Source organism: Peromyscus maniculatus, chromosome 18 (genome assembly GCF_049852395.1).
Source record: "Peromyscus maniculatus bairdii isolate BWxNUB_F1_BW_parent chromosome 18, HU_Pman_BW_mat_3.1, whole genome shotgun sequence".
Taxonomy (NCBI): Eukaryota; Metazoa; Chordata; class Mammalia; order Rodentia; family Cricetidae; genus Peromyscus; species Peromyscus maniculatus.
In genome coordinates, this window is record NC_134869.1 from 52,689,936 (window position 1) to 52,793,519 (window position 103,584).

A 103,584-nucleotide genomic window follows, 5' to 3' on the forward strand; every position below is an offset into this window, starting at 1 on the left:
TTTTTTGGAGCTGAGGATTGAACCCAGGGCCTTGTGCTTGCTAGGCAAGCGCTCTATCACTGAGCTAAATCCCCAACCCAAGCTGATTCTTAAAATAAAATATTTAAATATATACTTAGATAAAATATATAAATCTTAAGTAAAAGGTACTGCAAAGTCAGATCTAGAGAAATAAACTACAAGATAAAAAGATAAGTAGCTGTAAAGTACTAAGAGTTCTTAGGTTCTTATTAAGGGTTGACAATTCAAAAGAAATATATAAAAGCTAGAACCAGACAGTTGAAGGCAACAGATGTAGATCACTTGTGGGGCATACAACCTGACCAACCTGGGCTACACAGACCGACCCTCTCTGAAAACACAAAACGAGTTAGAAAGAGATGGCTCAGTAACCAAGAGTGCTTGCTCCTCTGGAGGACCCAGGTTCAATCCCTGTACTTACGTAGCAGCTCCCAACTGTGACTCCAGATGGAGGGGACCCAACACCCTCTTCTGGCCTCTGTTGGGCGCTAGGCACACACATGGTGCACATATGTACACATAGGCAAAACACTCATACACATAAGTAGATCGAAAAAATAGAAACAAAACATTCACTTGGCCCCTAAACAGGTGTTTTAGCTAGCAGCCACAGAAATGCAAATTAACATGGATACTCAGGAGCTTAAAGAATGCATGAAGACTGCAAGGCAGGAAGGACACTGCTTCCTGAAGTCCCCAAGGTTAGAGCACAAGAAAGAAGTTACGCTCCTGGTTGGGAGTGTGAGAGAAACTTAGGTAAGCCAGGAATTGGAAGCCATCTGCAAATATTTAAAATTGAAGACTCATTTGGCCAGATGGTCTTAATGTCTGTACCAAAAGAGAAAAAGTCATATACCAAGATGATTAAGTGTTGCCATCATGCAGAAGGAAAGGCCTTGTGTGCCTATCAATGGGAAGAATAATTGAACAAATCATGATTGATTGGTACATACTGCCTGCCAGCCCAGCACTCCAGAGGGGGAGGCGGGCTGATTGTAAGTTCAAGACCAGCCTGGAGATTTAAGATAGACAGATAGGCAGATACAGACAGACACACACACACACACAGTGATGGGGGAGGGGTGGTGTGGCAGTTATGTTTAAAGGTTGATTCACAGTGGGGCATGGTGGCACATGCCTGTGACCCCAGCATTCTGGAGGCAGAAGAGAATTACTGCTAAGATGGAAGCAGTCTGGGCCACAAAGTGAGTTTCTGGCAAGACCTTGTCATTAAAGAAATGATTGATTCAGAGGAGAGATCGGGAAGTATTGGGAGTTTAAAAGTAAACTTTCTCCAGAGGGAGGGGGAGTGGGGGAGGAAGGAGAGTGTAGCTGGAGTTTTTCTGCCTTGCCCACAGTCAGGACAAATCTCTGTCACCCACCAGTCCCACAGCTGCTCAGACCCAACCAAGTAAACACAAAGACTTATATTGCTTACAAACTGTATGGCTGTGGCAGGCTTCTTGCTAACTGTTCTTATATCTTAAATTAATCCATTTCTATAAATCTATACCTTGCCACGTGGCTCATGGCTTACCGGCATCTTCACATGCTGCTTGTCATGGCGGTGGCTGGCAGTGACTCCTTCCGCCTTCCTGTTCTTCTTTTCTCCTCTCTGTTAGTCCTGCCTATACTTCCTGCCTAGCCACTGGCCAATCGGTGTTTTATTTATTGACCAATCAGAGCAATTTGACATACAGAACATCCCACAGCAGGAGAGGGTGTGTGTGAGAGACCTGACCCCTGGAAAAAGTGCAGAGGGAGACAGAAATAAAGGAAATCCAGATAGGACAAAGGTGTTGTGAAGGGCGGGGAATAAAACCAAAACTCGTGAAAAAGTATTTTCTGAAATGTAGATATTTTATTTTTATTTATTTTAAAATGAGTTTTTATCATTTTTTTTTAAAGATTTATTTATCTATTATGTAGAAAGTATTTTGCCTGCATTATGTCTGCACACCAGAAGAGGGCACCAGATCTCATTACAGATGGCTGTGAGCCACCATGTAGGTGCTGGGAATTGAACTCGGGACCTCTGGAAGAACAGTCAGTGCTCTTAACCTCTGAGCCACTTCTCCAGCCCAAATGTAGATATTTTAAAAGCTGTGTTGTCAAGTTTTCTTTTTGAGATGAACTCCATATATATCTAAATGTCATTATTATCTGTAAATATAGATGTGGGTATGTGGACAGTGACATGCTTCTAGAAGCTGTAGAAGCAGTAATATGGATAACTAGAATATATTCTTAATGTTATGTTATCCTTAAGTAAAAATAATTTTAAATTTTACAAAGAATGAAGTCAGCATTATAATTTCATATTTTTTTAAATCTTTCAAAAAGCCAAAAGAATTTAGCTTTCTGATATTACCTGAAATTCAGCCTTTTTATATAGCTAAAGAACTCAGGTTGGCTGGGCGGTGGTGGCGCACACCTTTAATCCCAGCACTCAGGAGGCAGAGCCAGGTGGATCTCTGTGAGTTTGAGGCCAGCCTGGTCTACAAAGTGAGTTCCAGGACAGGCACCAAAACTACACACGGAGAAACCTTGTCTCAAAAAACCAAAAAAAAAAAAAAAAGAGGAAAAAAAAGAACTCAGGTTGATCTTGTGAAGGATGGAAAAGCAAAGATAGTCCCTTAGGGGTATGAGCTTTTCCTAAAGATTAAACTCAGTCATTTCAATTGCAAATAGGGAGCGAGGATGCGTGTTGAGGCGCACATTTTTCTTCCTGTCCTCTTGCAGAGAGCCGTTCAAGCTTCCACCTGAGTCTGCAAGGACGATGTTCACAGGGGTCTTCCTTAGCATCCTTCGAATGGCCAAGACTCAGGTCCCATCTTTTTGTGCTTTGAAATACACTTCTATTTTTAGAAGCCCATAGTTAGATGTCAGTAAATTTGCAACTCAAAATATGCTCACAAGGTATTTTTCAAGTCAATTTCTGCTCCTGATTTAGAAAGTAAATTGACTTTTCTCTGTCTGTGGCGCTGAGGATTGGAGCCAGGACATGACACTGTGCTAAGCCACTGACACTGTGACCTCAGCCATTAAGAGTGTGTCCTTACAAATTCTCTAGAAGGCATCATCTAAACCCTGAGCCCCTAAGAATACACTTTCATGAGTTCTCTAGAAGGTATTTTACTATTGACAAAGACAACCGTATATGTGTAGTAACATCTACTTTTCAAAGTATTTGTTACATTGTTTCTTAAAATGTTACTATCCAGAGGCCTGGAACCATAGATAGCATAGCTCTGCGTGCAGTGTACCTCTGGAAGCTCTTACAGAAGACCCAGGTTCAATTCCCAGCACCCATGATCCACCTGCAACTCCAGCTCCAGGAGATCTAACGCTCTCTTCTGGCCTCCACAGGAACCCGGACACACATGTGCATGCACACCACACATAGAATCTTCTTTGAGCTTCTCATCATATCACTTATTCGGGCAATAATGTGTGTTGGCTCTCTCCTTGCACCTCGCTCCCCATCTATCTCACCCAGCCTGTGCCTCTGAGACCTGCTTGGCGCACGCTTTTAATCCCAACACTTGGGAGGCAGAGGCCAGCCTGGTCTACAGAGCAAGATCCAGGAAAGGCGCAAAGCTACACAGAGAAACCCTGTCTCAAAAAACCAAAAAAAAAAAAAAAAAGAAAAGAAAAGAAAAGAAAAAGAAAAAGAAAAAAAAAATCCACTGAGTTGAGTCTCCTGAGATGAACAACCTTTCTCACAAGTGGTGGTGTTTTACGATGCCTTCACCAAGTAGCTCAGGCTGACCTTGAACTTGTAACCATCCTTCCTCAGCTCCTGAGGGCTGAAATGACAAGCCTGAGCCACCACTCTGGCTTCACCTGATGTTTTTGTCATGGTCGTTTTTGTTTTAGGGTTTTGTTGTTGTTGTTGTTGTTTGTTTCCTCTCCTGTGTTTGTTTGAAACCGGGTCTCATTGTACCCCTGTCTGTCCTAGAACTTGCTCTGTAGTCTAGGCTGTCCTTAAACTCACAGAGATGCTCCTGCCTCTGCTGCCTCTTGAACACTGGCATTAAAGGCATCCGTTACCATGCCCATCCTCACCTGTGTTCTTAAGAGCACAGGGGAGCATCTGCTAGATTCTGCTACAAGTACCAGAGGATCGATACCCTTGGGCCAGTCCCCTCCCCATCAACCAGGCAGAATGTCACCAGGTGGTGACACTGGAGAGCGAAGAAGAAGAAGAAGAAGAAGAAGAAGAAGAAGAAGAAGAAGAAGAAGAAGAAGAAGAAGAAGAAGAAGAAGAAGAAGAAGAAGAAGAAGAAGAAGAAGAAAACTTGGATGTGACTTCTTTTATTTCCTGATCAAATTTGTATAAAGATCGCGCCAGCCACCTTCACAGAATACAATCTAGACAGAATAAAAGCCGTCCTAAAATTCTAATAAGTCAACCAAAGGAATGTGGCCGTGCATCGGGTTTGCAGGATGCCTGTGTCTGCAGAGAAGTATGCTAAGAGAAGAACACGGGTGCTGAGCTTGCAGTCGTGGTTTGTGGTTTAGCTAGAGAGTGTCCCGTGTAAACCGGAGATAACGATCTGAGTGTCTCAGGTGCTCCTAAGATCATCTCCGCTATTGATGGCGGCTGCAGTGTCTGTAAAGAGGGGTCACTGCCGATGATTTACTCGTCTGGCGAGGCTTCACACTTCCTTGAAAATGTCACCCCAAACACACCGTGCTTAAGGCACCAGAGGCACAAACCCAGTCCCTCTTTGTAGCTTGAGTTTTCCGCCTTGCCCACAGTCAGGACAAACCTTTGTCACCCGCCAGTCCCACAGCCGCTCAGACCCAACCAAGTAAACACAGAGACTTATATTGCTTACAAACTGTATGGCCGTGGCAGGCTTCTTGCTAACTGTGCTTATAGCTTAAATTAGTCCATTTCCATAAATCTATACCTTGCCACGTGGCTCATGGCTTACCGGCATCTTCACATGCTGCTGGTCATGGCGGCGGCTGGCAGGCAGTCCTTCTGCCTTCCTGTCCTTTTATTTCTCCTCTCTGTTAGTCCCGTCTATCCTTCCTGCCTAGCCACAGCCGATCAGGTTTTATTTATTGATCAATCAGAACAACTTGACATACAGACCATCCCCCAGCACAGCCAAGTGCAGACCATCTCAGACACCTGCACTCAGGCCCATGGTCCTAATCATCCTCTATGCGGACCTGCTGGGTAACGCCACAAAGAACCCAAGAAGGGCTCCCACAGGACATACAGAACATCCCACAGCAGCTTCTGATAACCGAAATCCAATCTCAGGAACCGTTCTGCAAGGAGAGACCTGACTCTCAAAGTTGTCCCCACACATGGGCCATAGCATGCTTATACGTGCATTCTCTCTCTCTCTCTCTCTCTCTCTCTCTCTCTCTCTCTCTCTCTCTCTCTCACACACACACACACACACACACACACACACACACACACACACAAGACTGAAAAGTGCCTATATTGAAAAACATTACATTGACTTAATGGTAGACTTCTAAGAAGTGTTCTCATATTTGTTATTCTGTGTTAAAAGTCTATCAGATGGTGCCCTAATTTGGTTTCTGTCCCCGTGATAAAACACTGATCAAAAGCAACTGGGGGGTGGGGGGTGCACACCTTTAATCCCAGCACTCTGGAGGCAGAGGCAGGCTGATCTCTTTGAGTTCGAGGCCAGCCTGGTCTACAGAGTGAGATCCAGGACAGGCACCAAAGCTACATGGAGAAACCCTGTCTCAAGGAAAAAAAAAAAGCAACTGGTAAAGTGTCCTAGTTAAGGTTACTATTGCTATGATGAAACACCAAGACCAAAAGTAAATTGGAAAGAAAAGGGTTTATTTGAATCACACATCCACATCATAGTCCATAATTGGAGGAAGTCGGGACAGGAACTCAAACAAGGCAGGAACCTGGAGGCAGGAGCTGATGCAGAGGCCATGGAGGGGAGCTGCTTACTGGCTTGATTTTCACGGCTTTGTTCAGCCTGCTTTCTTATAGAACTTAGGACCACCAGCCCAGGGGTGGTCCCACCCACAGTGGTCTGGGCCCTCCCCTGTCAATCACTCATTAAGAAAATGCCTTACAGCCAGATCTTATGGAGGCATTTTCTCAATTGAGGTTCCCTCCTTTCAGAGAACTCCAGCTTGTGTCAAGTTGACACAAACTAACCAGGACAAAAGGGTTTGTTTCATCTTACAGTTTACAGTCTATGATCCAGGGGAGCCGGGGAAGAGCCCGGAGACGGGAGCTGATGCGGAGACCATGGAGGAACACTGCTCACAGTCAGCTACTGTCTCTTTTAGGTGAACGTCACTTTTTATTTGTTAATTATGTGTGTGGGTGAGTGCAGTGCCTGTGGAGGACAGGAGAGAGTGTTGGATCCCCTGGAACTGAAGTGACAAGTGATGAGGAGGACGAGGCAGGTGGATTGCCATGAGTTCAGGGCCAGCTTGGGTGACATTGGGACTTACTAGCTATCCTGGCATACAGTGATCCCATATCTAAAAAACACAAAAGAAAGGCACATCAAATGGTACTCGATTAATATGCATACCTTTAATGTTTTTACTTATGAGTAGTTAAGGCCTGGCTTGGGGGCACATACTTATAATCCCAACTGTCAGGAAGCTGCGATAAAAGGATTATAAGTTTTACACCAGCCTAGGCTATAGTCTTCCCTCTTCCATATGAAATTCAAATAAAACACCTGAGTTCCAAGACACACACAATTTACATCCCGTGTGCAAATATTTTCCCCTCTCCTGATCATAAACTTCTTGGAATCTAACTATTTTTCCTTTATCTTTTGCTACCCAGTCTGTCAAGACCAAACTTGTGGGTATCTACCAGATCCCAATGTAGCCCTGAGCCTTTCTCAGGGTGAGCTTTTAAGCACACATAAAAAAAAAAAAACATATCCTGAGTAGATGTACTTCAGTTAACAAGAACAGTTAGCCAAAAGTGTAACTACAGAAGCCAAAAAGCAAGGTTGGTACACTTAGACACTTCCCCAGGACTATGGATTTTGATGAATTAAGTCTTTGTTTCCATTTTGCCTGGTGGTGCTGTCTATGTGCTGAGTTTTATGGCCTGAATGGCACTTTCATCGTGGAGTCAGATGTGCTAAGTTCTGGAGGCCTACTAAGGTCTGGGGACCTGTCTCAGTTAGGGTTTCTATTGCTATGAAGAGACATCATGACCATGGCAACTCTTATAAAGGAAAAACATTTAATTGGGGCTCACTTACACTTTCAGAGGTTCAGCCCATTATCATCAGGGCGGAACATGGCAGCACGCAGGCAGACACAGTGCTGGAGAAGGAGCTGAGAGTGGAGGCGCTGCATCTTGGTCCACAGCCACAGGAAGTGAAGTCAAACGCTGGGCGTGACTTGAGCATATATGAGACCTCAAAGCCCGCCTCCACAGTGACACACTTCCTCCAACAAGGCCACACCTACTCGATCAAGGCCATGCCTCCTAATAGTGCCACTCCCTTTGGAAGCCATTTTCTTTCAAACCACTGCAGGGTCTGTTATAGTATAAGTTTTCTTTTCTTTTCTTTTTCCGGAGCTGAGGACCGAACCTAGGGCCTTGTGCTTGCTCTACCACTGAGCTAAATCCCCAACCCCTACAGTATAAGTTTTTAGGTTCCTCTGAAAAGCATTCGCAGCTGAGCTCTACTTTGCTTCAGGTTACTGATTGATAGCTAACTATTTGGTGTATGGGGAAGCTGGTTGTTTTGGATTTTGTTTGTTCCTTGTTTTTTAAGTCGGCCACACACAGCCATGCCTGACTCTTTTTGCATGACTGCAGGAGATTAAAGAGTGAACACGGGATGGGGGCGGGGGAGGAGGGTGCATGGAGAGATGGCTCAGCGCTTAAGAGCACTGGCTGCTCTTCCAGAGGACCCAGGTTCAATTCCCAGCACCCACATGGCAACTAACAACTGTCTATAACTCCAAGATCTGACACCCTCACATAGACATGCATGCAGGCAAAAACATCAATGCACATAATAAAAATAAATGAATATTTAAAAAAAAAAAAAGTAAACATGCTGCTTCCCCCCACAGTCTCTGCGGCCTAGATCCGAGCACAGTGCCTGGCTCTTGGCAGACAGCTAAAGATTTGTGAATAGATAAGCAAAGGATTCTCCTGGAGAAGATCCATTGATTTTCTTTATACGGAGGACAAAAAGAGAGCTTGCAAACATGTATAGTTATACAGGTAACATGTTAACTATACTGAACTCTTCAGACAGAAAAAAAAAATTCTGCTAATGTCACAGCATCTCAGAAAATACCTCTAACACCTCCAGCACTGTGTATCAAGTCTGATGTTGCCCAATAGGCTAGTAATCATTCTAGAGTTGGGTCGGCGAGATGGCTCAGCAAATACAGGTACTTGCTGTAAAACCTAATGACCCTGAGTTTGATGCCCAAGGCCCACATGGTGGAAGGTGAAAACTAATCTCTATAAGTTTATCCTCTGATTCTTTACACACAGACCGCGGCATGCACTTATATACAAATAAACAAATAAGTAAATAAATAAATCTTTTTTTTTTAAAGCTGAAATGATGAGTCACGGGAAGATTGTGTTTGTACAGGCCACTATGTCACAGATACTACAGTGCCTCGTGCTGTTCCACGTCCTTACATACAGATCATCCAGTCCTCCTAATAATCCTATGATCCGGTGATTACAACCCAAAAGAAAAACTGAGGCATGCACGTGTGGCCTAACAACGCAGCTGAAACTGATAGAGCATCTGATAGGTGACCCTAGGCAACACAGCTCTGAAGTCTGAGCTTCCGGGCATTTGTCTCTGATGGTATTTTTTATGTTTAGATCTCACAGCCATCCTAAGAAAATACATTCTCAGACTGAGGGTGTAACTCCGTGTTAGAGCCCTTGCCTAGCATATCCAAGGCTGTGGCTTAGATCCCCAGCACCAACCATGTATATCAGGAAGCCTGGTGTCCAAGACTGTGCTCGTAACCTCCAGCAAGCAAGCTTCCCGCCACGAGATAGCTCCGTGGGTAGAGTCCTGGTCAAGCAAGCCCGAAGATCTGAGTTTGATCCCCAGAACTGATTCCACAGAGTTGTCCTCTTTCTGCTCATCCTGTCTATCCTCAGAAGGAGTGAACAAAACTGTCTCAAATGGCCATCGAATGTTTGGGGAACCGAGACTGAATACGGCCAGAATTTAAAACTGGAGGCCGGGCGGTGGTGGCGCACGCCTTTAATCCCAGCACTCGGGAGGCAGAGCCAGGTGGATCTCTGTGAGTTCGAGGCCTGTCTGGTCTACAAAGTGAGTTCCAGGAAAGGCGCAAAACTACACAGAGAAACCCTGTCTTCAAAAACAAAAACAACAACAAGAGAGAGAGAGAGAGAGAGAGAGAGAGAGAGAGAGAGAGAGAGAGAGAGAGAGAACCATTCTGCTACCCGGGTAGAGCCCTAGGCAGAACCTCCAGCCTCATGGGACTTCCGGTTCTATTGGGGTTACATTCCAGACTTACAGGAGGTGACCTTCTGTCAAAATGGAAACTTTAGGAGAGTTAAGTTTGCCATTATGTTGTCTGGTGATGATGTGCAATATGTCCAAAGGGGCAGCTGTGTGTGTTAATCTGAAAAGCAAAATCAAGGCATTATCTGGAGACTCGAGTCTGTTAGGGTTTAAGATACCAGAGAGTTGAGGACTAGGCTTGCTTCTGGTCTGGAAAGGAGTATTTAAAGGAAGGGCAGACTTCCTCAGCCCGCAGAAGAAACAAACCAAGAGAAGCCTGGGCAGCAGGAAAGGCCATTAAGCAATCATGGCGGCTCATCACAGGAGAGGAAATAGGCAGATTGGCCAACGGCGGTGTCGGGAGCTCCACGGGGAGGAAGGGAGAGAAACCTGCTGAGCCCATTGGTGACCTCGCCTCGGACAGTTTCCACTCACTGTGTAGGGTGAAACCAGAGTGCACTGAGGGGTGAAGAAACGGTAATGGAAACCAAAAGAATGTTACCCTCGAAGTATTCAGCCCAGTTACCAGAGCTGTAGCTGAATGAGTTCTGATATGAAAAGATGTCTGTGCTAATCAAATCAACAACTTATGAAACATTGTACAATGTAATCTCTACTGTTTGTTTTCACTATGTAAAAAAGCCAATACAAAATGTGCTGGCATAAACAATAATTAATTCTGTCAGTTAACTGCATTCAAGTGGCAGACTTTTATTTTATTTTTGAGACAGGGGCTCACTATGTAGCACAAGCTTGCCTAGAATTTACAGTCTTCCTGCCTCTCCCTCCTGAGTGATGGGATTGCAGAGTGTCCTACCATGCCTGACTTTGGGTGGTCTCCATCAGGATATCTCCTGGAATTATAGTCACAGAGAGCTAACGGGGTCATAGGAATCTCACATTAGTTCTTCTGCTTCTGTGTATTTCCCTATTTTCTATGAGAGACAAAATATGTATTCATATTAAGAAAACCATCTGGTGGCTGGAGGGATGTCTCAGTGGTTAAGAACTCAGTACTGTCCTTCCAAAGGACCCAAGATGGACTTCCAGCACCCACAGCAGGTACCTCACAACTACCTATACTCCAGTTGTAGATCCGAGGGCCCCTGGCCTCCACACATGTGGTAAACATAAAGTCACACAGGCAACAGCCAGTAGTGGCCCACACCTTTACTCTCAGCACTCAGGAGGCAGAGGCAGGCAGATCTCTGTGGATTTGAGACCAGTCTGATCTGCATAGTAAGTTCCAAGAAAGCCAGAGCTACATAGAGACCCTGTCTCAAAAAAAAAGCAAAACACAATGTGGTGATATTTTATCTGTGTAATAAAGCTTATCTGAGGATCAGAGGAAAAAGCCAGCCATTATAGTAAACATAGAAGTCAGGCAATGGTAGCACAGGCCTTTAATCCTATCACTCGGGAGGCAGGGATCCATCTGGATCTCTGTGAGTTCAAGGCCACACTGGGGAACAGAGCCAAGCATGGTGACACACGCCTTTAATCCCAACACCAGTTAACCATAAAGGTCTGGAGGTCTGTACAGACAGACAGGAAGTGACAGAGCTGGGCAGGAAGAGGAAGTGATGGAGCTGGGCAGAGAGGAAGTGAGAGGGCAGAACAGAAAGGCATATAGGCGTGGGTATACAGTAAGTAGCTCTCTTTGGAGACTGAGGGCTGGTGAGGTGAGGTTTGCATGGCTTGTCCTATTCCTCTGGTCTCTCAGGTTTTAACCCCAATATCTGGCTCTGGGTTTTTTATTAATAAGACCTTTTAAGACAAAACTATGCATACCATAAACTCATACAGTTATACAACACACAAAGACATAAATAAAAGTAAATCATTTTTAAAAAGAAAATCACTAGTAGCAATTACAAAATCAGGCAGGAAAAAAAAGTTTAGCTAAGAAAAGATGGGAGAGGGAAAGAAAGGAATGTTGGGTTCAGCCCTAGTTCCCAGACTACTGTTAGGGTCCCACAACCACCATGATAATCAGCCACCCAAGCCTTGGACTCTACGAGATCTGGGAGATCCAAGAGGACAGAGCTGCAAAATGGAGGGCAAGGTGTTCGGTAGAAGAGAGAATAACAACACTGATGACTTGCTCATTGGTAGAAATGCTTCTGCTAAAGGCCCTAGGCACGGAAAATACAGGCCTCCCCAGTGCTGATCTCGTTAGGAACCATCACTGGACAGGGGACCAGCTTCCCAGGCCTACAGGAAGTACATCAAAGGCTGCACAAAGGCACTCAAGACAAGCTAGAAATATAGAAGCCAGAAAAAATAGTGTGTGTGTGTGTGTGTGTGTGTGTGTGAGAGAGAGAGAGAGAGAGAGAGAGAGAGAGAGAGAGAGAGAGAGAGAGAGAGAGAGAGAGAACACAACTCTAGATAGCACAGCTCTGGCTGGCCTGTGACTTGCGAAATAGACTGGTCTCAAACTTCAAGTACTTGGGATTATAGGCATGTGCCACCAAACCCAGCTCTAAGTGTGCCATTCTGTCAATATTGATGTGATGTAGGCGTATTGTGACCGGGTGAGCATTTTGTTTTAGAAATGTCAGAGAGCAAAACCTCAACATGAATATTAAAGACCTAATTGACTCTTATCAGGGACTCATGCATTGGGCAGCAACCCACACACAAAATGGAGGGAAGCTCAAAACCCTGCAGAGGGGCTGGCTTTACTGAAAAGGGCTGAATAGGGCAGAAATAGAAAAATAAATTGAGGGGCTGGAGAGATGGCTCAGTGGCTAAGAGCACTGACTGCTCCTCCAGAGGACTGGGTTCAATTCCCAGCACCCACGTGGTGACTCACAACTGTCTGTAACTCCAAGATCTGACATCCTCACACAGGCATACATGCTGGCAAAATACCAATGCACATAGAAATATTAAAAAAAAAGAGAGAGTCAGGCGTGGGGGCACACACCTTTAATCCCAGCACTCAGGTGGCAGAGCCAGGCGGATCTCTGTGAGTTCGAAGCCAGCCTGGTCTACAGAGCGAGATCCAGGACAGGCTCCAAAGCTACACAGAGAAACCCTGTTTTGGAAAACAAACAAACAAAACCCCAAAATTTAATTAATTACTGGAAAAGTGGATTGGCTATTTCAGAGTTACTTTTGTTGCAGAGGTAAAAGGGAGTGGACTACCTTATCCCGTTTGCTCAGGTAGCCTGGGTAACTGCTGACTGCAGCTGTAAATCTCCTGGCCTGCTTTGTTTTGTTTTGAGGGTTTTCATTTTTATTTATGTGTGTTTGTGTCTCTGTATGTATCCATGGGTGTCTTCAAGACTAGAGGAGGGTGTGAGATCCCCTGAAGTTACAGGCAGTTATGAGCTGCCCCAATGTGGGTGGTAGGAACTGAACTCAGGTCCTCTGGAAGAGTGGCAAGTGCTCTTAACTTAACCACTGAGCCATCCATGCAGCCTCTGGCCTGTTGGCTTGTTTGGTTGGTTGGATTTTTGTTGTTGTTGTTTTCAAGGCAGGGTTTCTCACTGAGCGGTGGTGGCGGCGCACGCCTTTAATTCCAGTACTTGGGAGGCAGAGGCAGGCGGATCTCTGTGAGTTTGAGGTCAGCCTGGTCTACAAAGCAAGTTCCAGGACACCCATGGCTACACAGAGAAACCCTGTCTCGAAACCCCCTCCCACCCCCCCCCCCCCACACAAAAAGACAGTTGTAGTTGGTTTTCTCCTTCTTAGATCATTAGGCCTTCTAGGCAAGCTTACTTACCGGTTGCCCTTCTAACACTAATTTTATAATCTGGTCACTTAATAAAGAATGATTGCTTTCAAATTGGAAAAAAAAAAAATTAACGAACTGAGTTCTTCAGGCCCTGAATGCTACTTTTTACCCAGATAGCATTAGAAGGGAATACGATATCACTACTTTCTTTTCTTCTCTCTTTTTTTTTTTTTTTTTTTTTTTTGAGACAAGGTCTCAAGTAACACACGTCTGCCTGCCTCTCATGTGGTTTGAACTGAGGATGATCTTGCCCCCTGCCTCCACTTTCCTACATTCCTCCCCCCCCCCCCCATGACTGCTCCATTAGGGGTAAGGTTTTTATTGTGAGTAAGAGAGGGAAAAGATCCAGAGGTGTCTGGATGAGTCCAGAGCAGAGAGAGAGAAACAGACTAGACAGGGCCAGGCCTAGGGAAGCCGGAGTAGTCAAGATAGAGAAAAATAAGAGTCTCATGATGGGAGAACAGAGAATAGGAATTAGTGCAGGGTGGGGATCATGAGGAGGACAAAGAGCTAGGGAGCAAGACTCCTTTTGAGGACAGAAAATCTCAAGTTCCTGAGGGATGCTGCCTTTTATCTAGCCGCCAGAAATCCTATGGTTCAACCTGAGCTCATTTCTAAACATACGGAGGGCCTGAGACCTCCGAGATGCTGGAAAAGGTAAGGTCTCCATGTCTAAAACTTTAAAAAAGTATTATTTATTTATTTATTTATTTATTTATTTATTTATTTAGTCAAGGTCTTATTCTTAATCCAGCCTGGCTTCAAACTCATGGTGATCCTCCTGCCTCAGCCTCCCAAATGCTGGTGTGTTACAGGCGTGAGAGCCCATGGGGCGTTTATGCATTGCTTTTCGATTTTTAAAAAGATGGCTGGTTCTATAAAGGAACCATAAACAACAATGATAGGGAACAACTTCAAAACCCGCCCACTGAGGCTACACCCCAAGCCCCCCGAGGCAGGCCCGCTCCTGTGGAGTGTCGCAGGCCGGACTCCACGCAGGAACGCCGAGGCGGGCTCCTTCCATCAGAATCCCCGAGTCCAGTTCATCGACCTGTGGTTCCCTAAGCTGGACGCTCCGCCCAGACCACGCCCACGAACGTCGCCCCGGGCAACGCGCCAGGCCCCGCCCCTTTCCCGCCGGGCCGGCTCCGCCCAGCCACGCAGTCCCGGACTGGCACACTTCCGGGCCTGCGCTCTCTGGGCCTGCGGCTGTGGGCGGAAAATCACGCATGCGCCAAGTCGGAACCCGGTTTCTCCCTGCTCAGTCCTTGTCGCAGGGGGGGGCTGGCTCCTCGAGGGCCCGCTTCCGGGGCGAAGGGTGTGCTTCCGGAGAGCGGGACGGCTGAAACGCGGTGGCCACCGGGTTGCAGTCGAATTTGCAAGGTTCTCAGGTGGAGGAGGCGGCGGCCATGGACAGGTCAGCCGTGGCGGGGGCCTCCTGGGCCAAGGCTCGGTCGGGGCTCTGGCCTGTGGGCGGGGCGGCGTCGGTGACGCTGCACCTCCGCGGGGAGCGGGAGCGGAGCGGAGCGGCGCCATTCAATCCTTCCTTCTCCCTGCCGGGGGTTTGGCCCCTCGGGGAGGAAAGGCGGTTTGGTGGAGGCGGAGCCGGGAGGCAGGGGCTGCAGATCGCCGCGTTCCACGCCCGGGCTCCGGGCTCCGGGCTCCGGGCTCGGATCCGCTCCCTCGCCGCCGTTCTTCTCTCCGAAGTGGGCGGGGTAGGTGGCGATGGGCCGGCGTTGGAAATGCTCACTGAGCGGCAGCAGTCCGAGGTCGCACACCGCCGCCGGCAGTCGTCAGTAGCAGCCCTTGACATCTCAGTGTAGGCTTTGAAAGCGGTTTTCATTGTGGCCATTCATTCATACCAGCGGTACACAAGTGGGCTGTCACTGGGATCAGCCTAGACGAGCCAGCGCCAGGTAGCTGCTGGTTTTCTCACGGGATCAGGTGGTTATGCTCGCCCTGCGACGAAGAGGGGGTTATTCACGTCCCTTGGCATAGGCGGAATTGATTGTGTAATGAAGACAACCAAGTGGTGTAACACACTGTGTTATGTACTGTGCTTTGGGAAATTAGACGGAGGAGGTGTAAGATCCGCCCGTCACAGGAGTGTCAGGGAAACCTGTCACAGGTAACATGCTAGCTGGTCTTTTTGAGTAATGATAGCACATTATTATTATTAATACGGAATACATTGTGCTAGGTTTATTTTGGTGTGTTCCTTAAGATTTAAATAGTGCATTGAGTCTTAGACCTATCCTATGAGGATCTTTACTGCCATCCTTTTGTCGGGGAACAGGGAGCCTGGAAGAGATTAAGGAACCAAGTTATGGGGCTGGGTGTACAGCTCAGTGGTAGAGTGCTTGCCTTGCAAGCCTGAGGTTCTGAAGAACAGGAGAGAGAGAACCAGATTACCAACATGGAACTCTGTATCTCCATAAAGCTGTTTGATGAATAATTTATGTAGATGTACACCAGGTGACACGGAGCACATGCAGACCTCTGTAAAAGAAACATACTCAGAGGTTTAAAGTTATGAAAAGTGTTCACGCTTGGAGTGGCTGAAGGCTCACAGCAGTCTGTCTGTGGGTGAACATCATAGGCTGACCTCCTAAATTGGGATCGTGTTGTAAATAATATGCTGGAAAGTATGAATTGATTCTGTAGGCTACAGGGAGTTATCTGAAGATTTCAAGTGGAAGAAAAGCATGTTAATTTGTTGTTTTAAAATCTTAATTCGTATGGTTTAGTTTGTAAACCTTCTGGTGACAATGTTGGAGGTCTGGAGCACTGTGACTTCAGTTGTACCGAGACAGGAGACTTACTAGAATCCCTTCATCCCACCAAGCCAAACAGCGTAGTCCTCACAAATCTGAGTTTTTTGGCTGCATAACGATGTTTTGGTCAACAAACAGGCCTTACATACAACGCTGGTCCCATATGACTGTGTTGCCTAGTGACATGACAACTGGCTTAGTTTGTATGAATGTATTGTATGATGTTTGCATGAGAAGCAAAACACCTGAAGAATTTCTCAGAGCCTGTTTCATCTTTCATTTGGTTTATTTTTGAAGCAGGGTCTCACTCTGTGTCCTGGTTGGCCTGGAACTTACCACGTAGTTCAGTTTGGATTGCAGGTGCAAAGTCTGGTTCAGCACCTATAACCTATAACGGAGCAAACTCCTCACTGTGTTTTAGAAGCTGCAGAAGTCTTTGCAGAGGATTCTGCAGCTAAGCAGCTCCTTGACCCACTGCAGGAAAGATTACCTTCAGGAGGCAGTCGCTATAGTACAGATTTCAGGTTCGGAAGTAACCGTGTAGGAAACAAAACATTATGGCACTAGGAAGTGAAAGAGGCGATTCACAGCTAGCATCGAGTGGGGTTGGGGGGAGCGAGCAAGACTTAGAAAAAAGAGGGTATTCCTGGCAAAAAGAGGGTATTCCTGGCAAAAAGAGGGTCTTCCTGGCTTGGCTGTTGGAGTGACCTGCCCCTTGACTGACTCAGGATCCTTTGCTTTAACTATAACGATAAAGTTTTTTGTTTTTGTTTTTGTAAATGCTAAGAGCTAAATCATTTATATACTGTTTGTTTTAGGAGTAGCTTTGGGGAGATGTCATCCCCTGTGATCCGGGAGGCAGAAGTGACGCGGACCGCAAGGAAGCAAAGTGCTCAAAAACGAGTTTTAAGTATCCTTTGTCTTTTAAGAATTGTACACATTGCAGAATGCTTTGAATCAGTGGTGCAGGGTTTCCTTTGAGGCACTGAACATTAACTGGTAAAATTGGTTTATTACCTCCACAGGTGGTTTTTTTTTTTAATTTATGTATTTTTATCTTATGTACATTAGTGTGAGGGTGTCAGATGCCCTGGAACTGGAGTTACAGACAGTTGTGAGCTGCCATGTGGGTGCTGGGAATTGAACCTAGGTCCTCTGGAAGAGCAGCGAGTGCTCTTAACCTCTGAGCCATCTCTCCAGCCCTCTCCACAGGTGTTTTACTTGGTGGATACACCCTCTAAATGAACTTCGGTGAGGTTAAGATGTCTGTGTCTCTGAAAGCATGTTCTGGTTCCCTACTAGTATGTCATGGTAGCCAACTAACTAGTAGTCAGTATATATTATTTAATTCTGATCTGAGAATTTAAGGACAGAAGGAATAAAAACAGAAAAGGTAGTGGCGATAAAATGCTTTGTTCTTGAAGAAAATGTATTCATGCATCTTGTGTATGTAATAAATCTGTGGTTAACATTAGTGATTTTTTTTTCTCTACATGGAAAACTTTCCTTAATTCTTCCTAAGTTCAGGCCAACCAAGATGAAAATTTTGGTAATACTACACCAAGAAGCCAAATTATTCCTCGAACTCCAAGCTCGTTTCGACATCCTTGTAAGATTTTTGTTTCTGCTTTGAAAGTATTTAATAGAGTAGTAGTCATCATACCAACTAACATTTATATAATTTACATTATAAAATATGTGGCTACAGTATTAGGAAGTAAGCATAAATGATAATGATTACAGTTATCTGAACTCTTATGAACAAGGACTGTACTTTATATCAGTACATAGTAATGGTGATCTACTGTTACCTGCTTTTCCAGACAAAAAGGCGGACTTGGAGGAGTCGGTGTGAATGACTGAGTGCTGTTATTTAGACAGTGAACATAGAACTTAAACAACCGTTTGCTCTAAAGTGCAGGCCGACTAACTACACTGCACACCTCAGTGTGCTCTCTGAAACTAGACAGTGAAGGATCTGCTGACTGGTGCCGCCTTGGCTTTAAAATTTTGTCTGTGCAGTTACATTTATATTGAAAGTATATTTTACAGTTAAAAATTTTTTTAATAGTATAAGCTCAATTTCAGAAAAATAAATTAATTCTTCATAACAAAAATTAAAGTGTTTGACTTGCATCTAAATAATTGAAACTGAGAAATTTGTATGTGTATGTGTGGGTGTTTCATGTTCCTGTACATGTAGGAGCATGTATATGTGCATGTTCCTGTGTGTGTGTCTGGGGGATTGTGTGTATGTGCATGCAGGAGTACATATGTGTGTATGTGTCAAGTCTACAGTTGGACCTTGGGTATTTTTCCTCAGGAGCCATCCAGCCCTTTGAGGCAGGTTCCCTATAGGGACCTAGAGCTTTCTGATTAGTCTGGACTGCCAGACTAGAGTTCCGTGTCCCGTCTCCTGCCCCGACTCTGGGATTACAAGCGTGCGCCCCTGTGCCAGACACTAGGGACCAAACTCAGGTCCTCGTGCTTGCCCACGAGCACTTTACCGACTGAGCCAGCTCCCCCGCCCCCCTGCACCCTGGAAATATATTTCGTTGCTGGCCTACATGCTTTGTGTTGATGGTTCCTGACCTTTCCTTGTAGTTACCCCACCAAGCCGGAGCCTACTCAGACACCCAGATATTTCCTGCATTCTTGGAACAGAAGGGAGATCTCCCCGGCACACACAGTCTTCTGGATTCTTGGGAAATCTATCCATGGTATGTATAAATAAATACACTTTAATACTTGGCTTAAAAGCCTTTTAATGAAAGTCGAAGTTAGAGTCATCATGAAAGTAATTTGGGGTTGTGTGGAGTGATAGGATTGGTTAGACATTTGAACAACATCAAATGTTGGAGCATGTCACGTCACAGGAGAATGATGGCAGTGACATTGGGACAGGTAAGTTCCCAAGTCTGACTGCGGACCAAATGAAATGCATCCTAAAACTGTCGATGGCTGTTAAAGCCAGTCCTCTTTTGTTGGTTGGTTGGTTGGTTTTGGTTCTGGTTTTTTTTTTTTTTTTTTTTTTTTGAGATAGGGTCTCACTGTGTAGACCAGGTTGGCCTCGAACTCACAGATCCACCTGCCTCTTCCTCCTGAGTGTCTGCACTACCACACCCGGCTGTTTTACAAAGAAGGCTGAGGGATGGCTGGGGTGTAAACTGCTTGCCTCACAAGCATAAGACCTGAGTTCAGATCTCCAGCAGTAATGTAAAAGCTGGGTAAAGCAACCCTGTAACCCTAGACCTGGGGGCTTGGGGTACGGGGGCACGGGCAGAGACAGGCGGAACCTGGAATTCACTGGCCAGCCAGTCTAGCCGAAGCAGTGGGCTCCAGATCCAGTGAGAGACCCTGTCTTGAAAATGAGGCTCAGGCTCGGGCAGTGGTGGCTCTCGCCCATGATGCCCACACGCAGGAGGCCGAGGACTGCAGAGTGAGTTCCAGGATGACAGGGCCACACAGAGAAGCCTGTCTCAAAGAACAAAACAAATAAACAAGAGCATGACTGTTAAAAGATGAGAGACATGGTAAGGAAGAAGAAGACTGTCTACCTGTGGGATCTGACGGTAGGTGGGATCCAAATTGAATTAAAGGACCCACCTGTGTCTGCCTCTGAGTTGATTCCTGGCTTTTGTTAGGAAAACCCTCTTTCCCCATATGGTGACTGGAGCCGTCTGTGTTGTAAGAGTACAGGAAACGCTGAGTCCGGCTTTTCTACTCAAGGTGGAAGAGAACATTGCAGGAAAGGATGAGAGAGTCTCTAGGAGTACCATAGTCACTGTGGTACAGTACTGAAAACAGCAGCAGAAATGTTGTGTACGCTATAATGCGCAGTGGCTTCACCTGGTTATTAAATATACCAATGAGGGAAAGAATGCATTGTGTCGAAGAAGCAAACAAAAACTACTCTCAAGGCATATTTAATTTCAAAATCAAAATGGTTCTGGCTTGAACATTGTGGTTTATTAAACAGGCCTGGAGATTTTTATGTACATATAAAGTTATCTGGACTAGCTATTTCCTGAAGGGTAGTTCTGCCTTTTAACTTTGCTTTGTTAGAGGTTAAACACACCTCCTTTTGTGGTGGGGGTGGGAATCAGCCAGGGTCTCAGTGGTGGTCTATGCCTGGTATCCCAGCACGCAAGAGATAGACGCAGGAGGATCCGAAGTTCAAGGTCATTCTCAGCAACCTAGTGCATTGGAGGTGGGCTTGGGCCTCATGCATGAGACCTGTTGTAAAACAAAGAAATGTTGAAGCTGAAAGAATCATCCTCAGGAACTGGGTTTGGGGAGATAGATGGCTCAGTGGTTAAGAGCATTGACTGCTTTCCCAGAAGACCCAAGTGTGATTCCCAGCACCCACATCTTGGCTCACAGCCACCTCCTACTCCAGCCTAGAGGATCCAGTGTTCTCTTCTGGCCTCTGAGCACCATGCACGAAAGTGGCGCGTAGACCCACATACAGGCAAACACATAAAATAAAAACAAAGCTCGTGGCTTCCTTAACAAGATCACAGTCTTTCAAATGAAAAACATGTGAGATGGAAAAGCACTGTTTCATTATTAATTTGCTTTTTAATGACGATGGCGCCATTGCTCTCCTTTCTCCTTTAAGGTAACTAATCTGGACGACAGTACCTGGGCAGCTGCATTCTCATCGCAGCGTTTAGGGCTCTACACAAACCTGGAGCCCCACAATGTGACCGAGGACATAAACCTAAGTGCTGTTATGCTACGTGAAGACGACCCTGGAGAAGCTGGTAATTGGCTTGGGGATTTAAGTGGATTATTACTTCGTTGAGATCAAAGAAACCTGTTCCTGAACATCATCATAATGTGGCTTTTTTGCTGGCCATAGTAGTACAGGCCTGTATTCTAGCACTTGGGAGGCAAAGGCAGGTGGATCTCTGCGGGTTTGAGACTAGCCTAGTCTACATAGCAATTTCCAGCCAGCCTAGGCTAGATAGCAGAACTCTTTCTCAATAATAGAGTGTGTGTGTGTGTGTGTGTGTGTGTGTGTGTGTGTGTATCAGACTCGGGAAATAACAACTGCTAGTAAACATGGAGAAATGTAAACATACTGAGGCCCTTGGGCACAGTAGCACACTCCTGTGATCTCGGCACTTCAGGGAAGAGGCAGGTGGAGTCTCATCTGTGTGTGAGGCCAGCTGGGCTACGGAGACCCTGCCTCGGGGAAATACTGCATCGCTCACTTTCATGACGTACTTAAAGTGCTTAACTCACAGAGACGAAGTAGAGTGATGGGTACCAGGGGGTGAGGGAGATATGGGCTGGAGGGCTACTGATTGGTTACAGAGGTAAATTTTATAAAAGGAAGAGTTCTGTGGATGGGTTTCCTTCCGTACAGGCAACACCACAACGTGAATGTACCTAAGGCCACTGAACAACACTGTTAAAAATTTGTAAAGTTTTGTTGTTTGTTTTTGAGACAGAGATCTCTGTGTAGCCTTGGCTGTCCCGGAACTCACTAGATCAGGCCGGCCTTGAACTCAGAGATTTGTCTGCCTCTGTCTCCTGAGTCCTGGGATTAAAGGTGTGTACCACCACCGCCTGGCTAGAAATTTGTAAACTTAAAAAAAAATTTTTTTTTCTGTGTATGAATGTTTCCCCGTGTGTGTGTGTGTGTGTGTGTGTGTGTGTGTGTGTGTGTGTGTGTGTGTGTGTGTGTACCACGTGAGTGCTGGTGTTCTTGAAGTTCAGAAGAGGACAGTAGGTCCCCTGGACCTGCAGGTACAGATGGTTGTGAGCCTCCATGGGATGTGGGTGCTGGGAACCAAGCCTGGGTCCTCTGCAAGAACAGCAAATGCTGTGGACCACTGAGCCATCTCTCTCCAGCCCCGAGTCACTGGTTCTGAAAACGACGGTTGTGTTGGCGGGAGGGAAAGACTTGCAGCTGCTCTGTGGGTTTTAAACCAGTGGGATTTCTGGAACTGTCGCTCACTCTTGCTTCCTCGTGCCTCCTGTGTTGCAGCCTCCATGAGTATGTTCTCTGACTTCCTGCAGTCCTTCTTGAAGCACTCTTCCACCACAGTGTTTGAACTTGTAGAAGAGTACGAAAATATCTGTGCTAGTCAGGTAATCGATTCCATCCATGGCTGGGAAAGTTCAGTGCTTGGATGTTAGTCTGCTAATTCCCGTTCTGTGCTTACTGGGTTGCATGGTGGACGGGCAGGGGAACTGGTCAGAGGGTCTCTGCTTTTTACATATTCCGGGTCCGAGAAAAAGGAATCTGCTCTTGAAAAAGCAAAGTCCAGCCGGGCAGTGGTGGTGCATGCCTTTAATCCCAGCACTCTGGATGTTGAGGTCCACCTGGTCTACAACATGAGTTCCAGGACAGCCAGGGCTACACAGAAAAACCCTCTCTCAAAAAGCCAAAAAGAGCCAGGCAGTGGTGGGACACGCCTTTAATCCCAGCACTCGGGAGGCAGAGCCAGGCGGATCTCTGTGAGTTCGAGGCCAGCCTGGTCCCCAAAGTGAGTTCTAGGAAAGGCACAAAGCTACACAGAGAAACCCTGTTTGGAAAAGACCAAAACAAAACAAAACAAAAGCCAAAAAGAAAGAAAGAAAAAAGAAAGCCCGAGGCTGGAGAGACAGCTCAGTGAGAAAGTGGCTGATGGTAATCTCGGAGCCTGAGTTCAGATCCCGGGCACCCAGTGGCACATAGCTGTGGAGAGCAGCGAGGAGAGGTAGACAGATCCAGGAGGCTTGCTGGCAGCAAGTAAAGCCAGAAGAGCAGCTCCAGGTCCAGTGGAAGACCCTGGCTCACTAGATAAGATAGAGAACGATAAAGGGACCTGATATGACACACGCACGCACACACGCGCACGAGCACAGCCGCATATACACAGCTGAGAACACACACATACACATGTGCACACACAGCAAAAAATAAAGTCTACAATGTACAAAGAACTCTTAAAATTCAACCGTAGGAAACAAAGCAGCTAGATTAATAGTGGTCGAAAGATGGGGACAGGCCGCCAAGCAGAGAGGGTACACAGACACCAAATAAGTGTGCGTAGAGAACGTGTCACATCGTCAGATAGCAAGGGGAAGGCCGGACAGCTGCAAGCCTGTTAAAATGGTGACACTCCGGAAGACAGGCCTGGAGAGAGGGCTCAGTGGTTATGAGCACTGGCTGTTCTTAGAGGACTGAGGTTCATTTCCCAGCACCCACGTGGTGGCTCCCAACTGCCTGTGATGTAGTTTCAGAGGATCCAGTGGCCTCGGGTGCCTTTAGCACTGCGTGCAGGTGGTGCGCACAGACTCACATAGGCACACATGCGCACATGTAAGTCAGTCTTTGGAAAAGTCCAGAATACACCACCCATGGGTAGCATCATGTGAAGCAGCAGGAACTCTCCGTCTTTGATGGGAGTGCACAGTGGCTCAGCCATGAGGGAAAACGGTCGGGTGGGTTCTTGTAAGGTTAAACATGGTCTTACAACATAAGCCGGCACTGGTGTGGTCTTTGGTATTACTCAAGTGAATTTCAATCAAGTATGCCTACACAGAAACCAGCACACAGGCTGGAGGCAGCTCTGTTCATACAAACATAGATGCAACCAGGATGGCCTTTAGTTGTGAGTGAATCAAACATCCAGAAATGGAGACTGAGAGCTCTCAAGTCCTGAAGAGACACAGAAACCTTAAATACATGCTGTTAAAGGAAAGAAGCCAGTCTGGAAAGCTGCTGACGTGTGATCCGAACTGTATGGCACTCTGGAAAGGCACAATGAGATAGTGGCTGGGTTGTTGGCTGCCACAAGTTTAGTGAGGCAGGAAGGAGAGATGGCCAGATGAGGGTTTTCAGGGCAGTGACGCTGTTCTCTGTGGTACTCGTGAATGCCTCTCATGAGACATTTCTCAAAGCCCATGGAATGTCACCACCATGTGTGAATCCCAATGCAAACTATAAACTTTGGGCTGCGGGGTTCGCCAATGGTAGTAGATGCACCCCTTATTGCCAGGTACTGATAACGTGGTAGTCCACGCATACATGGGAGCAGTGTTGGGTTCTCTAGCTTTTGTCCAGTTTGGCTGTGCTCAAACTGTTCTTTATAAAACAAAAGAACTTCAGAAAAGCAGAGTGTTGACTTGGGAAACAGCTCAGCCAATAGAGTGGTTGGCACACAAGTGTGAGGACCTGAATTCAATACGTGGCCGGATGAGTGGTATTAAGAGGATGTCAGGGTAGAGACGGGGATTGCTTATTGGCTGGCCAGCCTAGCCAGGCAGTGAGCTCCAGGTTCAGGAAGACACGTTCTCAAAAATTATGCTGGCAAACTGGGTCTGGTGACACATTCCTTTAATTCCAGCCCTTGGCAGGTAAAGGCAAGCTGATCTCTGAGTTTAAGACCAGTCAGGGTTACATACTGAGACCCTGCCTCAGTAAATAAGTGGAGAATGTTAGAGACCGTCTAAATCGACTTCCGACCTCCACATGCATACACACACACCATTTTACACACCCATGCAAACATGTAAATACACAACACACACACACACACACACACACACACGCACGCACGCACACACGCACGCACTCCAAAAATCAGAATAATAATAGCCAGTATATCTTTTAACATTGAATACTTTTAAACCTTCTTTTATTGTGTGAAAGTGGGGTTTGTGTGGAGGTCAGAGACAACTTGTGGGAGTCAATTCTTCCACTGTGGCTTGGCGTCAAGCAGCATTTCCCAGTAGACCATCTTATCAGCCCTCAGCTGCGGGTGAGGGTTCAGTGAATGAGTAATGTGCAGGTGATGCTTCTCCTAAACCCTGCTTTTCAGACCGCACATCTCCTGCAGGGTGGTAGGCTGGTGTGATTGTGTTCTCAGACTGCACATCTCCTGCAGGGTGGTAGGCCGGTGTGATTGTGTTCTGGTGAGGATGGTCTGTTTCTCAGTCGTCTCCTCACCCATGTTGCTCATCACTTCTAAACAGATTGATTGCCTTTGCTTCCAGGCCTAATCTCCCCGTTCCACTATTTGGTGTGTGTTTCAGGGGGAATATTTATATAAATTTTATTAGATTCTCTTGTGCCTCAGTCCTAAAAAGGTTTCAGGTCACCAAATTAGAAAAAGGAGGGGGTTTGTTAAAGTTTTGTTTAGAAATAACATGTTTTGGTCCCAATCATTAAGAATTTTTTTTCTTGGTTTGTTACATGTCAAAATTTTTTCAGACATAGTTTTAAGATAGTCATTGTTACTGGTTTATATGATTTTGTAAGGTATAAATTTAACTTATCCTTTGGGTGTATATATGGAGAGAAAAAAATATATCTGTGGTTACTCTTGTTGGATCTGAAATTTAAAGAATATTAAGCTCTACCTGGGTGTGGTTGCATACACTTTAATCCCAGCTCTCAGGAGGCAGAGGCAGGTGGATCTCTGTGGGTTCAAAGCCAGCCTGGTCTACAAAAAGTGAGTTCTAGGACAGCCAGGGCTGTTACACAGAGAAACCTTGTCTTGAAAAACCAAAAATAAAGAAAGAATGCTAAGCTCCTATGTATATTCACATAAACATACTTTGCTTAAATTAGCATCATTTCTGATGAGAATGCTACATTGCATTCTATTCAAAAACATAATAGGTAGACAGGGAAAGTATGTATTTGTACTGCACAAGGTTCCTATTAACACTCTATACTTGAACACAAAGATACTAGTAACTCGGAATTGTAGGAAAACAGCCTCTTTATGTCTGTGTTTTTAATTTTAGGTGAATATACTGAGTAAAATAGTGAGCAGAGCAACCCCTGGACTGCAGAAGTTTTCAAAGACAGCCAGCATGCTCTGGCTTCTTCAGCAAGAGATGGTCACGTGGAGGCTGCTTGCATCTTTGTATAGGTAAAGTTGTCTAGAACTCATAAGTGAGATAAACGTAAGGTAACAAGCCAATTAGGCAAATTAACTTAAATTTTAGTGAGAGATAGGTTTAGAGTAGGTTTTGCTAATCTTGAGATTTTTCATTTCTAATATTTCAGGTGTCAAGAGTCATGAGAAGAGGGACCTATCAGGTCATAACTACAAAAAAAATTGGTCTTTAGCTGGACAAAGTAATGTCCATACATAGTCCCAGGAGGCTAAGGCAGAAGGATTGAAAGTTTGAGGCAAGCCCGGGCTGCAGAAAGTGGGAAAGAGAGACTTGGTGGTTTGGTTTTTATTATGAAATACTGAAAGAAAATCATGATTAATTTTGCCATATGTCCTGAGCAGATGCCATTAAAGGCTACAGTAGTAAATACAGCTTTCTTTATTCAGGTGTCAAAATTAGATTAATCACATACTTAGTACTAAATCTTACATTAAATGTAATGATTTAGTTAATTGGCAGCTTGTTTGTTTCTGCCTAGTAGAATGTGGAACAGCTTTAAAGGTGGTTTTATGCATTTGTTTAAAATAAAGCCTTTTCATTTTATATTATTGTCCCCAGAGACAGAATACAGTCTTCATTAGAAGAGGAAAATATGTTTGCAGTTGCTGTAAGTTTTCTATTAATTTTTTTCCATTATGGGTACTTACAATTGGGAGACTGTTTTCAACCCTCCGTTTGCATTTCCCCATTTGAAAAAATCTACAAGTACATAAAAGACTATCAGAGTAATCAGATATTTATATTTGTGGGTGAAGGTCAAAGTTCTTTTTTATTTCTAATTATCTAACATAATAACTTGGTTTGCATCCTATCAGGTGATTTCTATGCATCTCTATACACACACATCATCAAACTACTCATGTCTGATTTGGTTTGGTTTTTTTGGTCTCCTTTTTTGGGACTGGGTGTGGTTTGATAGTCCAGGTGGCCTCAAAGTCCCCGCCCATCCTTCTGTCTCCACCTCACGAGTGTTGAAATCACAGGTGTACCCCGGCACACCACCTAGCCTTGTAGTGTTTCGTTTCAGGGACTTCTTTACTGTGAGTCTTTTGAGACAGTCTCTTTGAAGTATAAACTGGCAGAGACCTATCTGGGGGACCTTGAACTGCAGCACTGCTGGGATTATTAAGGCACACCACAGCACCAACCAGACCCAGGGCCTTATGTATGCTAGACAAGCATTCTGCCAGCCAGCTGCATCCCAGCCCATCCTTTTTTATTTTGCTTTTTAAAAACTTATTAATTGCCGAGCGTTGGTGGCGCACGCCTTTAATCCCAGCACTCGGGAGACAGAGCCAGGCGGATCTCTGTGAGTTTGAGGCCAGCCTGGGCTACCAAGTGAGATCCAGGAAAGGCGCAAAGCTACACAGAGAAACCCTGACTCGAAAAACCAAAAAAAAAAAAAAAAAAAAAACTTATTAATAATAAATTTGTATGTCAATTATAATAATTTTATATGAGGCTGTCTTTTTTTCTGTCCCCCAACCTCTTATTTTTATGTGAAGATATAAATCATCATAACTGTTTTAGATTATTTTACTTCTCTATTTTAGAGGAAAATATCTTATTTTAATATATAAGTTCTTGGTCACTGGTAAGAAGGAAGTTTTTTGTTAATAGTTGGAATGGGGACTGGATATAGTCAGTGGTTTTGTTTTGTTTGTTTCTTTTTGTTATTTTTTTAGCTTCTGTAACAACTTTAATTTATTGTCATAATGGATTGTAATGATAGTTTTCCTAATGTTGCATTATCTCAGATAAGGTAAACTAAGGTAGTGTTCCTAAATATACTGTTAAGTTTTATTAGGCATGCTATTTTTCTGTGGTCTGTTTCTGTAACACCGTCATTTGATCTTGATGTCTAGTATCGTGCTGGTTCTGCAGAACAAGTTCAGAAAAGTGTGTGTGTGTGTGTGTCTGTGTCTGTGTCTGTGTGTCTGTGTGTTTTCTACTGAAGACTATACAAATTGACTTGTTCCCTGGAGGATGAGCAGAGATGTCTGGAGAAGCACCGCCTTCTAGGGATCAGATCTGCTGCTGCTGCTGCTGCTGCTGCTGCTGCTGCTGCTGCTGCTGCTGCTGCTCCTGTGCTACCCCAGAGCTGCATCCATAGCCTCTGCTTTTGTTTTTACTTTTGAGATAATGTCTAGTTAGTGTAACCCAAGCTGCAAAATTTTAAGATGATTTTATCTTTTTATGTGGTTTTGCCTGCATGTGTATCTGTGCACTACGTGTGCCTGGGGGTTCCCAGGAACTGGAGTTATGGACAGTTATGAGCTACCATGTGGGTGCTGGAAACCAAACTCATGTCTTCTAGAAGAGCAGCCAGTGCTCTTAACTGCTCAGCCATCTCTCCAGACCCAATATTCTAAATTCTAAAGCAAGTATTCTGCTCATCAGGCATGGTATTACTAGTTTAACCAAGTAGTCTATTACATTGGTGTCATCGTTTTCTTTCAATTAAAAAATCATTTTGAGATTTATTCTTATTTTATGTATTTGCCTGCATGTATGTCTGTGTACCACATGTGTATCTGGTGCCTGCTGAGGTCAGAAGAGGGTGTTGGATCCCCTGGAACTGAAGTTAGGTAGTGAGCCCCTTGTGGATGCTGGGATTGAACCCCAGTCCTCTGCAAGAGCAGCAGGTTCTCTTAAGTGCTGAGGCATCTTTCCAGCCTCCGATTCTGTTTTTAATCAGGTATGACTGTGTAGCCTAGGTTTCATACTCTGATCCTCCTGCCTCAGCCTCTGGAATAGAGGGACTGCAGGTGTGTGCCCCTGACCTGGCTGTAAAGTCAGTTTCAGTAGCCTTGGGAAGCACTTAGGTTTCATTACCTATTAATTTGTGCTGTCTTAAAGGAAAATACTGTAGAGTTCTGGAATACTCATTTTCTAGTATGGTGCCATGACTACAACAAGCTCTTTATATAATTTGCGGGGGGGGGGGGGGGGGGCAGTTTTGTTTGAGAACAAGTCTTTCTTGGGAGCCTGGAACCCAGGCCTTGACTTCTTGGCAAGCCTCCTGCTTCCGCCTCCTGGCTGCTGAGATCATAGGCGTCCAGCAGAATGACCAGCAACCTTCTTCTTCTTTCCATGCATGCAAGTGTGTGTGTGTGTGTGTGCGCGCGCGCGCGCCTTTTTCTGAAACACCATCTGTGGAGATGGGAGACGTTATTCTCGTGCAGTTCCAGGGTGGACTCACGTTTGCGAGTGTCAGGCCAGCACCCTGTGACACAGCTGTGTCCCAGCTCAGAGGCAGAATTTAAAAATATAACAAATTAAATTGTCAGGTAAAAAGTAGACAGTGTATAGTTTAAATTTTATTTATAAATAACATTTAAGGAGCCAGGAGGTGGTGGTGCACACCTTTAGTCCCAGTACCCAGGAGGCAGAGGCAGGTGGATTTCTGAGTTTGAGGCCAGCCTGGTCTACATGAGTTCTAGGACAGCCAGGGCTACACAGAGAAACCCTGTCTCAAAAACCAAAAAATAAAAATAAAAAATAATAATTTTTAAGAATACATATAAAGTCAGGCGTTGATACATGCCTTTAATACAGCTCTCGGGAGACAGAGGCAGTCAGGTCTCTGTGAGTTCCAGGCCAGCCTGATCTACAGAGACCCTATCTAAATAACGAAAAGAAAGCCCCGTAAAGTGGAGGGCAAATACAGGTGTTAAATGCACTGATTTGTGACTTGCCTTTGGTTTGAAGTCTGTGCCCTCCTCCATCCTCCCTCCCCTTAACTGTTCTCTGTCGTCACAGGCTATTAACGCCAGCGAGAAGACAGTTGTGGAAGCGTTGTTTCAGAGGGACTCTCTGGTCCGCCAGAGTCAGGTGTGGCTGGAATTTTTTAATTCTTTCTGTAAAAAACATGGAGAAAAGGGAAATGACATAACTACTGCACTTGTGTTTTTTTAACTTACCTCTTTTAATTTTCTTCTTGATTTCTTTTTTTTTTTGTAATTAAAAGAAATTTTTGGGATGTTCTTCAACTTTTAAATAATAACATTTGTGTTTCCAGGGACAGACTATTAAAAATAACATTATTCCTATAGGAAATACTATTGTTAGATGTTTGTTTATCTTAAAAAGTAAAAATAGTGGTTGGAAAAAGTTGTTATTTGATATCAGGAACTTCAGATTAAGGGTGGAAGTACTATTAAAAATAAAACAGATTTTAGAGTTAAAATGATCTTTAATTTTTTTCTTTCTTTCCTAGTTGGTGGTAGATTGGCTAGAAAGTATTGCCAAAGATGAAATTGGAGATTTTTCTGATAATATTGAGTTTTATGCAAAATCAGTATATTGGTGAGTAATTAAGCTTTTTTATTTATTTATTTATTTATTTATTTATTTTTGTTTTTTGAGGCATTTGTTAAATGTTGCTTTTTTAAATTTTGTTTTGTTTTGTATTTAGAGACAGGGTTTTTTTGTATAGCCCTGGCTGTCCGGGCACTCACTCTAGACCAGGCTGTCCTCAAACTCACTGAGATCCGCCTGCCTGTGCCTCCTGGGTGCTGGGATTAAAGGTGTGCACCACCACCGCCCAGCCAAGCTTTTGTTTTTAAAATAAAAATACCACCAGGTGTGGAGGCATATGCCTTTAATACCTTGGGAGGCAGAGGCGATGGATTGCTGCATTCGAGGCCAGCCTGGTCTACATAGTGAGTTCTAGGCCAGCTTAGAAGGAGGGGAAGGGAAGGAAGGGGAGAGGAGGAGAGAAAAGAAAGAGAGAGGGAGAGCCCATGAGGGTTCACACGCTTTGGGAAGAAATGAAACTGAAATATATTCTATTTTTTAGTGTCAGGACAGCCAGAGCTACACAGAGAAACCCTCTGTGTAAATAAAAAAGACTTTTAGATCTTGGTTTGAGTCTATAGTACCAACAGCTCAGGAGGTGGAGGCAGGAGGACTTGGGTTAAAGGTCAGATTGTGGGCTGTAGAGATGGCTCAGAGGTTAAGAGCACCGACTGTTCTTCCAGAGGTCCTGAGTTCAATTCCCAGCAACCACATGGTGGCTCACAACCATCTGTAATGAGATCTGGTGCCCTCTTCTGGCCTGCAGTCATACATGCTGTATACATAAATAAATAAATAAATCTTAAAAAAAAAAAAAAAAAAAAGGTCAGATTGGGCTACAAGTGAAATCCTCAAAATCAGGAAGAAGAAATAGTTGAGTTGAGTAGTTCGTTTTTCTGAAAGAGAACTTGAGGGGAGGGCAAATTCCCCTGATAAAGACTTTTATAACTTTTTTCATGAGCTGTTCTCCATTTCTTAAAGCTTTAGTGATACAGAACCCTAAACAGACCCATACATTTATGTGATCATTTGTGTTAACTGGAGCTGGATTGTGTTAACAAACTGCAGAAAACATGTGTTCAGAAAGATTCACCTACTTGCATTATGCCACCCATAAATTTAGCATAATTATAGTTCTGAATTTAAGAGCAATCCAGAATGCTTTAGATGGAAAACAAAGATATTATTCTAATTTGGTGTTAATAAATGTTTCAAGAAAAAAATTGACTTCATCAAAATTGAAAACCTCTCATTTAAAGACACAATGGACGTGGTAGTGTATACCTTTAATTCCAGCATTTGGAAGGTGGCAGCAGAGGCGGGCAGATTTCTATGAGTTCAAGGCCAGTTTGGTCTACACAGTGAGCTCCAGGCCAGTCAAGGCTACATAGTAAGACCTTGTCTCAATAGAGGGAGGGGAGTGGGGAGGGAGACTGAGACTATTAAGGAAATGGGGGGGGGGGGTCTGGAGCAGTGACCCACGATTGCTCTTTGAGAACACCTGAGTTCAGTTCTCAGTACGCATGTTGGATGATGTCTTAGGTTTTCTATTACTGCAAAGAGACACCATGACCACAGAAACTCGTACAAGGGAAAACATTTAATTGAGGTGGCAGCTTACAGTTTTAGAGGTTTAGTCCATTAGCAGCTTGGCAGGGAGCATGGCAGATGTGGTGCTGGAGAAGTAGCTGAGAATTCTACCCCTTGATCTGAAGGCAACAGGAAGTGGTCGAAGACACTGAGTGTGGCTTGAGCATATATGAGACCTCAGAGCCCAACTCCACAGTGACAGACTTCCTCCAACAAGGCCACACCCCCAATAGTGCCACTCCCTTTGGGGGCCATTTTCTTTCAAACCACCACAGATGACTCACAGCCACCTGTAACTCCAGTCAAGGGGCTCTGACCTTAGATAGATAGATAGATAGATAGATAGATAGATAGATAGATAGATAGATAGATAGATAGATAGATAGATAGATAGATTTTCTTTCAAACCATCACAAATGACTCACAGCCGCCTGTAACTCCAGTCAAGGGGCTCTGACATATATAGATATAGATAGATATAGATATATGTGTATGTATGTATATGTATATGTATATGTATAAAAGAAGTAAAGACTGCTAATAGGCATGGTGGCACATACCTTTAGTCTCAGCAACCAGGAGGCAGTCAAGTAAGTCCCAGTTCTAGGCCAGCTGGTCTGCATAATGAGTTCCAGGTCATCCAGGACTACATAAAAGCAGGCTTGTGATTGGCCACCAAGGCATGAAAACAAGTTCACCATCCTCATTCATTAAACTGCCTTCTGTGTTAAGGACTTGGTGCGTTTTCCTACATTTATTGTCTTTTTTTCCTTGTTTTGAACACAACAAGTGTACTTGTTGGGGGCGGGGGAGTGGGGTGTAGTTACCTACAAAAAGAAAAAAAAGTGTTCTGATAGCCCTATATAAAACTGCTATTTCTTCTTTCAGGGAAAATACCCTCCACACCTTAAAACAGCGGCAGCTACTGTCTTATATAGGAAGTGTCCGGCCTCTCGTCACTGAACTGGTAAGTTCCTAGTCAGGGTGACCACGTCTGCCACGGGACACCGTGACCAAAGAGAGTGGGTTTATTTGACTTACATTTCAGATCATCAAAGGAAGTCAGGGCAGGAACTCAAACAGGGCAGGAACCTGGAGGCAGGAGCTGATGCAAAGGCCATGGAGGGGTGCTGCTTACTGACTTGCTCCCCATGGCTTACTCAGCCTGCTTTCTTATAGAACCCAGGACCACCAGCCCAGGGATGGCCACACCCACATTGATTGCCCCCCCCCCCCAACCCCGGACAATCACTAATTAAGAAAATGTCCTACATCTGGATCTTAGGGAGGCAGTTTCTCAATTGAGGATTCCTCCTTTCAGATAACTCTAGTTTGTGTGTCAAGTTGAGATAAAACTAACCAGGACAGTCAGCGTTCTTGGAAATGAAGTTGTCTTTGAAGATAAGTGATAATCATTTCTTAAGTGACATTAAAATCATTTTGTTTGAAATTCATTGTGATTGTGTGTGCTATTTGCTGCTAAAGTGAAGACTGTATTAATGCTAAATGTTCAAACACACAAATGTGTTGAGTCGGAATGATCCTTTTAGAAGTTTGTGGAATTTTTTTGTTTGTTTTTATTTATGCATATATGTATTCTGTGGGGATGTATGCAATTGTGAGTACAGGTACCTGCAGAGACCAGGCAGGACATTTGGTCACCTAGAGTTACAGGCAGCCCCATTTTTGGTTTTTTGTTTTTGTTTTTTTCCTTTGAGACAGGATCTTTGTGTGGCTCAGGCTGGCCTTGAACTTGAGACAACCCCCGCCCCCCCTTTTCTGAGTGTTCTGGAATATTTTTACTTGTTTATTAGTAACTAGTGTGTAGTTGGGTTTTTGGTTTCTTGAAGAGGTGGATATTGTCTGTGTTTGGTTGTGTTTGGTTTTACACTACTTAGGACTGAGCCCATGTGCAAGCTGGGTAACTTCTCTACCACTGAGCTATGCCTCCAGCTCCTTTTGTGCTTTACAAGGAGTACTTAGTAATCACAAGGAGTACTTAGGAAGCACACAGAGTACTTAGTAATCACAAGGAGTACTTAGGAAGCACAAGGAGTACTTAGTGAGCTCTCTTTGTCCTGTGTTCTTAGAAAGTTCATGCTTTCTAGTCAGACTGGAGCCCTTCCGTTCTTCCTTTGTGTTTGTCCATCCTCTAGGTCTCTTCCAGGTACAGCGACGGAATACGCACGCCTAGTGTACTGTTAGTTGGCTGGGCTGGGCTGGGCAAGTGGTATTCTGCACTCACTAGGCATGTGCCATGTTGGCCAACAAAATCTATTCCAGCGTGAGGTGGGGGTAGCAGACAAATGGTCCTGTTAGGAACCCTTGTGACACTTCATTCTCTTTACTAACGAGATTTTAAAGGAATTTGTTTCTGTGTATAAATACCGTATAGATTCATCACACCATGATGATTTTTAAAACGTGTAGGTGTATATAGGGCCAGGGTTTTGTAGCTTATACGCTCAGCGTTAGAGCCCTGAGTTTGATCCCTAGCACCATATGTATGACTGACTAAGGTTTAAACAAACGAATCAACAAAAGTTTTAAATATATGTAGGTTCCAAATATCTGCAGTTAATGGTGGTTTTTTTCCTAGGACCCTGATGCTCCTATTAGACAGAAAATGCCGCTTGATGATCTGGATAGAGAAGATGAAGTTAGATTACTCAAGTACCTTTTCACTCTAATCCGTGCTGGGATGACGGAAGAGGTAAGTGATGGGATTCTCGGGTCCATGTGTAGTAGACCCAGAGTTGGAAGAATCTTCGTGGCCAAGCCGTGATCCCATCCAGTGTGCTGCCTCTGCCCCGTGGCCATTTCCAGATAAAGCACAGAGAGCAGTTCCCCCTGGTTCCCGAACTCTGAGCGAATCCTTCCACAGGCCCAGCTTTGCCTTGCTCCACTGCACTGCAGACTCTAGCCGCAGCCCCACACACTTCAGGTCCTCGGGCTCTCCCATTGCTCTTGGTTAGGTTGAATTGAAGGAAACATCAATAACTAAATGAGTGATAGCTCTCTTCTCATTATAGAGACGTTTAATTTTTTCCTTTTTTTTTTTCTTGGTTTTTTGAGACAGGGTTTCTCTGTGTATCCCTGACTGTCCTAGAACTCACTCTGTAGACCAGGCTAGCCTCCAACTCAGATCGCCCTGCCTCTGCCTCCGAGTGCTTGAATTAAAGATATGTGCCACCACTACCTGACTTATACCTTTAAAAAAAAAAAAAAGATTTATTTATTTATTTTTATTTGTCTGTTTGTTTGTTTATTATGTATGCAGTATCCTGCCTGTGTGTATACCTGCAGGCCTGAAGAGGGCACCAGATCTCATTACAGATGGTTGTGAGCTACCATGTGGTTGCTGGGAATTGAACTCAGGACCTCTGGAAGAGCAGCTGGTGCTCATAACCACTGAGCCATCTCTCCAGCCCCTGACTTATAGACTTTTTATAATAATTTTGTATTCCATAAGTCAAAGGTCATCAAATCCATTTATTTTTAGTAAAATTCCATGTTAGTGAGCAAGTGCCATAGTACTTTAGTAGCAAGCCTAAAATGAAGAAAGAAAGGAATTATTTAAAAAAAAAAGAGAGAGAGATGGCTCAGCGGTTAAGAGCACTGACTGCTCTTCCAGAGGTCCTGAGTTCAATTCCCAGCATCCACATGGTGGCTCACAACCATCTAAATGAGATCTGGTGCCCTCTTCTGGCCTGCAGGCATGCATGCAGGCAGAACATTGTATACATAATAAATAAAAATCTTAAAAAAAAAAAAATAATAATAAGGGCCTTGGGACATAGCTCAGTTGATAAAGTGTTTGCCTCACCTACGTAAAGTCCTGGGTTCGATCCCCAGCCCTGCCAACACAGAAGAGGGACAGCCCAGACAGCTGCTGGTTCGGGGGGAAGGTGGGATGCCGTGAGCACTGTCTTCACCCTCGTCTGTGACATCTTGTCACCCCGGGTGTGCTTTGCTAACAGCGCAGCGCTTGTCAGTTCTGCGCCAGTGACGTCACCGTCCTTTTCGTTTCCTAAGGCGCAGAGGCTTTGCAAACGCTGTGGGCAAGCGTGGCGAGCTGCAACACTGGAAGGCTGGAAACTCTATCACGACCCTAACGTCAGTGGAGGTGCGTGAGGGTCGTTCTGAGTGTGTGTGGGGGGCTTTCTTTGTAGAAGGGATTGAAATGTCTCATCTTAAGTTATGCATTTTCCTTTACTGTTTTGTAGGAACAGAGCTCGAGCCTGTGGAAGGGAATCCATATAGACGGATTTGGAAGATTAGCTGCTGGAGAATGGCTGAAGATGTAAGATAAGGAGACTCACTGAGACTCACGTTCACCCGGTTTAATTCAGTGAAGGTGGACTGAGGAGCTGTGAAACGTTCAGTGTGACATGACTAAAGTCCCGTATTCACAGAAGTTTTAGTTGTGTTAGGAATAGGCCTGGGGATGGAGCGAATTGTTCACACACTTTGTAGTAAGAATTAACATTTTTAACATTGCTGTGAGGCATTAGAATAAAGGACAAACCACATGAACTCAGAGAAGACCAGTGGGCGGAGCTCAACGCTGGCTCTCAGAAGACAGCCCCGTTTAACTCCTTAAAACTTAATAAGAAGGAGTGGAAGGTGAATACATGGGTTGGGCAGTTAATGGGATGGAGGTCTCTGAGGCTGGATAGAAAGCTTCTAAGGGAAGTACCAGTTCTGATAGAACTTGATGAACACACTCCTACAGTCACGACAGAATGAATGCAGGATCGCGCAGGAAATCTCGGAGTTCATGGGAGAATGGGGTTACAAGAAAATACTTGAAAATGTCACCAGTGGTGCAGAAAAAGTGAATAAAAATGTGACCCTGGAGAGATGGCTCAGCAGAGAAAGGCATTGTAGCACAGGGTGGACGGCCTTGTGTGGTACCTGGAACCCACCTAAAGTAGGAGAGGATTGACTACAGAGCTGTCCCCTGACCTCCACGGGTGCACTGAGGTGTGTGTGACACACACACACACACACACACACATTCTCCACACACTGATGATGATGAAAACTAAAGTTATTTTAGAAGCAATAAAAGTGGTGACAATTTCACGTCTGTCGAAAAGTGAATAAATGTAGTAATACAGTAAACTGGGCACTTGGTTTTGGGAAAGACCTGGGATATGCTTGTTGAGTCAGGTGATAGAGAAGCGTGGCGTGGCCGTGCAGACCAGACGAGACGACTGAAGTCACAGGCACGGTGAGGAGCCTGTCAGGCTTTCACCCTGCTAAGGGCTGCCTGTGATGGCGCTGATCGGAGTGGAAAGGGGTCTCCCAATGTCCTGTTTGATGACGGGAAGTCTTGAGATGCCATTGACAGAGCCCTGAAAATACAGTGGAATAAAGTGGTGGCTGTAACTGCTTCGGCATCGCTGTAAACCGATGGCACCTGGCCGTGGGGGTGTCCCCAGGCCGGCAGCAGGAGCGTTGCTGCTGGGACACTGTAGGAGCAGACACCTGCCTAGGTTCTGTGTACATGACCATTTTATTATCAATAATCAAAATGCACACCGGACTCGGCCTTGCTTTCATTTGAGATTTCAATGTTTGATTTTTTTTTTCCCCTGGAGATTTTGGAGTTATTTTATCAAACTCAAAAATCCTTCCTTCCTGCTTGTTCCTCTTGATCTTGAAGCTTAGGAACTAAGTGACCAGGTTCAGTCTAGAGAATTATGACGAAAACTAACCCGCTAGGAAAAGTAATCATCTCAATTCCCTCTATTCGTTGTCTTTCAGGAGCTTTTTAATAAATACGAAAGGGCGATCTACGCTGCACTGAGTGGGAATCTGAAGCAGGTATGCAGCGCCGCGGTGTTTACCTTCACTGTGGAATAAGCCGACACCTAAACCCCCTGCAGCTCTGGGAAGCAGACTTGGGCTGCTTTCTGAAAGCACCGTGCAGAGCTCGGCAGAAGAGACAGCCTGCTTGTGACGCTTCTTATGTGCACATAGTTGTCGGCTGTTTGTTTCTGCGTGGGGGTTTTGAGTGCTGGCTTGTTTTGTCGTTTTGCTTGATGTGTATGTAGCTTATTCTAGCCTCACATTGGCTTTTTTGCTGTTTAGTTTTGTTTGGGTTTTTGAGGCCAGGGTCTTGTTTTGTAGACCAGGCTAGCCTTGAACTCATGATCCTGTTGCCTCAGCCTCCTCCCTGCTAGGATAGGCATGCCCCTGGCTCTTACATGATGATTAAATAAATGAAGCCAGACTTTAATTCCTAAAGAATTGCAGCACCCATTTACTGGTGACTTCTATAGCCAGAGATCCATCTAGAAATGTACTGCTGAGGCACAGTGCCTGCTTGGACCTAAGCCATATATATGTGTGTGTGTGTGTGTGTGTGTGTGTGTGTGTGTGTGTGTGTGTGTGTGTGTGTGTGTGTGTGTGTGTGTGTGTGTGTGTTCGTTCCTCATGACCCCAATGCCCCTCACATCTTAACAGCTGTTCTGAGGGATGCTGTCATAGTTTGAAATGCAAAGTCAATGTGACCATGAATTTGTCTTAGTCATACAAACTTAAAAATTCTAGTTTGGGGGCTGGAGAGATGGCTCAGCAGTTAAGAACACTGGCTGCTCTTTCTCTTCCAGAGATCCTGAGTTCAATTCCCAGCAACTACATAGTGGCTAACAACCATTTATAATGAGATCTGGTGCCCTCTTCTGGAGTGCAGGCTGAACACTAAATACATAATAAATCTTTTTTTAAAAAAATCTAGTTTGGGAGAAAGAGGGTTATTTGGTGTTTGGCCCACCCCACCCCACCCCCCACCCCCGGAGCTGATGGTCAAACCCAGGGCCTTGCGCTTGCTAGGCAAGCGCTATACCACTGAGCTAAATCCCCAGCCCCCCCCCTTTTTTTTTTGGTGTATATTTTTAACTCCATTGTTTTCTGTCTTTGGTAGATGGTTTTAAAGTCTTTATCAGTGGATATAATTGTTTTCCTTTTCTCTTTTGTTTAATGTGTTTGTGTTTTGGAATGGATGAAAAGCTTCTTCCTGTCTGTGACACCTGGGAAGACACAGTGTGGGCCTACTTCCGGGTGATGGTGGACAGCCTGGTAGAACAGGAGATTCGGACGTCGGTAATGACGTTGGATGAACCGGAAGAGCTCCCTAGAGAGTACATGGAAGCGAAGTGAGTGTGCAGCTTTGGGGTCAGGGCGCTCCACCGGCTCAGAAGTCCTGTTGTACATCACTTCATGTCACCATTTCTGTCCTTTCTGTTTTTTTCTCTTTTGAAGTTGGACCTTAGAAAAGGTTTTTGAAGAACTTCAAGCCACTGATAAAAAGGTAAGTGTTACTGTAATCCTGTTACATGAAGCATATGAAATTAATGCATGCAGTTGTACACTGTAGCTGAAAGGGGAGAATGTGGAAGTTTCGTTTCTCATCCTTTCTTCACTATTACCAAAATAAGAGACCTTAAAATAGTACTTATTGGATAAAGCCTGGTGGTCCCTGTTGTGATCCTAGCACTCAGAAGGCCGAGACAGGACATTGCCGTGAGTCTGAGAATGGCTGGGCTACATAATGAGACCCTGTCTCAAAACAAAAAGAAAAGCACTTCCTTAGTTTTTTCCTCTGGTAACTAAAGTAATGCGTGTGTACTTGGAATAATAAAGCAGTCCTAACACACACCAGTGAGACCCGTAAACTCTTCGACCCCTTGGCCTCATCCCTCAGACAGTAAACTACACCAACACTCCTGTCCTGTGTCTTTCTCTGTGGCTTCCCGATAGTGTAAGTGGTGTGGGCACTCAGTGCGGTGTTGGGGGTTTCAGATCACATTGCTCCACAACTTGATTTTCCCACTTAATGATAATCTCTCCAAGTTAATTGCTGTATTTTAGCCAACTTTCTAGTTTTTTTATTTAGTTTTTGTTTGGTTTTGTTTTAAGAGAGATAAGGTCTTACTGATTAGCTCTAACTGCCTGGCACTTACAAGTAAGCCCAGACTGGCCTCAGACTCCTAGTAATCCTCCTGCCTCAAACTCCCAGATGCTGGAATTCCAGGTGTGGGCCATCACACTTGGATTTAATGTTCTCTTCATTTAGAATGTGTCTTGTCTTTTGGTTAATATTGAAGGTGGTGGGTTTTATCATAGTGTCTTCATATACATGCTGTTATACTTTGTTCTCAGTCATTCCCCTCCACGGGTCTTTTAGACAGATATAGAATGTTCTGGAGAACTGGTGGGGAGGTCTTGCGTTTTGTTCTGTTTCCTCTAGAAGATACTCAGGTTGACTCTGAGCTGTAGAGAACCTCTGTGTCTGTGAAGGTGCGTGAGCTTCTGCCATTGCTGCCTCTTTAAGGCCAGGGTGGCTGGGTTAGGGAACACAGTATCCTCCTCAATTGGACAGCTGCTATGTCCTGGGTTTTTAAACTGCTCACAAATATCATAGGGTGCATTTCCAAGCTACACAGTTAAAACTGAAGTTAAAAGAAGGAGAAACATGCAAATAGGAAGGTATCAGATTGTAGTAATGGATACTATCACAGTGGTTATTGAAGTATGCATTCGTTCCAGTCCTGAACTGAACGTCACACTTGGTATTTTTGCCAGCCATTCAATGTAGGGAGCAGGGCCGAGTATGCGTCCCACTGTCTATTTGTAAATTTCTCTTCAAGTTTTTTTTTTAATTTTCTCTTTTATGTTTATGGGTGTTTTCCCTGCGTGTGTGTCTCATGTATACACAGTGCCTGTGGAGGCCAGAAGAGGGCGTCAGACCCCTTAGAGCTCATGTTACAGTCATTAGCTGCCATCTTGGTGATGGGAATCAAACCCAGGTTCTCTGAAAGAGCACCCATTGCTCTTAACTGCTGAACCGTCTCTGTGGCACCTATTTGTTTATAAATTCCTGTTCATTTCCTATAACTATTTTCTGTTGGTTTTTATTTTTCTTTATTATCGGTGGATTGTATTTGTACAGTAAGGAAATTAATGCTTTTTCTGCCCAAGGTTTATGACCAATATATAAATATTCTGGAAAGTCTATGAGTAGGTAAAACCAAGTCAGGAATAGAAGTGTCTCAAGGGTAGAGGATGTTACATATGACAAGATGTGAGCCTGGCTACTTCTGACTGAAGGAGTTCCAGAATCAGTAGACTAGTGTGTCAGAGTAGCTAGACAATAGAGAATTGCATAGTGTTCTGTGCTTGTTATAACTAACTACTTAGGAGAGGATATAGCGCTCTGCTCCCAAAGAGTCTCATTTAAGTGAATGACTAAAACAAAAGGCTAGGAATAAAATTAACCAAGGGTTTCAGGACTCTCATAAAGAAAGCAATAAAATTTTCTTGGAAGACATAAAGACATGAGTAAAATAAATAAAACATAATTCTGAATGAGAAGACGTGACAGTATCAGTCATTCTAAAATTAACATAGGACCCTCATAATTTGGGGAGATTGTTTTTGGGGAAAATAAAATTGTAAGTAGAACCATAAATAAGAATGTTCTGGAAAGGCAGCAGGAACAAGGAGCACTTCCTCCCTCGGTGAGCACACAGCAGTGCGGTGTAGGGTTGGCGTGGGGTAAGCCGATCAGTGACCCATAGGTCTAATTAGAGCAAGCGTGCACGTGCGTGCGTCTGAAAGGCGTCAGGTGTGACCTTTCATTTCACGGGAAATGGTGATTATGTAAGATAATGGTCCTGGCAGAATTGGCCTTCCATCTGGAAGGAAACAGCCTTGACTAATGCCATGTAATTGAGCTAAGTGCCAGATAGAGCAAATGTTTTGAATGTACAAAAGAATAAACAGTAAAAGTCAATTGACTGATGAGAAAACATTAAAATATATTTGAAAGAAAAAAAAAAGACCTGCTCTTTTCCAAAAGCACAGCGGGCTACCAAGTTCACTCATCTGTGTCTGCCCATCACTGTGTTTTGTGACGTGCAGAAGAAAGCAGCTTCGAAATGATCTGGAAGAGTGCTGCCTGTGTGGAAAGCTTATCTTGTAGTTTAGTTTGCCTGAGACCCATGGGTCCTTTCCTTCTCGTTTGCTGTGGTATGTAAGGTAGACAGCAGTAAAATGTTAAGAATAGTACGTTTGGGGCCCGCAAGTGACCCAGCGGGTAACGACTCCAGGCTGGGCCTGACCGCTGAATTTCCACAAGGACCCAAGTGGTGGATGGACACGGTGGACTCCCACAAGTTGTCCTCTGACCTCTAGTGGCACTGTGGCACACATGCCCATAGACATATGCTTGTACTCACACAGGATAAATAAATGGATGTTTTACAAAGATGATAAATAGAGTAAGATTCCCCATATTAGATTGTCTTATGGAAGATATTGTTCAGTCATGAATGCATTCTAAAGGCAGCATCCTGCCCATGTTTTTGGTCTTCCTAAAGCCCTTCATTTTTAGCTTCGTGTATGTCCCATCAAAATTTGGCATTTTCAGTGTATCAATGAATATATCCTGCAAAATGAACACAGAAGACTTATGACAATGTAAAACTTTTTCAGAGAGTTCTGGAAGAAAATCAAGAACATTATCATATAGTTCAGAAATTCCTTATCCTGGGAGACATCGATGGTAAGATGCAGTTTTATTTTGCTTTGCCTGAGCTCTTCATTTATGGGTAGTTGTCTTTGTAATAACTGTTCTTGATGGAGTACACATGACTCACCACATCTGTTAGACTTTTACTGACATCCACCTCAAGTGCATCCATGTTTGCTTGTTACTGTAAGGCCAAGTCTGAGCCGAACCCGGGTCTCTCAGGTGGAGAGTGTCCCATGGTGGGTGTTGGCAGTGAGTCACTCAGACACTGGAGGTGTCCTGGGGTGCCCTCGGGATACTTCTTTCTCTCTGATTGTGTTCTCTCTGTTGAATCTTTGATGGCTTGTAGGTTTGATGGATGAATTTAGCAAATGGCTTTCCAAGAGCAGAAGCAATCTACCTGGACACCTCCTCCGCTTTATGACTCACCTTATTTTGTTTTTCCGAACCCTGGGACTACAGACCAAAGTAAGTAACCGTGGACTGTGTTTCCAGCTCTCCATGTTTGCGGATAGCCGCCTGTCATCAGGACCATCTCCTATGGTCACCTATTGGTAACTCATCGTGAGTGACTTGTTAGGTTCTGTCTGTGGCCACAGAATGCTGGTGCTTGCCCAGTTTTGAAGGATTTGGTCCTCGTTGGTGCCCAGCTAAGCTAATGGAACCAGGATAAATTCTGTGAAAATGAAAATCCTATTGTTCCTTTCTGTTTTTCATTTTTCTAAATGTTTGATAACATTTTGGTGAAGTGTATACAACAGCATAGTGACAGAACAGTTGAAAAGCTTGGGCTTTGGAGTCTTGAATTCAGATCCTTACTCGGTAACTTCTAGCTGTGTGATTCTATGTGTCTAAGAACTCTTTCCTCCCTCTGTAAAGTGTGGACAGTATCTACCCTAGGTCTATAAGAACTCCTTCCTTCCTCTGTAAAGTGTGGACAGAATCTACCCTAGGTCTATAAGAGCTCCTTCCTTCATCTGTAAAGTGTGGACAGTATCTATCCTAGGTCTATAAGAACTCCTTCCTCCCTCTGTAAAGTGTGGACAGTATCTACCCTAGGTCTATAAGAACTTCCTTCATCTGTAAAGTGTGGACAGTATCTACCCTAGGTCTATAAGAACTCCTTCCTCCCTCTGTAAAGTGTGGACAGTATCTACCCTAGGTCTATAAGAACTTCCTTCATCTGTAAAGTGTGGACAGTATCTACCCTAGGTCTATAAGAACTCCTTCCTCCCTCTGTAAAGTGTGGACAGTATCTATCCTAGGTCTATAAGAACTCCTTCCTTCCTCTGTAAAGTGTGGACAGAATCTACCCTAGGTCTATAAGAACTCCTTCCTTCATCTGTAAAGTGTGGACAGTATCTATCCTAGGTCTATAAGAACTCCTTCCTCTCTCTGTAAAGTGTGGACAGAATCTACCCTAGGTCTATAAGAACTCCTTCCTCTCTGTAAAGTGTGGACAGTATCTACCCACAAAGACTTATGGTGAGAGGGCAGTGACCTGTCTCAGCAGGTAAAGCAGTTACCACCAAGTCTCATGACTTGTTCAGTTCCTGGAATCCATATAATGGAACAAGAGAACTGACCCCCCACAAGTTGTACACACTCATACAGGATAAATACAAGTTTAAAACAGAAGGGTTTTTTGTTGTTGTTGTAAAGTAAAAAAGAGTTATGTTAAGGTGAAATGAGGCAGTACATGATCTTTGGTAAGCATTTAGCTAGGGTAGGTACCACTTAGTGTAAATATTAAATTTCTTTTTTTTTTTTTTTTTTTTTTGGTTTTTCGAGACAGGGTTTCTCTGTGTAGCTTTGCGCTTTTCCTGGAGCTCACTTGGTAGCCCAGGCTGGCCTCGAACTCACAGAGATCCGCCTGCCTCTGCCTCCCGAGTGCTGGGATTAAAGGCGTGCGCCACCAACGCCCGGCCTAAATATTAAATTTCTTAAACCATTTAAAAGTAGAATTTTTATTAGAAATTATATTATTATATCTATAAATAGTTATGTTAATAACTGGATTATGTTTTTTCCTATGAAGGAAGAAGTTTCCATTGAAGTTTTAAAGACATACATACAAGTAAGCCTTTAGAATCTATAATTTGATTTTTTTTCTATTTTAATGAAAACAAAAATCAAAATGGTACTGTTTTATAAGATTTATTTTTATTTGTGTATATAAGTGTTTTGCCTGCATGTTTGTGTGTGGAGTGTGTGTGTGTGTGTGTGTGTGTGTGTGTGTGTGTGTGTGTGTGAATGTGTGTGTGTGTGTGTGTGTGTGTGGTGCTAGAGGTCAGAAGGGGATGTTGGGAGTAATGGATGGTTGTGAACTACTGTGTAGGTGCTAGGAACCAAACCTGGGTCCTCTACAAGAGCAACAAGTGCTCTTAACTACAAAGTCATCTCACCAGCGCCCAAATGATACTATTTTAATACCATATAGTCTGGAAGCCACCAGTCTCCATAGAGATCTTTGAATTACTCTACATACATTCCTAGAATTTACAAGTATTGTGATCTGAAACACATATCTATGGGTCTTTCCTAAATACATTTGAAATTTTGAAGCCAACTGGATTTTCAGAGTACTGATGACTTGTCTGGTCTGCTTTGATTTTTGTGTCTCTCAGCTTTTAATAAGTGAGAAGCACACCAACCTCATCGCGTTTTATACCTCTCATTTGCCTCAAGACCTTGCCGTGGCCCAGTATGCGTTGTTTCTGGAAGGTGTTACAGAATTTGAGCAACGGCACCAGTGCCTGGAGCTGGCTAAGGAAGCAGGTAAAAAGTAGTTAAGAGTTTCATCTATTGCTGGGCAGTGGTGACGCACACCTTTAACCCCAGCACTCGGGAGGCAGAGGCAGGTGGATCTTAGTGAGATTGAGGCCAACCTGATCTATAGAGTGAGTTCCAGGACAGCCAGAGCTACACAGAGAAACCCTGTTTAGAATAAATAGACAGACAGGCAGACAAATAAATAAAATGAATTTCATCTATCGTGGGCAGTGGTAGTGCACACCCTTAATTCCAGCACTCAGGGAGGCAGAGGCAGGTGGATTTCTGTGGGTTCCAGGATAGCCAAGGCTAATAGAGAAACCCTGTTTTGAAAAACCACAAAAAAAAAAAAAAAAAAAAAAGAAAGAAAAGAAAAGAAAAAAGAATTCCATCTATTACTTCATTTTGGATGTATATTGTATAAAACAATGAGTTTTGTTATGATGTTTTCAAATGAATATTTATAGGTATTTGAACATATTTATCCCCTATATCTATTCACATAAAAATTGTATTTATATATATATGAAAGGGAGGGGGGGTGTGCACCTGCCAGGACATGAACCTGCCACAGCGGGTATGAGGTCAGAGAACAACTTAGATATTGGTCCCCACCTTCCACCCTGTTTTGAGGCAGGTTCTATTGTTTTCCTGATGCATAAGCAAGCTTCCTGATTGGCCTTCTGCTGCATAAGCCAGCTCCGATTGGCCTTCAGGCAGATTCTCATTGTGGCATTTGTCTTAGTATTAAGTCTTATTTCTTTTGAGGGAGAGAAGGAGAAAAACAGGAGTAAAAGTCACAGTGAGATTCTTTTGGAGAATGAAAATAATTTTAACTTGTGTAAAAATTTTCTGTTTTTGCTTTTGTTTTTTAGAGAAGAAATTCTCACTATATAGCCTATGTTGGCCTGGAACTTGCCCAGGCTAGCCTCAGATTCAGTAGTCCCCCTGACTCATCCACCAAGTGCTGGGATTACAAGCACAAGTCACCACAGCCAGCCTAAAATATTTTTAAATTATGATATTTCCTATAATGTATGTATTGTATTTAAAATAAATTCTTAGCAGTGCATGCATGTTCAGGCTCCATGGTGCTCATATGGAGATCAGAACACAGTGCTCTCCTACCATGTGGGTCCTGGGAATTGAACTCAGGTCGTCAGACTTGGTGGCCAGCACCTTTACTTGCTGAGCTCTCACCGGTCCTGTGTATTACATCTTTACGAAGTTGTTTTAGGGCCTGGGGACGTAACTGAGTGGCAGAATACTTTTCCAACGTCTGTAAAGCCGTTGGTTCAATCCTCAGTGCCAAAAATATGAAAAAGAATTGTTCCAAATTTACCAAATTGTTGTAATTGTTTAGAGAATATTCACATTAATAATTACTCTTTCGTTTTTGTCATTTTCAAAAATTCCTTAGATTTGGATGTTGCAACAATAACAAAAACTGTAGTTGAGAATATTCGAAAGAAAGATAATGGTGAATTTAGTCACCATGACCTGGCTCCATCTCTAGATACTGGCACTACTGAGGTAATTTGGGTGAGGGGGGGATGAGAATTTCATATAACTTATAATCTATCTTCTTGTTCCTTGGTGAACTTCTTAAAATACACTGGCTTCTGACTGTCTTTTAAAAACTGTATGTTGATAAAGGCCTTTAAAAATGTTTTTAATACATTTCTTTTCTTTTAAAAAAATATATTTATTTTTATTGTATGTGCATGGGTGTTTTGCATGCCTGTATGTCTGTGCTCATGTACATGGCTGGTGTCCAAGGAGACCAGAAGAGGGTGCTGAATCCTTTGGAACTGTAGTTACAGACAGTTGTGAGCCACCATGTGGATTCTGGGAATCAACCACTGAGCCATCTTTCCAGGCCCCAAGGACTTTTAAATGACAAAAATTGGCAGCAATTTTAAGGTTTTATTGAAATAATGGATTATGTTCAAGAAAGGTTATAGATGGAATTTTTCTGTCCTGGCAGTCGCTCCCAAATAACCACTCAGAGAATTACTATTAATTACAAATGCTTGGCCAATAGCTCAGGCTTGTTACTAACTAGCTCTAACAACTTAAATTAACTCATTTCTGTTGATTCATGTGCTGCCCCGAGGCTTGTGGCTTTTACCACTCCTGCATGTCCTACTTCCTCTCCATCTGACTGGCTACTCCTTTGACTCCACCCTACTTCTTCCCAGTGTCCTTAGTCTGGCTCTCCCACCTAACCTTATTCTGTCAAACTATTGGCCAGTCAGCTTCTTTATTAAACCAGTCACCATGACATATATTCATACAGTGTAAAAGAATCATCTACAAAGGTTCTCTTATAGAGCAGACCTGAGTGTTGGCTTTTTGCTCCTCGGGTTCTGCTGGATGCTTCAAAAGCTGCTGACTTCTGTCTTTAGAAAGAAAGATGAAATCTCAGAAGGGCATCAGCATGGGGCTGGGAGTGTGGCTCAGTGATGGAGTGTTCGCCTAGTGTTTGTGACCCCTAGGGTTACTTGCTGCATCCCGCATCTGATGAGTTAGGTTGGCGAGACATACAATGAATAATTCCACATTCATAGGCTAGTGAGATTTCTCCAGTAATTTAGTAGAGAGCTGCTAAGTAGAACAAACTGAAGGAGGTTGGCCTCTTTCATAATTTTATGTCGTGTGTCAAAAACGTGTTCCATTTACTCATTTGTAAAATGTCTTTGAAATCAAATGGGTTTTCTCTGCTTCCGATGACTAGGAGGACCGGATAAAGGTGGATGTGATTGACTGGCTGGTGTTCGACCCGGCACAGAGGGCAGAGGCAGTGAAGCAAGGCAACGCCATCATGAGGAAGTTCTTAGGTGGGTCCTGCTCTGACACTGTTTCCAGATCTGTGAGTTCTTAGGTGGGTCCTGCTCTGACACTGTTTCCAGATCTGTGAGTCCTTAGGTGGGTCCTGCTGCTCTGACACTGTTTCCAGATCCGTGAGTTCTTAGGTAGGTCCTGCTCTGACACTGTTTCCAGATCTGTGAGTCCTTAGGTTGGTCCTGCTGCTCTTACACTGTTTCCAGATCTGTGAGTTCTTAGGTTGGTCCTGCTGCTCTGACACTGTTTCCAGATCTGTGAGTTCTTAGGTTGGTCCTGCTCTGACACTGTTTCCAGATCTGTGAGTCCTTAGGTTGGTCCTGCTGCTCTTACACTGTTTCCAGATCTGTGAGTTCTTAGGTTGGTCCTGCTGCTCTTACACTGTTTCCAGATCTGTGAGTTCTTAGGTTGGTCCTGCTGCTCTGACACTTTCCAGATCCGTGAGTTCTTAGGTTGGTCCTGCTCTGACACTGTTTCCAGATCTGTGAGTTCTTAGGTTGGTCCTGCTGCTCTGACACTGTTTCCAGATCTGTGAGTTCTTAGGTTGGTCCTGCTGCTCTGACACTTTCCAGATCTGTGAGTTCTTAGGTTGGTCCTGCTCTGACACTGTTTCCAGATCTGTGAGTTCTTAGGTTGGTCCTGCTGCTCTGACACTGTTTCCAGATCTGTGAGTTCTTAGGTTGGTCCTGCTCTGACACTGTTTCCAGATCTGTGAGTTCTTAGGTTGGTCCTGCTGCTCTGACACTGTTTCCAGATCTGTGAGTCCTTAGGTGGGTCCTGCTGCTCTGACACTGTTTTCAGATCTGTGAGTTCTTAGGTGGGTCCTGCTCTGACACTTTCCAGATCTGTGAGTTTGTAACTGTTGTTTTTGTAGCACATTCCATTTATTTCATAAATAAATGGGAAAGTGGGGCACTTGCTGAGGACTTTGAGCTTACGTCAGTACCAGGAGCAGGGTGCTCTTGGGCAATCAGTTGCCTCCACCTGTGTGCCCTCAGTGATCTGGTGACCCGTTGAGAAACCATCTGAGGTGACTATAGCACTCAGTCATATAGTCTTCCATTCATCCAATAACTGTTTCCTGGGGCTGAAGAGATGGCTCACAGTTAAGAGAGCTCGCTACTCTTTAGAGGAAACAAGTTCAATTCCCAGCACCTCTGTGGCAGCTCACAATCATCTATAATTCCAGGTCCATACATGGTACGCATACATACATGTAGGCAGAGCACTTATACATGTGATAGAAAATAAATAAGCAAGTAAACACTGAGTAGCCTGATAATGACAGGCCCATGCTGATTGTCTCTAGCATACTCAGTACTCAGTCCATGATACTAAAGTTACAGCTTTGACCTTTGTCCATCGTCGGTGACAGGTGCTTGTTCTTGCTCTATCTGTTTAGTCTTTGATTTTGTTTTTGAGCTGGGGAGTATGTATGTGCCATGGTACATGTGTGGAGGTCAAAGGACAACTTGCTCTTCCTACAGCTTCTCTCCTTCCACCATGTTGGTCCCAGTGATGAACTCAGGTCTTTGGGCTTCGCAATAAGCACCTTTACCTACTGAGACATCTCCTCAGCTAGGTCCTCGCTCTTAGAAAGCACAAGTTACCTTGGTCTCTTGTCAGTAGTTTTTTTTTTTTTGTTTTTTTGTTTTTTTTTTTTTATTTAAGATTTGTTTTATTTTAGGTGTATGGGTATTTTGCCTGCATGCATATATATGTGCACTACATGCGTGTCTGTTGCCATGGATCCTCTGAAACTGCAGTTACAGACAATTGTGAGCTGCTGTTGGTGCTGGGTATTGAACCTGGATCCTCTAGAGGAGCAGCCAGTGCTCCCAACCACTGAACCACTTCCACAGTCTCGAGTCAGTAGTTCTTTAGCAAAAACTTTGAAGTATATCTCCAGACAGAAGCAGTTGACCAAGGGACCACTGCATGAGCATGGGAAGAGCTGAGAGTTCCCACGAAGAGGAGCGTAGTATTGGACCCCGGTATCAGGCCATGTGCTAGCACAAACAACTGAGCAAGCAATCCCGTATAGAACTCTTCACAGAGGTTTCCTCGTGTCTTTCAGTCTCAGAGTAAATTTACTTCATGAATAGTTAAGGAATCCCTTATTTAGTAACTTCCTAAAATAAACTACATCTTAACAAACAAAACTGTTTTATAAACCCTGATACCAAATTTTGTGACAACCTAGAAACAGGAACTAAAAAAAGACAACATAATGCTTCAGAAATCCAGCAGTTACATAGTTGACCTTTCAAAAGTAGTTCACCGTTCCCTAGGGAGGGCTTCTAGAACTATACTGGCGTAGAGAAATTGAGCTGAGTGAAAGCAAGTGGAGTATGCATGCATGCATGCATTTTTCTGTGCCCCTGACTGGATATGATGCATTCGTTTCTCTGCTCCCCTGACTGTGCATGTGATGCATGCATTCATTTCTCTGTGCCCCTGACTGTGGATGTGATGCATCCACTCATTTCTCTGTGCTCCTGACTGTATGTGATGCATGCATTCGTATCTCTGCTCCCCTGACTGTGGATGTGATGCATGCATTTGTTTCTCTGCACCCCTGACTGTGGATGTGATGCATGCATTTGTTTCTCTGCACCCCTGACTGTGGATGTGATGCATGTATTCATTTCTCTGTGCCCTTGACTGTGGATGTGATACGCCCCTCACTGGACATGATGCATGTATTCGCTCCTCTGGGCCCCTGACTGTAGATGTGATATGACCAGCTGTTCTGAAGTTTTGCTGCCTTGACTTTTCTGCTGTCGTGTGGATTGTAACTTGGAATTGTGAGCTAAAGTAGACTTTTCTCCCTGTGTTGCCTTCTGTTGGACTGTTTTATCACTGCAACAGAAAAGAAATTAGGCCTTTCCAACATGGTTTGCATCTGAAAATCATGGGCCCTTGCTTATGCTCATCTTAAAAATGGTTCCTACAGCCAAGAAAGCCTTCCTTGCTCACACAGATCACTCCTTTTCTGTTTCTCTGAAAGGCTGCAGCTCTCTGTGCTTCCCCCACGTACATTAACAGGTAGACTTGAACTCTAAGTTGCACAGATCAAAGATATTTGACCAGATCCGTAAGCAGAATAAAACTTGGTTCTGATGCTGTTCTTAAAAGATGTTCTAAGCTGGGCGGTGGTGGCACATGGCTTTAATCCCAGCACTCGGGAGGCAGAGCCAGGTGGATCTCTGTGAGTTCAAGGCCAGCCTGGGCTACCAAGTGAGTCCCAGGAAAAGGCGCAAAGCTACACAGAGAAACCCTGTCTCGAAAAACAAAAAAAAATAAAAAATAAAAAAAAGATGTTCTAGATCAGAACTCTGGCTTTGCCGTATCACTAGCTAAGCCTTGAGAGGACTGACTTCCCCAGTGCTGGGAGGGCTTATGTAGCAGGGTGTGTGTCTGGGAGAAGACGCAGCCCACAGTTTTTAGTCAGCTGCCTGCCATGGCCAGCACCTCAGACAGAATGCATTACCTACTCACTTTTGTTTTTGATGTTCCCACCAAAAGGGAGAGAGCCAGCTGTTCTATCGGGCTTTGTATTGTGAAACCAAACCCATTTAATAGTAAATTTTCACTGTAGTGATCAGCTTTCTATATGATGTCATAGCCCCAGACTTGGAAAATGTGATTTCTTTAAGACATAGATGTATGTGAAAGTAACTTTGTGTTACCTTACACTGGGAAAGAGCTAGCCCGCTAGAGAGATTCCCCAAGACCTCTGGAGAAGTGTGGGAACTGAAATATAAAACTTGTAATCAGTGACTTGATACTGTAAAACGCCAGTACACAGACTAGGTATAGTGACACTCGCCTTCGATGCCAGCGCCCAGGGGGCAGAAATAGGCAGATCTCTTAAGTTCAAGGCCAGCCTGATCAGCAGTACATAGAAGTCCATATGTTTTGAATTTTTTTTTTTCCCACAGCATCAAAGAAACATGAAGCTGCAAAAGAAGTGTTTGTGAAAATCCCTCAGGATTCCATCGCAGAAATCTATAACCAGTGGGAGGAGCAAGGCATGGAGAGCCCGCTTCCTGCTGAGGATGACAATGCCATCCGGGAGCACCTGTGCATCAGAGCCTATCTGGTGAGACCAAGAGCTGCAGCCTTGTGGTGTTGCCGGGCCACTCTTGGAACTTGAACTGTGTATAATTTTTAATTATGTGTAGGTGTATACGTCTGCAGGTGGGTATGTGCATGTGAATACAGGTGCCTGTGGAGGCCAGAGGCACCTGAATCCCTGGAGCTGGAGTCACAGACAGTTGTGAGCTGCCTGATGTGGGTGCTGGGAACAGAGTCCTCTGGAAGAGCAGCAAATGCTCTTAACCACTGAACCATCTCTCTGAACTTTTTCCAAAAGTGGTGATTGTTTCACCTCAGGTCCCCTGTGACGGCAGTGCTGACTTACTCCAGGGTTGATGTCATGACCGGTCATCGGCATGCGTCTGTCCATTGCTGACTGGGCAGGAATAGACAGTGCAACTTTCCGGTCGTTCGTGTGTGTGTGTGTGTGTGTGTGTGTGTGTGTGTGTGTGTGTGTGTGTCTGTGTGTGTGTGTGTCAGCCTTGTGCTGCTGCTCTTGGCAGTGACTTAAAAGGGGCAAAGTGTTCCATGTGTATTAGGGTAAATTAACAGCTTCCTCGTCAAGGTTTATTCAGTGAACAAGTGATTGCTGTGGACACGGAGTAGGGCTAAGTTTTGAGGATAGAATTCTGTCTTTGCCTGAAAAAGCCAGTTGGCTAATCAAGAAGATAAGTACGCACGCCTCCCTCCCAGGGTGACTGTGACAGGGTACACCCGAGCGAGGGGCTAAGAGGAGCTGCCGCCTCCCTCCCAGAGTGACTGTGACAGGGTACACCCGAGCGAGGGGCTAAGAGGAGCTGCCAGAACGACACAAGACGCCTTGTCGGTGTTTCTCACTTCATGGAACGTTCGCTCACTCATGAGTTTTGACTAAGAATTATGTCTGAGAACTAGAACGTTTAAATGCCTTTTGAGCAATAAAAGTGAAACTGAGGCAGGAGGATTGTCATGCAGCTGAGGCCATTCTGAGCTGTCTGGTGAGTTCCAGACTAACCTGGTCTAGAGAATGAGACCCTGTCTCACAAGGATCAAGATGTAAAAATGCGTGTTTTGTTTACTTCACTTGGTATTTTAGGAAGCCCATGAAACATTCAATGAGTGGTTTAAGCACATGAATTCGGCTCCACAGAAACCTACGTTGATACCTCAGCCAACTTTTACAGAGAAAGTGGCTTTTGAACACAAAGAAAAAAAATATGAGGTAAGTTAAGGAAAGTGAGATGAGCCTCTCATCCTAAAAATAAGGTATTTAGAGGGGCCTTTATCATGTATGTTCTGACTCGAATGGGAATTTCCTGTTACACATTCTGCTTTGAGTCATGGTTACTTTTCCATAGATGATTAATTTTGAGAATTGCTGCTAGGCATGATGGCTCACACTTTATTCCTAGGACTTGGAAGCCAGTATCGGGCAGATCTCTGTGAGTTCAAGGCCAGCCTGTTTTATATACTGAATTCCAGGCCAGTCAGAGCTACACATAGTGAAATTCTGTCTCAGAAAAACAAAATAAGGAAGGAAGGAAGGAAGGAAGGAAGGAAGGAAGGAAGGAAGGAAGGAAGGAAGGAAGGAAGGAAGGAAGGAAGGAAAGAAGGAATGCTTTAGACAATAGTATTCATTTACTAAATTAATATTTTTTTTGTTTTGTTTTGTTTTTTTTTGTTTTTCGAGACAGGGTTTCTCTGTGTAGTTTTGTGCCTTTCCTGGATCTTGCTCTGTAGACCAGGCTGGCCTCGAACTCACAAAGATCCTCCTGCCTTTGCCTCCCGAGTGCTGGGATTAAAGGCGTGTGCCACCACCGCCTGGCCCTAAATTAATATTTTAGTATTTCATCTATCTGCTATTTGTTAATAGTTTTTCTTTATATACATGTCTGAATTATCAACTCTTAAGGCTGTTCTTGTCGCACTCGGGAGGCAGAGGCAGGTGGATCTCTGTGAGTTTAAGGCCAGCCTGGTCTACAGAGCGAGATCCAAGACAGCCTGGGCTGTTACACAGAGAAACCCTGTCTCAAGAAGACCAAAAAAATGAATGAATGAATGAGAGGAATGTTGCTCAGTCCATTATAGCTGCTCTGTTTGTTCTGCAGATGGATTATAATATCTGGAAAGGACATTTAGATGCCCTAACTGCTGATGTGAAGGAGAAAATGTACAACGTCTTGTTGTTTGTAGATGGAGGATGGATGGTAGATGTCAGAGAGGTAAGTCATGTGTTTTCTTTAGAGCTTTAAAAATAATCAATATTAACAACGGTGAGGGGGCTCAGCCAGCAAAGGCACTTGTGACGTGAGTTCAGTCCCCAGGGTTCAAATGGTGGAGAGAAAAGCCTTCTGCCGTCCCGCATATATATCCTCGTCTATTTATGGTTTTCCACTGTTTTAATTGTGTAAGAAATGATCCATCTCCTCTCCTTTCTTACCCTCCTCCCAGCTGAGCCTCCTTGCTTGTCATTCATTACTGTCAGGTTGGCATGTTCTCTTAGACCTCAGGACATCTGCAGATACATGCACGTCCACCTTTTTTCTTTTCAGGGACACTGTGAATATTTCCCCTTCTAACGTTTGCTCTAATGGTATTTCGTCACATTCCTCTTGTGTGACCAAATGCCCAGTAAGAAACAGCCTAGGAGAGGATGGTTGTTTGGGTTTGCAGTTTTGAGGGGTACAGCCTTTGGCAGCAGGAGAGAGAGGCAGCAGCTGGTTTGTCTGCAGCTAGGAAGGAGGAAGTGTGGTCAGGCTATAAAACCTCAAGCTCTCACCCACCCTGTTACCCACGTCCTTAAAGCTTCCAGAACATCCCTAAACAGCTCCACCCTCCGGGGACCCAGTGCTCAAACACATGGAACTTATGGGAGACATTTCACACTCAAACCTCAGCCAGGCCTGATCCTGAGACGTGACAGAATGGTAACTCAGCTTTGCATCTGCAGACAGATCCCTAAAGAGAACCAGGAGTCCTGCGTCTTGGATAGTTAGTGTGTCGTTTTGGACATTCCTCAGTTTCTGCAGGGCATGTGCACTGGTGTCTTCCTCTGCCCCCCTCACAGCACTTTTACGCTCTTTCTTTAATAACTTAGTTGCTACATTTTCCTACCTCTCTAGCTTCTCTTTTCTGACAAGGACGGGGCTAGATTCTGGCCTCTGATTGGTGCCGCCACTGATAACAGGATTTTTAGGGTCCGCTTCTGACTTTTTGTTTGTTTGTTCGTGGTATGAAGGATTGAACCTAGGCTCACATATGGTAGGCATGAACGGTATCACTAAATCCTCAGCCTCAGAGCGTAGTTCTTCATCCTAAAGTTCATAGTAAAACTCCACAGCATAATTTTCAATGTTCAGTGGGTTCCTTAGGCCAAACCTTTCTCTTTGATTTAGGCTTGTGTGGAAGTAACATCCAAATGTTGGAAAATACCAAAACTTGAAATTGATGTATAATTTTGATTAATTGTTAATTCAGATTAGATAATTAAAGCCATAAAGTAGTCTGGAATCTGTTGAGAGATGGAAAGCGACAACTGACCAAGTATTTTACAAGTACTGAGGTGGTTCAGCAGTTCAGGGCACTGCCCTTGCCGAAGACCAAGCCTGGCCCTCAGTGCTCCTGTCAGGAGGCTCAACCCCCCCAACCCAGCGCCAGGGCATCTGACTCCCTTTTGTGGCCTCCTCAGGCAACCACACACGTGTCTCACACACACACACACACACACACACCTCTTTACAAATATAAGTGAAGGTGCTGTTCAGTGGTTAAGAGCACTGGCTGCTCTTCCAGAGGACCGGGGTTGGATTCCCAGTACCCAGTCTTCACTTCCTCAGAACTAATCCAGAAGAGTTTGCTGTCACCTTCAGATAGTCAAGTATTAAATATCCTGAGTTTAGTGTACTTAGATATTTAAGAATAGGAATTTGGCAAAACAGTTTGGTGGTTGGTCAAAATGCAAAACATTGTTACTCTGTTACTCAACAATTCTACCCTTAGGAATATATCCTCAAACTACTGAAAATGTGCACCTATGAAACATGTACATGAAGGTTTACAGCAGTGTGTTGCTAATAGTAAAAAAGTTAAAACAACTCAAATAGCTATCAAATACTGGAGAGAAATAAAATGTGGCTTATTCATACAATAGAATATTACTAAGACATCAAAATGAATGAGAAACTGACAGATTAAATGACTTTGGTGAACCTTCATAATTTCATTTGTAGATCTTTCCATTTCTAGTATATAAATACATTTGGGGTTATAAATTATAAATGTACTGCCTCCTGTCAACATTGTATACTTCTATTTGATGATTTCTGTGTCAAACATTATATGGAAATGTTTCCAAGTATTTTCTGTATTAACTGTGAATGAATAGAACAAAATAAATTGCCTGTGATGGAAAAAAAAAAAAAAAAAAAAAAGAATAGGAAATTGGTAGGACACCTGCTGGCCCATGTTACTTAACAATGAATTAGAAATTGCACCCTTCCCTTACACAGGTCGATTCTATGTCCTGTGCACATGATCTGTAGACTGGAGCACAGCTCAGGTTTCAGCTGCACTGCCTGCGTGGCCAGCTCTCCTTATATACCAGCACATCCCTACATGCTAGCTGCTTAGAGGCAGTAAGTAAGAGTCTAGGAGCCAGAGGCACTGTGCAGGTGGACTGTTGAACCACACAGGGGAAGGCCCGGGAAACAGTGGTCCAGTCAGTCTTGGCATCCCCAAGCTGAACAAGGTCTCAGGAAGTATACATTTTAATACTTGGTTTTATGGATCTGTACCTCGCAGCGGTGTTAAAGGGCTGACAGGCGTGATTCTGTGGAGACCCAGCCCGGTCGGCTGTTAGTGGTGGACCACATCCTTTGTGCTGCTTCATTACTGCAGCGTCTGCCCTTGAGAAGCGTTTCCTAGTGTAGTGTAGTAGCCTCACACAAGAAGGGAACCCCCAAACACACACCGGGTCTCCGTGCAGCCCAGTCGGGGCTTGCTGTCACGGTTTTCTTGCCTCCCTCTGCCTCTGGGGGCCGCCATTTCAGCCGTCACCCTGCACCTGCCCTAAATTTGTTGATTGGATTTTGGGCGGCTGCTGTTCTGTTACCGTTCGCATCCTGCGTTCTGTGGATCCCCTTGCTCTACTCGTGTGCTGCTGAGGGTTAAACTCAGGGCAAGTGCTCCATCCCTGAGTTAACGCCAGTGCTTCCTTTAAAGAAAGAAGGCTTTCAATTAAATTATCTGCATGTGTGTTTCTGTCTCGATGGTGCTGTGTCCATTTGAATGCAATTGTCCCTGCAAGCCGGTGGAGGGCTTGGCTCTCCCGGAGCTGGAGTGTCCTCTCCAACAGCAGTGTGTCTTCTCTTCCTCTGAGACATCTTGTTTTAATGTATTTGGGCACCTTTTAAAAATTATTTTAATGAGTTTAGTTTTCCCATTTGTGATAAGAAAATGTAATGGGAATAGAAAGGCTGTTTTTTCTGTATTTTTACTGTCCAAATAATTCTTTAAAAAGATTCCATTCCTAGCCGGGCGGTGGTGGTGCACGCCTTTAATCCCAGCACTCGGGAGGCAGAGCCAGGTGGATCTCTGTGAGTTCGAGGCCAGCCTGGGCTACCAAGTGAGCTCCAGGAAAGGCGCAAAGCTACACAGAGAAACCCTGTCTCGAAAAACCAAAAAAAAAGATTCCATTCCTATTTGGAGACACTTTTTTGCTATAGCAAGGTGTCTTCTGGTCCTCTCTCTCTCTGTCTGTCTGTCTCCTTTGTTTTGAGACAAGTTTCTCTGTAGCCCTGGCTGTCCTGGAACTCACAGAGATTTGCCTGCCTGTGTCTCCAAGTGCTGGGATTAAAGGTGTGCGCCACCTCCCACCCACCCACCCCCCTTTTTTTTAACTGTACAAAGAAATATTCATTCTCCTAGAAGCTTACCAGTCCTTACTCTGCCCTGCTCCCCGTTTTGACCCTCCTTGCTGGCCTGACTGTGTGCGGTCATGTTGGTATGTCCTCTCAGGTCTTAGATACATCTGCAATTATATCTACATGTGTTGAGGGAAATAAACGATGATTATTTTTTGTCTGTCCTTTACTCTTATATTGTTCAGTCTGATTCTTTTTTGTGAGTTGTTTCTAGATGCATTGGAAACACACTCAGCAGCATCTTATTTCCACACCATCTCCTCTAGTATGTTTTCAAAATTCATCATGTCTTTGGCCATAAAGTCCTGTGTCCAAAAAAGCCAAATCAAATCAGATAGACTAGATAATACTATGATTGAAGCCAGCTTGGTGAGGGCTCATATGACAACTCGGCCCTGTGTTTGATCCCCAGAAGCTCGCCTTATAATCCTGGCACTGAGGAGGGAAAGGCGGGAGGAGTCCTGGCTCTCACCAGTTAGGCAGTCTGGCCTAGTGGTGAGCTCCATACCAAGGAGAGCCCCGTCTCAAAGGAGAGGGTGTTCCTGGGGTGATGCCCAAGGTTATTCTCTGGCCTCAGTACTTGGGCACACACTCATGCTTGCACCCATACACATGTGTACTCACACACATGCAAACACATACACACACTTTTTTTTTTTTTTTTCAAATAGGAATGATAAGCTTTAGAAAGAGAAATTGAGTGTTTTCCTGTCCTGGTTTTGACTCAGTAGTCAACCCTCAACATGCCTGGAGTATTGATTCTAGGACCTGGTAGATAAAAGATTGCTCCCTTTCATTATATAAAGTGGCATGCATGATAATTTCGTGTAACCCTCACACAACCTCCTGATCTGTAAATATTCTTCAGATCACCTGTGCTCATTCAGTATAAATGCTGTATAAACAGTTGTGATACTGTGCTGCTTAGCAAATGAAAACAAGAACAGAAAGTGTACGTGTTGGTCGAGATGCCATTATCCCCAAAGTATTTTCCATTTATTGTTGTTAAATCTATAGGTTCCTAACGTGACTTAGTTTTTGGTTTTGGAGGTGGTAGTGTTTTATATTTTGACACAGGGTCTCTGTGGCAGCCTAGCACACTGTATAGATCAGGCTTGCCCTGAACTTGCACTTCCCCTCCTGCCCTGGCGTCCTGAGTGCTGGGGTTGGGGTGGCAGGTGTGAGCCACCATCCCTTGCTGTTGCCGACTTTTCCGTTTGTAAGGGTGTGTCGCTTCCAGTCGCTGACGTGCTGACCGGTGTCTGTCCTAGGATGCTGAGGAGGACCCTGAGAGAGCCCATCAGATGGTCCTGCTAAGAAAGCTCTGTCTGCCCATGCTGTGCTTCCTCCTCCACACCATACTGCACAGCACCGGCCAGTACCAGGAGTGCCTGCAGCTGGCCGACATGGTGTCCTCCGAGCGCCACAAACTCTACCTGGTATTTTCTAAGGAAGAACTAAGGAAACTTCTGCAGAAGTTAAGGGAATCCTCTCTGATGCTTCTAGACCAGGGGCTTGACCCGCTCGGATATGAAGTTCAGTCATAACTCATCCACTCTCTGATGCCCGTGGCATGGGAGCTGCTTGGTTGTGATCAAATATACATATTTGTAATTATTGGGTTTTTTCCTTTGGCATTCTGGGGGAAAATGTAAAATTTAGGCATTTGAATTTTGTATTATATCAGTATTTCTTTAAGTATTTTTTATTGAAATTATTCAAAATAAATGTTTTGTTCTATAAATACTCGTTTTCTCTTATGTAATAGAATAAATATTTTATTATTTATTTCTGTAATCATAAATCCCTGACACATTAAAATGTAAAGAAAATGGAGAATAAAGAATAGATTAATTTTCAAGCCAGGTAAGTAATTTCTCATCATAAAATTTAGTGTTTTTCTGAATAGTAAAGTTAAGTGAATCTAGCAAGAATATTTTTAAATGGAGCTGGAGAGATGGCTCAGCAGTTAAGAGCATTGGCTGCTCTTCCAGAGGACCAGGATTTATTTCCCAGCATACATATGGTGACCCACAACCGTCTGTAATTCCAGTTCCAGAAGATCTAATGCCCTCTTTTGGCCTCTGTAGGCACCAGGCATAAACAAGATGAACAGAGATACATTCAAGCAAAACATCCACATAAAAATAAAAATTAGCCTGGACCCACATGGGCAGAAAACAATCAGCAGTAGCTCCATCTTCAGATGATCTGACCCCTCTGGCAAGAGCACCTGCACTTAGGTTGCCTAACTCGGCCCGGAGGGAGCCCTTGGTCTCTGCGGGGTGCAGGGTGATTGACATCTGTGACAGGTCACCCGACTCCCCCGATGATGTCTCTCGAGCTTGGAGACCCGGCAGCGCAGATTCCCCGCCAAGGTTACACTCACATACATACACATGATTAGAAATAAATCTTCTCTTATTCAAGAAAGGGGTTATGTAGTAGTATTGTTGAACCAATACTAGTTTTCTTAGGTGTGATCATTGGAGTTGTGGCAATGTAGAGAAGTGCCTCCCCTCATCCTTAGGAGATGCACACTGAAATATTTAGGGTTCAAAGTCATAAGATCTGCACTTTATATTGAGATAGTTAAGCTTTAAAATTAAAGTCTACACAGTTAAAGCAGGGGCTGGAGAGATGGCTCAGCAGTTAAGAGCATTTGACTGTTCTTCCAGAGGACTTGAGTTCAATTCCCAGCAACCACACGGTGGCTCACAGTTAAAGCAACATAGTAAAATAGGAACATTCTAAAGGGAAGAGGAATGTTCATCATTCTAATCTTTCAACTTCCCTTTACATTTTTTGTCAAGATAAAAGGTTTACACAGTGTTCAAAAACTGTAGCAGAACTGAGTATGCAATGTGGGTAATAATGGAACTTTGATTCTGACTTTATCCCAAACCAAAGGGATCAGAATGCATGATGTGAAATTCACAAAGAATCAATAAAAGTTGAGAAAAAACAGTGAATATTAATTTTTATTTCCAAATAATAATACACACAAAACTTGAATGTCCTCTCCAACCCCAAAACTTTGAAGTCGTACTTCACATTTGCTACTATAATAAGCAAATAATATCTTGGTCATACAGGAAAATGTACTTGCTCCTTAGGTTTACAAAGAATTTGTTGGTGAAAGATGTAGTATCTGTGGTTTAAAGTTTTTCGAGGCAAATACACCAAAATATTTTCAAATCTACATTCTGAGTATATGACGGCTATACTGTCTCCAATGTTTAGACTTCTAAAGATAATTAAAAGTACGCAGAGTAAGCCGGGCGGTGGTGGCGCACGCCTTTAGTCCCAGCACTCGGGAGGCAGAGCCAGGCGGATCTCTGTGAGTTCGAGGCCAGCCTGGTCTACCAAGTGAGTTCCAGGAAAGGCGCAAAGCTACACAGAGAAACCCTGTCTTGAAAAACCAAAAAAAAAAAAAAAAAGTACGCAGAGTAATGCTTTCCCCTCTGCAGAGGATTAAAACTGTTCAGCACCCTTGGAGTGTAACCTTGGCGGGGAGTCTGCGGCTCCGGGTCTCCAAGCTCGAGAGACATCATCGGGGGAGTCGGGTGACCTGCCACAGATGTCAATCACCCTGCACCCCGGAGAGGCCAAGGGCTCCCTCCGGGCCGAGTTAGGCAACCGGGCGGGCAGCGTTCGGCGCCCGGAGCGCCTGCGCGGCGGAAGTGCGAGCAGGATCACGTGGGCGCGCGGGGAGGGGCGGGGCCGGGAGGAGCCGCGGCCGCGTCCCCGCTCCGAGGGCGGCGGCCCGGGAACCTGGCTGGCGCATGCCTGTCTCCGGCCGGACCGTGAGGCGGGCTTGCGGCTGCGGCACGCGGCGGTGGAGGGCCCGGGTAGCCGGAGAGCGGCCGGGCGCCCCGCGGGGACGCTGGACAGCCCGGGTTTGGCCGACGGTGCTGCTGCCCCGCCGCCGCCGCCGCCGGCGGGCATCATGGCATCGCTGGCCGACCGGGTCCGGGGCAACGGGCGCATCGCCGCGGGGCTCCTGTTCAACTTGCTGGTGTCCATCTGCATCGTGTTCCTCAACAAATGGATCTACGTACACCACGGCTTCCCCAATATGAGCCTGACCCTGGTGCACTTCGTGGTCACCTGGCTGGGCTTATACATCTGCCAGAAACTGGACATCTTTGCCCCCAAAAGTCTGCCGCTCTCCAAGCTCCTCCTCCTGGCCCTCAGCTTCTGTGGCTTTGTGGTCTTCACCAACCTCTCTCTACAGAACAACACCATAGGCACCTATCAGCTGGCCAAGGCCATGACCACGCCGGTGATCATAGCCATCCAGACTTTCTGGTACCAAAAGAGCTTCTCCGTCAGAATACAGCTCACGCTGGTGAGTAGCTGCAGCTGCTGCTGCTGCTGCTGCGTGCGCCAGCGCGTCCCGGGCCACCTACGTGGTTGTCTTGCTCCCCGGGAAAATTAAATGCACCTTTGCTTATAGCCTGGCACCCCGAGGCCTTGTCCCGATCATCCTGACTCCCCACACGAGTCTATAATTTAGTGACCGTCTGGCTTATTTTGGAGAGGGTTGGAAAAAGCCATTTGGCACTCCGCTGGCTCTTAGTAAAAGGGTGTGTTCCTGTGGGTTTTAGAACTACCATGTGATGGAAATCTTTAAATGCTGTGATTGGTGAGCGGGGAAAGCTGCCTTAGGTGGTACAGTTACAAGTGTCAGGATATCTGCCAAAGCTTAACCTGGAAAGGGGGGAGGGGGAGTCCTCCTACCCCCGGGGAATCGAACCACGTATCATAACGATGAAATGGTTTAGCATAAAATATCTCAGGATATGCCTTCAGTGGCATACTGCTGGGGTGTCTGTATCTTTAAATAAAGAGTCATTAAAAGAGCGTTAGCACTTAGTGGTTCTTAGTATTTCAGGTCCTAATGCTTTCCTTACACGTGTATGTATGTGCATGTGTTAAGTACTGGTTTGGAGGTCCATTTACTTACCTGGAAATGCATATCGTATTTCCTTTAAAAGCACAATGCATGACTCATTATTTACCCCCCAGATGTAAGTTGTATGTGGATGTCTGCAGAGTCACAACATTTTACATAGGATTGGCAGTTTTCCCAAACGAAGAAAAACCATCCAGTTCAGTGCTCCCTGGTGATGCCTTTGATTAATTTTGTGCGGCACTGTTCTTGAATTTAATCTCAACAGCATTTGCCTCTTTCTCTTCACAGATCCCTATAACTGTAGGTGTCATCCTAAATTCTTATTACGATGTGAAGTTTCATTCCCTTGGATTGGTGTTCGCTGCTCTTGGTGTGTTAGTTACATCCCTTTATCAAGTGGTTGGTAATTTTTTTTTCTTTATGTGCCTGTTTAGCAGATTTCGTAAATTTTGAAGCTGTATCCCAAGGTTTAGAAAATACAGTATAGAGACAATAAACTGTTGGGAAGAAAGCATAATTGATAAATTGTCTAACTTCTGGTGAAGAGGAGACAGAGAAACTTGGGTGTGTGATGTTCACCAAATGCCCATTTGTAAGTGCCCAATACCCACGCTTAAGCATCAGAGTTTGGGACAAATTTGTTTTTGTTTTTTTTTTTTCCTGGGAAGTCTTTAGAAAATGAGCAATAAGGCTTTGCTTCATAAGTTTGTTGATTATTTGTCATTTGCTCTGTAAGTTTAAAGCTGTTCTTAAGCACGCATATACTTCCAAACATTTGAACATGAAAAAAATCAGATGTAAATATTTTAAACTCAAAAGAAGTGTTGGCGTTAGGACTCTGATTGGCTTTTAATAATTTGTCTATGTTGATAGAGTGGTTTCTAGGTTTTTAATTTCTTGTACAAACACAGTCCCTTGCCTGTAGCCAGGATTCATTTTTTCATGGATTTTTTTTTTTCATGGATTCCATTCATTACCATAAATTCCCAACAAGCTGGTTTTTGTATCCTGTATAGTGGGGAGAAATAACAAGGGGTAGGAAACAGTGAAACAGTATTCTCTCTATACTGAAAACCTTGGTCTGGACATTCTGGGTGTGCCTGCATGAGGAATCAAAGCCAAAATGTAACCAATGTTACCTCTGTCACAGTTGTCCACAGGTGATAAAGGAAGGCATTCTGGTTAGGAATGTTTGTTCAGTACTACACCCTAGCACCTAGGTTGTCTTGCTCCCGGGGAAAATAACTGTTTGATGGTAGTGATTGCCCCAGAAACATTGTTACAGAAAATACTATCCTTGGGGGCAGGCACTGAGGATTGGACCCACAGCCACTTTGCATTCTAAGCAAGCACTGTACACTGAGCTAAAGCACTCTGTACACCGAGCTAAAGCCAGCTAACAACTTCACCCACTGCTACTACTGTTTCCAAGACTTCTAGGGTGCTGGTTGTCCTAGGGGTCGAACTCAAGACCTTACACACCAGGCAAGCACTCCACCACTCAGTTACACCCCCAGCTCTCTTTACTTTTTATTTTTACACTCATTTTGTTTGTATGCGCCAGTACACATATGTGCATGCACAGGCCAGTCACTGTGGGCATATAGAGGTCAGAGGGCAACTTTTAGAGGCCAGAGTGCTCTCTCCTACCACGTGGGTCCCTAGGATCGAACTTTGGTCGTCAGGCTTGGCAGCGGGGACCTTTACCCACTGAGCCATCCCATCTCTCCTCTTAGTACTTTTTGTTGTAGTCAGTTTTATTTCTGTTTTGAGACAGGACTGTGTTGCTCTGGCTGACCTGGAACTTACAGAGCTCTGCCTGCCTTCCAAGTGCTGGGATTGAGCCACCGTGCCTGGCCTCTCCTTCTGCTTTTTGAGAAAGAATTACAGGCATGTGTTTCCACACCTGGTCTACTTGTTAAATATTAGAGTTTCTTTTACTCCTTATACATATTTTCAGTTCACAACACTCACCACTTTTTTTGGTGGCCATTTTTGTCCTAGAAAGTTTCAAGCTTGCTGTAGATCAGGATCAAAAGGTTCTGTATCCCTGAGATTTGCAAAGAGGTTGATCAAGGAATGACTGAAGAACAGTGGGCAAAGGTTCTGGCCCAATAAACAGCAAAAGTACTGTGCCAGAATAGGTAGATGCCCCCCCCACATACACACACAGATTCCTTTTAAACAAAATTATATCTGCCTCTTTTTTTAAAAATTACACTCATGCTATTAATTACATTTGTGGTATTCATTGATTACATTCACAGTATTCATTCATTAACTATATTTATGATATTCATTAATTACATTAATCGCATTGATTTATTACATTCATGATATTATGTCCTGATTCTACTGTCCATTTGTGGGGCTTATCCATTGCACAAAACAGAAACTCTGTACTTAGGAAATCATTGTTCTGTATTCCTTCCTTCTCCATCTTGAGCTAACGTCTAATCTTTCTGTCTCTATGAATTTGTATATTCTATATATTTCATATATCTGCCTCTTGTATCCATCCTATTTGGCTTCTAAGTTATTTGTTCTGTTGCTGCTGGGAACATTAAGAGACGTTGGAAGAAGCGTCTTCAGCTCTTAGCTGGGGAAATAGTGGGCTTGTTTGTATGACAGACAATTCCTGTATGTTCACCCTGAGGAAAGGATGAGGAAAGGTCACCTACCCTTCCAGACACATATGAGACTCATCATTCCATAGCCAGCTCAGGAGAGTCCCTCCATGCCACAAAAAGTCCCGAGCAGCGGCACTGAGGCAGAAGTAGCGGCTGTGCACTCGGAATGGCCAGGCTAGACCAGAGGGAAACTTGTTAGGTTGGAGGCGCAGACGTTTGCTTGCCGCTGAAGTATTGAGACGCGTCTTTTGATAGGTGTCAAAGCACGGAGCATGTGGGGAGAGCTTGCTGTATTTAGTGAGGCTAGACCGTAGGTCTGTTGTGGGAGGGTGATGCTGAGTGGCTAATACCGGATGGCAAAGTCTTGCTGTCACTCGGGAAATGTCGTTATTCTGCTGATGCGGCGAAGAATTGGGAAGAGGCTTTGCCCAGCCTTATATTTAAGAAAAATGACTCTAGTGACAATGGAGGGTACAGGAGAAAGGAAGGAAAGTGTGGAGACCCTGGCTAGGGCAGGGGTGTGGACATAGGACAGTGAGGCTCTTTGGAAGGAAGAAATTAGTAGACCCCGACTGACTGGAAGTCAGCACAAGAGAACTTCACTTATAGCCCGGAGGAGCTTGGTCTCAAACATGGCCCTGCAGAGCCAGGTGGTGATGCATGCCTTTAATCCCAGCACTCAAGGCAAGTGTATCTCCATGAGTTCGAGGCCAGCCTGATCTACAGAGCAAGTTCAGACCAGGACAGCCAAGGTTACACAGAAACCCTGCTTAAACAAACAAAAAACAAAACAAAACAACACCAGTAACAAAAATCATGGCCCTGCAGACTAAGTGAAAATGACCGGGAAGCTGTGGCGGCTGAGAAGTTACAGATACTCAGGGTATGGGAATGGGGTTGGAGGTCACTGATAGGGTGCTTACCCAGCATGCACGGGGCCCCATGTTCTGCCCCCAGGACCTGGAAGCATTTTTTTTAGAGATGCGCAAGGAAAGAGGTCAGAGCTGTAGGTGACTGCAGATAGGAAAGATGTCGGCCGGGTGGTCCTTTGGATGTGGCCTGGGAGGTGATGGGCCCATTTAAGGAGGATATAGGAGGAATGAAGGCCAGAGGCTTGGTTGAGACAGCCATCCCAGGTATGGCAGACGGGGAAGCTACCACAGGCAGGAAGGTGAGCCCGCACGGTCTGCAGCCTTCCTGGTTTTGCCAACTGTGGTCAGTGCTCCTATAGGCGGGCTGGGGAAGAATCAGTTCTTTGTCCTTTATATTCTCAGAAGACGGCTCATGAAAGATGGCGGGAGTGTGGTTCCAATGCCCTGCGTCTCCATCTGGGTCTTGCTAAATTCCTATAGAGTTGCTTTGTGTAACAGAATAGCTAGGCTTAGGAAACTGGTCTGCAGAGGTTGTTCAAAAGCCAGGCTGTGTCTGCCAGACCTGCCTCACACTGCCGGCTTCTCTTCAGAGCCTCTCTGTAGTCATGTTTGTGAAGTATTTTGAGGACATGGGATGTGAGGTTTTGAGGTTTTTACTGAATGGAACAGCATTGTAGGGTTCTGTTTACTCCGTGGCACCCAGGTGGCATGTGGCAAGTCCAACCCACAGAAGAGTTCTCTGGAGAGGAAAACATCTTTCTGCCATTGATTGGGCTTTTATTATTTATTTATTTATTTATTTATTTATTTATTTATTTATTTATGGTTTTGGTTATAGGTTTTTCTAAGATCGATTATTTATTTATTTATTTATTTATTTATTTATTTATTTATTTATTTATTTATTTTATGGATGAGTGCTCTAATTGCCTGTATGCATTTAGGCCAGAAGGGGGCATCAGATCCCCCTGGAGATGGTTGTGAGCCACCATGTGGGTGCCAGGAATTGAACTCAGGACCTCTGAAAGAGCAGCCCATGCTCTTAACCGCTGAGCCATCTCTCCAGCCCCGCTGATTGGGTTTGAAGGTGGCTCTGAAGTCCACGTACCTTTAAGGCCACAGATGGGAGTCCACCTAGAATGAGAGAGATTCTAGTTCACTGGCCCGTGGTAATCCAGTCCAGCCACGATGGTTTTTCTCCGTCTTTCCTTCTGTTTTCATGAGGAAAGCAGCCCTGACACTGCCTTTGTATCCCCACTTCTCACCTGATTTGCTCTTCCCGCCATGTTGTTTTTTCCTGTGCCCTGATGCACGGGGGCTCCTGGGTGCGTTTACTCCCGCTGTTGAGTAGAATCCCGGGAGTAGAGGGGTGCTGCTTTCCTGTCGAAGGCATCGTCAGGAAGTCAGGAGATCGGCACACGCTGTGCTCATAGAGCTCCTTTATCTGAGGCGCTCACGGTCATCCCTGTCCCCCCACTCTTTAAAACCTTGTGGGATAATGAGGTGCGTCCTCTTCCCCTGGCCGGACCCTGCGCGGCTTTGACTGAACGATGCTCTCCTGGGTACCTGACGTGTCTTCTCTCCCGGTTTTCAGTGGGTGGGAGCCAAGCAGCACGAACTGCAAGTGAACTCCATGCAGCTGCTGTACTACCAGGCTCCCATGTCCTCCGCCATGCTGCTGGTGGCCGTGCCCTTCTTTGAGCCGGTGTTCGGAGAGGGAGGAATATTTGGCCCCTGGTCAGTTTCTGCTCTGGTAAGTCCTGGTTGTTTGGGTGCCTAAGAAACGGCAGTAGCCACTCCCCTCCTAAGGCAGTGTTTAGATTTTGGAGTACAGCCTCAGTTCTGTTCTCACATCTCACCCCATGGTTGCTCTCTAAGGAAGGCCAGGTTAAGGCTTATTTTCACATGGAGAAACTGAGGCACAGGAAAAGGAAGGGACTCACCTGGACTGGGACAGCCGGGCAGTGAAACCAGGTCGCGGTTCACATTTCCCAATGCCCAGTTACCATCTAGAGTCCATGCCAAACTAGAGTCCACACATAATTTGGGCGCTGTGTTTTAATTTTATATTTTTACTATGTAATTGTAAAAAAAAAAATGGCTTTGTTTCATATAAATACAACATTCTCATTGGATAGATTTTTGAATATACATAAAAATATGAAGACACTGGAGCCCCCCCAGAAGCCTAAGATATCTCATTACTATTTTTTGTTTCTGATCTCCTGCCTTGAGATTTATGTAGAACCTATTATCTGGCTGCCCACCAACAATGTAGATCTCAAGAACCATTACGTGGGCTGTAAGCTTTCTGTCTAATGCTCCCTCTTAAGTAATGGAGAAATAGCCTAGCAGAGTGGGTGAGGAGCACAAAGCAGGTCTAAATATTAGCACTAGTCTTTACCAGCTGTGGTAGGGAGTTTGTCTTGTGTGTTTGTTTTGAGACATGCTCTTACTGTGAAGCTCTGACTGGCCTGGAACTCTGTAAGCCACTGGCCTCAAACTTGCAGTGATCCTGCATCTACTTTATTTAATGTGTATAGCTGAGATTACCAGCATGTGACATCTTGTTTAAATGGGTGACGTTAGCATTTTTGCATATTCTTAATGAGACATATTTGTGCCTGGTTATAATGTTTCTCTTGGTTTATTTGTAGCTTATGGTACTGCTGTCTGGGGTAATCGCTTTCATGGTGAACTTATCGATTTATTGGATCATTGGGAACACATCGCCGGTCACGTATCCTTTCCATGCACTTTCAAGTGTGGGTAGCCTTTGTTTCCCATTTGTTAAGTAGGCTGGGTTATTTTAACCTGTTTCTATTGTTATAGTTCGTTAGTATTTTTTTTTTCTTCATGTATGTCTGTGCACACATGCATGCCTGATGCCTTTGGAGGCCAGAGAAACCATCGATTCCCTGGAGCTGAGGTTACAGATGGCTGTAAACTGCCAAATGGGTGCTGAGAATCCAACCCCGGTCCTCTGGAAGAGCAGCTAGTGAGCTTACCTGCTGAGACTTGGCTCTAGCCCCTTAATTTTTTGAAAACGTCTTTCCACACTAGTGCCTATGGAATTTATTAACTGGGGAAATGAGCTTGCTTTCTGTAAAGGAACACTTTTGAGTTTTCTTATTTAGTAGTGACCTTTTCTCTTATAAAAACTGACTTAGCACCATGACTTGCCAAGAGTGGGCCTAAGTGATGTTTACTGAATGAATAATGGGGCGGAGGCTGGGGTTTGAGTCCGTTTTCAGGTATCTGGGGTGATAAAGTAGAGGTGTGGGCTGCTTATGTGACGAAAGGTAATTTCATACCCTGGGCATCTGATTTGGAGTGGGTCTATATTTATTTGGAAATGGGTGTTCTTGTTTCCAAATAAATAAATGTTCTTAATATTCCAGATTTTTAGAAAATGAAGTTGTATGTTGAAGGATAAACTCCACGGCCAGTTCTCACCACGCTGCCTGCCTGCCGTTCTATCTTTGCATTTCACTTTGCCCTACTTTTAAGCAAATGTGAAGAATGAATTTCCCCATCTGAAAGAAGTAGTTTAGTTATGTTTTATTTCAAGAGTATACTGACTTAAAGCTGGGTGTAATGATGCTTCATGCCTGTAATCTCAGGACTTGGAAGGCTGAGGCAGAGGATTGCCGTGTGTTTGAAGCCAGCCTGGGCTATAAATAACTGAGATCTCACTTATTAAAAACTGGAGAGAAAAAAAGTATGCTGATTTATATAAGTGAGTAAATACTGAGATGTCAAAAGTACAAAGCCTATTTTCCAAATATCAGTAAGTAACAACGACTCTGATTTCTTTCACAACCCCAGTACTTAATATGTGTTGTGTGCCTGGTGCTGTTGTGTAAACAGATCATTTAATTCTCGTCAGAGCTCTGTGAAGGAAAAGTCTGTCATTTTACAGCCAAGGAAAGAGCCACAGAGATACAATAACTTGACTCACGGAAGATCGCACGGTGAAAGAGAAGAGATTATGGCTCCGTGGTGCAGCACTGACCAGCATGAGCAGAGCCCTGAGTTCAACCCCGTTACAGAATAAGAAACTAAAGGGCGTGGCTGAGAAGTGCGCTGCCCAGGTTTGAACCCACAAGCTATGTATGCCTCATGCCATCAAATCTAGGCCTCCAAGAATGCGCCTTGGTTCGAAGCATTCATTCAGGGCTCAAGAGTTGGCTCTGTGGTGAAGAGCACTTACTTAGCGCTCTTCCAGAGGACCCAAGTTCCGTTCCCAGCACCCACAGCTCACAGCAGTCTGTAACTCCAGTTCAAGGGGATTCAGTGCCCTCTTTTGGCTCCAGAGGCACCAGGCACTCAGATAGTACAGAGATTTACATGCAGGCAAACTAGTCATTCACATTAAACAAACAAGCAGAAGCATTCATTCAACAATATCTATTGAATAGGCACTGCAGACCGTTACTTGATTTAATGGATCTTTATACTGGACATATACTATATGTGTAGATACTATATACTATGTATCAGCACTCATGGTACGGTAGTGAACCAAAGCAATGAAAAGTCTCCTGCTTTATAGACTTAATTCTATCGAGGAGGCCAGACCACAAACATGAAGAAGAATTCAATATGAATCTGTAGTAATGGGTACTGTGAAGAGCCACAGGGAAAATATAATAAAGCAGGAAGGCGGGCATGTAATGTCTAGGGAAAGGATTGGAGTCAGTAGACTAGTCGGGTGGCCTCAGGAAGGTGACTCTGAAAGACATGAGGTTGGGAAGAGCATTTAGACAGTGGCAGCAGCAGGTGAGGGGCCTGAGGAGGGTCTGAGCAGGGTGAACACAGGAAGCAGGGGCGTTCCCTGAGAAGCAGGGGGAGCTGGGCCAAGTGGAGCTCTCACCTGCATGAGGTGAGAAGCCACAGGGGTGTGGAGCAGAGATGTGACCTGGCCTCGCAGCCTCATGGAAGCACTGTAGATGCCTGTGGTGCCCAGCGGGGTTTCTCAGCACTGTAGATGCCTGTGGTGCCCAGCGGGGTTTCTCACCTCGTGCTGCCCACCCTGAGGGATGGACAGCAGCATGGCACGTCTCTGCCACTAGATGCCAGGAACCCCCCCCCCAGCCCCACCCCAACTGTCAAAAATGTCTGCGGCCATTGCTCACGTGGTTGAAGAAAATTGGAAAAGGTGAGAAGCGGGGAGACTATCAGTTTCTAATGCCACCTAAATTCCTAATCCGTAAATACTAGCTCGTGGGGCTGCAGGGGTGGCCCAGTGGTTCAGAGCACTTGCTCTTTATACAGAGGATCTGAGCTCAGTTCTTGACACTCACAATAGGCAGCTAGCTCACAACTGCTTGTAAGTCCAGCTCTAGGGGATCTGATGTCCTCTTCTGGCCGACACACACACAGACATACTGCATGTACTTACACACATAGACACACACTTCATGCGCACACACACACACACACACACACATACAAATACATACAAATGAGAAGTCCTGGGCTTCTGGACACATTTCCGAGCAGCACCGACAGGTGTCCTGAACAGTTATATATGGAGAATGTGATAAGGGCGGGTCCCGTATATTTGGCAGTGGCTGTCTAGGGAGGAGGTCTGAGGTGCAGGTAGAGTTCCTGTTGCAGGGTTCGGGGACCAGGCGTCAGCTACAGGTAGTCCTGAGTCAGTGTAAAGATGTGATGTGAGTGGTGACTCGGATTACCCAGTCAGAGGAAAGACGCGCAAAGACTGAATCCTGGGCACTGTACCTTCGGAGTTCTCAGAGGGGAGAAGGGGACTAGGCAGGGGAGCCCCAAGGGGAGGAGAGTGATGATGGGTCCACCGGAGGAGGAGGGGTAGGGAGCACTGAGTCAGGTTGGAGAAAGATTGGCAGTTGGTCCCAGACCTAGCGAGGCAAGGCCCCTGACAGTTTGACCAGAGCACTCTGGGCTGAGGCCAAGGCAGGCTGGAGCGGAAGGGAGAACTGGAACTTAAGCCCTTTGTTTTCAGTTCCTGAAAAGAACCACCATAGAGCATCGTTAAAGGTGCCTTCCCTGTTCATAAATGACTTTGACAGGCCATGAGCTACCTAGCAGGGCTGGAATAGTTGAAGCTGATGAGTTAGTAGCAGTACATTTGAAGATAGCGCATAATTGAGATAAGGTGTCTCTCACTGTGGTATTGTGATAGCCATCCTGGCCACATCCTCTGCTTCTCCGATACCAACTCCACTGAATCAAAAAAAAAAAAAAAGCCGGTACTCTGGTGGCTGCCCACATTCCCCTGAGGGCCGCTGCTAAGCGGGTCCCTTTTTGATTTTTGATTGGTGCTTTTTTTGTTTCATGGAACAGTCTCATGTAGCCCAGGCTGGTCTCAGATTTACTATGTAGCTGAGGATGACCCTAACCTCAATCTTCCTGCTTCAGCCTCCTGAGAGCTGGGATTACAGGGCTGCATCACCATGCCCAGCTGCACTGTTTTTGAAACCGAGTAGAGAGCCTGAGCGTAGAGGTCAGACAGAGCTAGGCCTCTGCTCAGATCTACCACTTCCTGTGAGCTAAGTGTATTGTGGGAGCTCCTGCGGTTCCACTGAGGTCACTTACGAACTGAGGGACGTAGGGTTGGGTTTAGTCAGCTCATTGTCCCCATCGCTGCAAAGAGGCTGGGGTGAGGGAAACGGCAGAGAAATGAGGTGCAGTAGCATCCACAGCTCTGGGCGGTCCTGTCAAGCACGGGCAGTTATTACACTCTAGGTAACTTACAGTCCACGTGATGGTGCTTACTGTAGACTGGAAGCTTCGCGGGTGTTAATTATTTAATCCACATCAATCGTGTAAGGTAGACACAAGACATCTTACCATTTAATAGGCAGGGAAACTGAGGCATAGAGTGGCAGCTGCTTCTGTGGTGTTGCTAGGAAGAACACATTGGTTTGTAGCATCCAAAGAGCAATACAATATTAGTTCAGATAGAAAAAATAATAATTATGTGTAAAATGTCAGGAGAATCATTTCTGAGGGGTGTATGTATATGTGGTTTGATTTGATTTGATTTTTTTAATAGGAACAATGACTTGGGAAAAAAATTTAGCCCAGTAATGAACTGCTGTCAGTATATTAGATTACAGCCTGAACTTTGGAGTTAAATAAGTCCACCTTTGTTTAGACTCCCAACACTTGAACTGTGTGTCACTCGGTTATTACAGGCGGTCTGCTGAGGTGACTCAGCAGGTGTACCTTCCCCCAAGCCTGATGACCTGGGTGCATGGGGCTCACATAGTGGGTCCATAATTGTCCTCTGACCTCCATACATGTGCCTTGGCAAGTATGCATGCGTGCACACACACACATAAATATAGTATTTTCTAAAGTCATGAGAATCTCTGGGCCTCCACAGTTGTAAATGGAGAGGTGAGAAGTAGTGGAGGTAGGTGAGATGTCTACGGTAGAGCTCCTCACAGGGTGCCTGGTGCTTTTCTTGCTCCCTCTCCCTCCCTGGCTCCTCTCCCTGGCCCTCCTAACCTTAGGCATCCTGGCAGTTTTCGTTGCCTCAGCTCCCTGTCACGGGGCACAGCTCAGCTCACTGCCAGCGACCGTTTATTAGGAATGCCATCCCGTGGCATAACCACAAACTGCTGCGCCAGTGTCTCCTCTGTGCCCTGCCCTGCACGTCCTGCCTCCTGTGGTACCTCTTCGGAGAGGTCATCGGGATTATACTTGAGGCAGCCTCTTGTCACTTTGGAGTGTGTGCCTTTGTAGTTTATATCCAACCTGGAAGAATAAATTGTGCTGGGGCTACTGAGACAGCTCAGCAGTTGAGAGTTCACCCTGCTCTTGCAGAGGACCTGAGTTTGGTTAACACTCCCATCAGGTGGCCAAAACTGCCTACAACTCCAACTCCAGGGAATCCAACATCCTCTTCTGGCCTCACGGGCATCACATTCACATGTACAGACAGACAGACAGACACACACACATACACAATTTTAATGCCATGTCACCACTTTCAAATCTGTCTGTAAATTGCTAAAACTGTGCCAAAGATAGTGATTGTCACCAAAGCATGTCACCAAAGTGTCTGTTCTTTAAATGCCCGGCAGCTGTTGAGTCCATGTTGCATGTTCTTTGCAGCCCCTGGTAGCCCGTGCCATGTGTACACTGTTAACGTGTTGACTCTGTGACCCGCACATCTGGCTCTTTGCTCCTTTGTCTCCTTACCTGAACACCTCAGCTACAACATGTTTGGACACTTCAAGTTCTGCATCACCCTGTGCGGAGGCTACATTTTATTCAAGGATCCACTGTCGTTTAACCAGGGACTCGGCATCTTATGCACGCTGTGTGGCATCCTCGCCTATACCCACTTTAAACTCAGCGAACAGGAAGGAAGTAAGAGCAAGCTGGTTCAGCGGCCCTGAGCCTCGGCGGAGAAAAGAACGCTGCACCAAAAAGCTGGGAAATGTATAAGTCCCTGGAGAGGCCACCATGCAGAGTCCACTCAGTGACTTACGGGAAGTATTTTCTTCACAAATCTGACTGTTTTTAGTACCTTTCATCGACTTAATTTTCTAAAACCAAAATGGTTCGAGCTTCTCTTCAAAGACTTTATGAAGCTAGAGCAGTCACTCAGTGGTAGAGTGTCTGCCTAGTATGCATAAGGCCCCGGGCTCAAACTCCAGCCCCTTCAAAGAAACGATACATACTACATCTGAGATGGTTTCATTCTACCAACCAAAATATAGGAAGGTCCGGGTCCATAGGAATGACAAAGGGCTGCCACTCAGTGCTGCAGGCGTGCCCCGGCTTGGTGGCCACGTTGTCCCCAGGAAGGGCACACAGGACTCCTGCCCACTCATCCCTGGTTCCCCCTGTGAGGTTTATTATGTGTTAGTGTATGCAGTGCAGGAGACTGACCCCAGAGTCTAGCACTTGCCAGACACCACCACTGAGCGACACCCACAGACCTGGAGTCTGGGTTTAAATACAAAGAGTGGTTTATGTTAGCTTCTTTATCATTTGGGCAGAGTGATAGTTGTTCTGAGACAGGATCTCACTATGTAAGCCCTGGCTGGTCTGGAATTCTCTACATAGACCAAACTGGCTTTGAACTCATAGAGATCTGCTTTCCCCGCCACCACACCTGGCCTTCGGAGTCTTTTATTATTTCATTGTAGAATTGAAATATTTATAGGAAGCCAACTGCCATAGACGCGATCATAAAACAAACCACAGCTCTGAACGTAGAAACTTGATAAAAGCAGCTCCTCGCTGTCAGACAGGGCAGGGCTGGTGCGCCTCCGATCCCTGGTGTCTGCAAAACTGGGGCAGGACTGCGTGAGGCAGGGCCAGCTCAAGGACAGACTCTGCCCGTGCTCTGCTGAGTGTCTGCGGTTCTAAGTAACTGGTGTCGTAGGAATGGTGGTCTCGTTGGTCCTCTTGTGGTGGCTCTGAGCTTTCAGTGGGCTCTAGCTACTGTATATGGAGTTAAAAACAACAACAAACAAACAAACCCCACGATGAATGACAAAGAGAAGCCTGTAGGGCCAGTGGGTATAGTCCAGTAGTGGGGTACCTACCTAGTACACTGAGGCACTGGTTACAGTCTCCCAGCAACAACAAAAGCAGACTCTACCTGGAATGGGCAGGTCTCTCTTTACCCCCACAACTGCCTTCCCAGCTTGCTCAACCATTTCACGTCACCGATTTCTAATGGCCTCCCTCGCAGCGCGCCCTACGTGAGGAAGCGCGATGGAGGGAGCGTCTTACGGCATTGGGAACTCGGTTGAATCATGCCTCCGTTCCCACGAGGAAAGCTAGAGCAAAGGCTCCCCAAATCCTAGGACGAGCCTCGGTGAAGAGTGAGGAAGGAGTGAAAGAGAAGCGAAAACTGCCTGATATTTAGCTGGTTGTGTGAGGTTTCAGAGGAATAGAGAAGTATCTCTGCTTGAGATGAGTACCTGGTCTCCAGCAAATGGGGTGCCGGGTCTCTGACTGCATCAGTGTGTGTCTGCCTTCGAGTATCTTGACATTTCACCATTAAAAGCAGCCACTGACCTCACAAGAGCAGGAACGTTTTCTAAACATACACTTTCCTGTGAGAAGACAGCTTAAGACAAAGAGCCATGTGTACCTACATTGTGGCAGCAAATTTTATCTTAGATTTTTTTTTTTCACAGAGAAAGGTAACTATTAATATCTCTTGGGGTTTTTGTTGTTGTTGTTCTGTTTTGTTTTGTTTTTCAAGACAGGGTTTCTCTCTGTAGTTTTGGTGCCTGTCCTGGATCTCGCTCTGTAGACCACGCTGGCCTCGAACTTACAGAGATCCACCTGGCTCTGCCTCCCAAGTGCCGGGATCAAAGGCGTGCGCCACCTCCACCCGGCTGTTTTAGGGGTTTTTTTGCTTGTTTGTTTTTTTGTTTTTTCAAGACAGGGTTTGTTTCTCTATGTAGCCCTGGCTGTACTGGAATTCTCTGTAGACCAGACTAGCCTCAAACTCATATAGATCCGCCTCCCTCTGCCTCCCGGGTACTGGGATTAAAGATGTGTGCCGCCACTGCCTGGCGTTTTTTAAGTTTTTTAACCAAATAAAAAAGCCTGGGTCCTATCCTGAGCACTGCCAAAACAAAACCAGAACTTTCAAGTGTTCAGGAAACAGGCTGAAGGTTCCTTGGCCATGTAGACCATGTGGACTTCCAGGACAGCCTGAATTAAGTACTGAGATCCTAATGACAGGAAATAAAAAGGAAAGGAAATATGCCTGTTTTAGGATTCTTTTTTCCTGCCCCATTTAAAAAAATGCAAAGCCTCATGAAACATGTATTTGGAGAATTTCATTGTGTCGGTCTGTTGTCTATCAGTGTATGTGCGCCCATGTTTTTACTGTTCTCAGTTTACAGAGCTCTTGAGCTGAGAATTGCAGAACATGCCATCCTGACTCTATGGATCTTTGGTATTACGTTTAAGAGGCATTTTCTATGTACGTGTAAGTTAGTATGTCACCGTTTCCGAAAAGCTGAAGACAAATGTTCCAGGCCAGAGATCAACTGGTTTCTGTATGTTAAGAACAACTGAGTTAGTTGATTTGTGCTGTGTGTCAATAAAACCTGGGGACCGAGGGTGATTGGATAGGAAGGTGTGTGGGGTTGTAATCGATGGCTGGTGTCTGGAGGCATGAGTAACAGAGTTGGAGAAAGATGAGTCAAGGTATGTTTCCATAAACGAATAAACTGAGTTCTGTTAGAACGACAGGCTGCTCAGCATTTGTTCACCCTGAAGATGACCGTCAAATTGAAAATTCCCGAGGAGAACACACCCCATGCCCTGGCAAGCACGGCACAGACCAGACACAGGGCTGTCTTTTCGGTGCCTGTGGAACTGGGTTTAGTGTCTCCTCTGTCGAATGACTAAACTTCAAGTCTTGCTGAAAATAACAAGGCCCTCTTTTTTTCCCTTCTGTCTCGTAGAGCTCACGAAGAAGCTAGGCTTCTCTGGGTGTGGATGTGCTGGGCTGTTCTGCGTGCAGACCCACAGCTCTATTGCAACAAAATTCCAAGTCCCTTTTCAACTAGTGTGTGTCTGGGGGGAGGGGGGAGGGGGCGCTAGGAAGACAGCGCAGTGGATAAAATACTTGCTGCCCAAACACGAGGACTCAAGTTTGAGTCCCTAGCACCCACATTAAAAAAAAAAAAAAAAGCCAGGCAGTGGTGCACACCTTTAATCCCAGTACTTGGGAGGCAGAGGCAGATGGATCTCTGAGTTTGAGGCCAGCCTGGTCTACAGAGCGAGTTCTAGGACAGCCAGGGCCACACACTGAGACACTGTCTAAAACAAAACAAAACAAAACAAGGCTTGGGGGACTGGAGAGATGGTTCTCACTGGCTGCTCTTCCTGAGAACCTGGTCTGATTGATTGCTGGCATCCACATAACGGTTCATAACCATCTATAACTCCAGTTCCAGGAGATCAATGCCCTTTCCCGGCTCTGCGGGCACCAGGTATGCAAGTGATACACAGACACACACATTATTTTTTTTCTCTGTAGCTGTCCTAGAACTCACTACGTAGACCAGGCTGGCCTTGAACTCTGAGATCTGCCTGCCTCTGCCTCTTTAAAAGCATGTGCCACCCTGCCTCTCCATGCGCGCGCACACACACACACACACACACACACACACACACACACACACACACGTGCACACACACACACACACACACACGTGCACACGCCCATTCACTGCACATAACACTGGAGGAAAACAGAAAGCATTATGATACTGTGAAAGAGGCAGGTGTGGTCATGCATCCCTTGATCCCAGCATTCAGGAGATAGAAGTGGACTTTTGAGTTGGAAGCCAGCCTGATCTATATGGAGAATTCTAGTTCTAGTCAGGGCTATCTACTGTGGCTGTTGTAGCAGCATGCTCGCCAGCTGTCAGGCTGCAAGCTGCAGGCTGTCGGCTGCCTGTTCCGAGTTGGAAAGGAAAGCCCTATTTGCTGAGGGTGCAGTTAGTTATTTGGGCATACTCCTGAGGTCGGGCATGCGTGCGTGCGTGCATGTTTTATACTATCTCAATAACAGATAATACACACTGAGAAATCCTCTGAAATGCAGCCTTTCTTTGCTTTATTTTGTGTGTGTTTTGTATTTTGAAGCAAAGTCTCTCTGTGTAGCCCTGCCTGTCCTGGAACTCACTCTGTAGACCAGACTGGCCTCGAACTCACAGAGATCTGTCTGCCTCTGCCTCCCAAGTGCTGGGATTAAAAGCGTGAGCCACCACTGCCCAGCTCTTTGTTCTATTTTTTTTTTTAAATACTCCCCCAAAGACTTGCTGTTTTAAAAGCACCAATGCTTGAAAGTTTATTTCTGAGCAACATTAGTCACTCAAGGCACGGTAAGTTTGCTTGTTTTGAGATGGGGTGCCACGGACCCAGGCTGGCCTTGATGTGTCACTGAGGATGCTGCAGTCTCTCGCCTTCACCTCCAGAGTGCTGGGATTACAGGGGTACAGGGGTGTGTAGTGTGGGAGCCCGTTCTCAGGTTCCTCATGGCTTTATTCAGCAGATCTGCATAGAGGATGATCAGGACCACGGGCCTGAGTGCAGGTGTCTGAGATGGTCTGCACTTGGCTGTGCTGGGGGAGGAGGTCTTTTGCTCCACCCCTTGGCGTCTTTATAAAAACCCTGGGCCAGAGACAGTTGGGGCCCGTTGGAATAGGTTCCAGGCCCTCTCGAGGCTTTTATTTTCTGTGTATCTCCACAATCTAAATCCTTCTATGTAATATTTCCTGCTGCTCGCACTCAAGAAAACTCTGGGGAGCTATGGGGTTGGTGGGAAAATGCCCCACAGTGTAGCACAATCCTAATTGGTCTTAATAATAAAAACTCAGAGTCAGATAACAGGGTGAAAGCTGAAAGATCAGAGAAGCAGAGCAGCCACTAGAAAGACTTCTTACCTCTAGGAATCCCCAGACTGAAAGAGAGCTGAGGTCCTCTCTCCTCCCGTTTTATATTCCTCTCTATCGCCTCCTGTCTCCACCTCCCTAGTACTGGGATTAAAGGTGTGTGCCACCACTGCCTGGCCTCTATGGTTGACTAGTGGCTGGGTCTGCACTCTGATCTCCAGGCAAGATTTATTTGTTAAAGCACAAAATATCACCACACCCGGCTAAATGTTTAACTTTTAAGGTTTCCTCTTTCAAACGGAATCATCTGTACCATGCATGTGTCTTCATTTTCCTCTTCCTGGGTCTGACTCTGCCCTCAGCCAGTTTCCTGTTTCTGCACTTCCTCTTTCCTCGGTTAGAAATCAGCCTGCAGTCCGTGCACGAGGCATGTGGAGAACCAGCCCCCACACTGACTTACCCCAGGAACTCTTGAATGAGGGATAAGAGACTAAAGTTAGAAATAGAGAGGAGAAAACAGGATAGACTCAGGTGGGTCTGGATCCTTATCCAAACGGGTCCAGAGCTTTATTCCAAAGGGCTATTTATAACAATGCCAAGGGGTGGAGCAAAAGACCTCCCCCTTGCTAGTTACAGTCACCTGGTACCCAGGCCGGTGGTCCAATCAACCTCTTATGCACTCCCGCTGGGCACAGCCACTAGGAAACCTAGTGGGTTCCAACAGTGTGCGTAGGTCTTACCAGGTCAGTCTTGGGGGCATAGAATCGGGTCCAACTGAGAGCAAACTCCCACCAAGTGCAAAGTGGCCTGCTTTGTCCTTCACCATCCTTTGTGTTCCCCATCACTGCGCATGCTCAGTTACGCAGTATCCCTTGTCCCGTCCTCCTTGTGCCTATTAACTCCTCTCCATCATCCCCCACCCCCACCCCAGCTCCCCAGTTCTGCTTCAAGATGAATTGGTAGGAAGAAGGCGCTCTCATCCGTGAGGGAGAGTTCACACTCAAGTGTGATGTATGAGGATCTCCCGCAGAGGGTTGTGACCCCTTTGAAGTCACATGACCCTTTCACGGGGTGGGGTGGAGTGGGGGGGGTCTCCTGAGACCATCCTGCTTATCAGATAGATACGTTACGATTCACAGCAGTAGTAAAAATCACAGTTATGAAGTAATGATGAAAATCGTTGTGTGGTTGGGGGTCAGCACAGCGTGAGGAGCTGTATTAAAGGGTCGCCGTGTGAGGAAGGGTGAGAACCCCTGCTCTAGAGGAAACCTGCAGTAGTAGAGCTCCAGACGCCTGAACACCACAGGAGAGAGCTGCATGAGGAGACTGTGGGTTCCAGCTTGCCCCGGACAAAGCCATCTGGAGTCAACCATTGACTGTCCCCAAGTCATCCTGGTCCGCCTCTCCCAATCCATGTGCATAGTTTCCTAGCACACTATGCACAGACAGACAGCCGTCAGAGTGGGATGCTGGTCTTCTGAGCAGACCCTAGTACAGTCCGCACCAGGGATGTGCCTGTGGACTTTGATGTAGCCTCCAGATGAGCTGGGCATACTCTGGCTCGGATAAGAATCGCTTTTGTCCTGACTAATACAGAAGACCTTTCTTCCAACCCATCTGTATATACCCATGTGCCCCTTACATCCCATGATGCCTTGTACCGGTCTCACATACAAGGCCCATTTTCTTTCGAATTCACACACCACACATCTGGAGGCATGGGTAAGAAACTATAAGGGATGCCTTAAATTTATGAGTAAGGAAAATAACGATTCGGGGTGACGCCCGAGTCCTCACTGCTTTTGCCGGGCAGTGGTGGCGCACGCCTTTAATCCCAGCACTCGGGAGGCAGAGCCAGGCGGATCTCTGTGAGTTCGAGGCCAGCCTGGGCTACCAAGTGAGCTCCAGGAAAGGCGCAAAGCTACGCAGAGAAACCCTGTCTCGAAAAAACCAAAAAAAAAAAAGAAAGAAAGAAAAAAGAAAGAAAGAAACTATAAGGGATGGGGTTGGGGAGGTCCTGCGGGTCCTGCTTTATTGTGGAGTGACCCAATAGACAGACAGCTCTTCAGCCGCATACAAAGCCATTCTTTGAACTCATGAGGAACATCATGAGGCAGACATCCAGGGCTTGGACTCAGCTCTCCTCTCAGGGATGGCGAGCCTGAGACTGTCTCATCCCCAGTAGTTCAATAACGTTCCGGAATGCCGAGACCCCAGCAGCTTGGGTCCTGCAGCTCTGAGTAGGTGTGAGCACGGGAATGTAGAAAGCACAGACACTTGTACAGTAAAGCTGGCTGGGTAAGGGTTTTCTAAACCATTGCAACCCAGAACCTCAGGGTGTTTGTTACATACAGCACGTGTGTGTGTGTGTGTGTGTGTGTGTGTGTGTGTGTGTGTGTGTATGTGTTCTTCTAGGTTGTAAACATCCAGGAGGAGGAAGTCATAGTCATAGGCCTTACACACACACTGCTCAGTCACTCGTGGACACTCCTGTGGACTCCTGAGAAAGCTCTGCTTTTCCTTGAGCCTGGGCCACATGGGAAAGGGTTTGGGCCTGGGCCTGGGAGTCCTTGGATTGGCCATGCGCAATTGGCCATGTCCACAGTGCAGTTCACAGAGGCCCTCACTCACTCAGGACCCAACTCACTCAGAGTTCATCATGTAGGACTGCACTCACCCCAGGTTCACTCACCCAGGACCTTACTCACTCAGGACTGCACTCACTCAGGACTTCATTCACTCAGGGCTGCACTCGCTCAGGACTTCATTCATTCAGGGCTTTACTCACTCAGAGTTCACTCACTCAGGACTTCACTCACTCAGGGCTGCACTCATTCTGGGCTGCACTCATTCTGGACTGCACTCATTCTGGGCTTCGTACACTCAGGACTTCCCACACTAAGGACTTCCCACACTCAGGACTTCCCACACTCAGGACTTCCCACACTCAGGGCTGCACTCACTCCGGGTTTCCTCTGCTCCCTACACTGAAAGGCTGAGGAATCCATGAGCCACACACAGTTCCACTCTTCCCATGACATTTCTCTATGGCTCCGGAGAACTCTGACAGGATCTGCCACCTTGAGGTTTCTCCAGGTCATCACACTTACTTCGTCCCCTCCCAACACTGCCCCCCCTGGTGGAGATGCGCACAGCAGTCTGAGTGTCCAAACCTTTCAGTGATTTTCCTACCCACAGAGTTAGTGAGTCAAACCAAGTCCCAGTTCCTGATTTTATAGTTTACAAAAGTTTTTTTTTTTTTCCTTTTTCATAGGGTGATGGGAAGGGGGGCTGCCAGGGCTCAGTCACTAAGCTATATCCTTAGTTCCTCCATTTTTATTTATTGTTTTGAAGCAGGATCTGGCTCAGGTCCCAGGCTAGCCTCTGACTTAGAATCCTTCTGATTAGTTTCCTGAGTTGTTGGGACTCCAGGCATACGCCACCACATGTGAATCAAAGTAGTGTTTATGGTATACGACTATAAAAAGAGGTGAGACAGTGGTCCTTCTCACACACTTAAGGAGGACTGGCCCACTCACGTGGAGAGACAGCCAAAGTTCTGAGCACATGGGGAGTGGCCGGGGGAGCCCCGTGGTGGACTCTGCCTGGCCTTATGTGCTAGGTTTAAAGTGGGTCTTCATGTTAGGGGATTTGAATTTCCAGGCTTGTTTTCTTAGCTACCTTGGAGTGTAGTGAAAGAACACAGACTCAGAACAGAAAGATTGGGTCACTACATATGTAACTCATTCATCCAGAGGATTCCAGGAGATCCTGTGAACTCCCTATGTCTACTACATGAATAACTCATTCATCCAGAGGACTGCAGGAGATTCCCGTGAACTCCCTACGTCTACTACATGTATAACTCATTCATCCAGGATTCCAGGAGATCCTGTGAACTCCCTATGGTCACTACATATATAACTCATTCATTCAGAGGGCTCCAGGAGATCCTGTGAACTCCCTATGGTCACTACATATATAACTCATTCATTCAGAGGGATCCAGGAGATCCTGTGAACTCCCTGTGTTCACTACATATATAACTCATTCATTCAGAGGACTCCAGGAGACCCCGTGAACTCCCTATGTCTGAAACAGCCAATCGTCACTCAGCCCCACGTTGTGTTCCCATTTGCTCATGTGTGGCATCCTGAGGTCATTATTGATGCTTCTTCCTCTTGCCTTTCTAGTCTGGCAGGGTACTTGGCTGACTCTTCCAAACATCCAGAACCCACCTACGGCAGCGCCCCCACCAAGGATCTCCCCACATTCTCCCTTGCACCCCACAGCCTGTCCTCAAACCACCAATTCTCCACAGCCAGCGCGAGCCTGTCAAGTGACCCCTTGAAGCCCTGCCACAGCACCCCCTTCTGACTCAGCTACATTCCCTCGGGGACCGATGACATCTGTGTCCTTTCTCACGTAGTCTCCTTTGTCCCAGCCATGGTGGCCTTGCTGCTAGCTAAGGAGCACAGCAGACCCATCTGAGGACATTTGCTCCGTCTCTGCCCGGAAGCTCTTCCCCGGGTTGCCCTTCGGCTAGTTCCCACTTCCTTATAGTCCTTAGGGAATGTCACCCCTCCCGGCCACCACCCAAACTGCTGGTCTCGCCGGGACACACGTTAGGCAAACTATGTCACAGAGCCACAGCTCCCGGCTCCCCCATCTTCGCGGCTGCAGCCAGCTCAGCCCCACTCACAGTACTCTAGTCTACTTACGCTGCCCTAGTCCGTCATCCCCGCCCCCCCACAGAATCGATAACTTTATCACGAGCTTTTTAAATGTATTCATATTGTTCATTGTCCCACCCTCCCTCACCCCCACAGTAGAATGTCAGCTTCTCAGGGGTTTATGTCTTGGTGTATCCCAAACCAGGCATTTCAATAGTGAATGAATGAATGAATGAATGAATGAACAAGGAATGAATGAACCTCCCTCTAACACTACTTATTAGTTCTCTTGAAGAGCTCTCCAGCCTTTGTTGTTATTACCTCAGTGGAGAGAATGTGGAGGGGAAGAAGGAAATGTAAAAGAATTTTCATCAGAATTCACGGCTGAAGGGCTGGAGAGGTGGCTCCTTGGTTTAGAGAGTGCTGCTTGTCCAGAGGACCCAAGCGTGGGTCCCAGCACCCATGGCTGGTTGCTCTGGGAGATCCAACACATATGACATAAACATGTACGCACGCGCGCGCGCACACACACACACACACACACACACACTCCAGCTCTCTTGTTCTTCTTAGTTCCCTGATCTTTGTTCCTTTGTGACAGGCCAGGAGAACATGGATAACAACCAAAAGACCAGAATTCATCTGCCAGAACCTTCCCGGATTTTACTCAGGCAAAGCAGGAGAAATGTAAGAGTGGCTGACTTTGACCTCATTCTTACTGTGTGTGTGTGTGTGTGTGTGTGTGTGTGTGTGTGTGTGTGTGTGTGTGTTCCTGAAAGTGTGTGCACATGTGTGTGCTGATCACATATATGTCGGTGCTCATATATGTGGGGGCTAGAGATTAGTGGCTGTCGTCCTCCATTGGCTTTCCACGTTTTGAGGTAGGGTCTGTCACTGGTATCTGGACCTTGTTCTGGGGAGGCTGGCTGGTCAGTAAGGTCCAGGGCTATTTCCACTGCCCACTTCCTGGATTGTAGATGCAACCACCAGCTTTTTATGTGGGTGTTTGGGATTCAGACTCAGTCTCTCATGCTTGCATGACGGGTACTTTACCCATCGTTCCTCATTCTCTACCACTTTGTTTTTATTGTTTTTTGTTTGTTTGGTTGGTTGGTTGGTTGGTTGATTTGTTTTGTTTTTTGAGACAGGGTCTCACTGTGTCACCTTGGCTAGCCTGGAACTCACTATGTAGACCAGGCTGTCCTGGAACTTGCTATGTAGCCTAGGCTGTCCTGGAACTCTATGTAGACCAGGCTGTCCTGGAACTCACTCTGTAGACCAGGCTGGCCCTGACTTCATGGAGATCCACCTGCCTCTGCCTACTGATTGCTGGGATAAAGGCATGCGCCATCATACCCAGCCATTCTCTACTTAAGTACACACTTGTGCGGCACGTTCTTTTTCCACCTGAGCAAGAGTTGGATGCATGCTAGCAGCACCAACATCTCCCTCACTTACTCAACAGACACCTGGAGAGAAAGGAAATTCAGCAGAAAGGAAACAGAGTAAGCGCCTAATGATATTCAAACATACATATGAACCATATGGCGTTCATAGTAATTTAAAAACAAAGGCTTCAATGGGCAAAGTTTAACTTTTTCATTAGACACTTCCTAAAGTGAGAGAAGAAAGAAGGAAATCTAAGATCGTGCTTGCTACCAATATCAGACAAAGTAGAATTTAAGGTGTAACTCAGTGGTAGACGCTTGTCTAGCACACTGGTCATTTGAAAGAAAATGTCTCCCCCTATAGGGAGTGGCAGTATTAGCAGGCATGGCTTTGTTGGAGTAGGTGTGACCTTGTTGGAGGAAATGGGTCACTAGTGGTGAACTTTGAGGTCTTATAAGCTCAAGTCCGGCCAGTGGGACAGACTCCTTCTGCTGCCTGTGGATCGAGATGTAGGACTCTCAGCTCCTTGTCCAGCACCACGTCTGCCTGCACACCGCCGTGTCCCGCCATGATGATAATGGACTTAAACCTCTGAAACTGTAAGCCGGCCCCAATTAAATGTCTACTTTATAAGAGTTGCTGTGGTCAGGGTGTCCCTTCACAGCAATAGAAACCCTAAATAAAACACACACAAAGCTCTGGGTCCATCCCCATCCCCATCATCCTCATCTCCGCCTCTCTTTTATATGCACTAACAGGGAAATTGGTTTGGGGGGTTTTGTTTTGTTTTAATCTGCTGAGGGCTGGAAAGATGTCTCAGCAGGTAGAGACACTAGCCTCACCATCCCAGTTCAGTCTCTGGAGTCCGCAGAGTGGAAGGAGAGCCCCTGTCCCACAAACTGTCCTCTGATCTCCATATGTATGCTGCGGCATACACACACACACACACACACACACACACACACACACACGCACACGCACGCACGCACGCACGCACGCACGCAAGCACGCACGCACACATACACACACAACAAAATAGGTAAATGTAAAAAAATGTAACCTGTTGAGTGAGTTTCTCCCAACAGGCTTTAAAGATCATGAGCTGTAGTTTCTGTGGCCAAACTTTGAGTTTCGTATTCAAACTATGGCAATAGCGTACCTCATCACTACTCACCCACTGTTGTTGTTGTTGTTGTTTGCTTTTAGATGGTTTTCTTTTCTTTTTTTAAGATTTACCTATTTTTATGTGCATTGGTGTTTTGCCTGCATATACATCTGGGAAGGTACCAGATCTCCTGGAAATGGAGTTACAGACAGTTATGAGCTGCCATGTGGGTGATGGAAATTGAACCCGGGTCCCCTGGAAGAACAGCCAGTGCTCTTAACCACTGAGCCAACTCTCCAGCCCTTGTTTGTTTGTTTGTTTGTTTTTCCAATACCAGTTTTACTTACTATTTACTATGTAGTCAAAATTTTGTTTAGTCATTTTTGTTTTGTTGTTTTGTTGTTTGTTTTGTTTATCTGGAGACAGGATTTCTCTGTGTAGTCCTGACTGTCCTGAAACTCTTTGTAGACAAGGCTCACCTTGAACTCAGAGACCTGCCTGCCTCTGTCTCCTGAATGCTAGAACTAAAGGCATGCGCCACCACCACCCAGCAATTTTGTTTAGTCTTGACCCTTGAGTGCCTGGATTCTTAACATTGTATAAGGTCAAATGGGAAGCACACAGACACTTGTCTGCCCCACATTGAGATATGTATGTCGTTCTTCTCAAAAGCTCTCATGGATGAAATGTAAGCTGGAGTCTGTTGCTCTCCCCACCTTCCAAGATCATTTTTATCTAAAAATAAGACTACAGAACAGAAGACATCGTTTTAAGAATTATCAGCTCACTGGGCATGGAGCACACCTTTAGTCCCAGCACTCAGGAGGCAGAGGCAGGTGAATCTCTGAGTTTGAGGCCAGCCTGATCCAGGAGAGCCAGGGCTATACAGAGAAACCCTATGTATGTGTGTGTGGGGGGGGGGGATTATGAGCTTAAAGATGATGAGGACAAGGTCTAATACATAATGCCGTGGTTTTGCTCTCTAGGGAAGGACAATTCTGGTCTTGAGTAAAGTGAAAAACTAAAGGAAGAGTCGAGGTCAGGAACATGGTTTGCACAGTGTTTGGAGCTAGGAGAAGGACAGGTCCAAAGGAGACATGGTAGAGAAATGTCTCTGCTAAGCAGTGCTATTTTTATTAGCTGAGCAGAGTGGTGATGGACCAGGAGCCAAACACACAATCCTGTTACAGCACCAACGGTTTTATTCAGCAAAGTAGTTACACTAGTAGCAACCCTTATTGTTGGTCATGGGCAGGGTGGCACACATCTTTAGTCCCAGCACTCAAGAGGCAGAGACAGACAGATCTCTGTGAGCTAGAGGCTAGCCTGGTCTACATAGTGAGCTCAAAGCCAGCCAAGGTTATATAAGTAAGGCCCTGTCTCAAAACTATAAAGCAAACAATGCCCCCCCCCCCACAAAATCCCATTGGTCTTTTATAGAGAACCCTTGAGCATTCAAACAGCTTTCAGCATAAGAACATCCAAAACTGACAGGTGAGTGGTGTCACCGTGGATGTCCCTAATTACAGATACTTTGTCACATTTACAGGAGTGATGAATTTTCATCTCTATGTCACACACATTTTAATAGCCATCTCCAAAGTGATATAATGATATGTATATATAACAATATATAATTTATATTATATTACAGTCACAAGTGTAACTCATTTATATTACATTATAGTCACAAATCTTACAGTTGTTTTTTTTTTTTTTAACATACTCTTAAAACTTCAGCCTGAATGTGTCCTTCCTGAAGACTTCTGCTGTGCCCACAGTTTAGACAAGGCTTCCTGTCTCCTCTCTCCGTCTTCTGCCTGTGTTCACTTTATGTCGGCCAAGTCCTGGCCCCAGTGAGCCAACGCTCTGTCTAGGAAGCAGACGTTGGAGAAAACAAGCTACCTTTTGACAGGCTAAAGCCTTCATTACGGGCTAGCCGATTACATTCCTGTAGCCTTAGGTATGAGGGAGGAAGTTCTCCAAGTTAGGAAAACAGTAAGGCTTTCAAAGTAACATACAGAACTTTAACGAATATTTAATAAAACCACAAGGCTAAAAATTACATGTCTTTTTTAAAAATTAGGACAAATTATTATTTATGTTTATTTATTTATTGTGTGTGTGTGCGCGCACACACACACTCAAAGCACACATGTGGAGGGCAGAGGAAAACTTGCACGCGTCAGTTCTCTCTTCCACCATGCAGGGTCTGGGGGGTTAAACTTTGGGTCATCAAGCTTGGCAGCAAGCAAGTACCTCTATCTGCTGAGCCATTGTGCTGGCCCTGGATGAGGACCAATTTCAATGAAAAGATTAACTAGGCAAAATAAATGATACCTGGACTAGCCAGATGTCTGGGTATCCTAAATTAGAAGTTGGAGGCAAGAGAAGTCACTCCAAATGTCCCTTTTGGTGCCTCTCTCTATGGTCCACAGCAACCCTTAATTACGTCCTTACTTATAGAGAGAGTGTCACTGTAGACTCACGTACCTAGACCAGGCTAGCTTCAAGCCTTGATTGTAGTGGTTTAAATGAGGAATGTCCCTCCCTCACAGGTTCATGTCCCCAGTTGATGGTGCCCTTTGGGAAAGTTCTGGAACCTTTAGGAAGAACAGCCTTGCTGGAGGAAGTACATACATCTCTGGGGATGGGCTTTGAGGACTTATAGCCTCACCCCACTTCCTCCTGGCTGATCCCTCCGCTTCCTGTGTGCATCTGAGGTGTGATCGCTCAGCTTCATGCTCCCGCGCTGTCCCTTCCCCACCATTGTGGACAGCCAGCCCCCTGGAAATGTTAAACTAAAATAAGCTCTTCAAGTTGCCTTTGGTCATGGTATTTTATCACAGCAACAAACACAAAAATAGTAAGTAATACACTGATCCTCCTGCCTGTCTCCCAAGTGTTGGGGTTATAGGTTTGTATCGCTATACCAGATCATATTTATTAATCTCTGATTTTTTTTCAGCACAAGGATTGAACCTATGGCCTCCCAAGTGGTAGGTATGCCCTCTGCCATTGAGTTATATTTTCAACTCCATAGCTATTAATTCCATTCATTCGTTCGTTCGTTCGTTCGTTCGTTCGTTCGTTCGTTCGTTCGTTCATTCATTCATTCATTTTCCCATGTTTTACAAATAGTTACATCAATTCCTTCCTTCCAGGACGTTCTCTCCCTCAAGCCATACTCTGTTCCAGCCACATATCTTGGGGACGACAGTCTAGTCCTAATATTCCAAATCACACCTGTAGGGAATCCTAAAGCGCCTTGAAGCTGCAACATCAGCAGGTTCATATCTGTATATTGAAATATAATCACTCAATATTCTGGGGCATCTTTAGCAATAAACATTGTAAAAGAACAAAGAGTGGTTTAAATAGCTACTAAAGATGTATATTTAAAAAAACAGGGGCTGGGGACGTAGCCCAGGTGGTAAAGTGATTGCCAAGCATGTGTGCATGAAGCCCTGGTTCAGTCCCCAGCATCACATAAAGCTGGTGTGGGTCTGGTGCCTGAAGTTCCAGCTCTCAGAAGTCTGTGGTTATTCTCAGTTATACAGCAAGTGTGGGGCTAGCCTGGGCTATATAAAAACCTTGTCTCATTAAAAAGTTATTAAAAATGACTTTTCAAGCCAGGCGGTGGTGGCAGTGCACACCTTTAATCCCAGCACTGGGGAGGCAGTGGGTGGATCTCTGTGAATTTGAGGCCAGCCTGGTCTACAAAGCAAGTTCCAAGAAAGGCGAAAAACTAAACAGAAAAACCCTGTCTCAAAAAAAAAAAAAAAAAAAAAAGAATTTTCAATTAAATAAACATACAGAAAAGAGATCAAAACTCTTCAGTTCAATTATAAAAGCTACCAATGGAAATGGAGAGATGGGTCAGTGGTTAGGAATGTACTGCTCTTGTATAAGGCCCGAGTTCTGTTCCCAGCACCCATGTCAGGCGGCTCACAACCACCTGTAACTCAGCTCCAAGGGATTCCACACCTCTGGTTTCTATGGACACACACACACACAAACACACACACACACACACACACACACACACACACACACACACACACACACTCTTAATAGTTAGTGTGGTGGCACACACCTTTAATCCCGGCACTTGGAATCCCGGCACTTGGGATACAGAGACAGGTGGATCTCAATTCAAATTCAAGGCCAGCCTGGTCAACATAATGAGTTCCAGGACAGCCAGAGCTACATAGTGAGACCCTGTCTCTGGGAAAAAGAAAAAAAGCAGAATCCATCAACTATTTGCATATCTGTTTGTCTTCACAGTGTCCTTGGTCCATTTAAAAAGAATGTGTGTGCTGGGCTTGTTGTGTTCAGGGGCCAGTTAACTTATTAAGCAAGTTTACAAACTTCAGGCGGCTTCTGACAGGAGACTTTAAAATCCCTTTTAAACAAAGATGTATTTTTGAGGCTGGGTGGTTGGTGGTGCACACGTTTAAACATAGCACTTGAGAGGCAGAGGCAGGCAGATCTCTGAGTTCGAGGCCGGCCTGGTCAAAGAGTGAGTTCCAGGACAGCCAGGGCTACCGGGGGAACCCTGTCTTGAAAAACAAAACAAACAAAGATGTATTTTTTAATTTACGTGTACCCCTGTGTGTTTGTGTATGCATGTGTAGATCTGTGTACATGTGAGTCTACCAGGGGAGTCCAGAACCAAACACCGAATTCCCCTGAAGCTGGAGTTACAGGCAGTTGTGAGCTTCCCAGTGGGTGCTGGGAACTGAACCCTGGTCCTCTGCGAGACAGTGTGTGCTCCTAACTGCTGAGGCACCTCCTTGGACCCAGAAGGGTTTAAAGTGTCGATCTTCAAGCTGGGGGTGCAATGAAAGAGTACTTACTTAGCAAGCAGGGGGCACTGGGCTCCAAGGACGGGGGGGGGGGGGGGGATGGGGGGGGTGGAGAGGAGAGAGAGAGAGAGAGAGAGCGAGCACTTTGTCCTGGGTCAGAAGCCGTCAGAGCCACTGACATGCCACCAAAATCAACCATGTGAGGAACAGTAGCCATAAACTCTGGCAAGTAATTCTTCCAAATAATTTTCCAGAAGTTTCTGCTCACACAGTCACAGATATCTAATCTTGAGCTCTGAACAAAGGACCGTGAGCGGTGGGACCACGCAGTCTACCCTGTGATCAGCTCCATTCTAGAGCCTGGTTCACGGAGTCACTTTTTTTTTCCAGCTCTTTTTGGCCCAACAACAATGCCTGAGTCCATGGCGGCTCCCTACAGAGAAGAGAGAGGTTGAGTTTCCTCTGTGGGGCAAGCCTCCGTGACACCCCAGGGTTCAGGGTATCTGTCACCTTTGGCAGAAAAGCAACTTTTTCCAAACAAGAGCAGTCGGTCCCCTGTGCCATTCTGGAGATGGTTGTGCCGGTGGAGACCTTCTGTCTAGCCTCCCCTTCATGGAATCCTCTCTGCTCTGCTTCCTGTCAGTCCATCCCCCTGTCAGCCCATCCCCCTATCACTCAGGCTATCCCCCTGTCAGCCCATAGGCACCTAGGGAAGGAACAGCTGGAAAGGCCATCATCAGTTGAGGTCAGACTCAGACCTTACATGCAGCCATGCTGTCCCGTGGACTATGGTGAAACAGAGGGCAATGTTGCCTCTAAGAGCCCAGCGTGCCCAGGGTTAGCCTAGTAACGAACAGACTAGCTTGTGTACACCCGAAAGGCTTCTCCTGGAATTCCACGGTTAAGCTGTGAACATCACGTGCCCTTTCCCTCCTGTCGAAAGAAAGGATTCAGGATCTGCCAGATCAGTATTTTCTCTATCTCTGACTTCTTCAGTACCTACTGGATGGTCAGCTTTATGAGGGCATAGCCTGGTCCATGTCTGTTCACCCTCACAGCCTATAGCTGGACACAGAAATGTGCCCAGTGATTGAGGAAGGATTGGAGGGGTCAATGAAGGCTTTAACTGGACACATATCCAGGTAGTGAAAATGGATCCACTAGTGTTTGTGTGTGTGTGTGTGTGTGTGTGTGTGTGTGTGTTTATATGTGTATGTATGTATATGTGTGTATGTATGTGTGTATGTGTGTGTATGTAAATGTGTGTATATGTGTGTGAGTGTGTGGGTGTGTGTGGGTGTGAGTGAGGACTGAACTTAAGTCCTCACAAATGCTAGGCTCTCCCATGTAGCCACATCTCCAGCTCCTTATTCACTGGTTTTTATTCACGAGTCTACAATGTGGTTGCGCCACACACTCATTAAGATGTTAGAAACACATGAAGTGAACTGGTTGACCAATCAAGAGAGTTTCCCAACTAATAACAGTTTTTTGTTGTTGTTGTTGTTGGTTTGTCTCCCTTCCTTCCTTCCTTCCTGCCTGCCTGCCTGCCTGCCTGCCTTCCTTACTTCCTTCTGATAGTACTGGGGATCAAACCCAGGGACATGCCCGTGCCAGTGAAACACTAAGCTACATTCTTAGTTCTTTACACTGTCAGCAGCATGGATTAAGAGTTTCCTGTGGGGTTAGGGATTTAGCTCAGTGGTAGAGTGCTTGCCTAGCAAACACAAGGCCCTGGGTTCAGTTCTCAGCTCTGAGGAGGGAAAAGAAAGAGTTTCCTAAAAGGCTCTCAGTAGGCAAAAGCAGGTGGGTTTCTGTGAGTTCGAGACCAGCCTGGTCTGTATACTGAATTCAGGCTAGCCAAGACTACATAGTGAGACCCTATAACAAAACACACACACACACACACACACACACACACACACACACACACACACACACACACACGGAAAAAAAACGAGAGAGAGAAACACAACAAAAAGTATTTCCTCCACGCAGCACATTGTACCACACCCAGAAAAGTGGAAGGGGTGCTTTCGGTTTACTGATCAGAACAAAGGCAAGCACTGAAGTGTTACAGGATGACACACACGAGAGCATGCTACTGACTGTACCAACGCCGTGGCTCTGAGTCACCAGGGATCATTACTCATAGCATCTCCATTATTATCCGTTATCCTGGCTGGTCTCTTAGGAACCAAGCTCCTTGTCTTCAAATGCCTCCTCACAGTCTGTGATTGGATAGCAATCAGATGTCATTTTCCCCCTCACGACACTGCAAGCATGAAAGACTATCTCTCTCTATATATAAATACATACAAATATAATATAACTATATAACTATATATAACTATATATATATATATATATATATTGATCAAGATATAGTACAAATGCCTGCACTGTACCAAAATTACAAACAGTGTATGAACTAAAGGTCATGGCCAAATTTCTTCTTAAAATGTTTCCTTCCTGGGCAGGATTGCAGTACCCATTCGAGAACCTAGATAAGGGTGTGCACAGTATTCATTACAAGACTGGCCATAGAGGCTATATGTGGTCATACCCAGGCAAATAACTGCTGTTATTTTTACAGAGTAAAACTCAAATCCAGACTCTTTCTCTCTCTCTCTCTCTCTCTCTCTCTCTCTCTCTCTCTCTCTCTCTCTCTCTCTCTCGGTTTTTCAAGGTAGGGTTTTTCTTAGAAAAACTCGCTCTGTAGACCAGGCTGGCCTTGAACTCCCAGAGATATCCGCCTACCTCTGCCTCCTGAGTGCTGGGACTAAAGGCATGTGCCACCACCGCCCGGCTTTACTTTATGTCAACTATGGTGAAAACTCACGGTGACTATGAAAGCAGACTACCATTCAGTGATATTCATTCATGTTTTTATATGACGCATTTGAGTGTGAGCTTTAAGACATCATAGACCCGACAAGACATGTTTAGGAAATGTGAGTGGAGATGAGGAATGCGTAGCTTTTCAGAAGTTATTATTATTATTTTTTAATCACATGGAGATAGTTTTCAAATCACACAAAAGTCCCCAAGCTTGGGAACAAAACCCCAGGTAGGCTTTTATGGTCATTAGGTAGGTGGACCCATTACTTTCTAAATCTAAACGTACTGACAGAGAAACTACAAACTTCCTCCCACTTAGTCATTTTTCAACCAAAGTCTCGCTCTCTCTCCCCCCTCCTCTCCCCTCCCCTCCCCCACCTCTTCTCTCTCCCTCTTTGAGACAGTCTCACTGTACTGCCCAGGTTGGCCCCGAAGCCCCAGGGTCCCCACAGTACTCCTGGGTAGCTGGGAATACGGGTTTTCATTGTCACGCCAGCTCTCTGTGTTGAGTGCTTTTTTTTTTTTAAGATTAAATTTAATTAAGTTTATTCCAGCAAAGTAAAATAAAACAGAGAGGACCGGTGACCTAGAGAGTCCCCAGAACCAGAGCAAAGTCTGAGAACTTCAGCCTGATGTCACTGATAGTGTTAATTAAAGTCAGAGCCTGGGGCGGGAAGTCCTGACAAGCTAGACATCCTCAGTGGGCCAGCTGAAGAGACAAAGAGACAAGTAACACTGAAAACCAGAAAGGGGTGGGGGTGGGGGACTTCCTTCAATATGGCTACATTAGAAAGAGGAACGAGAGGCCCAGTGACCCCCCCAAGTCCATCTCTGAGGTCCTGAGATGAAGTTTAGGTTTAAATAGAGGGCAAGAGGTATGCAGAGAGAGCTAAGCAGTCCTGGTTAAGACGGAGCCCTGCTCATCATCACCCACCCATCACTGCCTGAGTCCCTGTCTCACCGGTCAGGACTGTGAAATTTCTGTCCTGAAGACAAGCTCCTCCTCCGGCTGCACCAGGCTTCTGCCTTTTCCTTCCCCAGCTTGTGACTTCTGGGGAAACTCCAGTTGCAATGGCTGGTAGCCTGAGTGAAGGACACAAGTCTCTTTCGACTGTATTCATTGCTGCCAAGACAATCACACACACACACACACACACACACACACACACACACACACACACACACATCAATAGACAACATTTGCCGGGCGGTGGTGGCGCATGCCTTTAATCCCAGCACTCGGGAGGCAGAGGCAGGCGGATCTCTGTGAGTTCAAGGCCAGCCTGGTCTACAGAGCGAGATCCAGGAAAGGTGCAAAGCTACACAGAGAAACCCTGTCTCGAAAAACCAAAAAAAAAAAAAAAAAAAAAAAAAAAGACAACATTTGAAGAAAAAAAAAAAAAAGACACAGCAAAAGTATTGGCCACAGCCTGGCCGGTCACCCAGTTAATTGGTTACAGGGTCTCTACAGCCCAGGGAAGGTCAGTGGTCAGTGACAGGCATTGCCTTCTCTGTTGGTTTGGTCTATTGGGCTCAAGGCAGGTGCCCAGACCAAATCTATAAATTCCCACCAATTTTAACAGTAATCAGCATGACTTTGTAGCTCAGTGAATTCTCTTCAATCGGAAAGAACTGAGAGGAAGAAATACATAACATATATAGACAGAAATGCTGTTCCCTGGGATTTAAGCTCACTCTCAGACTCACCTGAGAGGTTGGAGAGGCCCTGGTGGTTTTAATTAGCACAGTGACCAGTTAGAAACCTGTTGTAGAGTATTATTTTTATTTTTATTTTTTACGAGACAGGGTTTTTCTGGGTAGTTTTGGTGTCTGTCCTGGATCTTGCTCTGGAAATCAGGCTGGCCTCAGACTCACAGAGATCCACCCAGCTCTGCCTCCTGAGTGCTGGGATTAAAGGCGTGCGCCACCACTGCCCAGCATAGAATATTTTTTAAAGATGTGTTACATTTGTTTATGCTGTAGAACATTTGTTTAATGATGCAAAGATGTGCTGCATTCTTTGCCTGTCTAAAATATCTGATTGGTCTAATAAAGAGATGAACGGCCAATAGCTAGGCAGGAGAAAGGATAGGTGGGGCTGGCAGACAAAGAATAAATAGGAGGAGAAATCTGGGGAGAGGGAGATCAAGGAGCAAGAAACGGAGGAGAGGAGGACATTAGGGTCCAGCCACCCAGCTACACTACCAGCAACAGAGTAAGAAAGAAAGAAAAGTATGTAGATTAGAGAAAGATAAAAGCCCAGAGGCAAAAGATCGATGGGGTAATTAGTTAAGAAAAGCCGGCTAGAAACAAGCCAAGCTAAGGCCGGGCATTGATAAGAAAGAATAAGCCTCTGTGCATTTATTTGGGAGCTGGGTGGTGGGGCCCCCAAAAGAGCAAAGAGTAAAAAACAGTCAACTCCAGAAACCTAGGGAGGGAACAGTTCAGGAGGAAGGAAAGACTGACATCTAAGGGTCAGAACATTAAGATGTGGGTGATGCAGCCTGCGGTAACACACGAATTATCCCGTCCAAACAGAAAACATCTTGTGCGGCTTTCTCCTCCTGGCTCCAGGGCTGCCCCTCTGCCTGTGACTCTGCTTGCTCCCATTTCCTCCTCTAAGGAGAATGGAAGCCTCAGTTGCTAAGTATTTGAAGAAAACATTAGCACAACCACAAAGGGAAGGGAGCAGGCTCTGGCAGAGCCCTGGTGGAAGAGCCTGGGCCCTTGCTGTCTGTCTTCCATTTTTTTTTTCTCACTTTTATTCTTTTCATCATTTCTTGTCGTGTTACATTGTTTCTTAGCCTTTCCCAATGCCTCTTCCCACTCTAAGCCCAAAGTGAAACCACCAGCAAACACTTCCACCCCGGTTCTGGAAGGCTGCTGCAAAACCCACAATCTCACCAGCCACTACAGTGTAATGCAAAGAAAATTCCCATTTCTGAGCTGGAGAGATGGCTCAGTGGTTAAAAGCACTGGCTGCTCTTCCAGAGGACCCGGGTTCGAGTCCTAACCCCCACGTGGTGGTTCACAAACATCTGTAATTCTAGTTCTACTAATGTTCTCTTCTGGTCTCACGGCATTGCACACACACGACACACAGACACACGTGCAAGCAAAACACTCATAAAATAAAAACACGCATAAAGGGGCTGGAGAGATGGCTCAGAGGTTAAGAACACTGGCTGTTCTTCCAGAGGTCCTGAGTTCAATTCCCAGCACCCACATGGTGGCTCACAACCATCTATAATGAGATCTGCTCCCTCTTCTGGCCTGCAGAAATACATGCAAACAGAACATTGTATACATAATAAATAAATAAATCTTTAAAAAAAAACACGCATAAAATAAAAATACATAAATCGGTTGGGGATTTAGCTCAGTGGTAGAGCGCTTGCCTAGCAAGTGCAAGGCCCTGGGTTTGGTCCTCAGCTCTAAAAAAAAAATACATAAATCTTAAGATAGAAAAGAAAATTCCTTTTTCTATAAAGGCAACATGCAAGTCTTTCCAACTGACTGAAATTGTTCTTGAGTGAAAATGAAATAGAAATCAAACAAAACTGGCAGACATTTTGTTTTCATAGAGACCTGCATGTCTTACTAAGAGTGGAGTTGGGGGGGAGAAGTACCCCCTTACAACAATCATGAGACTCTAAATGGATAGCTTCATGGAACACATTTCCACAAAGCCACAAAGATGTCATGCCCTTTTTAAACCAAAAGATCCATGCGCAGGGGCTTATCCTAAGAAAGCAGAGATGTGCACAGGGAATTGTGTGTGAGGAAGTTTAACACAGCAGTATTGATAATAGTAATAAAATTGGAAAGCACCAGAATGCCCAGCTGTTCCCCAGTGTTCTGGAAAGACCTAGAAATTTTACTTGCTTCTTTGTTTGAGACAGAGTTTCTCTGTGTAGTCCTGGCTGTCCGGGAGCTTGCTTTATAGACCAGGCTGGCCTCGAACTCACAGAGTGCTGAAATTAAAGGCGTGCACCACTACAACACAGTCCAAGACCTGGCATTTTTAACTTGTATTGTCACCTAAACCTCAGCTGGATGATCAGGACCCTGGCCACCTGTGATCTCTCTAGGTAATGATTGCTAGTCTTGCTTTTATAGTATAAACGGTGTGGTTCCCCCAATATTCTACTTAAAAACCCCAACTACTGTACTTTCCATTGCAACCCTTCAAACTTCCTCTGTGGTTACCAACAAAAATGTGATCTTTGAGAGCCGGTGAGATGGATCAGTGGGTAAGGGTGCTTGCAGGGTAAGTTCAATTCCCCAGAACCGGTATAAAGGTAGCAGGAGAAAATGAACATCCCAGAGCCTTCTAATAGCCAAACGTGCACCGTGGCATGGGTACCCACACAGACCTCATCATGTTCATAAGCAACAATAATACATTAAGTAAAAGAAAAGTGATCTTGATTCAAGCCTGCTCTGCTCTGTGCTCAGACGGCCCTTCCTCAGCACAGTGCTGTAAGGAGCCCAGGGAAGGGTTACAACTCGTCTCTAAAGACTGTCTGAGGTGCTCTGCTCGATGAGGGCTGCATCAATGACCCAGACGGAGACTACAGGGGATTCCTCTGTGTCCTGGCTGGCCTGCCTAGCACCCGTCACACCCCAAGTGTGTGTGTACACCAGGGCTAAGCTGCCTGCAGACTCACCCCTACCCCAGTGCATCCGAGCCCCAAATAAGTCTTTGTCCAATGGTACTTTGTTCAGAACAGCACGTGCCACCTGTTGGACACTGTCATTTGGGCCTTCCCAGTCGTCCCAGACCGGCAGTGCTGTAACTATTGTATGATAGTGTGCACACACAAGTCCTGAGGAGGGTACGCTCCTCTCTCCACAGCACCTGGCCTGCTGGAAGGTGTGCAAGCTTTAGGGCTGGTCTGCCAGCATCCATCTCCTCTCTGGTACGCTTAGGAAATGCGTTGAGGACCATTACAGAAAAGACACCCCCCCCCAACCCCACCAGAGGAAGAGATACACCCAGCTCAGTTTGACGGCTACGCCAGTCACTGGACAGCAGCACTCACTTGGAGGTGAGTGCCCGAGCAAGCCCTGATCCCACAGAAGATAGTGGCCGCTGCTTGGGACCACCCCAGCGACCTCAAGGATCCTGACTCCATTCTACAGAAGGAAGGAGCCTCTGAGTTTACTAAAGTGGGTTTTCATCCCCATACCTTCAAATTCTTGGTTCCCTTCAATCCTCTTCCCATGAATGGACTTGGGATTCTGTCAGCTACCTCCCCAGGAGGGGTTCTGGAAGCTTCTGTTGGCCCATTCCTTGATTAGATGAGAGCTGTGAGTGAGATATCTGCTGCTAACTCAGCTGCTTCTCCTAGAGAGCATACTGAGGTCCAGACAGATCCCAGCCTTGGCCCTGAACAATGTGCGCTGTAAAGTTACTTGATGTATATTTATTATAATTATTTATGATTGCATTGACAGACTTCCCATTCAGTCTGATGCTATTTACACTATGCTGTGTAAAGGAAGCTCACTACAGAAAAAAGTCACACCAATAAATAACCTTCATCTAAAAAAAAATAAAAGAAAAGTGATCTTTAAAACAATTATTATATTGTAACACACACACACACACACACACACACACACACACACACACACACACCGACAGCATATTGTGGTTAATAGGAATTTAGCAAAACGATTTTGAAGGCTAGAGAGATGATTCGGTGGTGAAGAGCGCTTGTTGAGCAAGCATGGGAACCGGAGTGTGGATTCCAGCGTCCAGCTAACAAACCGAGCATCCTGTACACGCCTGTATCCTAGGAGGTCGGAGACAGGAAGACAGCTGGGGCTTGCTGGTTTCTGGCTCATCCAGTACATACAGGTCCAGGTTCAGGGAGAGAACTTCCCTCAGAGGAGTCGGCCGAGAATGATAAAGGAGGGACCTCTAATGCCCTCATCTGACCTCAACGAGTGCACCCACCTACCCCACATACACACACAAATAGATGAATCCTTAAAATGCTTTGAGTAATCGGAATTAAGTGTTCGCAATCTATTTGAGCTGTAGGCTTAATTTTTTTCTGCACAAAGAAATCATTTATGCAGCAATAACCTCGTGGAGAGAAAATGGCTGACCGGAGCTGGGGGTACAGCTCAGTAGTAAAGGACTTGCCCAGAATGCACAAGGCCCTGGATTTGAGTCCTGTTACTGAAAAAAAAAAAATCAAAAACAAAAACAAAAACAAAAACAAAAACAAAAAACTGTTTTAATTTTTAGAATTACTTCATTTTATGTGCATGAGTGTTTGCCTGCATTATGTATATACATATTATGTATATGTATTACTGTATACCATGTGCATGCCTCATGCCCATGGAGGTCAGGAGAAGGCATCAGATCTGCTGAGACTGGAGTGACAGATGGTTATGAACTACCATGTGGGTGCCGGGAACAGAACCTGGGTCCACTGTAAAAGCAACAAGTGCTCTTAGCTGATAAGCCGTTTCTCCAGATCATAAACACAAATTTAATTTTTGGTCATCCATTCATTCAACAAACGTACCTTCTGTGTATCAGGCACTTGGAAAACCTGAAATAATAATAATAAAAAAGAAAACTGAAGCTTCAAGGAATCACACTTTTTTATATACCTAAAATTAGACACAATATACTTACGTATTGTGTCTCTCTATGTATATCTTAAGCGAGAGAGAGAGAGAGAGAGAGAGAGAGAGAGAGAGAATAAAATGAAGTTATGCCACTTGGATTGACAGTCTTCCCCACAAGAGCCATAGACTTTACCAGGCACAAGAAACCGGGGTTGGGGATTTAGCTCAGTGGTAGAGCACTTGCCTAGCAAGTGCAAGGTCCTGGGTTCGGTCCTCCGCTCCTTTGTTCATGTTGCTGGTCATGGTGATCCAAGTGGCTACCAAAACAACATACGATGTTGCTGCTGCCCTTGGTTACCTCTCAGTGGCTGAAAACACTACCTCTTGCTGAAGACACCAAGTACATACAAGACATAGGACTCGGAAGAGGCAGGCTCGATCCAACCTGAAAGCCTCTTTCCTGAGTGTAGCTTTCAAAGTACCAGACAGGTGTCAATGGGGATGTGCTGGCTGGCGTTTGTGTCAACTTGACACAAGGTAGATATGGGAGGAGCTGGAGGGAGGACTAGGAAGGAGGGAAATGACTAACTAGATTTTAGTTTAGATATTTTTAATGAAAAGAAATTAAGGAAAACATAGGGGGCTGGGTATGGTGGGTAGTGGTGCATGGTTTAATTGATTTACTCTGTGTGGCCCTGGTTGTCTTTGAACTCACTCTGTAGACCAAGCTGGCTCTCTACTGGTTGGTAAAGTGCTAGCCTCTTAAGCTTGACCATCTGAACACACACACACACACACACACACACACACACACACACACACACACACGCGCGCGCGCGCGCATATAAAAAGAAAGCTAGGCATGACAGTAACCTTTCTTTTGTTTATTTATTGTGTGTGCATGTATGTGTTGTTGTTTGAGTATGTGTGTGGGAGTGTGTGCCGTGGCCCTCCTGTGGAGGTCAGAGGACAATTTGGGGCCAGCAAGATGCCCCAGTAAGTAAAAGGCACTAGCTGCCAAGGCTGACTATGTGAGTGAGTTTCATTCCCATCCCCAGAACCCAATTGGTGGAAGGAGCACCCCAATTCCTGCATTCTGACCTCTGTCTCTGTCTCTCTGTCTCTCTCTTACTCACACACCAATGGAACAAAACATTTAACACAAGAGAAAATTCTTTAGCCAGGCGGTGGTGGCGCACGCCTTTAATCCCAGCACTCAGGAGGCAGAGCCAGGCGGATCTCTGTGAGTTTGAGGCCAGCCTGGTCTGCAGAGCGAGTTCCAGGACAGGCACCAAAGCTACACAGAGAAACCCTGTCTTGAAAACCAAAAAACCAACACAACAAAATAAACAAAAAGAAAGAAAGAAAGAAAGAAAGAAAGAAAGAAAGAAAGAAAGAAAGAAAGAAAGAAAGAAAGAAAGAAAGAAAGAAAATTCTTTAATATTACTCTTATAAGCCACACTCTGAACAATGTTGCAGGGAGACTTGGTTTTGTCTTTTCTTCAGTCTTTAGAGATGTAACTTGAGAGTTCTAATTGAGACTACCTGGAGAAGCCCACACTCATCCTAGGGGTGTGGGCTCCCTCTCCCCCTTCCCTCCTCCCTCCCTCCCTTCCCTCCATCTTCATCTCTAATACCCCGCCCCACCCCCCACCCCCCACACTTAAGATCTACATTAAAAGTGGCCATGTGCCTCCATGCGCAGCTCTATCCTGCAAATCTTCTCTGAGGTTTGTCTGAGGTGGAGGTCCTGAAAGAAAAAGGAATTCTTCACATTCCTGGGGGCGGGGAGGGGGAGGGGCAGAACGCGCTGTGCCTGTGTCCCAATCTCGGCTGAGAGGGTGACTCAGCAAGTCCAGACAGTGACCTCTGCGTCTCAAGGGACTAAAACCCTCAGGAAAAAACATGCACGAACATGTACAAACATGTCCATCGCAGGATCTCTCGTAAAAACAACGCAACTGCTGAGATGGTTGGTGACGATCCAACTGGCAACCAAAACGTGCACACCGCGATTCTGGTGCCACACATGAAAAGACTGGACGAGGCCAGGCCTGGGTGTGGACACCTTAAATTCTAGCACTTGGGAGGTAGAGACAGGCAGATTTCTATGAGTTTCAAGGCCAGCCTGGTCTACATAGCGAGTTCCAAGACAGCTAGAGCTACACAGTGTCTCAAAAATCAAAAGAGGAATGGGTCAGGACAGGTGCAGCGCATGTCTGTAATATCAGCTTTTTGGGAGGGAGGGGGAAGAGGGTCATAGAGTTTAACCTGGGCAATGTAGATGACATGGTTGAGATCCGTGTCTAACAGACAAAGAAGAATGGGACAAGTCTAGATCAACCTCAATAGGAAGCGTGCATCCTGCTGG

At 45.4% G+C, this 103,584-nt stretch overlaps 2 protein-coding genes and 1 non-coding gene across 6 annotated transcripts; all 3 read left to right on the forward strand.

Annotated features, from left to right (window-relative positions):
• Positions 1-14,485: 14,485 nt before the first annotated feature.
• Nup107 (nucleoporin 107) lies at positions 14,486-59,751 on the forward strand. Of its 2 annotated transcripts, none has more exons than XM_006973364.4 (27): positions 14,486-14,695; positions 16,871-16,962; positions 17,575-17,661; positions 18,657-18,772; positions 20,674-20,818; positions 22,051-22,154; positions 25,803-25,930; positions 26,517-26,565; positions 29,721-29,792; positions 30,178-30,266; positions 32,736-32,814; positions 34,447-34,560; positions 35,883-35,973; positions 36,074-36,150; positions 37,620-37,679; positions 38,868-39,013; positions 39,120-39,168; positions 42,354-42,423; positions 42,740-42,858; positions 44,429-44,467; positions 45,018-45,168; positions 46,583-46,695; positions 47,900-48,002; positions 51,951-52,111; positions 53,183-53,308; positions 54,195-54,308; positions 59,279-59,751. In XM_006973364.4, the coding sequence occupies exons 1-27, from the start codon at positions 14,688-14,690 to the stop codon at positions 59,552-59,554; spliced, it is 2,778 nt and encodes a 925-aa protein (XP_006973426.1). In that variant the 5' UTR covers positions 14,486-14,687; the 3' UTR covers positions 59,555-59,751. The 2 variants fall into 2 exon arrangements, 1 of the variants encoding a protein (XP_006973426.1); XR_013045620.1 differs by having other exon boundaries at positions 14,558-14,695; positions 51,951-52,801; positions 52,862-53,308.
• A 1,975-nt stretch (positions 59,752-61,726) lies between these two features.
• Positions 61,727-77,644, forward strand: Slc35e3 (solute carrier family 35 member E3). Of its 3 annotated transcripts, none has more exons than XM_006973365.4 (5): positions 61,727-62,358; positions 63,214-63,324; positions 68,022-68,180; positions 69,085-69,167; positions 74,634-77,644. In XM_006973365.4, the coding sequence occupies exons 1-5, from the start codon at positions 61,957-61,959 to the stop codon at positions 74,818-74,820; spliced, it is 942 nt and encodes a 313-aa protein (XP_006973427.1). In that variant the 5' UTR covers positions 61,727-61,956; the 3' UTR covers positions 74,821-77,644. The 3 variants fall into 3 exon arrangements, with proteins under 3 accessions (XP_006973427.1, XP_042119075.1, XP_042119074.1); XM_042263141.2 differs by having other exon boundaries at positions 61,805-62,358; positions 69,085-69,192; positions 74,534-77,644; XM_042263140.2 differs by lacking the exon at positions 63,214-63,324 and having other exon boundaries at positions 61,805-62,358.
• Positions 77,645-81,542: 3,898 nt separating this feature from the next.
• Positions 81,543-81,691, forward strand: LOC121823834 (U12 minor spliceosomal RNA). The gene has a single exon (XR_006065479.1). It is a non-coding gene; the product is annotated as a U12 minor spliceosomal RNA (small nuclear RNA).
• Positions 81,692-103,584: the final 21,893 nt, after the last annotated feature.

Coding starts and splice junctions, on each gene's coding strand:
- Slc35e3 (XM_006973365.4), top strand. CDS start 61,957: ATGGCATCGCTGGCCGACCGGGTCCGGGGCAACGGGCGCATCGCCGCG. Junction 62,359..63,213: donor TCAGAATACAGCTCACGCTG/GTGAGTAGCTGC, acceptor TTCTCTTCACAG/ATCCCTATAACTGTAGGTGT. Junction 68,181..69,084: donor CCTGGTCAGTTTCTGCTCTG/GTAAGTCCTGGT, acceptor GTTTATTTGTAG/CTTATGGTACTGCTGTCTGG.
- Nup107 (XM_006973364.4), top strand. Junction 46,696..47,899: donor TAGATACTGGCACTACTGAG/GTAATTTGGGTG, acceptor TCCGATGACTAG/GAGGACCGGATAAAGGTGGA. Junction 54,309..59,278: donor GGATGGTAGATGTCAGAGAG/GTAAGTCATGTG, acceptor TGTCTGTCCTAG/GATGCTGAGGAGGACCCTGA.